At 45.7% G+C, this 137,465-nt stretch overlaps 1 protein-coding gene across 1 annotated transcript; it reads right to left on the bottom strand.

Annotated features, from left to right (window-relative positions):
• Nucleotides 1–16,083: 16,083 nt before the first annotated feature.
• CALB1 (calbindin 1) lies at nucleotides 16,084–91,880 on the bottom strand. The gene is made up of 11 exons (XM_083187088.1): nucleotides 91,608–91,880; nucleotides 91,274–91,350; nucleotides 85,792–85,866; nucleotides 53,610–53,690; nucleotides 52,301–52,357; nucleotides 47,325–47,402; nucleotides 41,150–41,205; nucleotides 25,531–25,570; nucleotides 25,388–25,441; nucleotides 19,158–19,229; nucleotides 16,084–18,811 (listed from the first exon to the last, which is right to left on the bottom strand). Exons 1-11 carry the CDS (start codon nucleotides 91,684–91,686, stop codon nucleotides 18,698–18,700), a joined length of 783 nt encoding a protein of 260 aa, XP_083043214.1. The 5' UTR covers nucleotides 91,687–91,880; the 3' UTR covers nucleotides 16,084–18,697.
• Nucleotides 91,881–137,465: the final 45,585 nt, after the last annotated feature.

Below are 137,465 nucleotides of genomic sequence, written 5' to 3'. Positions count from 1 at the left end.
GATGCAAGGAGGTATATAAGCCTGGCATGGTTCCCAGCAGCTATTATGCAAATTGTGTTTTATGTAAACAGCAGAGCATTTTTAGTATAATTACAGGAAGATAATTACATTTCATGGATTTCCCTGATTAAGAAATTAAAATATAATAAACTCTTGAGCTGTGTGTGTCGGTTAGATTTACAGCACACATCCAATTGATTGTTTATCTGAAATTAACTTTTTTTTATTTTTTTTTATTTTAGAAAGTTTTATAGAGGAAATTGTCTTTACAAATCTGAAATGGGCCCCAAAGAATTATAAAAAAAGAACAGTCGCTGTGAGCGTCCCTGGCATTTTTTAGGGAATATTTTGAGGATCAATCACAGCAATGTTGGTAGTCAAAGGGTAACTAAAGCTGTCCATACACATGTAACCTGTTTAATCCTTGCCGGGCACCCCCCAGATCCCTTTCACTGGCGTGCGCCGGCAATAGGGACTAGGATGCGCGTGCATCTCACGCGCACACGTGTCCCAGTATCACGGCGGCTGGGTAGCATCTCCCTGCCCATCTCGGCTTCAGGGAGAAGTTGCCCAGTTCGGGGTGGCGAGGGGGACCGGCGGCGATAGTGGGGGGGGCGGCGGGAACCGGCGGCAGGCTCCGTTGCCACAGGGCACACGACTCACGCTCGCGCGCCCCGTGGCAAGGGGGGTTGTAGCCAGCCACTGGCGGGGGCTGGCAATAGAAACGCCAGCCCCTGCAAAGATGTGGCCAGCTACATCTGTACATCAGGATGACCAGCATCCAATCTGTATCGTCTCAGGATTTCCCCGGCAGCTTCCCAGACATATGATAGATCTTCTGTGTGTAATTTCACATAAGAACTTCCAGCATACCGGTCGTTAGTAGCATCTTCAGATCATGTGTGCAGTACATAAGATCATAGCATGGCGGCGAGGATCTGATTGTCAGGTTCTTTACCTCTGTCCACTTTATCTACCTCCAAGGCTTAGTAAATGGAGCGCTAATTCCTGCACAGTTACAGGTGCAGTCCAGTGTCTCTGTTACAGATTAAGTTGTGTTATGCTGCATCTGTGGTGCCAATAATACGCAAAGTTATCTGGGCTACACTGCTGGGTGCCGCTCATGGATTGAGGCTTGCTGTATGGCAGGGATAGGGTACTGTCTGCCCTCCAGCTGTTGTTGATCTATACATCCCAGCACATACTTCCCGGTTGTCTTAACTTTTGCCGGAACGCCCCGTTTTTTTGTGTGTGGGGTTAGGGGGCGGTCCTGTGTCTCGACCAGGGAAGTCAGTGTTACGTTGTGGTCCGGGAAGTTGGGAGTCCCCCTGCCTTCCGCCGCTCTTCAGTGAAACAGAGGGGCTGGGGGCATGGGCAGAAGCTCACACTGTGCTGGCCATGCCCCATAATGATGAAGACAGGATAGCGTGGCTTGTGGCCACCAATTCCCCATGAAGCCATGCCCCCTTCAAACATACCCTTTTTTGGGCCTGCGCAGCTCTGCCACATGAACGTCCCGACCACCGACATTACAATGTTAGGAGGTATGCAGCATGCCCCGTAACAGTTTAACATGGCTGAATAGCAAAATTGTTGCAGGGCATGCTGGGATGTGTAGTTCAACAACAGCTGGAGGACTGACGGTTCCCCATCCCTGCTGTAGGGCAACACATCTGCTGGTTAAAAAATAATAGTTTAATGACACATACAGTACAGGTATATTAAATGCTGCTCGCCACATTCTATGTTCCAGGGAAATCCTCACCGTCAGGGGATGGCGAGGATTCCCCTAAACGGCGAGGTTCACCGCAAATGATGGCCACACTCAGGCGAGGTAGAAATGGGGGGGGGGGGGTGAGTTGAATACCTATGGCGGCCTATCGGCGCTGCTCACCGTATAGCTTGCCGCCAGGCACTCGCCCCCTGCATTGAATATACCCCATTGAGATTATACATTTATATTTTGTAATAGGTTTTTCATTTATTTTCACATGATGTTACTTGAGTCACTTGACCCTATTGTAAGCATGGATGGATAAAATAAAAAGAGAGACATCCATACACAGAGACTCTGCTAAAGTAAAAATATAATCTAAAGGGGTTCACAATTGTGTTCATTTTTTTTCACACTCTGGGAAGCCTAATACCCTGGATCTATCACCCTACTGTAATATCAGGAGATAATTACAATGAATAAATTACAATGGAATTGTATTACTATATTAAAATAGACATCCACTTAATTTTAAAGTCAATGCTGTAAATCTGCCTTCATAACTTCTTCCAAAGGTAGGAAAATTCACGGCTTTATCACCCTTACCATGTTGATAGAGAAAACTATTTTGTCCTCAACTGTCATTTAGGAATGAACCATTGCTACCTGCATAGTGCTTTGTATTAAGTAATTGATTGTATAAATGCACCCCCCCCCCATTCATTCTCCCCATGCATGTGTGGGACTGAACCCACACATGCATGGGGAGAAAAAAACAAACTTCACACAGTTGGGGCCATGGTGGGAACCCATGACCTCAGAGCTGACAGGTAATAATGCTAATCACTACACCACCCGCACTACCTTTGGGTAACTCAGACAGAGGTGTCACCTCATTGTGGGAAAATACTAAGCACTAAGGGGACGATTCTGGATCCAAATTCGTCCCTTGCCCCCATGGTCGGGGGTTTGCGCATGTGCAAACCCCAACTGAGTAACAGCGATGGCAGAAGGGGGTGGTGGCGGAGCTGGGCCGTGGGAACCTCCAGCATTCTATGGGCACCCTGTCTTCAGAACATTTTTGAGGAGGGCATGAAGCTGGATATCTGCAGCGCAGACTAGCGCATGATGGTGCCGTCAGCAGAAAGGACTCCCAGCATGGAGCATGGTGTGTCATGTCCGTTGCTGAGTTTGGCTAAGGGGTAACACTCATATTTGCACATGCGTAGGCTGGCATTGGCACATGTGCAGTAGCAAAACATCAGCCCAGTGGAATCGACAACCACCTTTGTATAAGGCCCAAATTCTTTGCATTGACCTTGAATATGAAATATGTGGTGAAACATTGGTTTTGAGCTATCAGTAGACATCTAAAGTACAGTATATGTAATAGGTTTTCTTTGAATCTGCAATGGTTTGATGCTTCCATGCCCTTTAAGTCTAGCATAACATTTCAATATGGAAAAAAACACTATGCTACCCCTCAGTACAGCACTGCAGCCATCTGTGCTTCAATGTCCATCATGTCAGCTACATTAATCATGTACTGCAGTTGTCTCAGAGGTTAATGTTGTTGCAGTATAATCTTGGCACTGAGAGAATTGGGTGCACTCTTGGGGAGTCAGATGCAAAGGCTGATTAAGATGCATGTTCTCAGAAATGTCTTCAAATTGTATCAGGTGCTTCTGGGTGATGGCTGGAAGGTGGCCAAGCACACACCTTATGGCCTGTCTTATAGGCATGCTCTAGGAATGGTGCAGGTGTGTCCCTGACCTGGCTGTGACCTCAAGATGCATCATTTCCATAGGATATGGTATTTTTGAAAAGGTTGAGGTGCAAAATATTTGCATGTAGTAGCTTGGAGTACATTTTAACCCCATAGCTGTGACCTGTGGCAAGTTAAAATAACCTCCTTAAAAAAAAATGTCTTTAACAAAGTTTATTTGACCCTTTGTATAGGATGCCTTACTCCTCCAAATAATTTCCACTGTGAGAATTACTGCCTCACAGTGTACTAGGTACTTAGGATTTTTGTATTGGTGCAGTTAAGTCGCAAAGACTGTGGCATGCTAAAGTGGGGTTATTGAGCATAATTTCAGGTTATAGTACTTAGTTATAGTACTTAATTCTGGATTTCTTCTTTACATCCCTTAAGTACAGATTCGACTTTAGGAAAAATAAAGAAATCACATGGTTCTAGGTCCAGGTAGTTTGGACGGTGTTCTAGCACCGCAATCTATTTCTTGGCCAAAGACTGCTGCAGATAGAGCTGCATGTGCTGGTGTGTTGTATAGATAAAGGATTAAAGAACTTTTCCAGAACTCTGCCCCCTTTCTTGTGTTTTTCCCTGCAAAGTTTCTACAACATTTTTGTAGTAATATTGATCAATGTCGCACCTTCTGATACCCAACACCCTTAATATCAAAGAAAACAATTAACAGGGCTTTGAATTTGGATTTGCTTTGAAAAAGCTTTCTTCATTCGTGTTTTTTTCCAATACATGGACTACTGTTTTGTGTCAAGATTATACTGGAAAATACATGTTTCATTACAGTTAATAACTATCTATAAAATATGAATACGATTGAATTTGTTCGATTTTCTTTCTGCTTGGCAGTGAAAAAAGCCATGGAACTATCTTAGCAAAAACTTTTGTCATATTAAAGTTTTTATGCAAATCTTGCTTCTTAATCTGTTTACTATTTCTGCTATCATTCAACTTTCTGTGCAAGAGGGGTGAAACTTGCAAAACTGCTTTGGCATAGTCCAAAGTCAATCTTCTCCGCAATTCCCGTTTCAAACACACAATATGGATTTTTTTTTTTTACAAGTTCCGTATAGTTAATTAATAGCCGAACCTTATATTTTATTGGGTTGGGATCATTTGGTCTATTGCATTATGGTCGAAAGTCATTAGGTCGAATCCATTAGGTCGACATGCTAAAAGGTCGACATGACTCTAGGTCGACATGGGAAAAGGTCGACATGATTCTAGGTCGAAAGGTCATTAGTTCGACAGGTCATTAGTTCGACAAGGTCATTAGTTCGACATTGTCTATGTCGACATTCACAAGGTCGACATGGGGTTTTTCACTGTTTTTTTACCTGAATGTCAACACAGTCGACATGGACACAGTTTAAAGTGCACTGCATCCCCTCGCATCGCTCGCTGCGCTCGCGATGCGTCGGGCACGGTGCCTCGCTACGCTCGGCACACTATTTTATTCTCCCACCACGCCCTAGTGGATGGTAGGGCAAGAAATACCGCCTGTCGGCACATGTTGGCTCAAAAAACAGTGAAAAACTCCATGTCGACCTTGTGAATGTCGACATAGACAATGTCGAACTAATGACCTTGTCGAACTAATGACCTGTCGAACTAATGACCTTTCGAACTAGAATCATGTCGACCTTTTCCCATGTCGACCTAGAGTCATGTCGACCTTTTAGCATGTCGACCTAATGGATTCGACCTAATGACTGTCGACCATAATGCAGTAGACCAAATGACCGCATCCCATTTTATTTGGTAAAGTGCAGGCAATTCGGTGTATTCAATGCTGGGGGCGAGCTGTGATTGCGAGTAGGGTCAATATTCAGCCGTTAAAACAGCGAGGTTCGCGGCTAAATGCGGCGGGCTCCCTGCATTAGCCACGAGCCTCGCTGTTTGGGGGAATCCTCGCTGACCTCTGACAGTGAGGATTTCCCTGTGGCGTTGAATAGGGTGAGCGGCCGGCACAGGGGGTTAAACAGCTTGTTTCTGGTGATCCTCGCCGTTTAACCCCCTCGCCGGCCGCCTTGAATAGACCCCAATGTATGCAGATTAGCGTCTGGTGCTGAATGAAAATATATTGTATGGGTGAAAGCCTGCTTGCGGGAAGACCAGTAAAGAAGGAATAAATAGTAGTTTAATAGTTTCGATTATGAGTGCATGTATGTTTTTTTAAGTAATATGTGTGTATATTCTTGGAAATAAAAGAAACGCAAACATCTATTCCTTTTTACCATTTATTGCTGACTTTTGGAGAGTCAATGATGAGATCTGCAAAAGTATTGCATTTACTCAGCAAGTCTGTTGCAGTACACCATTTATTTTCACACGTTGTCTTTGTGCTCAGTTGGAATAATAAATTATTGACAGCCACTTTCTGGTGAGTACTCTCAAAATCAAGGATCAGTTGGTAAGTCAAGGTATTCTGGTTTCCCTTGACAACTTCATCACCATTTGTAATAAAATTGGTACAGTGTATGTTCTAGGAAGTATTCACAACAAATAGATCACATTCTAAAGTAGAAGTTCTCATAAGCCCCGTACACACGGGGGAGATATATTGCTCAGGAATATATTGCTAGTAATATATTCCGGAGCAATATATTGCCCAGTGTCTCCTTTGCATCAGCGACCAGAGATGGTCGCTGATAAAAAGGAACCTCTGCTGGCGGTGCCGCAGAGGTAATTAGCTGGTCGCAGGAGCAAGCTCCTGTGACCAGCGATTAGAAAGGGGCTGAAAACGGGAGCGCGCACCCGGCGATTTATCGCCGGGGCACACTCCCAAACACTGGCAATATGGTCGCCTGCGACCATATTTCCAGCGATTTCAGCTCCTATTGCCCCCGTGTGTACACAGCATTAGTTTGTCAACAAACTTCTTCATACAATATAAGTTCTAAAATCAGGAAACACCTTGGTGGCAATTCTACGTAGTTTATACATCTCTCCATTGAGTTCAGTCTTTTTCTTGGATTAGTCTTCCCATTTTGATTTCACATTGGTATGTTCTTTCCCAAAATCAGGGTTTGCAGGTTCAAAGTGTTGAATTCTTCCATTTATTTATCATTTAATTTTTATTTGTAATTTTATACAAAAGAAAAACACACTAATGCCCTGTACACACGGTTCAATTTGGTCTATTTTTCTATTCGATTTTGCTTATATAAGCAAAATCAAATTGAAATCGAATGGACATTGAATGGTTTTCAGCCGCATTTGATGCCAATTCAATCCCGATGCTCAGCCCCACAGTATCAAAATCAGATAGAAAAATAGACTGTGCTGGCAAGACTATATAGTCCAAATACAATGCATTTTGCTTGCGGTTCGATTCGATCCCAATTGAATTGGGATCGAATCGAAAGAAAAATCTTACCATGTGTACACCCCCTTAAGCAATATCCAACATATTACAGCCATTCATTTAAAATTGAAGGGACATTAAATAAAGAAGAAAGAAGGAAAATGGAGGGGGGAAGAGGAGGCAAAAAAAATGGTACGTTACACAGAAGAGTAAGACACGGATCTATGAAGACCCAGAAGACACTCACCCCATTGATCCTAAATTTATGGAACCTAACGTATATAAAATATTTATGATTGATATTGCATTAACCAATTCACACCTACCTTGTATGTTGGACACTAAGGGCAAACCATAACCTGGCAATCAAAACTTTAGCTAGTGCGGAAAGTCCTGTATCTGTATAATGAAACACTGAAAAGTCCCCCAAAGTCTATGTCAACACAGACACCGTGGTCAACCAGAGACAGTACAGGGGCTGTGTATCCCACATCAGACCAGTTGCATTGCCACAGAAACCCCCGGACTGAAGGGCTAGTCCATAGTAGGAGACTTTAGTGCATTCATTGTCATACTGGGGCATGAACAGGAAAATGCAGTGATAGGACACACAAAGTAGTTTGTGTATGCTATGTTGGCCTGCTGGAAGATGGGATGGGGTGTGGCTAGCTACCTTAGGGGTGTGGCTAGCTGGCAGGGAGTTATGACTGGGTATCTCAATACTCCATTAGCATGTGTGCTATTTTTTTTTTTATGAAGCTTCATAATTTGAATCCATAACAAAAAAATATTCAGTTGTTCAATTCAAATGTCTAAAATAAGACAACTGTGTATACCTGTTGTTCAGGGGTTCATTTATGTGACATTGTAAGTTTTTGTGCTTCTATTTGTCCATGCAACTAGGACTCATCTGCAGAGAAGGAGATCGGTAGGGGTTAATCTGGGAATAGTGGATGAGAAGTTGTAAGAAAAAAGGTGCAAAGCAAAAAGAAAATGATGGGGGAAGTGGGTAGTGGAGGTGGGAGATAGATAACAGAGATGTCCATACATTTAAGTGGAGAGAGCCTTACAGACAAGGGAAGGGCAAGAGACGGGGAAGGAGAGATACTGGCACAGATGGATAAGAAGTAAGGTTGATGTAGACATGGGAAGGGCAGAGAGGGTGGTACATAAGTGGAATTAGAGAGACTGGTGCAGACAGAAGAGCGGCTGAGACAAACAGAAAAACAGAGCAGCTTATGCAGATGGAGCAGGTAATGGCTGATACAGACAGGGGACAGTCTAAGAGTCTACTGTAAGATGAGTAAAGGCATGTAGGCTGGTTTATAGAGCAAAGAGATAGAGAGAGTGGAACATGTGGGTCTGGCACAGACCCAAAGAGAGAGAAGCGTGTGAAGACAGGGGAAGAGCAGAGAAGCTAGTGCAGACAGGAGAAGGGCCGAGAGGCTAGTGCAGACAGGGGAATAACAGAGAAACTAGTGCAGACAGGAGAAGGGCAGAGAGGCTAGTGCAGACAGGAGAAGGGCAGAGAGGCTAGTGCAGACAGGGGAAGTGCAGAGAAGCTAGTGCAGACAGGAGAAGGGCAGAGAGGCTAGTGCAGACAGGGGAAGTGCAGAGAAGCTAGTGCAGACAGGGGAAGAGCAGAGAACCTAGTGCAGACAGGGGAGGAGCAGAGAAGCTAGTGCAGACAGGAGAAGGGCAGAGAAGCTAGTGCAGACAGGAAGAGCAGAGAAGCTAGTGCAGACAGGGGAAGTGCAGACAGGGGAAGAACAGAGAAACTAGTGCAGACAGGAGAAGGGCAGAGAGGCTAGTGCAGACAGGGGAAGTGCAGAGAAGCTAGTGCAGACAGGAAGAGCAGAGAAGCTAGTGCAGACAGGGGAAGAGCAGAGAAGCTAGTGCAGACAGGAGAAGGGCAGAGAGGCTAGTGCAGGCAGGGGAAGAGCAGAGAAACTAGTGCAGACAGGAGAAGTGCAGAGAAGCTAGTGCAGACAGGAAGAGCAAAGAAGCTAGTGCAGACAGGGGAAGAGCAGATAAGCTAGTGCAGATGGGAAGTTTAGAGAAGATAGTGCAATCAGGGGAGGTGCAGAGAAGCTAGTGCAGACAGGGGAAGAGCAGAGAAGCTAGTACAAACAGGAAGAACAGAGAAGTTAATGCAGACAGGGGAAGAGCATACCTCCCAACAGTCCCGATTTCAGCGGGACAGTCCCAATTATCAGGGCCTGTCCTGCTGTCCCTCCCGCGGCCGGCAGTGTCCCGCGGTGAGGGGGGGCTGTTGGGAGTCCCCCCTGTTGGCTGCTAAGCAGCGGGGAATAAACGCTGTGCGCATGCGCTCAGTGTCTATTCCCGCAGCCAGGGGGCTGGGGGCATGGCTAGAGGCTCACAGAGCCTCTGGGTCATGCCCCCATAGCGTCAAAATGGGGGCGTGGCCTCGCGGGAGAGCCGCGAGTATAGCCCACGCCCCCGGTATTAGGCCACGCCCCCCCCCCCCCGAAATTTTTGACGCGCCGACGGCACGCAGCAACAGTGTCCCGGCTCAGGCACATCAAAAGTTGGGAGGTATGGAGCAGAGAAGCTAATGCAGATGGGAAGAGCAGAGAAGCTAGTGCAGACAGGGGAGGTGCAGAGAAGCTAGTGCAGACAGGGGAAGAGCAGAGAACTAGTACAAACAGGAAGAACAGAGAAGCTAATGCAGATGGGAAGTGCAGAGAAGCTAGTGCAGGCAGGGGAAGGGCAGAGAGGCTAGTGCCCACAGGGGAAGGGCAGAGAGGCTAGTGCCCACAGGGGAAGGGCAGAGTAGCTAATGCAGACAGGAGAAGGGTGGAGATGCTAGTGCAGATGGATAGGGGTGGAGAAGGTTGGTTTAGATAGGACATAGACAGATATCACACACAGGAGAGACAGAATGGTGCAGGCAGGATGGGCACTGATGTTTTTAAGAATAAGAACAGAGAGTCTACTTAGTGAGCCTTCTAACGCCGCCCGCTGGGCATGCAGATGCCCGCCCCACGAATATCCCAGCCGCTTTGAGAATGGATGTTTCGCATAAACATCTATTCGCAGGGTAGCGTGCGAGGCCAAAATCATTTGATGGTCGGCGACCATCGAATGATTTCTAGCCTGCTCGCAAATCTGTCAGTCTGGGGTGATTTAGACTTGCAGCGTCCGTGTCCAAGAACTGGGCTGGCCGCTGACATCCTATGACTGTGAGCATTATGTGTGCAACCAGCAATAATACTGTGGGCATTATGTATAAGGGAAACTACTGTGCAGTGTAACGTGAGTAAAGAACACTACTGAGATGTGTACCATGAATAAGGGGCACTACTATGTGGTTTAATAGGAATCAGGGGCACTACATGCCGAGTAATGTGCATAAGATTGTGGTACTGTGTGGTGTCATTTGAAATGGGGTACTATTGTGCGGCTACTGTATGTCCCTTTGTTAGGAGACCACAGCTTTTTTTCAGCATGCACTGATCCTTTTGCAAAGTATGGGAGGACACAAATTTATATTCAGCAGCAAATATCCATGTAAGAAGGCTCATTTAGGAGATCAAGAAATCTAATGTACAAAAGGACAAAATCACTTTTAGCTTAAAGGTTGCTATGAAATCATTTACAGAAGAAAGTGCTGTTTTTTTGCTGTTTTTTTTTATTCAAATGATTTTTTTGGGAGGATTTTTTGTTGCACTCCTCTGGAAAGGACAAGTTGGTGGATATTTAGTTTCATCTGGATTCGAATACAATTCTTGAATTTGGCTGCATCAGAATGTATTTTAATAAAATGAACTAAAAAAAACACAAATGTTTTTAGCTTTGTTTAGTAAGAATATTTTTAAAATTTGATGTATAATCATAATGCTAAATATTTTATGGAATAACTTGCATTTCTACCATTGTGTGGTTAAAAACTATTGTATAGACCACTTAAATTATGCAGGGAGCAGAAAAAGTCCTAAAGGCTAATCCATAAAAAGATATTTTCAAATTGAAACGCTTATTTCAAATTTTTCCATGAACGCAGTAAAAGTTGTATTATATCAGTCTGGAAAAAGTCTGCATCAATTTTACAAATGGATTTTTTTAAATTAATTAATTTAAAACTACACGATTACTGTATTACAGTGCGGAGATTTAACTAATTAAACATAATAAAGATATGTGCTGAATATTAGTGCACTGGACTCTAGGCATCTGCGAAACACGTCTCTGTTTCAGCAGCGTCTTGCAGAGCTTTTTAAACTTCAAAACCAGGGCAAGCCTCCAACCTGAATTTATTTTTACACTGTATTTCTGAACATCTTCAGATATGAAAGCGAATGGATTCTTATTTCCTAGATGAATGGAACTGTGCATGTTCCTCATTATTGGAGTAACCTACTTTAGGCAGTGTTGGAGTTGTTATACATTAGAATTCTCTAGGTTGTAAATTCTAATATAACACCAGTCCTAGAATTTTTTTTTTTTTGCCCAACACAGCACATTTTGCTGTGTTGCTCCCATTTCTTCCCTCATTAAGGGGTCAATTTATTAAACTTATTTTTGCTAAAATAATGTGCATTATTTTAGTATCACCTAAATGCATTAAAGGTCTTTTGGCTTCAAAACTTTTATTTACTTTTACTTAATACAGTAGATCGCATTTTCCACAGGAGCTGAACAAATTTTCTGAAAAATATAAAAAAAAAAACTGTGAGTCTTGTGATAACGCCAGCTTCAGTTACCGAATTTACAGGGCTCACTGTGAATCCTATACCCCTACACAGCTTCTTCTGCTCCTACGCAGAATAATCAGTGTGGGGACCAGGCCATGTGATCAGCTAGAGTAGCTGATCACCGTGTAAAAAAAACACAAAAACTTAGGTACTTGTTTAGTTTCACGGCGGCACTTCCCAGCAGATCGTATGTAAATCGTATGCAAAGTGCACGCGATATTTGCATACGATTTGCATACAATTCGATCTGCGATGCAATTTAACACACCCCCACTATCCACGTCAGCCCGAAGCGTGGCGAGCACAGTGTGCCCCGCGAGGGGACTTGGTACGCATACTCCCGACCTGTTCATACCCCCACTATCCACATCGGCGTGGAGTTGATTCTATAAAGTGTGGCGAGCGTCCGCTTAAAATGAGCCCGAAGTGTGGCGAGGGGCCGCGGAATACACGTTAAATAATCCATGACCCTTCACGGGGCTCGCCACGCTTTGGGCTCCTTTTCCGCATCCGCTCGCCACACTTTATAAAATCAACTCCACGCCGACATGGATAGTGGGGGGGTATGAACAGGTCGGGAGGACACTTACCGCATGCGCTCGCCACGCTTTGGGCTGACGTGGATAGTGGGGGTGTGCTAAATCGCATCGCAGATTGAATCATATGCAAATCGTGTGTGATATTTGCATACGATTTGCATGCGATTTGCATACGATGCGATCTGCTGGGAAGTGCCGCCGTGAAACTAAATAAGTACCAAAATTTATACTTGTCAAGGGTCCTGTGATCGGTGCTCCATGAGGGCTATATTTCATCAGGGCTCTGCTCTGCTTCTGTGACCCCTGGTGCACTATAGTGATGCTGCAAAGCAGCAGCTCACTTTATAGCACCGGGCAGGGGCATTTCAAGAGAGGAGGGGACCAACATGCAGCCTCCACTGTGAGCCCCCTCATCCCTGAAAGCAAGTAGACTCTGGCATTATGAAGCGGGAAGTGGAGTATGATTATTTTTATTATTGTTGTATCGTTAACAATAATAATAATCAGTATAGTTACATGTTACTCTTACTATTTATATTTGAGGTACTTAGCAATTTACGGAACCAGCGCTTTTTTATTTTTTGGGGTGTAAACTTTAATTCTTATAGTGGTAGCAGTACCAAGCCTTGAAGAGAAATTAAATGTCGGAGATAAAGTACTAACCAATCACCTCCTAAATGTAATTTTGCAAACATCCTTTAAAATGAAAGCAGCTGATTGGTTGGTACTCTCTCCACTTTATCTGTCTCCGGTTATTGAGCCATCTTCCCCAAACTCAGTGAACTAATTTCTAAAATTAATAAAAACAATTCTGTAAACTCTTTTCCAGAGTTTGGAAGCTACTAAGAAACTTGTATGAACTTGTAACACATACTTGCCTACTTTTGAAAACTAGTTTCAGGGAGATTATAGTTGGTAAAATAATTTTGCGCAGCACCCCATTGAGGGGGCGTGTCATGCTCCACCCAAAGGGCGTGTCTAGTTCCATATATGGAGAGATGTGAAAAGAGATAGTGAACGTGGCACCTAGAGGTGTGGGTGTGTACTACTACATCTGAGAGGAATCTTTTAAAATGACTTAGATCTTAATATAGATGAGCTTCAAAGCAGTTAGTAAGAGCTACTATACTTGGTAAAGTGCTGGAAAATGGTGCTGATGATTTAATGTAAATGTATCTGTCTCTCATTCCTTTTTCCCAAAAAAATGTAACAGTGTAATGTGGGCTAGGTGACATGAGGGAGATTGCTAGACTAATGAGGGAGAGAGGGAGATTGCTGCTATGTCAGGGAGTCTTCTGCAGAATGCAGGAGGGTAGGTACCTATGTTGTAACAGTAGGTGAATACTGGTGGGTTCCATGGGAAAAAAAGATTGGTTTCAATCAGTTTTAATTATATTATCGATTTTTTTATTTAAGTTTATTTGGTGAAACGGCTTATTTTTGTGTATTTACATATGTAATTGACTTGTATAAGAAGATGATGACATAGGTATCCCATCAGCCTTGCTTAACTGCTACCTGATCCATGGATCTATGGGCCAAAACCATGTAAAAATACAACAGACACTGGTTGATGTAATCACTACTCTCTCCCGGTCACTCCAATACAAGAACCCAGACATATGACACAAGAACCGTAATGAGCACGACACAGATTTTGTGCATTGAAATTTAATTTGAGGATACAGAGAACATGGTGTAAAACATCAGTTCCGCTAGAATAATTGTTACAACCTGCAGATCAGTGCAAATCACAGAGAAAATCGATGAATGTAACTCAGCTGCACATTGTTTGTGTGAGATGCATTTACACAGTATCTTTATCAATGGGACTGTACATGCCTAATATGCATTGGTGTTAATGAAATTCTCTTTCCCCCTATGTTCACATACACACACTCACGATGCCCGGAAACACTGGGGCCTGCCATTTTTCATTTAACATCGGTTATAATTCAGTCAGCTCTTTTATTGGCACATACACTTTTATGATTTAATACCCAGCTAGGCTAAATGTTCAATAGGATTCCAATCCATTCTGCCTGCTAATGTTAGTGATGCTATGTGAGTGCTAGCCCTGCTTGAGCAGATAGGGTGGTGGCACGTTTCTTCTCTCAAACACTTTCATCATGCAGAACCTTAAACAAACATTATAGACACAGTTGTAAAATATATTCTCTGGTAATATACTAAAATAGCCCCATATTCATGTAGAGCAGTGTTGGCCAAACCGGTCCCCGAGATCTACCAACGGTCCACGTTTTTCAGATCACCTAGCTGGTGCACAGCTGTAGTCATTACTAACTGTCACATTTCCCAGGTCACCTAGCTGGTGCACAGCTGTAGTCATTACTAACTGTCACATGACCCAGAACCCCTAGCTGGTGCACAGCTGTAGTCATTACTAACTGTCACATTTCCCAGGTCACCTAGCGGGTGCACAGCTGTAGTCATTACTAACGGTCACATTTCCCAGGTCACCCAGCTGGTGCACAGCTGTAGTCATTACTAACTGTCACATGACCCAGAACCCCTAGCTGGTGCACAGCTGTAGTCATTACTAACTGTCACATTTCCCAGGTCACCTAGCTGGTGCACAGCTGTAGTCATTACTAACTGCCACATTTTCAAACCTGCTGCGTTAATTTCTACTACAGTTCCACAGGTCTTGTTTTTTTCTTGAGAGGAAGGGGATGTCCCAATCTCTCAAGTTCCACAGGTCGCCAAAAAAACATGACCTGTTGGTAGATCTCGAGGACAGGTTTGGCCACCCCTAATGTAGAGTATCTGTTTTATGTAACGTATACACCCTATAATGTTTTATCTATAGTTTCCGTGTGACACTTCCAGCAATAATTCTCTTTTTTCACAAACAATACTATGAAACTACAGTGTAACGATATTAATTTTATTAGTTTAATGGGGGTGGCCATATATAATGCTTCCCATTTAATAAACACTTAAATATCCAAATTGTGTCTTTATTAAAAAATATATTTTGATGTTTTGAACACCCAGGAGCTTTCCAGGGCTGTCAATGGTCTGCCTGATCTCGCATGGCTATATACCTCCTCTATTCATCAGTAACAAGCCAGACAGATCATGCACCAAATGCCTGGCAGAATTTGGGTGAAGACTTTGTCATTCTTATATTGTTCCTGACAATGGTCAGTGATGGGCCATACCTAGAGCCAGTGTAAGGGTGATTCATGGACTAGGCTCCCCTCTCCCCCAGGATGCTCCTCCTCAGGTGTGTCATGCCCCTGTTTGAAGTAAGTGGGGAGGGTCATATGTAGACAGGCAGCATGGCTGTCTCAGTTCTGCGTATGATACTGCTGGTGTTTTGTGTCAGCAAAGGCTGGAAATGTGGCGCTGTTACATCACTACGCCACAATCAGTTGTAGTGTACATGATCGGTGGCATAATGGCTGCATTGAAGCAAATTTAAATAATTACACATGCCCCCGTCCCTGCAGATGAAGAAGGTATGTTGACTTGAAGTCTGCAGGGTGAGTGGAGCTCAGTGTGGCTTTAGTCTGTGCAAGCCTTTTCTTACAGCACTTCAATAATGTCAGTTGCATTTTAAGCAAAGGTGACTAAGGGCAGGCATCCTAGAGCCCCTTCTAACCAGGGCTAAGCTACAGTAGATGTATCAGAGAGGGGTCATGTGATCTAAGCTTGCAGAGAGCGCAGGCACAGATACATTCTTACCCTATTCTTCACTTTACCCTGTCAAGGGTGTCCTCAGCAATTGCCCAATACACCTGTCCATGCATTCTGGTTATAAGGAATATCAAACCTTCTAAAGAGGACAGGTGGAGAGGTCACTCAGACTCAGAAGGGCACTTAGGTTTGGGTACATCAGCCCCCCCTCTAACATTCAATACATACAGAAAAGTTACATAGAGTATCTGCAGTGATAAAAAACCTGAGGCAAACAGAACATATCTAAGAATACGTATGCCTCTGTGTTATTTTTAATCCATAATGAATGTGTGATAAGCAGCAGAGACCCTGAAACACTGCACTTTGCAATGATATATAAAAGGGTAGCTTTAATTGCGTTACAAGCATATTCATTGGGGACTTGATTAGAATTTCCGCAAAACAGAGTGAAATTGACATGTACTATCCCAAGTGAAAATTCTTAGTACCAGTTGCATAATCTCTATTAAGGGCAGAATTCCATTAGCCACACAAAGTCACAGGGGAGAAAAAGTTGGTTAGCCTCCTGCTTTATCACCTGACGCTATGCAATTCCAGGCCTTTATTTCACCCGATCCCCTCTTTAACATCCGTTAACTTGTGTTAATGGGTGTTAATGCATGTTAATGGAAATTAACACACAAAATTAGGGAAAACGATTCCGCACACCTACTGTATTCGTTAACAGGGTCACAGCACCCGGTAGCACACTAAGTACCGGTGGATTTTCTTTCAAACAGAAAAAAAAATCCCTGATTAGCGCAACACTGACAGATGACTTTGGGGCTAAGCCTGCGGCTAATTTAATACCACCCTTAAATTGTACTGATAACATTATTTGTTAATTGCCTTCAAAATAGAGAGCAAAGCAAACTGGAGCAAAAGAAGAAAAAAAAATGGTAGAACCACATAAAAATAGTATTATCTATATTGTTCTCTAAGCAATTGGAATACAAGACAAGAAGTATATATCTTAGTTTATTTTTACGGCTCTCGTCAGCATTATTAATACTGTATATTGCATACAATAATAAAAGGTAGGTACTGTTTTGTTTTAAAATTCCATATATCTTTTAATAAAATGTACATTATTAGAATAGGCGGAGAGGTCTATGTCCTAAGCCTTGGAGATTGATATAGTGGATAGAGATAAAGATCGAACCAAGATCCAACCAACCAGCTTCTAACTGTGATTTTAAAAACATCCTTTCAGGCAATCAGCTCCTAATATCCATGGTACAGGATAGCACCTTATCTCTCTCCAAGTCTTAGTACATAGACACCTGATTTCTTAGAACTTAGAAGTCTCTAAAGGCCCCCATACATTAGTCAGATTTGGGCCAATTTCACCCAATTCTGACGCATCAGGCTGCCAAATCTGGCCAAATCTGATGTGCTTGTCACCCCATCAGGCCCAATGCGACTCGGACCCCCTCCAGGCGGTTGGGAACAGGATCGCATGTGATACATCGCATGCAATTCTGCTGCCCGGAAAGGTCCCGGCCGGCTCAAGGGGGATCAGATGGCCATAGTCTGCTGCGAGAAATCGCAGTAGTGTATGGCCACCTTTAAACAAAGCAAAAACAAGATGTTAACCAGGGTCTTATTACACTAAGATGACACAATGTCCTAATTCAGAAGTGGTTGGAGGTGTTATCGCTGCTGTTAAATTGGAACTTACCTGCAACTCCATCGGCTGGCTGCATGAACCATGGGTTCGCGCAAACCGGTTGACGCAGTTGCTACAAAGAAGCCAAGAAATTTCTGTCTTGCAGCAGAGATCTTGGCCTCGGCACTCCCCCAAAACGAAGGTCATCTACACCCCCTCCTTACCTCCAAACATCTGCAAACTGTCAGTCTGTGGACATCTCCAGCCATAGGGTGTCCAACAATATAGGAAACAAGTTGCACGCTCAAAGGGCCTTATTTTGGTTCATTCTTTCTGACAAAATCCTTCTTAGATGGGCAAAACCATGTGCACTGCGGGTGGGGCAGATGTAACTTGTGCAGAGAGAATTAGATTTGGGTGGGGTTTTACTTCAAAGTGAGATCTATATTGCAGTGTAAAAATAAAGCAGTCAGTATTTTCCCTGCACAGAAACAAAATTACTCACCCAAATCCAATTCTCTCTGCACATGTTACATCTGCCCCCCCTGCAGTGCACATGGTTTTGTCCATCTAAGAAGGATTTTGTCAGAAAGAATGAACCAAAATAAGGCCCAAAGTACTGATCATCTGTATTTTGCGCTACTGTATGTGCCTCAAATACAATGGGATTTGAATTAGGTAGTAGAAGAAGACATTCTGCTTTTAGAACCATTTCTGCTACATAATAAATCAGTGTAATGCCTCAGTTCTGCATGGGATAAGTACAACCTTTTATCCATTCTATTAAAAAAAAACATACCTTAAATGTATCATCTTGTACTTAAACAAAGGTGGATAAAATGGACAACATCCCCTATTTGCCTATGTTTAATCTTGAATAATCATACTAGCAGCTTTGCAACATCTTGTGATCAGCCTTATGGGTTTCGACTGATGGGGCACACTGGGCCTTGTAGTCCCAAAACAATATAAGAACCGCAGGTTGCCTCTGCTTTGAGGGATTGCTAACACAGATCTGTCATGTTTTCATGTAACCTGCTACTTGCAAATAAAAAATGTATGTTAACGCATAATTCCCCTTTATGTCTTTTCACAAATATACATTCCATCTCTAACAAAGACATTCTCTTATTTTTCTCTCTTTATAGTTACAAAAACTGTACATTACAAACAGTATAGAAACAAACCAAATTAAAAAGGAAAAAAAAAAAAAGTTGCAGCACATTCTGGCTAATTTTCTATATATGCAGTTAGATTTACAGATAAAAAAAGAACTGAGACTTTTTTTTTCTAGAGCCCATTGGATACAGTTAGTGGAAGATAGTTGTTTAGTGAGTTGTTTAGTTTTCATCGGCACAAAGAACTAGAGCCAGCTCCGTTCTGTACAGCTTTCCTCCATCCGATAAGGCCATGATGCTTTTCTTGTATGTTGGGATGCTGTTAATGTCTAGATCCTATTTAAGGAAAGATAAAATCTTGTAATCCAATTTTGGTACTCATGTGAACATCCCAATCTGCCCACAGATCAATGTTAACAATTAAAGTTTATTATCAAGGAAGCTTTTTTATTCATTGGTTTTTTATATGGTTTTTCTTTTGTGTGTGTGTTACAGTGCTATATTACTTTCTAAAAAACAACTCCAGAGCTGGATTTACATACTTACTATGACTCAGTAGACTTAATAGTTTTGCAACACTTACAGTTCTCTCTCTTTATCCTTCTTTATACATTAGCTAGATTTTTTTCAAATCTAATTTAAAACCAAATTATCCCTTCCAAAAATAAAGTCACAGATTTACCTTTTTATTCTTTTCGCAGAGATCTTTCAGCAGAGCATCCAATTCATTTTCATCTATATAGCCGCTGCCATCCTGCATGATAAATGGAAAGTGGTCACAGGAAAGAAGTGCATTTAATCAGGGCCGTCTTAACAGCAGTGTGGACCCCTGGGCAAAGCAATGCACTGGGGCCCTTACCCATTCTCCCCTCCTAGGGGTGGGGGGTGCTATCAGCAACAGCTTTGATGTCCCACGGGTGGCAGGGGTTGCTCTATCTTCCACTTAACATGTAGGACCTGGAGCAGTAACTTCTGCTAATTACTCCTTTACTGCACAGGTGGTGGGAGGGTGAACACTAAAGTGTGGAAGGGGGCACTGAGCTGAATGAAGGGTCCCTTGTAAATTACTTCCAGGGAGGTGTGGGGTGTTTTATCCGCAGGGGAGGGTTGGATAATGGAGTGGGCTTAATATTCCTCATTTTTCGGTGGAAGGGCAGCTTGTTTGACTGCAGATATCGCCAATATCTGGAAATAGATTTCGATTTCTTAGTATAACAACCTAGAGTCCCAACTTTCAGGAGGTGCTGGGGACTTGGGGATCAGAGATCAGGAGCCAGAGCAATCCATTGACAAAAATATAAAACTGTACACCAGACGTTTGGTGATGGAGCAGGGACCGGCTGCTTGAAGGCTGATATCTCTGGTTCTGGGCATGATAGAGACAAGCCGCTAGTGTCGACAGAAAGGGGAGAGTCCCTGCTTTTGGAATATACTCTCAGAAAAACTCTAAGTCAGAGAGAACCTGAGAAATATGACTAGGAATTGCAATTAACAGGTCGGATGTGGACTGCTGCTTTGAAGTTGGATATCTCCAGTTCCCCAGGGCCGATTTTCAAAATTCTGGTATCCCTGGAAAAAGGGGATCCTCAGCTATCAGGAGGGGGCCCATATACACCTGGGGCCCCTGGGCAAGTGCCCATTAAGCCCATACGAAAAGACGGCCCTGCATTTAATGTGCTCGGAGTCTCAGATTCATGCAAATGAGCTCAGTTAATACATTTTACTGACTAATTTCTTTCTATTTGAATTTTTTTGTGAACTCAGAAGTTTTATGGAATTGTCTAATTCCGTGAAGTCTGGACCTTTTGACCATCCTTGAGCTGATACTAGTATGAATCAGCACTGCATTATGCCCATCGTCATAACTATGGAGATTAATTATGGCTGACTAGTGGTAATGAAAGGAAACTGCAGTGAAACTAAGAAGCAATTTAATTTGCACAAATGCAAAAACTGTTGTCAAAAGCTTTATAAACAGATATCATTGCTACATATGTAGTCAGAGTTTTTGGCACTCTGAGTGAATTTGACCTAAATTAATACATTTGCATCCCAAGTGCTGTTGCCCATCTAACATCTGATGTTACTTCGATTTTACTTGTGTTTTTAATTTTTTTTTTTTTTTTTTTTTATGAAAAACAAATGATGCCTGAAGTAATAAAATAAATCTTTGTTTATAGTCAGGGTTATTTAGCCTGTACTATGGGATTAACTGATTTTAACACTTTGAGTGCCAACATCTCTGTGAGAGATGTGAAAAATATCTGACTAAAGACTAAAGACAGAGAGTGGAAGTCTTCTTGAGGGGGACAATGTAATAGCAGATCATATTAATAATTATTTTTGCTCAGAGAGTGAGAGGGGGGAGAGAGAGAGGGGAAGGGGCCACAGTTAAATTGCAAGTATAAATTAAGAAAAGAGGGGATGTGCCGGCGCTAGCTGCTTCAATAAGGTATACTCAACGGTTTATAAAAAGTAGACATTTATTTTTCACATTATATTATAGCTAACAATACATTTCTAAAAGAACATACAATGTATGCATACATAAAGAATAAAAAATATAAAATAAAATATAAGAATAATAGAGCCTGATAATCCACTTGTCTGGACCCCCCATCCATTCCAAAAAGTGACCAGTCTATCCATTCTCCCGACGACGAAATATTACTCCTCTAAAATCTGGGCCATATTCCTAATCCAGCTTAAAGGAGGACACTCGCCAAATAGGGAGGCTTGAGCCTTTGAAATTATAAGGCAAGGACATTCTGGAGTCACCTTCCCTGGACCAGCCATTGATTCAGGTGATATACAAAAAAGGATGGTAATATACCTAAATTACATCATTATGGAGTCCTAGACTTTTTCAATTGCCCAATAGCTCTTATAAGAAATTCCCACAGCACCCTTTTCTAATATTTTATTTTATATTTTTTATTCTTTATGTATGCATACATTGTATGTTCGGTACTTGTTTCCTAGCACGGCCACAATCGCGGGCATCGTGTACCTTAAAGTTAAGGTACACGATGCCTTCCTTTGAAATCAGGTCCATTTTGCCGGCAAAGGCAAAATCGGGGGCATCGCGTCGGTCGCGGCCATTAACATTGCCCCCGACACGACCGACGACGACCGACATGCCCGCGATTTTGCCATAGGCTTCAATGTTAAAATATTTTTTAACATTGAAATCGGGAGCATCGCGTCGGTCTTGTGCCATTATAATGGCACAAGATGAGATGGACTTGATTAAGTCCATCTCACATAGGAAACAATGTGAAATGGGCCAATATGACCCATTTCACATTGTATATGGCCCCGTCGTCACCCCACGATTGACGCCAACCCGAAGCGTGGCGAGCGCAGCGAGCCCGCGAGGGGCGGCGGTGCGCGTCCTCCGACCTTTTCATACCATTACTATCCACGTCGGCATGGAGTTGAGAATATAAAGTGTGGTGAGCGCAGCGAGCCACCGAGCCCGAAGCGTGGCGAGCGCAGCGAGCCCTGCGAGGGGACGCGTATACCTGTGAAGTGATACGCATCCCCTCGCGGGGTTTGCTGCGCTCGCCACGCTTCGGGCTCGGTGGCTCGCTGCGCTTGCCACACTTTATATTCTCAACTCCACGCCGACGTGGATAGTAGGGGTATGAAAAGGTCGGAGGATGCGCACCGCCGCTCCTCGCGGGCTCGCTGACCTCGCCACGCTTCGGGTTGGCGTCAATCGTGGGGTGGTGTTGAGGGGGTAAAATTGGGGGTCTGGGGAATATTTTACATTGAAGCCAATGTAAAATAGGGTCCCAGGGACCCTATTCACATTTCATTCAATGTAAAAATCGCGTCGATCGCATCGCATGCGATTTGGTCGCATCCGATGCGACCGACGAAATTTTTCCGACACGACCACCCCGATGCAAATCGGGGTGGCCGTGCTAGGAAACAAGTACCGTATGTTCTTTTGCAAATGTATTGTTAGCTATAATATAATGTGAAAAATAAATTTCTACTTTTTCTAAACCGTTGAGTATACCTTATTGAAGCAGCTAGCGCCGGCACATCCCCTTTTTTCTTAATTTATATTTTTGTTGGGCCCGACAACCCAGTGCCGGCCGCTATTGATAGCGCACCACTCAAACTTCTTTTTTCTCTAAATTGCAAGTATAGTCAGAAAAATGAGGGAGAAATAAGTACATTTACAGAGGAGAAAGTCCTAAAAGAACTCTCAAAACTGAAAGTGGATAAATCAATGGGGCCAGATGGGATACATTCAAGGATACTAAAAGAGCTTAAAGGGGAGCTGGTAAAACCATTATCGGAATTATTCAACCAGTCACTAGCTACTGGAGTAATCCCATTGGACTGGAAAGAAGCAAATGTAGTCCCACTGCACAAAAGTAGAAGCAAGGAAGAGGTGAGCAACTATCGACCAGTGAGCCTTACATCAGTGGTAGGGAAATTGATGGAAACACTCTTAAAACAAAGAGTTGCAGAATATCTCAAAACCAGCAATTTACAGAATCCGAAACAGCATGGGTTTACTGGGGAAAGATCATGTCAAACAAATCTTATTGACTTTTTTGACTGGGTGACTAAAGTAATAGATAAGGTGGTAAGGCTTTTGACATTGCCCTACATCGCAGACTGTTAAATAAACTTGAAAGCTTGGGTTTCTTAGATGGTTGAATGGATAGGATCTTGGTTGCAGGACAGAAAACAGCGAGTTGTAGTAAATGGAGTACAGTCAAAGGAGGGAAAGGTTACAAGTGGAGTACCCCAGGGATCTGTACTTGGACCAGTACTTTTAAATATCTTTATTGGTGATATTGCAAATGGAATTGAGGGTAAAATGTGCCTTTTTGCAGATGACACAAAGGTATGCAACAGGGTAGACACACCAAGAGGGGTAAAACAAATGATTGATGATCTAGGTAGATTAGAGGAATGGTCAAGAGCATGGCAACTACAGTTTAATGCCAGAAAATGCAAAATCATGCTCTTAGGTCTCAAAAATCCAAAGACAGTATAAATGGCCCTATAATGGAAACTACTGAGGAGGAAAGGGATCTAGGTGTCACTTTTTCAGGGGACTTAAAGGCAGGTAGGCAATGTAACAAAGCAATGAAGAAGACAAGTCAGATGCTTGGTTGCATAGGGAGAGGTATCAGCAGTAGAAAAGTAATAATGCCACTGTATAGGTCATTGGTACGACCTCGCCTAGAGTACTGTGTTCAGTTCTGGAGGACATATCTTCAGAAGGATATAAATACATTAGAGAGTGTACAAAGAAGGGCAACTAAAATGGTGCAAAACAAAACGTACCAGGAAAGACTAAAAGATCTTAATATGTATACTTTAGAGCAGAGATGGGAAAGGGGGGACATGATAAAAACTTTCAAATATATCAAGGGTTTTAACAAGGTACAGGTGGGAGACATTCTTCACAGGAAGAGGAGCAACAGAACACGAGGACATGCACTGACACTAGAGGGAGGAAGATTCAGGGGAAATTTGAGGAAGAATTACTTCACAGAAAGAGTAGTAGATAAGTGGAATAGCCTCCCATCAGAGGTAGTAGAGGTAAATACAGTAGAGCAATTTAAACATACTTGGGATAGGCATATTGATATCCTTACAAAGAAATAAGGATCAAATATGGTTTGAGGTAAAATGTTTAAAAAAGGGGCAAACTAGATGTTTCTTATCTGTCATCAAATTCTATGTTTCTATCTGCTAAAAAGGCCAGCGTCGCTCACATTTGTTATATACATTCAAATAAAAATTGTAAAAAAAGATTATATTCCTATGTAAGTAGGGATGGCCATCATTGCAGTTGCCATCGATGGCAATTCTGCAACTGGCCATCGATAGTGCTTAACTATGCAATGGCTGACCATCGATCTTTTTACATATCGATGGCCAGCTATTTTGTTTGATTGATTGGCCTGTGGTCTAATCAAAACACGGGGGCGGGGCTTCGCGGGTGTCAGGGGCGGAGCTATGCTCCGTGTTCCGGCACTTTAAAAAAAAAAAGAAAAGCATAACATCATTTTGCTGTTCCATCGATGGAGGGAAACCATCTGGTTCTCCCCCATCGATGGCAAAAGTATTCGACATCGGCCATGAACTATCGATGATTTCAAATCATCGATGGTCAATGGCCATCCCTATATGTAAGATAAACATTGTCGGTCATGATGAGAACTAAAATGTGTTTGTTTGGTTATTTTCACACCTATTATGACAAATTCACTTGGCCCTCAAAGGGTTAATGATATAGTAATAAGGAGAGATAGTAATCAGAGAGACAGAGTGGGGTAGTTGCCCATAGCAACCAAGTTCTCACCCACTGCTGTAATGCCAGCACATTTCGCTCTGAAGTCTTGTTATGCTGCTGTTTATTATTCTTACATAAATTTACACCCAGTGGTGTGGAGAACCCAAACTAGCCTCTACTGCTCCTCAAGACTTCTTGCAATACAAATGAAAAGTGCTACAGATACTGTAAGGAATAATGAATTCCCAATAAAATGAAGCTGTTCACAGTGGTGTATTTATAATGGGTGCAATGTGAACATGGGCCCTGAGTCCCAGGGGGCCCACACCGCACCCATTTTTTTTATTTTTACCCCTACTCATCCTGCGATGAAGGCAGCAGCGCTGCCGGAATCCCCCAAGAATGGCCGCAGTGCCATTTTCCAGAGTTCTGAGCATGCGCTGTAGAGTCTGAGCCCTCTAGAGCTCAGGCTCTACTCCAGTGTGCAGTGTGCAATATGCAGTGTGCAGTGCTGCGGCTGGGAGAGAGCAGGGGGCCTGATCGGAGGAGGCTGCACACAGGCCTCCTCCTTTGTGGCCCCTGGCTCTACATACTGTAATGAATGAAAGGTAAAGCTTTATAGATACAAATAATACACATACCTTGTCATATAATTCAAAGGCCTGGTTAAATTCTTTGCCACACATCTTGACTCCCTAAAAGATTAACAGCAATAGTAAAACTAAATATTGCAGCCATTAGACTGTAGTGAAATAATATGGACGGTAAGAAATGCGGCTCCTACCTGGAATTTAAGAAGAAAGTTTTCTTGCACCGGCAGTAATCTTTGGGAGAAGAAGAGAGGCAATGTTATCTAGTGCACCAACTGCAACCAATACAATGGGTCTCATTCAGAGTCACCCAAATCCCTGTGCACTCATAAAAAGGAAAGCACACAGAATTTGAAATTAATTTACTCATTCTTTAAATGTCCATCCTTGGCAGACACTTCTTCCATCTTTCCATGACATAGGGCGTTTGTAGGTGGAGGATCTGGGCAGTGACAGTGCAATCACATAGAAGCACCATGACTTGGGGGTATTTATCTAACGTTCTGCGCAATTCTGAAGAGTGCATATGGGGAAGGGAATCCTGTTCCTGCCACATCTCTTGCACCTTGCCTGGGGCTGATGCAGGTGCAGATAATAATATGATGGTACACCTGAATCCCCTGCATTGGCATTAGCCTAACAGCAGGACATCTGGCTTCCGTTGCTGTCGGAAACTAAACGGAATCTTTGTGAGCGACTCATCCGCAGGGTGAGATCATTTCTGTAACATCCATGATTAAAAAAATAAAAACCTTTCAAAGTAAAAATTTAACCAAAAGAGACGAATATATACAATTCTAAATAGTTAATTTGGTTCCATTTCAGGAGTCTGTGTAAGTTAAAAACAAACATTTAAAACTGACTAAATAGGTGGAAGTAGACAACTAAGTTCATGTATATATATGCTATATGTCATAACCACAAAGACCATGGGGAAATGTAATAGGATGAGAGATTCAGAAAGTGAGAGATTTGATAAGAAATCTCCTGGGTTTTTTTAAAGCGGCAATCATTTACACTACAAAACCAGTTTGATTTTGAAGTTTAATGATTGGCGCTTTAAAAAAACTGGAGATTTCTTACCAAATCACTTTCTGAATCTCTCATCCTATTACATTTCACCCCAAGGGATTTAATAAAAGTGCACAATATTTTGTGGTAAAGGGCAACGGAATGACTGCATAGGCATGCAGTGTATTAAACATGCTGAGGCAGGGGTGGACTTAGGAAAGCATGTGACTCGGAGGTAGCCAATAGGGCCTTAGGGATTGGCAGGTTAGCTGGGTCATTAGGAGTTGAAAGGGGAGGAGTCGGCCTCTCTTCCCAGGAAAATTGAGGTGAGTGGATGTGTGTCTGCTGTCTGCTTACCTGAGTAAATCCTGTGTGGTTGTGGTGAGAATTGTGAGGTAAAATTCGCAGGAGTGTGTGTGATTTTTGTCTGCTGCCATGCCCAGGTCAGCTCCCCAGCGTCCCAGGCGTGCTGCAAGGCGGCCAGCCCGCTTTGTTAATGAGGAAATGGCGGGCCCTGCTGACGGCGAAGCGGCGGTTGTTGCTGGCTCTGCTGCTACCGCCTCTGGCCCTGTTCGTGGCCGGGCGGCGGTCGCTGGTCCTGGAAGGAGGGCAGCGGCTGTCTCCTCGGCTGCGGGAGGTCGGGGGAGAGGTCGCGGTACAGCCGCGTCACGCGGCGGGCGCGCTGGCATAGGAGGCGCCCGTCGCGATACTGTAGCGTTTGCCGCAGCTGCGGTTGGCGCAGGTCCTGCTTTAAGCACACGGCGGCCATTAGCATCAGCTCAGCGGAGTGGTGCTGGGCGCAATGTAATGGCGGCTAGGCCGGCGGGCGCACGGGGGCGGGGTGGCGCTGGTAGTAGGGCTGCTGGGTTAGGGAGAGATGCTGTAAGGCAGGGACAGGCACAAGCGGAGACTGTCATGGCGGCTGGGTCTGCTCCTGACCCTGAAACCCCTGGGTACGGTTACAGGCCTTCCTGGGAGAGACAGGTGCCTGATTCTTTCAGTGGGGGCAGAGCTCCTAGAGCAGCGGGCCAGGGTAGGGGCAGGGGGAGGGCATCAAACCGCGGTGGTCGCCATGGGGCTGATTCAGCTGCTGAGGTGGCTAGCGGTGATGCTCCCTCTGCGTCCTTCGACCCTGCTTTGCTGTCGGCGGCTCTGTCCTCTATGGCGGGTGCACTGGCTCCCTTGCTGGAGGGCGGGCCTGAAAGGGGTAGGGGATCTGGTAACAGCGGGCAGGGAGCGTTTGAGCCCATACCTGGCTGCGCTGAGTTTGTGAGAGCGTTTGGGGGTGTGAATACTCCTGTGGTTGATGAGGGTGGCCTTGATGATGCCATTCCTGGCCCGTCACGCAGTCTGCCAAAGCGCAATAGGCGCTCGCGGTCCCCCAGGCCCCCTTCTTCTGTGCACACAGGTGGCGTTGCTGCTGGTGGAAAGCAAAGGAAGAGAGTGGAGACGGTCGACTTGGTGGACACAGATGTCGACGACGATGATGATGATGACACATGGGAGGAGCAGCCTGGGACTTCAGGTGAGGATTCATCTGATGGCGAGAAGGGGTCACACGCGGGCTCTTCATCCGGGGGTTCCCATTCTTCGCACTACTCCTCCTCTTCTTCTTCTTCCTCCCCGGGGGGCTCTGATGAGGGTAGTGCATCAAAGGCCCGTAAGAGGGCTGCTAAGTATGCAAAAAAGGAGGCTGGAAAACGAGCTAAAGGTGACAAGCGCAAGCGTCTGGCTTCAATTTCCAGGAGAGAGAGGAAACGCAGGAACCTACCTAGTGTGGTTCATTGTGACTATACTAAGGTTCTCCGGGGCCTTCGCGAAAGCTACAGGAAGAAAATTCAGAAGGGTGACTTTGTTGATTTATTTAGCTTAACGGATGAAGCCAAAAAAGCCCATAAGGCTGCGAAAGCAAAAGGGGGAATAGGTTCGGACACTTTTAGATCCTATGATAATTGGCTGTCTGGGTTTTGTGTATTTGCCACATGCTATTTGGAGGATAGGCCCGACGAGCATATGAATATCATTCGCTATATTCATATGGTCCATGATATGTACAGAAGGTACGGGGGGGTAGCATGGAGGAAGTACGATGAGCAGTTTAGGCGCAAGCAGGACTGCTTACACATAATAGATTTTGGCTGCAAGGACGTTGAGGTCTGGATGGAGGTGACCAGGGTTCAAATGGAGGCTGCGGAGAGCGTTCGCCCTCCTACAGCTGCGGCCCCTCCGAGCCATGCACCTCAGAGGGCTATCTCGGAGGGCCCAGTGGCTAGGCGTGTCCCACCCGGGGGTAGGTCATTTGCGCCTGGGGCTGCTAGAGGGAAGTGTTTCGCTTTCAATAACTCCTTCTGTAACATGGGGCAGCGCTGCCGTTACAAACACATTTGTATAACTTGCTCTGGTAATCACCCTTCATCCAGCTGCTTTCGAGGGGGCCGCCCCGCCAGAGGGGCGGGCACAGCAGCTACCAATAGGCCCCCCTCCACAGGTTCTACTCGGTAGGGCTTTAACACCAGTTTGTGCCGAGGCTATGTCTCCATGGCTTCATAGTTACCCAGACAGGGAAGCCGCAATGTTTTTGTTTAAAGGTTTTTCTGAGGGTTTTAGTTTACCAGTTAAAGGTGAAGTAAAAGGCGGGACTTTTAGGAACTTGCAATCTGCAAGATCCCTGGCGTCAGTATTAAGAGAGAAGGTCCTTAAAGAGGTGCATCTAGGTCGCATGGCTGGCCCCTTTTTGGCCCCTCCTATAGCTGACATGATCATTTCACCTGTCGGGGTGGTGCCAAAGAAGGATCCGGGGAAGTTCAGGTTAATCCAGCACCTGTCCTATCCAGCTGGATCGTCAGTTAACGACGCCATTCCTTTTGAATGCTGCTCGGTAACTTACCAGTCCTTTGATGATGCACTCGCGATGGTCCGTTCCTTTGGGCCGGGAGCCCTTATGGCAAAGATCGACATAGAATCGGCATTCCGCCTTTTGCCGTTGCATCCCAATGCTTTTAGGTACATGGGCTTCCGCATGGGGGACGAGTACTTCATTGACAAGTGTTTGCCGATGGGGTGCTCCGTTTCCTGTGCATTCTTTGAGAGGTTCAGTACCTTTTTGCATTGGTGCGTGGAGAGGTCCTCGGGATTGAGCGGGATCGCTCACTATCTCGACGACTTTCTCTGCGTGGGGCCTGCAGGATCGGATCAGTGCGAGTGCATCCTTTACAGCATAAGGGACATCTTTGCTAAGTTTGGGGTACCCATTGCAGAAGAAAAGACCGAAGGGCCCACGACCTGCTTGTCTTTCCTGGGGATCCAGATTGATACTAAGGCAGGTTGTTGTTGTTTACCTCGGGACAAGGTGGAGAAGCTGAGTCAGGCCATTGACCTGTGCAGGGGGGCTCGCAAGGTTACATTGCGTCAGGCACAATCCCTGCTAGGACAGCTTAACTTTGCTTGCAGAGTTATTCCGATGGGGCGGTTGTTTTGTCGCAAGCTGGAGCGTTCCACTGCTGGGGTTAAAAGAGCACACCATTTTGTGCGCCTGTCAATGGAAATCAGGCGTGACCTTGTCATTTGGTCCTCGTTTTTAGAGGATTTCAATGGCATTCGCATTTGGTTGGCTCCGGTTGTGGATAGCTCCAGATTGCAACTTTTCACTGATGCTGCGGGTTCCACTGGCTTCGGGTGCTATCTAGGCGGGAGCTGGTGCGCAGAAGCCTGGCCTGAGGATTGGAGGAAGGAGGGCCTGACCAGGGATATGCTCCTTCTTGAGCTTTTTCCGATCATGGTAGCAGTTGAGATCTGGGGTTCTCGCTTGGCGAATCGCAGTGTACTTTTCTGGTGTGACAATTTCAGCGTTGTCCACGCAATTAATAACCAGAAGGCTAAATCTATCCTGGTTTTGCGGGTGCTGGGACAGCTGTCATTGCAGTGTTTGCGGTTTAACATCTTATTTAAAGCAAAGCATGTGCCCGGCACACAGAATGAGGTTGCTGATGCGCTTTCCAGATTTCAGTGGGAGCGTTTCAGGAAGATTGCTCCTGGGTCTGATGCTGTTGGTGTTTCGTGCCCTCTTTATGTTTGGCAGGTCATCAGGCCGGACTGGAGGGGCTAGCCGAGCTGTCGGTAGCGCCAGCTACGCTTGGGAAGTACCGCCAGGCTTGGTCGGAATGGAAAGCTTTCTCTGGAGGGTCTGCGCAGCCAGGTAGGCGAGGGCAGAAACTTCTGCTATCTTTCCTCTGGAAACTTTACAACTCAGGCAAATCCAGGGCGGTAGCAGTTAGTTACTTGGCAGGTATAGCGTTCTTTGCGCAGCTAAAAGGGTTCCCTGACTTCACCAAAGGATTTCTAATACGAAAAGCTATGAAAGGCTGGCTGCGTAAATCCCCAGTGGCCCCTGATAGCAGGCGTCCCATTGACGCTTCAGTCCTCCCTTCTGTTTTAGATAAGGTAGTTTGCTACGCTGAGTCCGCGTATGAGACTTTGTTGTTTCGTTTGGCTTTTTCAGTAGCATTTCACGGGGCGTTTAGAGTCCTTGAGTTGGTTGCCCCTTCTAAACATAGGGATTCTTGTTTAATGGTATCAGACGTGCGGTTGGACGAGCAGGCGCTTTGGTGCAGGATCTGTCGCTCAAAAACAGATCAGTTAGGTAAAGGAACGTGGGTGTCAATGCCTTCTGTGTTGCCAGTATCTATCTGCCCAGTAGCCTTGGCAGGGCAGTATGCGCTTGTGAGGCCAGATTCTGATGGGTCGTGGCTGTTGCACTATGATGGTCTACCTTTGACCAGGTACCAATTTTGCTGGATGATGAGGCGTTGTTTGGAAGGCCTGGGATTGGCACCAGGGGACTTTGGCACCCACTCCTTTAGAATAGGCGCAGCGACGTCAGCGGCTAGGGCTGGGTGGCCGGATAGGGATATTAAAGCCTTGGGTAGATGGCGCTCAGCAAGCTTTAGAAAGTACATTCGTCCGCATTTATTGCCCTGCTAGTCTGTGTGTGTTTGGTTTCCAGTCGTTTGGTTGTATTCCTATGTTACCCCAGCCCGCCTGTTTCCTACTCGGGGATTAGCTACGCTCTGTTGTTGGGCCAGCGTCCGGAGTTTTCACGCTTTTTTGCCTGACCTGACGGACTGAATTCGGCTTATTAATTCGGCTAATCTGGCTTTTAATTAAGAGTCCCTCAGCAGGTTCAGACGTTTTTCCTCCGGCCGAGTAATCCCTTTCTTTCCGATACCCTTCCACTACCTTTCCCTCCCTTTGTGAGTTTTCTTACCTACTGTGTCTAGGAGTGGCTTCAATTGTGATTGAACCAGTGCTACCGCACCAAATTTGTGCACAAAAAAATTTTCTTTTTGGCAGATCCTCCCGTAAAATGTACATTCCTGTCATCATTAAGAAATCATACTAATCCCTCATATTTAATTTTTCCTTAGGTGTGGGCCTCGATTGCATCAAGGTGTGGGTTGTAGGCCACTCATTTGTCTATTGGGCGGGTAGGCTGGTAGCCTCAGGTGAAGGTCCAGTTGTGGCAGGTTGCCAGCGTGTGCGTTGGCTTGGAGTGAGGGGAATGTCCTGGCGCGAGCTAAGGGCTTTTCTCATGGTGAAGGTAAAGAGCTATGGGCTGCCAGAAGTTTTAGTACTTCATTTGGGCGGCAATGATATGGGAAAAATGGCGCAACTGGAGTTACGGGCCCTGATCCTGGGTGATCTGGCCGCTATTAAGGCTGCATGGCCTGCTTGCACCTTGGTATGGTCATTCATAGTTCCCCGCCTGTGTTGGAGAGGTGCCAGGGACTGTCGGGCAATTGACGAGGCCAGGAAAAAGCTGAACTCGGCTGTGGCTCGTTGGGTTCTGCAAGCTGGGGGTGCGGTGGTACCTCATGAGAGGATTAGGTTCAGGTACCACCAACTATATCGTCCTGATGGGATACATCTTGTCAGGGCTGGTTTGTGGATTTTTGTGGAGGATCTGCTGACCGTGATAGCTTCGGTGTTATAATATGGTGGCGGGGCGGGGTCTCCGGGACCGGAGCCCCGCTTTGGCGGGAAAGAACGGCAAGTTCATAGATTTTAGATTATTTCTTAAGTTTTGTTAGTTGCGGAGTTAGCTGGTTTTCGGTGCGCTCGCCTCTCATTGGCTTAGGCCTTTCGCTGGATTACCCGCCCGGGGACTGCGAACCCACCCGGATGGGTGGGTAGTCAATGTTGTGGGTTGAGTGGATACCGTTTTTCTGGGTTAGGCTGATTTCCGCTAGTTAGTTTGGGGGGTGGAGCTTAACAATTTTAGCCGTTCTTTCTGGCCACCATAAAATAACCAATAAAATTAAACAAACTTCAAATTAGCTTAAAGATTAAATAAACTCAGCTAACATTCATCTGCCAATCTATGTCTCCGAGTCTTTATTTTTAGATAAGTTTATGTAGAAGTGTAAGCGAATATGTACATGCTAGAGGTCACACATCTGCTGATAGCATGTTTAGGGCAACGGAATGACTGCATAGGCATGCAGTGTATTAAACATGCTGAGGCAGGGGTGGACTTAGGAAAGCATGTGACTCGGAGGTAGCCAATAGGGCCTTAGGGATTGGCAGGTTAGCTGGGTCATTAGGAGTTGAAAGGGGAGGAGTCGGCCTCTCTTCCCAGGAAAATTCCCGCCCTCCCTCCCTATTTAGTTTGGTTTCTGGGGGGTGGGTGTTGGGTGTTAATCGCGTTAGCTGAGCTGCGGGAAAGAACGGCAAGTTCATAGATTTTAGATTATTTCTTAAGTTTTGTTAATTGCGGAGTTAGCTGGTTTTCGGTGCGCTCGCCTCTCATTGGCTTAGGCCTTTCGCTGGATTACCCGCCCGGGGACTGCGAACCCACCCGGATGGGTGGGTAGTCAATGTTGTGGGTTGAGTGGATACCGTTATTCTGGGTTAGGCTGATTTCCGCTAGTTAGTTTGGGGGGTGGAGCTTAACAATTTTAGCCGTTCTTTCTGGCCACCATAAAATAACCAATAAAATTAAACAAACTTCAAATTAGCTTAAAGATTAAATAAACTCAGCTAACATTCATCTGCCAATCTATGTCTCCGAGTCTTTATTTTTAGATAAGTTTATGTAGAAGTGTAAGCGAATATGTACATGCTAGAGGTCACACATCTGCTGATAGCATGTTTGGAGCTTACATCAAATATTAATACAAATGAAAAGCAAAATCTCTTGTTACCCTACAACGGGGGATTTATCAAAGTTTGGAAACCGTTTTGCATTAGATAAAATGGAGTAAAATAAAAATGCAGATATATCAATTCTTGGGGAGAGATACAGTGGAAAGAGGTAAAGTACCAACCAATCAGCTGCTAAGTGTATCAATCACTGGAGAGAGATAAAAAGTACCACCCATTCTGTAATTGTCCAGGCTGTTTGAAAAACGTCAGTAAGGAGCTAATTGATTGGTACTTTACCTCTCTCTTCTAGGCTTGATACATCTTGCTCACAGCCTGTAAACTGACAAAAGATAATTGTTTGGTATGTTATCTTTATTACACTTTAGCTCTCTACAAAGATTGATATATCTCCCCTAAACAACTAGCCAAACAACACCTATCATTTAAAGGCCATGTTTGAAAATGACAGGAGCTTATTAGTTGGTACTTCTGTCTGTACTTTGTCGCTCACCAGTGGCGTAACTATGAATTGGGCGCCCCCCCGCCGTTAATGGGGTGCGCCCCCCGCCGCACCCCCCGCCCGCAGCCTTACCTGTCTTGCTGGTCCCGTCCCGGCTCCCTTGCTTTCTTCATTCTTCTGCTAGTGAGATGGACCAACACAAAATGTCCGCCCCCATACAGCAGACAGTTTCAGAGAACTGTCTGCTATATGGGGCGGACATTTTATTGTGGTCCGTCTCACTAGCAGAAGAATGAAGCCAGCAAGGGAGCCGGGATGGGACCAGTGAAGTCAGGTAAGGCAGCGGGCGGCGGATGGGCGGGCGGCAGATGGGCGGACAGGAGGGGGCTAACTATAGCACCACAGCCCCCCGGCGCCCACACATGCACAGCGCCCCTCTATGAGGTGGAGTACTGCCAGTGGCCACTAGAAGCCACTCAATGGACAAAATGACTTCTCTATGTGCTAAAAGATTTTTGCAGGACACTGATGTTTCTAACCTTGTTGGATATGGAGAGAGGGAGCTGTGAAGACAGAGATTGGAGGTAGAAGCAGATAGGGACTGGGGGTGGGGTGAAGAGCTTGTGGGATAAAAACTTACAGTTCAACGTAAAAGTAAAAACTGTCACAGCTCAAAGTGAAAGTACATGGCAGAAGCCGTCTTTGTAATGGGCTTTTAACTAGTGTCCTCCACGGACTGACAGCTGGTTCCATGGCTGGAATATTTATTCTCCACCAGTCATGTGCAACGCCTCTGTATTAGCGTACAGCACAATAATATTATGCAGTGTATTTGTATAGTGTTATCTGTAAAGCAATTCAATTGTTCAATTCAGTAACATTGAAGGTGGCATTTATGTCCTGTCCTGTTTCTATTCATAAAGCACAACAAAGGGAGTTTTAATAGGATGTATCAGTGCTGATATTTGCTAATCCATTAATGGTTACCTTTGACAATGATGTATTAATGCGTTTCAATTACCATGTAGTTGGTTGTGTACATACATTGAGATTTTCTTTAGATGGAAATAATGGGTGAGATTTAATAGGATGAGAGATTCAGAAAGTGAGAGATTTGGTGAGAAATCCAGTTTGATTTTGCAGTGTAAATGATTGCCGCTTTAAAAAATCCTGGAGATTTCTCACCAAATCTGTCACTTTCTGAATCTCTCATCCTATTAAATCTCACCCCTTATGTGGAATCCTTGTTTGAATTCCATTCAGAGGGAATTAAACTGCATCCATACATCAAAATTATTGTTGAATAAAATGAATCTAATTAAATCTTCGGTACTATTCTTTATGTGTACTCTCTGTTCTGAGGGCCTGATTCTTCTCTGTAGCCCAGAGCTGAAAGAGGATCATCTTCCCTGTCACAGTTACATTATTTATTTATTTATTTACAGTTTCTTATACAGCGCAGCAGATTCCGTTACAGTGTCTTATATAGCGCAGCAGATTCCGTTACAGTGTCTTATATAGCGCAGCAGATTCCGTTACAGTTTTTTATATAGCGCAGCAGATTCCGTTACAGTGTCTTATACAGCGCAGAAGATTCCGTTACAGTTTCTTATATAGTGCAGCAGATTCCGTTACAGTGTCTTATATAGTGCAGCAGATTCCGTTACAGCATCTTATACAGCGCAGCAGATTCCGTTACAGTGGGGGAGATTCTCTAAGCTAAAAATGCGGTAAAAACCCCATTATGCGGTAAAAACCCGGCGAGGGGCATCGCCAGAAAAATCTGGCGATGCCCCATAGAAGCCAATGGGCTTCTACCGCATCCCCCCGCCGCCCCACACGGACCCCCGCCGCCCCGCATCGCCCCCTCCCCCCTCACCTGTATCCGAGCAGCACAGAGCTGTGCTGCCCGGACCTGTGACCTCCTCCCTGCACCGATCCTCTTCCGGGTGCAGGAAGGAGGAGAGCCCGGTGCAGCAGCAGCAGCGCCGGGTGTGGGAGGGAGGGGGGAACCGCCGGGACCTGCTTGGACCCGGCGACTCTCACCGCAAAGGACAGCTCTTAACGCAAGAGCTGTCCTTTGCTATAATTATCGCATATGTTAGATCATATGCGATAATTCTAAATGCGATGGGCGGCGAAGGGGGGCGGAGATTCTTAGAGAATCTCCCCCAGTGTGTTATATAGCACAGCAGATTCCGTTACAGTGTCTTATATAGCGCAGCAGATTCCGTTACAGCATCTTATATAGCGCAGCAGATTCCGTTACAGGGTCTTATATAGCGCAGCAGATTCCGTTACAGGGTCTTATATAGCGCAGCAGATTCCGTTACAGTTTCTTATATAGCGCAGCAGATTCCGTTGCGCTTCACAATAGTAGACGGTGATAAAACAAACTGGGTAACAACAGACAGACTTGGAGGTAGGAGAGCCCTGCTGCAAGCTTACAATCTATAAACAGTGGCGTAACTATAGTCCCGCAGCCCCCGCGGTGGCGGGGAGGCGCTAGGCAGGTGTGGGCGCCTGGGGGGTCTGCGGGACTATAGTTACCACCTGGTCTCGGCTCCCGACTCCTGCCCTCCCCCTCCTTACCACATTGCCGCCGGCGCCGCTGCCTCTAACCCGACACGCAGATCTGTGTCGGGTGACGGGCGGCCCCCGGCTCCGGCTGCAGTGCTAATATAATAAGAGACACTCGGAAAATGGCTGCCCCCATAATGCTGTATGGGGAAGCCATTTTCCGAGTGTCTGTTATTATATTAGCACTGCAGCCGGAGCCGGGGACCGCCCGTCACCCGACACAGATCTGTTTGAATCCCCCCCGCCCGAAATGTCTGGCGGGGGGGGGGGGGGGGGGCGCAAAAAAAGTAGTTACACCTGTCTATAAAGATATAGGAGGGAAACACAAGGGACAGGCACCTGTAATAGCATAGCAGTCCTACCAAGATACAAGTCCAGAAGGGAAGCTATATAATACATAAGTGCCTCAGAGGGTTATGCGTGTGGTACATAAATATGATAGGCTTGCCTGAAGAGGTGAGTTTTCAGGGAACACTTGAAAGTTTGGAGGCTAGTGGAGAGTCTTATTGTGCGTGGACGGGCATTCCATAGGATGGGAGCAGCCCAATGGATTATATAAATATTTCATCACCGGGTGATACATATGGGCCCCTACAAATGTTTGCCTTGGTGCCTGCTGTATATCTATTATACCACATTGTAATGTGGTATAAAATGAACTGGAGGGCATTATAATGGAACATAATATGACCTGGGGTACTGTAATGTGGCACAATATGATCTGGTGGCACTATAGTGGGGCATAATATGATCTGGGGATACAGTATGTCATAATGTGAATCTGAGATACTGTGTGGTATAATGTGTACTGACAGCCCTACAATGTGACTACATGTAAACTGGGAAACTATAACTATTAGTCAACAGGTAAATGGTCAACACATGAAAAAAGTTGACATACATGTAGTCAAGAGATCAGCACAAGCATAAAACCACCTTTTTAAAAAAGAAAAAGAAAACGCTAGAAAGAAAAACTCATGTCAACCTTTTTCATGTCGACCTATTAGCTGTGTCAACCTTTTCATGTGTCAACCGTTTGCCTGTCGACCAATAGTAGTTGACCTATTGTCTGTCGACCTAAATTACTGTCAACCTATCAACCGCATACCCAATGAGCTACGTCATCCCCGAACCCACCAAATCAGGGGCTCATTTGGGAGTGAAAGCATTTGCGTTAAGAATATGTAAGAAAAGACGCAGTTTTAAAATTGTGTTTCCTCCAAAAGGGAGTTTCTGCGGAAGCATCAATATATAACTTTAGCTGAGATATAGGTGTATCATGTCACAGAGATCGACAAGTACCAACCAGATTCTGAATGTACAAGCTGTGTTTGAAAAATGACAGTTAGGAACTGACTGGTTGGTATGTTATGCTAATACGCCATTCTGTCCTGGGCCTTTGCTTGCCCACTCCTGCTCGACTCGTTCCAAGTCCGAATCAATATTGTACTAAAACCTATATGGGGATTTATGCATATAGAAATAGTATTTGAATCTATAAAAAGTAAAGTTTAGCCGCAAACAAAATAAACCGTTTTCTGAGATTACAGAGAAGACATTAGATATCTTTTCATTAACAGCAACATAATTATGCGGAAAGTTTAGCCCTCCTCTCCATTTTCCATTCTGCTGATTATCTGGCCGCTCATTGAGAGCACAATGAATCCGAAACAATGGTTGTACTGTATACCTCAAATCGCAGGAAGCATCGCGTCTCCAAAATTAAATCACATAATATTTTTTTTTTATATCTAAAAGTAGAATTTTACTTTGAAGCTCCTGCTTTGTAATTATAGCTATTTTAGATTGACAATATGTTGTTGTTTAAGAAGTAGCAATTACTGGAAATTAATGTGAAAATACAAATTGCTGAAAACAGACTATGTGGTGAATTCAATTAGCCACAGTAAATTTCCGAGGCTAATTGATCCCCCGGGAACCAATCAGCTGGCACTATCGGGGATTTTTTATTCTCACCAGCCCAGAGGTGGTTTTCACAATAGTAACTGGAGCTTATCGCAGAATCATATTTTTTTCATGCCAAAACAACCAGTTAAAATTGAATTGCCCGATAATGACATTCGGTCAAAAATCACTCTAAAAGACATGTTTTTTTTTTCACCGAAAGTCTAGAATTGAATTCCCCCCTTACCATAGGCGAATCTAGGGGGTGGTCCGGGGGTGCACAGGACCACCCATTAGCCCATTTTGTAGCTGAGGGATGGGGCTTTCCAACGAGCCCAGCCCGTGTCTCTAGTCCCCTGGGAACCGGAGATACTGCTAGGCAAAGCACCCCGTGCAAAGGGGGTACCTGCTGGCTTCTGACAGGAGCCTGCAGTGGTGTCCTTGCCGCACGGGTACCTGCGGTGCTGTGTATAAATCTGGCGGCGGTGGGGGGTCCCTGCAGTGAATAAGAAATAACTAGCACTATCCACCGGGCTATGCGGCGGTGCGGGAAGCGCTGCAGGGTTTGAAAATACTGGCCGATCAGAGATTCAGCCAATCAGCGTGCGGCCAGTGTTTTTAAAACAGAAGCGCTTCCCGCACCACCGCATAGCGCTAGTTATTTCTTATTCACTGCAAGGACCCCCCGCCGCCAGCTTTATACGCAGCGCCGCAGGTACCCGCGCGGCAAGGACACCACTGCAGGCTCCTGTCAGACGCCAGCATAGACCCTCCTGCCCACTCCCCAGATGGCACAACAGGAACCGCCCGCCTTCACCCCCTGGCACCGGGGCACCCCCACCCCGACTCGCCTGGGGTGCTCCGATGCCTTGCACCGGCCCTGACTATGGTGCGCGGCATCATGTGTAATGGGTACTATGGTGTGCGAAATCATGTGTAATGGGTACTATGGTGTGCGGCATCATGTGTAATGGGTACTATGGTGCCATCAAGCAAGAACCCCCTAGCAATGAGCACATAGGTAAGCAGCACTTATGTGGCAAATATGTAATGGTCATCATGATGTGTGGCACAATGTGTAATGGGCATTATGGTGTGTGGCCTTATGTGTAATTGGCATTACTGTGTATGGTCTAAAGTGTAATACCACACCCCTTTTTGTGATGCCACGCCTCCTTCCCATGAGACCACGCCCCCTTTTTGACGCGCGGCTACGCCGCGCAAAGGTCCGCCTTCTGTTATGTCTGGATCTGGGACCACCCATTACCATAATTCTACATTCGCCTATGCCCCTTACACCATTAAGGGAACTTATCCCAAAGCAAATCCTTGATAGAAAACATATTAATTTGCAATTAATTAGTTTATTATCATATCCATAAGCACTTAAGGTGCCCATACACATGTGAGATATTGGAAGCAATCCATGCAATTTCGATAAATCGCATGTCATCGCATGTGTTACCCGACATGATATGCGGGCCCGCTGGTAAAATCTTGCATCACCAGATATAATGTGCTGCACACAGGTTCAATCTCTCACCCCAGCGTCACCCGATGCCACCAGCGGGCGACCCGCGGGTGCCTTTCCCTACGTCGCTGCGCACAACGATGCATTTCAAAAGATTGGGCGGTCCTCTCAGCCAATCTCTCAGCCAATCAGCTGCCACCCAAATGTGAGCCCCGCCCAGTCTGTTTTTAAAAATTCTGCCAACCGCCGCCAGATCCGCTGACTACCGCCGCCCACCCCGCTTCCACTGCTAGCTACCGCCACCAGGTGACTACCTGCCCCCCGTCCGGTTCCAGCACTCAATGTGTGACCGCATGCGGGGAAAAAAGCAATTCAAATGCAATGGGATCCGATGGGAAATCAAATTGCGATGTCGCATCTCATCCGATTGCACTAGTGTATGGCCACCATTACAGTTTCTGCACCAGACCAATGAACTTCTGTCAAGTAATCTTGTTAAGTGATCTCTGAAACAACCCATTACTTCTTGTCTTTGCTTTGGCTAATTCCTTGTATTTGTTATCGAACAGACAGATGAGAAGTGATTGAGTAATGATGTGCAATAGCCAAGTACTGTATGTACTTATGTGGCTGCAACACATTACCGACCAGCCACTAACAATTTATGAGATGGAAAGTGCTGTATTTCACTTGATCGTTATAAGTCAGAGGGTTATATACCGGAATAAGAATACATTTTCTATCAACTTGTATTTCAGGTTAAATATTCCTGTGTCACTGCTCCCGATTTTGCCTATGGCATGTTCTGCTGGAGCAGATGGGGAGGAGGAACACCTGAATGAAATTTAACAAGGAAATAAATCATATTCCTATTGGATGTAAAACAGGAGATCTGGGCAAAGATCCTACAATTACATTTCATAGCTGCAAATAATTATGTAGACCATGCACACATGTTTTTTCCATTTATGAAATGACTATTAATCAACGGCAACGGTTCTTTATTCTGCTTATTACTGTATATGCTGACCTTATAATATGTAATCATTAACTGCCAAGGTGACCATGACGTCTATCCACATAATGGAAAACCGAAATCAATATACAATTTTGACACAGTGTTTTAAATGCAATTTCAAATATTGTATTTACAACATTTTGTTTAATGAAAATTTACACGTGAGATGTTTTATTTTAATGTAATATTATAACTGTATATGTTAGGTTTACAGGTTTTTTTTCTTACCTTGCCATTTCTGTAAGTCCCAATTTTCCATCATTATTCGAATCAAACATTTTAAGCTGCAAAATGACAAACATCTTGTGTAAATAAGATTATTTTAATTATACAGCAGGTAATACTATTTTTTCTGTTGTTGTTTAAATGTGTTGACATAAATGTATGAAACACTGAACCATTTGTATATTATAGTCGTGGTTTAGAGGAGTCTAAACATCTCCACCCGCCAATGGTGTCCCATCAGCCTGAACTTAATTAACGCATAAACTAATTTACAAAAAGACACTCCCAGAAAATATCAGTATGCCGTCCCCAAACACCCGATGCCTGTCACTCAACTTGCGAATGGCCAACGATGGCTAGCAATCGCTGCTTTGTTCACACGGATGGCTCGCACATGTGCACTGCGGACCGTGCGCATTCTCGGTCATCCTATAAGCGATCATGGCTGAATCAGGCCCTTGATGTAGGTACGTACAGTTATATGCACACACATGCTAAGATAACATAAATGATGAAATACAAAAAAAGGCACATAATATAAACAACGCCAATGTCCCTTCTATACCATGACTAATCTCAAGAGAATATTGAGTAAAATTAGTTATGATTGAACCAGTACTATTTAATAGAATATGTCAAAATTAGAACAAAGACAGTAATTAGAATAATAAAATAATAATAAAAAAGTAACAATGTGTCATTAGGTAAAATACAGTATTCAAAATATTATTGGGGCACATTGGGGCAGTCAGAGGTCATTATAAGGGTTCCTTGCATTGATTTGGCAGACTCTAAACAAAACTGGTGACATTGCGAACTAATTCAACACTTGGATATTTTGGTTGTTCCAGACAAATTAATGAGACTTGAACTTGAAGTGATAAATCGAAAAGTCAAGGTAGTGTTTTCCAACTCTAGTTCTCAGGGACTCCTAACAGTGCATGTTTTCCAGATCTCCTAGTTTGTGCACAGCTATGTTCATTAGTGGCTAAAAATTGCAAAAGAGTCGCCGGCAGTGATACTGTAAAACACTTTGGGAAACACTGGTGTATAGCAAAGAAACTCAGACCCTGCATTGCTCTGTGTGTACACAATGTGAAAAATGGGTGTGGCCAGGCCTCTTGGGCACTCCATTTCGCGGCATGCCACTGAAGTGGGGCACTATAAGGTGGCCACACTGGCTCATAAGGCCATCTGCTCTTCTGCCATTGGTCATTATGCACATACTGTATACAGTTCATATTCAGAATGTGGGAGACTCCTGCTTTTTTGATAGTCCCCTACAGCTCCCGGAAAGGGTAGGTGACTCTAGACCGCATTCGACCTGCTTTCAAGTGAAGAGACCATAATAGTGATAAAATCAATACAATCTCAGTCTCGCCCCCTAACTGCGGTTCCACAAATTATGGGCAATTACCCCTTTTAGTCATCCTAGTGACATCCTAGTCTAGCCCCCGCCCCTTAAATACCCCTTTCACATTGCATATGCCAGTTCACAACCTGGATTTGTACACGGGTCCGCCCCAAAAGAGACCCAGTATTTGCTATGCAAGGTACCTAACAGCGATCCAGCAGCAAGCCCGTCAACAAGCCCATCTGCTGACGTCATCTTGGGGTTGCATTGCTTCATCAGGGGGCAGGGTAGGAGGCAGCACTTGGAGCTGATGCTGCCTCCTCCCTATATTGTGAACGGAACTCGGGTCGCTAGACCTGGGTTACCCGCCCACACTGCACAGCAACCCACGTCTGACCCGGGATTAACCCTTCTCTTAACCTGGGTCGGAATGCCAGGTTGCTGGAGCCAGGTATTTTCAGAAGGTCCTTTCACACCGCACGTCGACCTTGGTTGACCCAGCAACAACCTGTGTTATTTGTGCGATGTGAAAGGGGTAAATGTATCCTGTTATATCTCTTTTCTGGGCTTCTACCCGAAAAAGAAGACAAAAAGGTATGCAAGAATGGTACAGTTTTAAACAGTGGTGGCTCCAGAGGCGGGGCTGCAGCACAATTCAAAATTAGAGGAGAATCACCAACTGCCAGTGAGTCAGTTTGGGATCATAGTTGATGGCAGTGGGTGTGGCTCCCCTATTTCAATTTTGAACTGTGTTTGCAAAAAGTAGGTGCAAGCTACCGAAAAAATGGAGTTTAGCTGAACACCTGTGTACGCATGGGGCACTGATATAGGCAGATACTTTATGTATGTATAATAGAAATGTACGGCTTGTATTATCTTACGGAACGTTGCTATCACCGAGATGCCTCAATTATTTACATTTTTATGGTTTTGACTTTTTCTGACCTTTATGAATACTGGGTGTCTGGGTATTAGATATCATAGATGAATATTCTAAATGTATCTTTAGCAGTTATTAATGCATTTTCTACAAGTGTAAAAATTCCAGGAACGAGAGACTCTTCTCAACTTGTTTCCATTGTGTCGGTGCTGCTGGCACTCACCGGCGCCTTAACATTAAGCTCATCTTCAGTTTCTGACTTCACAGTGAATAGGTGCATTGTCAAGAAGCCAACGCCACACTTGGCTAGATTCCGACACGCAGAGTCTTTGAACAACAGTTGCTTTTGAAGACACATCACTGCCACAGGAGAGGGCCGCACACTTCTGAATTAAACTTCAGACTATCAATAAATGAAAGAGAGGCGGGCCGCCTTGGAGTAAAACCCCATTGTACTGAGCAGCCACAGGCGGCTCATGTTTATTCAAAGAAGTATGTCTAGCTGCTGATAAACCACTTCATTATAGCAACAGCTGGAATGAAAGGCAGGATATCGTACAACCCAAGCGGGCGATCTTTACTGGCTCTGATTTTAAACTCTATACCTTTACACTGGAATCATATTATCACTTCTCGGTGAATACTCCGGCATATTCCTAATTAAATTGATTGAAATGAAAAATTATTAGGTGTTGGGTAAGTAGGTCTTTGACATACCCAAAAATTGAATGGGTATTATATTTTATACGGCAGCGCTGCGCCGCGGGAGGACCTAGGCTGGCACATTCTCAACTGAACCTTTCTTTTTAAATTACATGCATTCTTACTCATTAAGAATTAGGGCACTTAATAATAGCCGAGCGGAATATCATAGAAGATAATGACTTTGCCTTTGCGGCATGAAAGCTTCAATAAACGGAGGAGAAAAATGAATACGTCTCTCTACACCTATTAACTACTAGTAGTTGGCCTCTCGGATCACTTCTAAATCTATATGTGCGATACTATTATTAATCCTAGTTGCACTTAATATTTCATACTATCAGCACAATGAGGTTGATTTAATGAACAGACTAAATGGATGTGTCAGCTTGAATTTTTAATATTATAGCCGTGCGCTATTCAGTCACTCTGCAGTAAATCAAAAATATATCTAGACACTTGGACGCATCGGAGGTCATTTACAGTATGAAGCCCAAAAGCACTGAAGTGCAGCGGATCACCTTGTCCAGGTTATGGAAGATGGTGGCGTTTCGTGGGGCAAGACAAATGTTTGCACCTCCCAGTTGGAGGAGATGGCACCACGAGGGCGTTTCCCTGGCAAGAAAGGGCCCGTGTGTTTGCGGATCATTGCAAAAATGAAATTCGATTTTGCAAGCGAGATTACAGGTGAGGAGAGGAAATTTTTTTTTCTTTTATGTAAATGCTCATTGCCAGGGGTTTTGTGCTCATTGACAGGAGTAATATGTTCGTTGGCAGGGGATACATGCTCATTGTAGGGGGTTTATGGTTATTTTCAGGGGGTTCTGTTCTTGGTCTTCTCCTTTTCTCTCTCTATACGTCCACTTTAGGTGAGCTCATTAGCTCTTTTGACTTCCAATATCATCTCTATGCTGATGATACTCAAATCTACTTTTCCTCCCCTGACCTTTCCCCCACTCTCCTCACTCGTATCTCCAACTGTCTCTCTGCTATCTCTTCCTGGATGTCCCAGCGCTTTCTCAAAAATTAACATGTCCAAGACTGAGATGATCATCTTCCCACCCTCCCGCACAACCTCACATCCCACAATCTCATTATCTATTGATGGCCCGACTATCACCCCTAACTCCCAAGTACGCTGTCTTGGAGTAATCCTTGACTCCTCCCTCTCCTTCAAACCACATATTCAGCACCTCTCACAAGCCATTTTCATCTAAAAAATATCCCCAGAATTAGACCTCTTCTCACTCAGGATGCCACTAAGACCATTATCCACTCACTGATCATATCCAGGCTGGACTACTGCAATCTCCTCCTAACTGGTATCCCTGACAAATACCTGTCTCCACTCCAATCTATCTTCAATGCTGCAGCCCAACTCATCTTCCTCACCAAACGCACTACCTCCACCTACAAGCCCTTCACTGGCTTCCCCTTCAGAATTCAATTCAGAATTAAATTCAAACTTCTAACACTCACTTACAAAGCCGTTACCCACTCCTCTCCCATTTACATCTCTGACCTTATATCCCTTTACACTCCCACTCGTCCCCTTCGCTCTGCTAACACCCTTCGGCCGACTTTCTCCCTCTCATCCTCAGACTCTCCACTTCTCTACAGAACTTCAGATGGGCTCTTAAGACCTTCTTCTTCACCAAACCCAGCAAACTGTCCTCTTAACCTTCTGTTCCTTTCCCTGTCTACCCCTCCTGTGTCACCCCTGTCTGTCTGCCCCTCCTCTTTAGAATGTAAGCTCTCACGAGCAGGGACCTCTTATCTCATGTTCTTATCCTTTCTTACTTCAGCAGTCTTCAACTGCACCAAAGCACGCTGTTTGCTGCCACCTGGATAGTTATGTTGCAGCAATCGGCTGATGTTCCTATAATCATTTACCCTGCATTTGTCCTGTATTATCTTCAACTGTAAGTCACTGTTTTCCTGTTTTGATTATTTGTACTCTGTGATTGGGCGCTGCAGAACCCTTATGGTGCCATATAAATAAAGGGTAATAATAATAATAATAATAATGATAATAATAATAATAATAATAATAAAGTTTCTTATTCATTGCCAGTGGTTTTTTGATTGTTAACAGGGGATTACATGCTCTTTGCCAGGGAGTTTCAGGCCTATTGCCAGGGGGTTACAGGCTCATTGCCAGTGGTTTACGTGTTCATTGCCAGGGGTATACATGTTCATTGCCAGGGCCAATATATATCACTTCCCCAAATCCATAACTTCTGGATAGGACCTTTAGCATCTGTCTCCTTCAAGACAGGAGACATTTTTGGATGGACAATTTCAGCAGATTTCATACGGACGGCCAGACCAATTGGAATCTGCAGGGACCAGGCATCCACGCAGCACCGGCTCCCCCAAACCACCACCTAGGCTGCAGTGCCATTGTTACGCCTCTGCTTTGCACATCGCCTAGTTTGTACAGTCTATATTGCATGCTTGCCTACCATTCTGGCCCCCTGGAAAGGTGAGAATCCGATTTCACAGCATCAATGTACTGCACGAGGAGGGGGAGGAGAATGTGTGCAGTAAAGTGATGCTGTGAAATCGGCATCTCCCCTTTCCAGGGGGCCAGAATGGTAGGCAAGCACACACTATATCCCACTACACACCTCTGTGCCAGTAGCGCACGCAGGGGGGGTTTCTGAGTAGCCAGAAACCCCCCCAGGAGTCTAAGGGCCCTAGGCTGAAAGCTGAGGGTCCCCTCTTTCCATGGGTACAAGAAGACATCAAAGCTTCCCCCAACCCTACCGCTGGAGGATCGGTAGGGGCCCCAATACATTGCTATGCCCTGGGGTCTACACTGCTGTTATGTATGTATGTATGTATGTATGTATGTATATATATATGTGTGTGTGTGTATTATTATTATTATTTATATACATTTGGTCTATCTATAATACTTTAACTGACCCGGCATATACTGGGTCACCTAAGTGTCCATCTCCGTGCTTTGCTCCGCCCCTCTGGAAACCCCCTTCTGAAAATCCTGCGTTTGCCACTTCGTGCGTGTGCTATTTGTGTCATCTCCATTTTTGCATCCATAAAAACCGATCCATCCAAGTCAGCCCGAAAAGGTATAACAAACTCAGTGATGTCAGTAGTTCCCTGTACATGAACAGGCTAAATATTGTTCTATGCAAGGTATAAAAGTGATTACAGATGACATTTACATCGGTCAAAGAAATTGAATTTAAAATAAATAACTCCAAGATCCTCCTTACCATTGTTTGTGTGTATTCGTCCAGTTTTGCTTCTTCGTAAGGTTTGTTCGCCTTTTTTAACAAGTCTTTAAGAAAATTCTATGAGGACAAGAAAAAAGAAGAGAAAGGTAAGCACTTTCTATAGCAAGAGCAGGACTGACACGGGTGACCCCACAGGTGATTAAGGTCACACTTAGCACCGGAGAACTTCCAGGGAACAGAAGACATATTACAATATACTGTATACACCAAGACTTCATTACATACACAATAAGTATAACCAATTATATTAAACATGATAATCCAGCCCCACAAATTCAGCACAGTACAAATGGGAATAGATGTAAAGGCTACAAGTAACACCTATCTCATGCTGGATACAACCTGTAAGATTATCTGTCCAATCTTTCTGGTTGGAGCGAAAATATGGTAATGTATGGGAGCTAGTGTGGCCAATCCCAGGATCGGGATCGGCGGGATCCCGGGATTTGGCCTAAAAAAGTCCGGGATTTCAATCCCGGGATTGGAGAATCCAATCCTGGGATTTCGGGATTAGACTGCGCATGCGCAGTCTAATGCCGGGCAGCGTCTGAGCACTCGCTCAGACGCTGCCCGGCTGTTCCCGTAAATTGACCCGGCGTGCGGCCTGCGTAGCGTGACAGTAGAGGTCACGCTGCGCAGGCCACACGTCACCAGTGACCGCCCGCCTACCCGCCGGCCTGCCTCCGCCTGCCCGCCTCTTCTCCGCCGCCCGCCTGCACGCCAGCATGCCTCCGCCCACCTGCCTGCTGTCTTCGATGGAGGTGCACTTGCCGGGAGGCACCGTGCACCTCCAAACCCACTCCCGGCCGGCCGCCCGCTCCCTTATGTAAGTAGATGTGCGGGTCAGCCGGGGTGGGTCCAATGCTAATAATGGGCTTTTTGGTTTGGATGCCAATCCCGGGATCCCGGGAATCCCGGGATTGAGCATTTTTCAATCCCGGATCCCGGGATTGAAAAAATGCCCCGGGATTGGCATCCCTAATGGGAGCAAATGGCAACAAACCCTTTGCTCCCCAAACCCAGAAAGTTAGCAAAAATATCAGTTTGTATCCCAAATATCCATTCTCATCTGTTTTCCAGTGTTTGGGAGAAATTGGTTAATTGTTATTTGCGCTCAGACATTACCAGATTTCAATTCCAATCAGAAAGATTGGACAGATAATCTTATAATGTGAATCCAGCTCTAGTTTCACCTTTTTTTTTTTTTATCTGTTTTGATCTGTTTTATCTGTTTTTATCTGTAAAAAATGACAATGCTGGCTGATATTTCTAATACTCTGTAATATCAGCCAGGACTCGTGCTGCTGCAGATTCTGGTCTTTGAAAAGCTGAGTCTGCATTCGCGGAAACGGCTACTAAATTTGCAAACCAGCGTTCGTTTCCATGGAAAAAAGATGTGGATTTTCCGATTCACATCTTTTCTGGTACGTTTCCAAAAGTTGGAAAGTTGCGTGTCTTTATTTGAACATTCTTTTTAAGGGTGAACTAGAAGTCTAAGGGGCCCAATTAATGCCCCACATTCTGGACTTGTGGTTTGACCAAGTCCCAGCATGCAGCGGAGACCTGGGACTTGTAGTTCAACTGTAAAAAGCAATATTTATTTTTGTAATTTTACACGTATCAGCAGTGGCGTAAGTTTGTCCCAATCCTCCGGAGGCAAGATACATTTTGATGAACCCTGTCCCGATAGATAGGTAGATAGAGAGAAAGAGAGTGCAGTGGCTAGCTGGCTTTGGTGTACAAACTCCTGTGTCACTAGTGTGTCCGTCCACTGCAGCCAGGCAGCTGAACTGGTTAACCACGTAACCCTTCATATGTGAATTGTTGATGCCAGTGCCACAGGTACCGCAAGCTTAGGCAGCAGGAGTGCAGGTTAGGGAATAGGCCAGGTAAGACTGCCGGAGGCGAGGTTATGAGGGAGGTTAAGGTAGCAGAAGGGAAAGCTAGAGGGGAAGTCAGTGTAATACCCCGTACACACAGAGCGACCCGGCTGTTGTGCCCATGATGCTCTGTGCGCATCGATTGTGCAGAGTGGGGCTTCGCCTATTGTTTTTATAGGCAAAGCTGCACACGATCTAGGCAAGCCAGTGCAAGCAGGGATCTAGTCAGGTTAGGGGAGATGATAGGGTAAGGCTGCAGGATGGGGGTGATAGAAGAGAGGATAGGGTAAGGCTGTGGGAGGGGAGGTTAGGGTGTTGGTTAGGCTGAGACTGCAGGAGGGGAGAGGTTAGGCTAAGGCTGCAGAAGGGTACCAGGTTATCTGTCTCTGGATGTAGCCCACACCCTGCTACTACCCTGCACTTTATAAGCTACATTGATGTGTAATCCCACTGCCCTGCATGAGCCATGGGCAAAAGAAATGATAGGGCAGTATCTCCTGGCTGTAGCCAACTCCCTGTTCCTACCCTGCACTTTATAAGCTACAGTAATGTGTAATTCCCCTGACCTGCGTGAGCCATAGGCAGGGGAAGTGATAGGGCAGTATCTCCTGGCTGTGGCTGGTGGTAGCTGCTCACACTACAATTTAGACCTAACCATCGATAGAGGTCAGAGGAGCATGTGTTGGGCTCTCCTCCAATCAGAGCCCAGCACATGCTCTTTTGACCCCACTGCAGTGCCTTTTGGGATTTTTTACCCAGTAGTGAACTGCAGAGTAATGTCTGTGCTGCCCTGACCCCATCCCCTGCATCAGAGTTAATCACCAGCAGACGGGTCCCTCCTGCTTCGCTACTTCGGGAGGGAGAAAGGGGCACTCTGCATGGGCTGTGAGTACAACAGAGCTGGAGGCAATGGAGGAGACGCCCAGCGGCAGATGACTTTATTGCCTCCGCCAGTTCCGCCCCTGAGTATCAGCCCGGCGTTGACCGCCCTGGGATACCAAGGACTGCCCTGGGCTTCAGCCTTGGATGGGGGACCCCCCTTTAATGTGGGATTCTGACCTCCCCACAAACTCGTCCCGGGCTGACAGGCCACTGTGCTCATGGTACGGCCGGGGGACCTTGTATAAAAAGTGGCCCCCGGCTGTGGCATGACTGGCTGTTGAAGCTCGATGCAGGTTCCAAAATACGGGGGGCCCCCAGTTTATTTGTCCCCCGTATTTTTGGAACCAGGACCGGTCCAAGAGCCTGGTGCTAGTTTCTGAAATACAGGAGACCCCTACACATTTTGTCCCCCTTATTTTTGAAACCAGGGCTGGTTCAATGCGCCCGAGCTGGATATGCTCAGGAGTGGGGACCCCACGTCACTTTTTTTCCTTCAAATTTTCACTTTAACACATTTTTTGGGGACAGAACCATGTAGAGATCTCCCTAAACTGTGCATGGTTCTGTCAAACTCCCCAGACTGGGGCTGGTCTATTTTGTTTAAGGATTTAGGTACTTGTGTATTTTGGCGGCGCCCGATTTCTGCATCGTACGATGAACGTATCGCATTGCATGCCATGTACCCGATGGCATGCGATGCGATGCGATTTTGACCCCCTATACGATTAAAAATCGTATAAGCACCCTAAAGGGTGCTTTTGAGCACCCTAATGGGTGCTTACAATGTTAAATGCACCCCCACGCCACCCCCCCACTATAAACGTGAACCCGAAGCGTGGCGAGTGCAGCGAGCCCGCGAGGGGCGGCGGTACGCATCCTACGACATTTTCATACCCCCACTATCCACGTCGGCGTGGAGTTGAGAATAGAATAGTGTGACGAGCGCAGCGAGCCACCGAGCCCGAAGCGTGGCGAGCGGACGCGGATACCTTCACAGGTAACCGCGTCCCTTCGCGGGCTTCACAGGTATCCGCGTCCGCTCGCCACGCTTCGGGCTCGGTGGCTCGCTGCGCTCGCCACACTAATCTATTCTCAACTCCACGCCAATGTGGATAGTGGGGGTATGAAAAGGTCGTAGGACGCGTACTGCCGCCGCTCGCCACGCTTCGGGTTCACGTTTATAGTGGAGGGGTGGCGTGGGGGTGCATTTAACATTGTAAGCACCCATTAGGGTGCTTATACAATGTTTAATCGCATCGCATCGCATTGTATGGCATTGTATGCCATGTACAATGGCATACAATTTGAAAATTGTATGCCATCGTACACTAACCAACGAAATCGCGTCGCATCGCATACCATCGCATGCGTTATGGTATGCGATGCGATGGGCGCCGCCAAAATACACAAGTACCAGGATTTATTTACAAATAAAGATTTGTAAAAAAAATACGACCGTAAAATTTGTAAAATACAAACGCCGAAGAAATACGCATCAATGGTAAATTTCTCGAAACCATTGAAAAGAATAGGCTTTAACGGCCGTATTCTATCGATGATGTATCCATTCATATTTTTAAGAAATTCTTAAAAACATGAATGGAAAAAATACGAATAGTACGCATTCGTACATCTCCCGAAAATTTGCAGATGTCCACCCCGCCGCTCATTTGTTGGTAATACCAGCAGATAAGTGGCAGCGGCCGGCGATGACGTGGGAGCGGAAATCAGTGCTTACCGCTCATCGGGGCCACCGGGGCCATACAAACTGGGCGGCTTTTGAACAGAAAGCAGCTCAAATAGTTAAAGTTGTCTCCTTTTAGCTCAAAACGCCTGTATGGGCATTTACAACAATGATATAACCACTTTAGCACTATACAGTACGTGGATGGATGTAATTCTTGCATTGTGATTATTTGCTAGCGTTATCTAGCTGACTGTAATTAAGGTGCCCATACACTAGTAAGATTTATCTGCAGATCTGGCTGGTTGGAACAAAAACATGGTTATGGATGAGTGACAGTTTGTCAGTTTTCCAGCATTTCCAAGCAAATGGTCAACTGTCATTTGCTCTCATCCATAACCATGTTTTTGTTCCAACCAGACAGACCTGCAGATAAATCTGCGTGTGTATGGCCACCTTAAGAGTATTCGATTTGCAGGCTTGATATAGTATCTACATAGTTACTGTACCTTAAGCTCTTCATTTTCTATATAGCCGCTGTGATCGGTGTCATACCTCCGCCATGCCTGGAAGAGGTAATAACAGGTCATGTGAAAACTATCCTATAGCTCTTATGCTGTATCTATAATAGTAGCTTAAACTTGATACTGTACATCAATGTCTGTTGCAGTTGGCCATTTGAATTCATTACAAAGAAGTGTATACCTGCAGCAAACACTGACCAAGTGAGAACCTAAAACAAAATGGCTGGTTCCTGAGTTGGTCACATGGACAGCAGTAATTGTAGAGAAGCTTCGGAGAGAGTCTCCTGCCCATTGGCTAATGACCTTGCTGGACAGCTGACATAGTGGCTGTGAGTTGAAAGATGGGGCAGATGATTCACAACATTTAACATACAATCATCTTGGACAAATACTTAGGGTCCTGCTGCAACTGGGGGGATACGGTCATTGGGTCACCACCAAGTAGGTTGACAAGCATCAGGTTGACTCCACTAGGTCGACATGCAGATAGGTCGACATGAGTTTAGGTCGACATGAGTTTAGGTCGACATGCAGTAAGGTTAACAAGACTTTAGGTTGACATGGTTTAGGACGTCATGGTCATTAGGTCGACAGGGTCATTATGTCGACATGTTTTTTTTTACAGTTTTTTTTGAGCCGACATGAGTCGACAGGCGGTATTTAATGCCCTACCATCCACTAGGGCATGGTGGGAGAATAAAATAGTGTGCCCGAGCACAGCGAGGCACAGTGCCCGAAGCATGGCGAGTGCAGCGAGCCATACGAGGGGAAGTGTTGGTATGTTTCGGGAACCATGTCGACACAACATGTGCCGACAGGCGGTATTTCATGCCCTACCATTCACTAGGACATAACGGTAAAAATAAATAAATAAAAACAATATAATAAAAAAAAAAAGTAAAATTTTTCACTGATGACCTTACCCATGTCGACCCAATGACCCTGTCGACCTCACCCATGTCGACCTAATGACCCTGTCGACCTGATTTTAGGGAGCCTCCCGGCCATTTTGGGAGGGTAGGCAAGTATGGAATAGAGCAGTGATGGCTAACCTTGACACTCCAGCTGTTGTTGAACTACACATCCCATCATGCCCTACATCAGTTTTAGCATGTCCAAATAGTAAAACTGTAGCAGTGCATGCTGGGATGTGTAGTTTGACAACACCTGGCGTGTCAAGGTTAGCCATCACTGGAATAGAGTGACTTTAATGTACACATATTTTTGTTTCTGATTTCTATGATGAGAATGCTGCAATCGGTTTTGCACATCTGTATTTGCTACAATACCGTACCAGCATAAACTCCTCGCTTGACTTCAGCTGCTGCCTAAAGAATAACAGGAAGTTCTCCTCGGTCGGTAAGATCTGGGCGAGCTGAAAGAGAGGGCAGGTAATGGAAATGAGAGGCATACATTACCAGAGAGCCTTCAGTTTGCAGTCACACATTGTAGAAAACATTTTCCAGCATTTAGAGAGCTGCTTAGAGAAGAATATCTGCAATTAATATTGTTTCTGTATTTGCTGCCCTTAGCATTAACTATAGAATGAAACAAATGATTTTGTTCATTTAATTACACTTTAACATATTTGACTATTAAAATACTCCTCAGCTGATGATGACAGCGAGGCATACTTGCCTACTTTCGAAAACTAGTTTCAGGGTGATTATAGTTAATAGTAGAATTTTGCACAGTGCCCCATTGAGGGGCGTGTCATGCTCCACCCAAAGGGCGTGTCTAGTTCCATATATGGAGAGATTGTGAAATGAGATTGTGAACGTGGCACCTAGAAGCGTGGGTGTGTACTGCTACATCTGAGAGGAATCTTTCAAAATGACTTGTATCCAAATGTAGATGAGCCCCAAAGCAGTTAGTAAGAGATACTATGCTTGGAAAAGTGCTGGGAAATGGTGCTGATGATTCAATGTAAATGTATCCATCTCTCATTCCTTTTTCCCCCAAAAAATGTAACAGTGTAATGTGGGTTAGGTGAAATGAGGGAGATTGATAGACTAATGAGGGAGAGAGGGAGATTGCTGCTATTTCAGGGAGTCTCCTGCAGAATGCAGGAGGGTAGGCAACTATGCAGCGAGGGGACTTGTTTGTGTGACACGTGTCACTGTAGAAATGTCTGCTTTTTATTATAATGTCCAGTTCACTTAGAAATCTGCGTTCAACTGCAACTGAAATGTGCAAAATATGTTTCACCACAGGTATATGGATGTGACAATAAACATGGTGGACATGTGCAAGTAAAGGAACTAACATGCCACAGATTACAGACTCAGATCTACCAGATCATTGTTCCACTTTTGGGACAGATCTGAAAAGCAGCTGTACCATGAATCCTAACACTACCACTTTCACAGGGTTGCCAACCCTCCCAGAATGGAAATCAGGTCCCCCTCCCGGCCTCGGCGAGGGGGGGTGTCTGCGGGTCAAATGACGCGATCGTGTAATTTTAGCCCCGCCCCCTGAAATACCGGAATTTCACTGCGGGGGGTGGGACTAAAATGACGCGTTTGCTATAGCCATGCCCCCAATAGAGCGTCCCATCAGTGGCTCCTCCCACAAACCGCCCTTTCCCCTCCCGGCGATGGCCCCGCCCCCTCCTTCAGTGAGCTGGCTGCCCTCTCTCAGAGAGGGAGAGTGCTTCATAGAAGTCGAACTATGCACTTTTATTGCTAGCTGTTGGGTTCCTTCACGTCTGTTTTGGTGCACATGTGCAACCTTAGGTCATGCAAATACAGGATGAGGAGGTGGGGTCATTTAAATGAATCTCTTATAGACACTTGTCCCCTTCCCATTGGAAAGATTGGGGTTTAAGTGGGGCCAGATGTATCAAGCTTCAAAAGTGATAAAATGGAGAGTGAACAGCCAGCCAATCAGCTCCTACCTGCCATGTCACAGACTGTGTTTAAAAAATGACAGATAGGAGCTGATTGGCTGGCTGTTTATCACTCTCCATTCTATCACTTTTGAAGCTTGATACATCTGGCCAGCTGTCTGAAGATGCCAATGGTTGCAGCAGTCATGCTCAGAATACATGATGGATAGTATAACTACGTTTCCCCACAGGGCATATTGAGGGCACTAGTTTCTCAGACACAAGCTTGTCCCCTTCTGTAGCTCACACCAAAGGAAAATAAAAACTCCACAACAAGGAAACCCTCTGCAGTAATAGTAAAATGAGTTTGGCGGGGCGGCGTGCTGCATTTAGCTGCAAAAGAAGGATGCTTAGAGAGCGATCCTGAATCAGGCCTTTTATTATATATGTCCCAGATAGAAATACATATAATGTGAGATTATTGTCCCACCCTTCAATTCAACTTTTATTATTTTCCTTTATACGTATACCTCTTTCACACAGCAGTGGCCGAATAACCCGGTAATTACCCGGCTTTTGAAGCTCCAGGTTATTTGGCCGCTCGCTGTCACACCCCCTTCACACAGGAGATTTGCTCTATTACATGGGTTTTTTGCCTGTGCGAAAGGGTCAAACTCCTGGTCTCTGACCCTGGTCATTTGCAGGGTCAGGGAATCAGAGTTTAAGATCTGGATTGACCCTTTCACACAGAAAAATGACCCGTGAATTTAATTTACTGTGTGAAAGAGGTATTACATTCACATCTCAAATAACCTGAGAGCTCCTCAGAGTTCCAATGCTGTGACCAATAGTTGCAATGTTATCCTATGATGCATCATGGGACACAGGCACCGAATCCCACAGCTGCTCAGTACAAAGATGCAGCAGCATTTGCGTCCACACCTGAATAATCCCCTAAATGAATTGAATAGCAAATAATTGTTGGTGTATGAGCACCTTTAGTGGAGCCAGCCGATATTCCTAAAAATGCAGTCTCTCCGTTTCCTATCAACCTGTCACATCAATGAACATGCAATTTACTAAGAACCACTGACATTACTGGCAGCTACAGGGGTGGGGCTGCAGAACAGTACAAAATTAAAAAAGGGAACCACACCAACTGTCAGTAAGCCCTGGTTGGTGATATTTGGCAGTGTTTGGAGTGGCAGTTGGTGTGGCTCCCTTATTTGAATTTGTGACTTTCCCGTGGAACCGCCACTGATTGACATCATGGAACCCATCATGCTGGAACACAAAGTTCTGTACTTATTAATATTTATAAATTTCTTAATTCACTATTTTTTTTTTTTACATTTCCCACTTATTTATGAATGACTAAAATATAGGCCAAATAATAACAATAAGAAGAGCCACTTGTCTTCCATTGATGGTGCTAGAATTTGCATTGGACATTTTTTATTAAGATGGGAGTTCAATTGTAGAATTTGAATTCATTACTATATATATATATATATCTATATCACTCTGCAGCATACCAAATGATGAATATGTAATCTGTGTATGCCACCAATCAGCCCTATCTCTGCCTAATGGGGGGAGGGGTTAATCAGGTGCCAAAGATAAATGAGTTCCCCCACCTCTGCATGACCACTTTAAGCCCTGACTGTAGCGTACTGTAATCAGATATATTGTAGAGGTCAATGACTGATTTTGGTCAGTGGTTAAACAAACACCTCCACTGTGATCACAGGCAGCCATTGAGACGTCAGGTAATGTCACCGGTTTTGCAAACAGCTGATTTGCATGCAATACTAAGGAATACAGAGTCCGTGCATCTGTTAAAGCTGATTTCCACAATATTTGCACAGACTGTAGGGAGTTGTATTTGCATACTTTATATTAAAGTACAACCCAAGCATTATACACATATGGCAGGCAGCATGATGCCCACAATACAGGGGTAATCAGCATGTAGATCTGTAAATGACGGTACATTACAGAGGGATTATGAATGTTGTCATTTAACAGCAGCTTTGCTCTGCCGACTCCTGACCTAGTGAAAAGCAGCACACCGAGATAGCCTAATTCCACTAATCCTCTATTTAAGGAGATTTCCAGCGTCTTTCACTTAAATCATTTATGTTGTAAAGATCTAAAGGGTCCTTAATGCGCGCTGACTTATATTTCAGCACTGATTCTGCTATTGCTCTATGCCATACTTACCTACTTTGGAAAACTAGTTTCAGGTAGCTTATAGTTGGTAGTAGACGTTTGCACCGTGCCCCATTGAGGGGGCGTGTCATGCTCCACCCAATGGGCGTGTCTAGTTCCATATATGGAGAGATTGTGAAAAGAGATTGTGAACATGGCACCTAGAAGCGTGGGCGTGTACTGCTACATCTGAGAGGAATCTGATGTCAGGTGATGTCAGCCGCCCACCCCACATACCCATGGGAACGCCCAGCATTTTCATGGGGATGCACATAAAATCCTGGCTATTCCCATGGCCCAGCACCGCCACCGTCCCTCCCTGCTGCGAAGGGCCCAGCGAGTGAGTAACTCGCTGTGGCTGATTGCAGTCCGGGTTTGCGCATGTGCAAATCCCAACCATTGGATCACTGCGTGTGATCAAGAATCGTCCCCCAAATGTATAATACAATACTATATACACAGGCAGGAATAACCATCAGCAGTGTATGGGTGTAAGGCGTCCAAGCTGTCAAGCAGTATCTGCACTGATGATTTCTCTGACCACTGGCGTATTCATATTTTTGAATACATACTCCTTCAGAGTCCTGTGTTGAAATCTGCAATGCCTCAGAAATTCAAGGGAAAATGGAGTGGCGGCCATTTTCACTGTGTTTTGTGCACGCGCAGTAGTGCAGTGCTGGGAAAATGGCCGCTGCACTATTATTATGAAGTTCTGTGCATGTGCATTACAGTCTGAGCCCTCTAGCGCTCAGTTTCTACAATGGTGCCTGCAAGGAGGAGGGGGCCTCCTGCTCTCTTAAAAGCGTCCATCTGACAGAATTGTCCCCTTCACTTACCACTTGGTGATCAACTGTACTATTAGGTTCTCTCCAGCCCTGAAGTCATAGTAATGTACATAGATTTGAGTACGCGCACACATGCTGAGGGCGCACTCCACATGCCCCATTACAGATTTGCAGGAGCCGCTGATCAGATGAGTTCACGAGCCAAAGGCCTGGACTCATGTTACGCCTCTGTCTATCCTGGGCACATCCAGTGATGGGGGCACGTGGGATGAAATTTGTCAGATTGAGATCCCAGAAGCTGTGCTGCGAGGGTCTATCTGGGTTCTCTATGTAGCCGGATCGGCCTTTTGCATTTGCCAGAGGTGCCAGATGGGCAGTCTGTCCCTGTCTCTCAGGCTGTACAGTATATCGGTCTCCCATGTGTATTTGTTGGGGGAAATGGGGACTCTGGAAGGTTTGGTGGCCCCTACATGACTCATTTGTAGCGGAACCCATAATATCTGACGGCAGCCCTGTATATATGGGTTATTTCAATGTCCATGAACACACCTGCCACAAACCTATGTTCTCGGAATAACCGCGAGGCTCCTAAATCTCAGGTGGTTCTCTTAGATGCCCATTAAATTAGGCAAGTGTCTCTGCAGCCTTTCAATGCCATCTAATGTCTGGGCTGCTTGTACCAGGCGCCATTTTTGCAATGTCAGGAAATGATGGCTTTGCCTATTGGGGGATGTGGGACCACAATCCTTATGCCATGCCCCACAGCACCTTTTCCCATGAAGTTAGACCCAAGGGCTTAACTAAATATTTGTAGGCCCTATGACAAAAAAATTGTAAAGACTCCTATGTACCACCCAATTGTGAAAAAATGTATATAGCACATGTTACCTTGACTAGGATGACAGGCCCCTTTCAGGTGCGGGCCCCATAGCAGCTGCACTCCCTGCACCTATGGTTGTTACACCCTTGGTCAGACCCTCCAACATGACCCTTTCCTTAAGGTACAAAATGCTCTGTCACCGGACTTCCCTCTTCATTTATGATATATTCTTATTATTTAACTGAGTATTTGTCCTCTATTCTTCTTTGCAGTCTCCTTAAACAGATTTATAGACATTTTGCCTATGCATAGATATTTTCAATCCAGCAACATGCTTACCTCAAGTATCTGTGCTTGAAACAAGTTCATGCTACATTTGCATATGTATTTGTGAATATTACTTCTAGCTCTTCGACACAAAAAGCTATTTGCATGTAGCGCTTAGTGGTCCTTTCACAAAGGCTGCAGTGCAGAATATCTTTAAACAAAGCTCACGCCGTATGACATTTTTTAATTATTTTTTTTTCCCTAACTGGTGCAACAGCTAATAAACTTCGGAATAGCCTCTTATACTCTAGAGTGAGTGGCAGATTTATTGACCTCATTTCATGATAGTCTATCTCAGCAGTCCCAAGTTGCCACTCATTAATGGCCAGATCTCTGCTTATCTTTCTGCAAAATAGAAGCTGGAAGGTCAGATTCAGTGTGCCTTGGAGTACAACACAAATCACCTAGGGCTATATCCTGGGCAGTCATATGTCACCCTATAGCCGCACACTTCGGAGTTCCAAATTGGATTCTTTATCTAAGGACATAACGTTTCCGCAATAAAATATAAGAAAATGGTATGTTGAGACCCATTGTATATAACTATATATATATATATATATATATATATATATATATATAATATATATATATATATATATATATATATATATACACACAAACACACGTACACATATTCACATACATCTAATGATACGTTTACATTCTAAATTTTTACTGTGACTAAAGAATAAAGTATTCTGTGTCTGCAGGGAAGCCTACAGGATGAATTGAAGAAAATAGGGCACAGACGGAACGGCGTAGAGGAGGTGGCATATATAAGTTAAAGTATTTAGCAACACAGCAAGAAACATGGAAATAAAAGAAAAAGGGCGTATGGTGAGTATCCCTCCTTGTTGTTCCAAATTGGTTCTCAAAATGTTGATTAAGTTACAAAATTCAAGAAAACATTTCCTAATTGTCCAACTGAAATTCCAATTCAAACTACTCCAAATTTGAGTTGGACCATGGGCCTTATTCAGGTTCACTCTCAGAGACAAATTCCATGTGCACTGCAGGTGGGGGAGATGTAACATGTGCAGAGATAATTAGATTTGGGTGGGTTTTTTCTTCAAAGTGAGATCTATATCGCATTGTAGAAATAAAGCAGTCAGTATTTACCCTGCACAGAAAAAAAATAACTTACCCAAATCTAATTCTCTCTGCACATGTTACACCTGCCCCCCTGCAGTGCACATGGAACATGGTTTTGTCCATTTGAGAAGGAATTTGCGACCGCACGGGCAAAAAGTCATTCTACAGTCACTCACCATGAAATGATTTCTCTGTCTTTTCATGACAGGGTATTGTCAACTCGCTGTGACCACTATTTCCCAACCCCTTTTCCCCAAATAATACTCCACTCCTTCATGTTGGATGAAATTGGCCACAGCAGCCATCTTTATTAAAACAGTAAAATACAACAATAACAGTTTTTTACCCATGATCCCCACATAACCCACCAAAGGTGATCCTCGAGGCCCAAAACCCCTAAAAGACCCGGCATACATATCAGAGCACTCTCCCTCACACTTTTTTACCCCCAGCCGTTGACGCAGGCTCGAGGGCACCGATCTGCATAGACCCCGTGCTCATTATCAATGTACCCATATAGCCTCACCCCGAGGAGTCCAGTCCCCGCCATGGGGCCCTCCCCTCCACAAAGCCAAGCCTCCATGACCACCAACCTCGAGGATCCCCTCCGCCCTGGCCACCGTGACAGATATCAAAACATACCCTAACCTAATACAAACAGTCCCGCTAACCTTAGACTATAGGGAGGGTGGGTGGGAGCTTCTTGATCCCTGACAAAATGTCTGACCTGTGGCTACGTGAACCCCTCAATATATACCGCCCCGCCACCCTGTTAGGCCCCTCCCCCACCTTGTCACTACTCAGGCGCACCCCCAAACCCCTATTACCCATTAAGCTCCTTCCAACCCCTGTCAAGTGGGCCTCCCCCTAGGCTCCGCCCCAGTCCAGCCCAATACATGACAGGGTATTGTCAACTCGCTGTGACCACTATTTCCCAACCCCTTTTCCCCAAATAATACTCCACTCCTTCATGTTGGATGAAATTGGCCACAGCAGCCATCTTTATTAAAACAGTAAAATACAACAATAACAGTTTTTTACCCATGATCCCCACATAACCCGCCAAAGGTGATCCTCGAGGCCCAAAACCCCTAAAAGACCCGGCATACATATCAGAGCACTCTCCCTCACACTTTTTTACCCCCAGCCGTTGACGCAGGCTCGAGGGCACCGATCTGCATAGACCCCGTGCTCATTATCAATGTACCCATATAGCCTCACCCCGAGGAGTCCAGCCCCCGCCATGGGGCCCTCCCCTCCACAAAGCCAAGCCTCCATGACCACCAACCTCGAGGATCCCCTCCGCCACAACGCATGGGGTTAACCCCTTAACCCCCTGCGTATCCGCCACAAAGCTACGGCCACCTCTACCCCGTCCTGTATAGCCAGGGCCCACATATCCATGCCTACAGCGTTCAGGTGGACCCCATCCCCCCTCCAGAATGCGCCCGACCCAGATTCCAGCTCTAAGTGACGCACCATTACCCCGCCATTCCTAGCCACAAATCTTCCAATAGCCCGGTTGACCTTGATCCTGGCCTTATTGATCCTTTCCACTGAACGCGCCTCCCTCCAAACCTGCCGGGGCACTATATCGGACCAGACTGTAATCACCTTTGGAAATAACGCCCATAGGCGCAATAAATCGAACTTAATATCCCTAATTAACTCCCGGAAAGGCCTAACCCCCAAATCGTTACCCCCAACATGTAACACCAAGATCTCGGGGGGCCTGTCCAGCCTCACGAATCAATGGAACTCCGGCAGTACACCACTCCACACCATGCCACGCTTCCCCAGCCAACGGACTTAGAATTCCCGGCCATCCAACCCCAATCGTCGTCCGTTCGGTCTCATTCCAGCTCGAACGGCACCCCAAAATACGTATGAGTGTCCCATAATCCATATGAGACATGAAGGTTGCTCTAAACATAAAGAAAATAAAGAACGAAACAAGCTCCCAATAAGCAGCTCAATAAACATTATAACATTCCTACCCTCACATAAGATTTGAAACGAGCCGAATCCCACCTTCCAATCTTTTTGATTAATTCTTCCCCAAAGCCTAAGCGTGCTGCCTCTGTAGCTGCCCCAATCCTAAACGAGTGCCCTGCATATTCCTGCTCACTCAGGCCTAACAACCGTAACCCCTTCCTTAAAACACTAACAAATTGAAAACGGGAGAGAAATGACCCATCAGCATGCACTAACAATGGGTCACTCTGCTGTCCCTCTGTAAACCTGCAATCTTTAAAAACTCTGAGGCATTCCACAGGGCACATGGGAGAACCCCGTACCTCAAATAGCACAACCCGCTTTCCCCTTCCCAATTGGTCAGTTTTTGACCGACTCAGAAGAAATTCCACCCTATTCGAAAATAACATAACCTCCTCGTACCTAAGGCCCCCCGGCGCCCCTACGTTTGGACTAACCAGCTCCCCCAACCTCAATGCCCCAAAAAACGCAAGGGAAAATGCCAATCTGAACAGGTTGATTTCATAGACAGATCTGCAGACTGACCCCAACTGCCCGCCCAAATCCTGCAATAATTTAAAAGAAACCGGCCTCCTCTTATCCTGTACCGCATGACCTCTTCTCCATCCCTTAAGTGCCCGTGATACCAAGAAGCTCTTTGTGACATCTGGCTTCGCGCTAGCCCGAAAACCGAATGCCAAACCTGCCATGCACCTTCCAATCTTTGCAACAGACCACCCCAGCTCTTTACAATGGCCTATGTATAGCAACACCCTGATCTCATCCTCTCCCTCCGGCAGGCCCACTGATCTGCACCAGTCGTTCCATTGCTGCCACTCATGGCAATAAGCCGACCACGTGCCGGGTGCGAGAGAATCCCTGATGAGCTGATCCGCTATTCTTCCAGCAGCTCCCAAAGATGCCTCGGGCAATCGACCCCCTCTTGATCCGCTCCAGGCGCCAGCTCCCTGAAACGATCCCACTGCCAACGAGACAAGGAGTCCGCTATACAATTAGCCACTCCAGGAACATGCCGTGCCACCACCCAAGCATTCAAGGCTAAACACTCTAACACCAACCGTTGCAAAAGCTTTACCACCGGAGGCGATGATGCCGACAAGTGATTGACAGCCTCCACTACGCTCATATTATCACAATGGAAGCAGACTTTCCTGTCTTGAAATAATGGCCCCCAAATCACCACCGCTACCAGTATGTGAAACAGTTCTAACAACGCTAGATTACGCACCCAGCCCCGAGTAACCCATGACTCTGGCCATTTTCCTACGCTCCAGTGGCCCTGGCAATAGGCCCCGTAACCAACGCTCCCGGCCGCGTCAGTAAACAGATCCATGTCAAATGCCACTACCGCGTCTGACATCCACATGGCCCTGCCGTTGAACGACTCCAAAAAATCCGCCCACACCTTAAGGTCATCGCGCAACTCCCTCCCTAACCTGATAAAATGATGAGGGGAAGTAACTCCGGCCGTTGCCCCTGCCAAGCGTCTGCTGAAAATCCTGCCCATTGGGATAATATGACAGGCAAAGTTTAATTTGCCTAACAAAGACTGCATCTCCCTCAACTTGATTTTCTTTAATCTCACCGCCCTCCCAACTTCTGCCTTGAGCGACGCTAGCTTGTCTGCAGGCAACCGACATTCCATCAGCACCGTATCAATCGTAATTCCCAGAAAACTAATCACTGACGCCGGCCCCTCTGTTTTTTCAGGGGCCAACGGCACTCCAAAATCTGCCGCCACCCGTTCAACGGTGCACAGCAACAGTGCACATACCTTGCCGTCCCCCGGGCCAATGCACAAAAAATCATCCAAATAATGGATAATTGACCCGCACCCTGACACGTCCCTAACCACCCATTCCAAAAAGGAGCTAAACGCCTCAAAGTAGGCACACGACAGGGAGCACCCCATTGGAAGGCAACGATCCACAAAGTAGCCCCCTTCCCAAAAGCAACCTAACAACCTAACACTCAACGGGTGAACCGGCAACAACCGAAAAGCAGCTTCTATGTCTGTCTTTGCCAAAAGAGCCCCCTTTCCAAATTGCTTCACCCATTGTACAGCCGCATCAAATGACGTGTAAACCATGGAACAAATTTCAGGATCAATACCATCATTCACCGACGCCCCCTTTGGGAATGATAGATGATGAATGAGGCGAAATTTATTCGGCTCTTTTTTGGGCACAACCCCCAATGGTGACACTATCAAATCCGCCACTGGCGGCGATGAAAAGGGGCCAGACATTCTCCCCAACTGCACCTCCTTTTTCAATTTTTCCCCCACTATCTCAGGGTGTTCCCTGGCCGATTTTAAATTCCCCTTAAAAACCCCTGTCACCGCAACCTCCGAAGGAATTTTAAACCCGACCCTAAACCCCTCTTCTAACAGCACCGCCGCCTGCCTGTTTGGGTATCTATGCAGATAACCCAACATCCTTTCCAAGCGTATTGGAGTCACCCCCTTTTGAAGTGGACTCCCGCGGTTTTCCCCTGAAACACTTGCTTGCTCCATGAATACCCCCGCATGAGGAGCACTCATGCTTAAACTTACACTTTGCTCCAAAGCGACATGTTGCTTCACCTCTTGCTTCAGGTGAGCCCCCAGCGGCCCCTCAAAACAAACATAAACTTCCCCCTTTGCAGAGTCACTAACACGTACCGTTTCTACTTCAGTCTCCCCACTAGTCTGTGCAGTACCTACACTGCCGGTACCCACCGCACTGCCTGGCGTGACCCATGCGCTTGCTGGCGACTGACCTGTCCCCTGCCTCACCTTAGTGAACCATTCCGCAAACCCAGTCACCAACTCCACCATACCCTTAGTAGCCTCACTCTGCTGACCCACTCCTGCCCCCCCCTGACTACCTGACAGGGGCCCAGAAGACAAAGATGATGACTCACCAGGCTGCCTGGGGACTGTGAACCCAGCAGCCGCAGCTCCTGTGTCCTGACGCGCACCTTCACCTCCAGATGTTCCAGGCGTCTCCTCTGTTCTGCTTGGTCTGGCGGCCGGGCGCGCACCCGTCACAGATCCTGCAGGTGCCGCACTGCGTGCAGGCTCTTCCTCACCGGTGAAGCCAGCCGGCTGCCGCTCGTTCCCAGAGGCTCTCCTCACGCTTGTGCCCCTGCCTTCTCCCCGGAGATCCGTATGGGCGCCATCCTCCGCCGCACTCGTGCCCGCCGTCATTCCCGCTGCCTCTTCTTGCACGGGGAGGCGACCCTTCCCGCGCTGCGAACCCCGCCGCCCTGTTGGATTTCTCCCAGACCGCCCCTGCCGGGAGGAAGGTGTCCGTCCCGCGGAACTGCCTGGAGGGTCCCGAATGGGGCTCCTGGACCGGCGCCGGGTTCTGGGGGTGAAGGAGGGGCTAAGGCGCTCCGGAGGCCTTGACCTCCGAGGCCGTGCGCCAGAGGGGTCAGACGTATCAGCGTCCGCCCCCAACCCCCGAATGAGGCCCGCTACCTGCTCCTGTAGCCAGGCCGCTCCCTGCGTACCGGCCGCCTTTCTCAAGGAGGCCAGCGCAGCGTCAATTTCCGCCATGCTGTCTGAAGTGCACTGGATCGATCAGCAATTCAGCTTCTTGATCCCTGACAAAATGTCTGACCTGTGGCTACGTGAACCCCTCAATATATACCGCCCGCCACCCTGTTAGGCCCCTCCCCCACCTTGTCACTACTCAGGCGCACCCCCAAACCCCTATTACCCATTAAGCTCCTTCCAACCCCTGTCAAGTGGGCCTCCCCCTAGGCTCCGCCCCAGTCCAGCCCAATACATTTCAGTGCTTCCTCATGTGACGTCAGCCGCCCGCCCTGAGCAGGCACTGACACGCCTGTGTTCCCAGGGGAACACCCTGCATTTTTATGGGCACGCCCGTAAATCACTGGGCATTCCCCTATGGAGTGTGAAACTCGCCGAAGCCGCTTGCTCCCGAATTCTGCCCGCAACGAACCAGTATGAATCAGCCCGCATGTACATAGTTATTCCTTTTTTCTCATCCAAATGAGATAAAGGGTGAAATGTAAAAGGATGAGAGATTTAGAAAGTGAGAGATTTGGTAAGAAATCACCAGGTTTTTTTTTTTAAAGCGGCAATCATTTACACTGCAAAAATCAGACTGATTTTGCAGTATAAATGATTGCCGCTTTAAAAAAAAAAAAAAATCTGTTGATTTCTTACCAAATCTCTCATTTCTGAATCTCTCACCCTTTTAAATTTCCCCCAAAATGTTTTTATGATCCAAATACAGCTACCAAAAATAAACACTTTAATTCTTCCTTTAATACAAAAGTAATACATGGAACATCTTGGAATAAAAAAAATTCTGAGCAATAAAAAGATCAAATTTAAAAATGATCCAAACTACATGTGGACCTGACAGAGTTAAAGTTCATAAGATGGGAACTGAGTAGAAATGAATCGGATTCCCAGCATTCCCCTCACCACACCTGCAAGGAGCTGTATAACAAAACCTCTGCCACTGGCTGCACTGACAAGCGAACATTTCAATATTTGAACTCTGTATCATTATGTTTAAATTGCATGGAGGATTTAAAACACAGCTGGGAGCTACAATCACAAGGTAACTTCATATGATCTGAAGCCAAGCATTAAGAGGCAAGACCTACTTAGATTTCATTACATGGCTCCTGTTAGCCTTTGGCAGTTCAGTTATTCTCTCGAAGGTACAAAACCTCCTACTCAGTCTCTCAGTTCTTCACTATCATTTTACCTTATAGGCCAACCTCTCGTGCACTGATTTGGACATTATAGGCAATATTCATCAAACTAACCCGTACACTGGGCCAGATTCAGAGATTTATGCAGCTTTATACTCAGTGGGCAAATGCTGTATATGCAAATGTCACTGCCTACATGATTATCGGCCTCTCTGACCCACCTCTTGTGGGTCAGAGGTGCAACCATTGGGCACACATCAATTGCACATCAACCACCTAAGTAGCGGCATCTATAGAAAGGAAGACGCTGGAGACATTTCTACTGTGTAGGCAGGGGTGTAGTGAGGGTGGTCCAGTGGAGCACTAGCTCCAGGTGCTGAGAACTTCAGAAGGCGCCGTGCTTGGGGGGAAATTAATGAATGTTTTATTTTTTTCATGTAGGAGCAATCATTGAAACTAAGCAGTAAATTTACTGACATGGGAGTTCTATTGAAGGGATGTTGTCCAAAGCAACCTATCAGAATCTACTTATTTATTTTGCACGTTCTAGAAGATAATAGATAAGATCTGATTGGTTGCCCATAGCAATATCCCAATCTTCAATAGAACTCACCGCTTAGTAAATGTACCCCTAGGTGTGTAGGCCAATATGTGTGTTTTTTTTTTTCTATGGGAGCCAATGTGTGTTTTTTTTCCTGTGGGGAACACTGTGTGTGTGTGTATTTTTTTCCCCGTGGGGAGTACAATGTGTGTGTGTATTTTTTTCCCCCTGGGGAGTACATTGTGTATATGTGAGGGGCGCTGTGACTTGACCTTGGTCCGGTGTCATAGCTCTATGTTACGACTCTGTGTTTGACTCATGTCCCCAAATTTTCCTTATCTGTCACTTAATTTGAAAATGAATCCTCTCTGTCGTAAAACAAATGTTGCACGTCCGCACGTGCGGAGTATGTATGCACGTGCGGAGTGGCAAAAAAATCATTCCGCTGTGTATGAAATCAACGCTGTGTCCATGTCTGAGTCAGGCTGACAATTGCGTATAGGTGACGGACAAATGATGAAAAGGGGATGACTAAATAATTCAGAAAGTCAACAAATGACTGGTCTAGATCTGAGGGGGGTGGGGGGGGGGGGTAGTAGCACCCACTTGGATGCACTGTAGGTAGTAGCAGCAGCAATATCCAGTATAGCAGCTCCTGTTCTGGTTGACTGTTTGCTTATTGATTTCAACTCATATAATAAAAACTCTTCAATAGTGCACTATCATTAATCATTCACACCAGAGTGCCATGAACAGAGTTTACAATCTGTATTTCCTAATTGTTATGTTAATCACACCTCCTACATACACAATGGGAATATACAAACTCCACAATGTCAGAATGTAACCCAGGCCCCAAAATAGTGAGACAGCAATGCTAACCACTGCGCATGTGTGCTGTGTTGTCGCTATATTACATTACGTAATGTTTTCAACACAAAGTCGCATTCCTTATTTGTCATTTCTATTTAGACTTTTGCAGAGAAAAATGCCATTGTCTATTTTTGAAACAGAAATCAACAAACGGGGAGTTGTATTACATTATATTCTACTAGTTAAAAGCCAGTCAAAATTATGGCTTCTGCAATGAATTTTCACTTTGGGCTGTGACAGTTTTTAGTCCACAAACTCTCCACCCCCGGTCCCTATCTGCTCCTACCTCCTAACTCTGTCTTCACAGCTCCCTCTCTCCATATTCAGCAAGTTTTAAACAGATCGGTGTCCCTGCAAAAATTGCTTTCACTTTGGTCCATCGAGTGGCCATTAGCATACCTCCCAACTTTTGTGCAGCGGCGGGACATATGCGCGTGCCCTGAAATTTTGGCGTGTGGCCTAGCATACAAATCTCGTGACTCCCCTGTTTTTTTTGTGGGGGCATGACCTGAGGCACTTGAGCTTCTAAACACACCCCAGCCCCTCTGCCAGAGGGAATAGACGCTCTATTCACTGCTTCTCAACGTGTGTCAGGGGGGACTCCCAACGCACCCCCCCCACGCACGCGTGCACCACGGGCACTGCTGGAACCAGATGGGATGCCGGACAATCCAATTTTTTCCCATTAATCGATGTGAATAGATGTTCAAAAATAAGACGTAAGATTCATTCAAGATGATACGAATTGAACGAATCTTAAGTCTTATTTTTGAACATCTATGGACATTGATTTATATGAAGTGTGAAGGATGCACCATTACATTGTATAACAGGGTCATATTAGGTGATACCGTGGAAGCGTACTCAGGGCCACTGGAGGGCGGTGGTGAGCTGCAGCCTGCAGGAAGAGCAGCAGCAGGAAATCTCCAGTCCCGCCGGCGCCGAGGAGAGCAGCGCAGGAGGAAGAAAGTTGCATCTGCCGATGCCAACTTGCAAAGGACTTATCCAGGTGAGTACGCCCACGTTCCTCCCCCCCGTGTTACTCGCTGGTTTAAACTTGGTACCCCCACCGTCAGCGACAATTCTCGGGCAGGTGGCGACCCCCCTCTCACCCGTGGGTGGCGCCCCCCCCCCCCCCCCGCCGCGGCTAGTCACAGCAATCTTCGGCCGGTGGCAGCCCCCCCGGGGCTAGTCACGGCAATCTTTGGCAGGTGGTGTCGCCCTCGCCCCCCCCACCCCCCCCGCGGCTAGTCTCGCTAATCCACTGCCCCCTATGTGCTGAGCACAGCGGCAATCAGTTTCACTCCCCCCCTTGCGAGTTTGTAATTCCGCAGCTGCTGGAACTAAGTAAAACAAAAAATACAAACTGTTTGCTATTATTGATATAATTTTCATATCATACCTATGTGAGGAAAAGGTGATATAACAGGCTAGGCTTTGTGACTAAGTATCAGTGAAATCTGTATGCATTTCCCCTCTGATGCTAACTGTATGTGAGAAACCATCTCCCACATGGTGCTGTAAAGTGTATAATGTGCTTGGAAGGCCTGTCTGAGCTGTCACTGTGCTAGTAGTAGCGGGATGAAGAAATGTCTGCTTGGGAAGAATAAGGGAGAAGTCCTGCGTACTGAACAGGTTAATGAAGCTTAAAAATAGTGGCTCTAAACATGATTTCAAATGTATGTATCTCTTAATTGTGTATGTGAGAAGCGCCGGGGGGGGGGGGGGGGGGGGAAGGGGGGGCCGTCGGCCAAACAGGGGCGGTATCCAGTCGGTTTGCCTAGGGCGCCTAGATGCCTTGCACCGGCCCTGAGCGAACTCCGATAACAATTTGTTGTATTGTTTTGCCTTGTCTCTCACTAAGAGGAGAGACTCATCGGAGGGGCTGCTGTATGTAAGATATTAAAATAGCACAAAGCGAAGACCAAACCATTCTTGTTGTATACTGTATATATTTGTATATATATATATATTTGTATATATATATAGCCACATTTGTGGCTCAAAATACACATGTAAGTCTGCATCTTTTGTAACACTATAGTATAGTATGAAGTACGCTTGGGGCATCCAGTGTCAGTGTAAGGCTTCTCGACACACTAGGCAAAACTTTAACCTGTGCCCCCCCCAACCCCACATTGCCGCCAATATTCTCAGCCTCTCGAGGGAAACTTTGAAGGTGGCGTCTTAGAAGTTCCAAAGCCGTCACCTGTATTAAGTACAAGGATGTCTTCTTCATAGAAAACCTCAGTTTTGTGATAGGCACAATTATTCTCATTGGTGAATCCCTCCCCCCCCCCAGATTCCAGCACCATAGTCAGCTGCCTAAAGGTGGCTAATAGTAGCATAGGTGGGATACGGAAGGTGTGGCCACTCTTCTGGGAGTGCAGGGGACCAACCGAATAATTAGATGTCTCCCGCAAGTGTGTGAGAGCAGTCAATTATGTTTTAATTGACATTTGCATAGTAGCCCTCATTCAGGTGTGATTGTTGCGGGAATAGGACCTGCAATGTAGGAAGCAGACCAGCATGAGGCTGTCAGTGATTGATGCTGTTTGATTATGCAGAGGGGGAGGGGGGGGGGGGGGGGGCGAAGACGGGCTTCACTTTTTTTAAAACAGAGGTGTGTGACTGACGTTTAGTTGGTGGGTAGAGGTCATTTATCTACGTTGTTACACATAGATTTCCTGGCCTCTGCGACGGGCAGCTTGCGTACCTCCATGGGTGCTGGGGAAGATCCAGTACTGTAGCTTTGGATGCAGTTCCGTAGAATCAGCAGTGGTAGCATATTATTGCTATCACCGCTGCGTCTATGTAAGCAGCAGTGACAGCCCCTCCAACCACATCTGAATGAGGACAATTGCGTTTTATGTATTGGATGAAGTGAGCTGGGTGAGCATTTCCACCAGGAATGCAAAACCATTTTTCTTCTTAAAAAACACATCTACCAATTCTCCTAATGGATCTTATACAAAATACTATATGCTTCAAGGCTACTATCTAAACATTAAATGGAAGATGGGTAAAATGAGATAACAGTGTTTAAGTGCTTGGTCCGTGAAGGTTACTAGAAGATCAGTATCAGTATAGCCGCGTATAGACACATGAGTAGCCTGGTTTATTGGTATCATTACCGAGTTGTAATCTTTAGAGAACCACTTTAACAGAAATCCCGGTCCTCAAAGGCAGAATATAATTATAGGAAGCCCTGAAATATAATTGTTTGAAATCCGTCATTTTAGACAAAGTCGTAATTTGAAATTATGTTGAATGATTCAAATGTTATGTTACAGCCGCGGAAATGTAATCCGATGAGAGGAAATTGCAGCCGGATTCTGCGTGGAGGCCTAGAGGCAGCACCCAAGAAAACACGGAAACTATTTCAGCACACTTCTCTGAATTCATTCAATTTAAAGCTTCAGTAGCTAAGGTCTATGAGGTAACACAGAAATGCTGTGTCTACTTAACCGTTCAGCGCTTCTTATTTTAATCTTTGCAATTTGTGAGCACCAAATCTAAGTATGTTTCTCACAACCTCCCAGGCATGGACTGTTATTTTGACCTTTAACTAATCATTTCAACCACATTGACTCCATGGCCTTTCAGTGCAAGGGAACACACACCAAGCCCTGCTGAAATGCCTAACATTGGGCCAGATTCAGAGATTTGCTGGCAAACGAGCAGGTAAATGCCGCCCCACCGAACGCACCCCCCCCCCGCCTAGCGAAGCCCCACACTAGCAGCAGAGTGTGTACGCTTACACATCTGCATGCATGCGGCCGCACGGAGGAAAAATCATTCCATGGTCACTCACCCTTGATGGCTAACCTTGACACTCCAGATGTTTTAAACTACACATCCCAGCATACTCTGCTTCAGTTTTGCTATTTTGGCCATGCTAAATCTGATGCAGAGCATGCTGGGATGTGTAGTTCAACAACAGCTGGAGTGTCAAGGTTAACAATCAAGGATCTATACTTACTTATCAGGGTGGCTCATCTATTTGAATTTCGGACTGTGCTGTTGCCCCAGCTCTGCAACTGCCACTGACCAGGAAGTTCAAGAATCTCAAAATATCTCTCAAATTGTCCTCTTTGCTCTTCATAAGATCTAAGACTTTCATCCACATGAATTACCTGCTCCCAATCAATATTGCAGGACTTTGTTTCTCTGTGGAATGCCCTCTCATGCACAATAAGACTCTCCTGTAGTCTCCAAACCTTCAAGCGTTCCCTGAAAACTCACCTCTTAAGGCAGCTTATCAGATTCCAGATCTGCAAACATAAACCTCATAAACCTTTCCTATATAATTACATCCCCACTGCACAGTACAAACATATACTCACTTATTTTCTCTCTCACCTTTCCATTCTCCTTACCCCTGGCCAAGAGTGCTGGGTCACCGTATGATACAGCTCACCAAGAACCTTTGAAATCTGGTGGACCATTATGCAATAGATAACATCTATCCTTGTGTATCAATGCCTATTTCCCTATAGATTGTAAGCTTGTGAGCAGCGCATTCCTACCATTTTAACTGTCTGTACTACCCAGATTGTCTTAGCTCTATTTCCAACTGTATACTTCCCAACATCTGGCCTCTGGCAAGCGGGACAGCCGCGCCCGTGTCCGATAAGGGTGTGTGGCCTATGGAAAGGGGGCATGGTTTCATGGGATGATGCTTCCTATGGCCACGCCCCCATTTTATGTTCCTTAAAAAGAGGATGTGCGTCTATTCTCTTCAGGGTGGGGGGGAATCCCAACCCCCCCCCAACCCCACCCCCACGAGATATTGGCGGCCCCGGGCGGGAAGCGGGAACGCCCCCAAAAACGTGACATTTTCGTGGAAAGAGGGACAGTTGGGAGGTATGCAACTGTAAAGTGCAATGGAACTTGCTGCACTATATCACTGTTTATACAGTCAATGAATAATAAATCTTGGTCTGTACCATAAGCACATTATTAAAATGTGTGACACAGATAGAGTAGATTACACTTTCCTATCTCTACCAGCAGAAGCAAACTTCATTAAATTGAATTGAAGGCAGAAATCAAGATATTTGGCAGCTATTAATCTTTACATACAAACTAGTCATTTAATGAAAATTTTTATATTGTAATAGCTTCAGATATGTATTTTAACATTATCCGTAGTGTTGTAAGTGCTATTGACTTCAGTAGACTCAGACCTTTATCTATCTGGCACAATGTAATGCATCCCCTTCAGTAGCAGATAAAAGGCCTTTTCTAGGAGATAACAATGGTAATGTCTCCATCCCACACCACACCGCGGTGCAAGACGGTCTCCTCAGTAACAATCAATAAAGAAGTTGGCATGTTTAAAATGATTAATTAGTTGATAAATCTGTAAAAAGAAAAAGAAGCTAAATACTAACTAAATACTATTCAGGGTGTATAAAGTTGACATTTAATTATATATTAAACTGAACATCTCTCACCCCGTACTTTAATCTTCCCCATTCTAAGCATGATTCAGAGGGTGCAGTAGTGTCAATGCTGCATGCAAGCCCCCGATATTTTCCACTCTAAAAGTTTGGAGACTGAAAAGGGGAGGGAGATATAGTACCGGCCAATCAGATACTAATTGCCATGTTAGACTGTGTTTTAAAAGGACATTTAGAAGCCGATTGGTTGTCACTTTATTTCTGTCCACTGTATCTCTCTATAAGGCTTAGTTCTTCTGTTCGCAAGACATACTGTAGCTGGAGATTGCAAGATGGAAATTCAGTTAGAATATCTGGGTGGTAACAGGGGGATGGCTAGCCAGACATGGGCATCTGCAGTCAGAAACTGCTTCAAGAAGCCATTTATAGTCATCACTCTCAGACATTGCCTGTTCTGCCCAAAGTAAATCTACACAGTGCACCTAAAATGGCTGTCTAATCTAGATACTTCATGGTTAGGATGAAAATCCTTGACACTGATAGTCCAAAATGGGTGCCTCACCACTGCATTACAGCTAATGGGTAAATGTCTGAATGCTCGTTGTGGGGGAGAAGTGGTATCAGCGCCATTATCTGTGCTGATAATGCTTCTCCCCCATGTAGGAGACATCTGCTGAATGACATGGTGTATGTATAAAACCTCTGTATTATGGTCATGGTATCTGTGAACTGCCTTGAGTCCTATTTGAGAAAAGCAACACATCGGCTTGCATTGGGAGATGGCCTTTATTTGCATTTAATTCAAGCCACCTCTGAGTCAAGTGCATGACTAGAACTTGTGGGCCCCATAGCAAAATCTTGAAAGCTCCCCCCCCCCCCTAGCCTTTGTCACTGCAATACCCCTATGGGGCAGGAGAGAAGAGAGTGAGAGTGTGTCAGGGGGAGAGAGAGAGAGAGAATAGCGAGTTAGAGAGAAGGAGAGAGAGCAAGTAAGAGAGAGAGAGGGTTTTTAATGGAAAAAGAGGGAATGAGAGAGAGGGAGAGAGAGACAGTGTCAGGGAGAGAAAGAAAGGGGAGCAAGTGATAGAGAGAGGTAGAGAGAGGGGGTAAGAGGGAGAGATATTGCTTACTACAGCAAAGGACGGGGCTAGAGGCATAGACGGACTGGGGGAGAGATGGACAGGGCATGGGTGAACAGACGCACGGAAAGAGAACCACAAGGGGACATAGACAGACATTGGCAGCATTGACGAACGGATGGACAGACAGAGCACCATATGAAGGCATAGACGGATGGACAGACAGAGCACCATATGAAGGCATAGACGGATGGACAGACAGAGCACCATATGAAGGCATAGATGGATGGACAGACAGAGCACCATATGAAGGCATAGATGGATGGACAGAGCACCATATGAAGGCATAGACGGATGGACAGACGGACGAGAGGGGGCATATAAGGATGGAGTAGAGTGGCTATGGACAGGTGGACGGGGGCATGGATGGACCGATGGATGGAAAGAGCACCACATGGGGACATAGACAGTCATTGGCAATATTAATGTACAGATGGACAGACAGAGCACCATATGGGGGAATAGACAGACGAGAGGGGCTTAGACAGACATAGCACCATATGGGGGTATAGACGAATGGCAGGGGGCATAGACATTCAAATGGATGGATAGAGAACCATATTGGGGTATAGACGGACAGATGGGAGTGGGTATGGATGGATGGACGGGGGCATGGGCGGACAGACGACAAACAGAGCCCCATATGGGGTCATAGACAAACAGATGGATTAGAGGTGGCATAGACAGATGGATGAACGCGAGGGGGCATAGATGGACAGCATGGCCATACCCTCTCACTATACAGGGTGCAGGCAATGCAGCTGTTTTGGTGCTTGAGGGGGCCCTGAAGGTAATCTCACTGCAGCTTCTGTATTATAAATATTTTTTTTCTATACAGCACTGTGATCCCAACAAGCTACTTGGATTTATGCTGCAAAAAAAATTGTTGCCTATATATGTTGCACACAGTCGTGTTCTTACATTGAGGCTGAATCAAATAAACATCATTCTCTAATAGGTAATTCCTGAGATGGGGTATGGTGTTTGAGGGCCTCATATGTTCTCACCAGTTATGATTAACAAGGAACATAAATAATGAAAACAATAGATCAGAACCAAGCAATCAAAAGGTATTAGAGGTTAAAACAATCTGGGCAGGTATAACCATTTTTCCAATGCCTTATTGGGCCTTATTCTGGTTCTCTCTCAGAGGCAAATTCCTTCTCAAATGGACAAAACCATTCGCACTGCAGGGGGCAGATGGAACATGTGCAGAGAGAGAATTAGATTTGGGTGAGTTATTTTGTTTCTGTGCAGGGAAAATACTGACTGCTTTATTTATACACTGCAATATAGATCTCACTTTGAAGAAAAACCCCACCCAAATCTAATTCTATCTGCACATGTTACATCTGCCCCACCTGCAGTGCACATGGTTTTGTCCATTTGAGAAGGAATTTGCCTCTGAGAGTGAACCAGAATAAGGCCCAATATGTGCAATGATGTTTCCATATTTCTTACACAAAACGATGCATGTTGAAACACAAATAGGTATCTTTAGTATTCCTGTCACTTTTCAATCCTTCAGCATAAGTTGTAGTGATGCTCACACTCTGGCTTACTCGTATACAGTAGAGTTAACCTTTTTGAGTGTTTTATATGTAGAGAGTAAGCATCACTTCAACTCATGTATGCATTTTGTGCATATTGTGACAGGAATCCATAGCCATATTATTATTAAAGATACCTTTATGTGTCTCATCATCAATTATTTTGTGTAAGCAACATGTAAGCATCACTTCACATATGCATTGGAGAGCGATGGGAATCTATAGTCCCAACACTAAAGATACCTTTATGTGTTTCAACATACATTGTCTTGTGTAAGAAAACATCATTGCACATATAAAGGCACTGGAAAATTGGTTACAACTGCCCTTATCATGATTGGTGAGAAGATATGAGGACCTCAAACATCTGAATACACCCACAGAGAGGGTGATGAGTGAGGACAAAGCTGGAAGGCTGGGGCTTGTCATATTCTCTGTTTATACATTTCTATGAAATTCCATAGACAAAAAAAAAACAACAACTTATGGTTTCACGAGTCCCGATAAGGCTTCTTGAACATGATTTGAAATTTCATAAAACTACTGAATTTCAACCACAAAAAAGCAATGAAATTCCGATCATTGAGGCTGAAGCCTTAATGGACGTTTCTCTTGTGCTGGATACTAGAACAGCAGTAGCAGTTAAAAATAAAAACATTAAGAAGAAAAAATAATACTGTTTTAGAGTGTGCAGGGGGGTTGCCTTTAGAAACCACCCAAGCCATCGGGCCCCATAGCAGCTGCATCCCCTGCACCATATATAGTTACACCACTGCTCCCAATCCTCCAGGAACTCGCATGGAGTTTCCTCACCAGTCCTAACAATCCTGTATGCAACAGCCAGTGCCACAACAAGATTTGTGTGAGCAGTGTGCTGTACCAAGTGCAAAGGCTCTGTAGGCACACCATGCCCGCACTTCTGGGACTAAGTAAAAACCGGACCCAGACAAGACCCCGGAATGCCGGACCAGACATCAAACTGTCTTCCGGTCTTCCACCAGGGACATGGGGAAGGGGAGATTACAGCCTCCCCGTGTGGTCCGGACCATTCTGTTTTTTGCTACATGCCCGGACCATACAAGAAGGCTTTTTTCTACCCCTAATTCTCTCCCTGGTGACAGCTGTCACAGACAGGACACCCCCAGAGACTACAAGTTCCAGAAAGCAGAGTTTGATGTTCGGTCCAGCATTCCTGAGTCTTGTCCGGGTACGGTTTTTACCCATACCCAGCATTTCTGGTTTGCAGGGTGCATGGAATGGCACCCTGCAGACAGCAGCGTGTGTGTGACAGTAGTCTACCTCCAGTGGCCCAGGGTACGGATACTGCTGTAGTTTCTGGGTGCTGGCCATGAGCAAGTGTTACAGCACTGGCAAAGTGCACAGAGCCATGTACTCAGTAAATGCATGCGCCGCAAGAACTATTTGCAAAAAATCGTTCAGCTGTGCAAACATCACCTCTGCGACAACCTCTGAATCAGAACCATTGTTTCTATATTGAGTACATGCCTGATATTCTCAGAAACTGCATACAGTACTGTAGGGAACTACAGTACTTTGTCATGTAGCTTATAAACATTGCGCCTTATGTATTATGGCATTACATACTGTAGTAAAGGAGAGATGAATGTCAAATATAATATAGTACCCTATATTTGGATGCCAGCATATGCATTATACATGAATCCTGTAATATGTCTATATATATGTATACACTGCGCAGTATAATACCTTTCCCCATGTATGCAGCAGATATATTGCAAGTCATTATATGATCTATACACAATTTAACATTTGTTATTTAAATTTCATGCATGACAGTACAGAGCAAAGACTCTTCAGTGAGTTATGAAACAAGCCAGTGTCTGGGTAAATTAATGGCGGCATTTGGCAATAAATCCAAGGCTCCAACCTATTCCCTTTCAGTTATCCTAGCTTGTATTACGTTATAAAGAAGATCACATTTTAGAAAGGTTAATTGGATTGAAAATTAATAGTATTTTTTTTTTTTTAGAAATCACTGTATCTCATGTTGCAATGAGCTTTTTGTCTTGAAACATTGTTATGTGACCACTTGGTTTTCAAGTATATCCTAAAGTGTTTCAACTAACAATTGTTCCGAACCATTGAACAAAAGTAACTGCAAATTTGAATTCTATTTATGTTGGTGGTTTCAAGAAATAGTACATTTACTAAGAACTTTATAAGGATTGCAATATTCTTTTGTTTATCTTCTTGGAAATGATTGTAAACCACCAGAACATCAATACACACTGAAACTGGAGCCTCTCACAGTGTAAACAAAATATGATATCCTCCAACCCCTGGGGCCATCTAAGTTGAGTGATCTGGAAAGGATGGTGTTAAAATCTCAATCAGATTCTCTTTCTGCAGTCTTCCATGGTGCAGGTTTATTAACTATTTTTCTTCCAGATCACACAGTACAGTGCAGACAGACATCAATTGAAAACAAAGAGCAACATACAGTAATGAAATCCAGATATTTAAAGAACCGCAATTTACATAGGGTTGTAGTTATCTAGCCTTGGGATGAGAGATAAAGTGGAGTAGTTGTCCAAAGAGACCAATCAGCTTCTGTTATTTCAAAGGTTATGCTAAACAAATGACAATTAGAAGCTGATTGGTTTCTCTGGGAATAAATCCACTTTATCTCTCTCCAAGACTTGATATATATATATATATATATATATATATATATATATATATATAGGTGGGGGTTCATGGCAGCACTCACACGGATTTCAGAAATAACACGCCACACAGTGGAACTGGTGTCAAATAGAATCCAACAATACAAACATGTACAGTGCTTACCTAAATACTGTGTCTACAGACCGCCTCCAGTCACGCCGCACCCCCAGCCGGGACGCTCCGGTCGCACAGGCACTTCCGGGTATTGCCTGACCTCTCACCTTGCGCACCCCGGTCAACTCTTTACGTGATTCCTGGAGTGCCTCACCAGCTACTGTATATATATATATATATATATATATATATATATATATATATATATATATACCCCTATTGTCTCTCAATATACAGATGGAGCAGCTCTCATTAGAGCTGCTCCTGGCAATAGAATCGTCATCTGCCGCCGTTTGCTATCCGACATAAGAGGGCGCACGTGGATGAGACGCTTGGGCATTCTGTCAGAGCCCGACGATCCTCGCTGTTCCCCCGTCACCACCCGCAGCCCCCTGCAGCCCCCACTAACCCTGCCCGAATCCCTGGAGCGGAGACGGGCAGGGAATCCACTCTCTGCCACCGTGCTAGCGGGGACACACGAGCGTGTGAGACGCTTGCGCGTTCCCATCAGATGCAGCGCCTGACCGCCACCCTGTGCCGGCTGAGGGAACCTGGTGATTCCACAGGCTGGCGGTCAGGCGCTCCATCTGTATAATTACATAACAGCACTTTGGAATTCTCACGATGACCAAGTGATGCAGGTGGCCATACATGGGACCAAATATAATAGAATGTGAGAATCAGAAAGTGAGAGATTTTGGGAGAGTTTTCCCATTTATTTAAAGCGGCAATCATTTACTTGGCAAAATCAACCTGGTTTTGCAGTGTAAATGATTTCCGCTAGATGTTTTTTACATTTGGCCCAAGATATCATTTTAAAAATTTTGTCCTACTAGCCACCAGTGGCGCAGAGAGGTGGCGGTGGAACCTGGGGCTGGAGGAGCAAGGGCCCCACTCCCCCCTTCCCCGTTTCAAGCAACCGGAGATGGGAGAGAGAGATGATGCTCAATTCTGTGTGCTTAGCTGAGGAGAGAGAGGCAGCTGCAGCAGAACATCACCGCAGTCCTCTCTCCCTGCGGTGATGTGCAATGCCACCCGCACTCCCACCGGTGCCCACCCATCCAAACAAAGTTGTGTTGGTTTTTTCTTCAAAGGGGTGTGGCCATGCCTCCTGGTGACCACGCCCCCTCATGGAGGCACACCTCCTTCATTTTACCATGACCTGTCCATGCCCCTGCATACTATTGGGCAGTAGTCTCTCATCTCTGATGAATGAGAGATCACTCCTTAGTGGCTGTTCAACTATTAAGTAGGTGGACTTATTGGATTGGTTCAACTATTAAGTAGGTGGACTTATTGGATTGGTTCACTGTGCATTGGGAGCTGCCAGTGCGCATTGGGAGCTACTGCCCTCTGCTGGATAACAGCAGAACAAGAAATGGAAAGAAAAATCACAGTAGGTAAATAATTATAAAAAGTGGAACATCTGTGAGTATTGTATGGATGGGACTGGACTGCACACAATAATTGTAAACCTAATAAGATGTGCTACCATGCTGAGATATGTAGTGTCACACAGAAAATGCAGTTGTGCACTAATCACTAAGAGCACTAGTAATCAGAACAATTACACATTTAACATGGAGAAAAATTGAGGTTTCAAGAATACATTTTGCCAACATCATGGGCCCATTTACCACGACAAGGTGGCCTCATCAGGTAACCTGTCTGAGTTAGATGGTGGTTTTTTTTTTCTTATCCCATTGAACAACAGGAGATCAAGAAAATAAAAATGACAGTAGTTAATTAATTATACAAACTAAAAATATTACAGGGAAATTTATACTGAAAATAATATTTATATCTTTAATCATCTAAGGGGTCACAGGTCATTAATAAATCATTTAAGGGGGCACAGGTCATCAATAAATCATTTAAGGGGGCACAGGTCATTATTAAATCATTTAAGGGGGCACAGGTCATTAATAAATCATAAAACAATCCACCATTCATTATTATTTCATTTAAGGGAGGCTCAGACCTACTTTGATGTACTGCTACCCCCCAGCCAGGGGTACAAGAAGGAGCTCAGTGCTACCTAGCACTGCGCTGGGCATCCCTAGGTGGCTTCTTCACCCTTCCGCCTGGGACTGGGCGTGAGCTGTGACATCCTATCTAAGCGCACCACAATTGCTATTGCCTGGAGCACTGAGTTGGGACTCAGTGGGGTCTAGGCGACCTTTACCATCGAATCACTTATTATAACAGCACTTGGATGAAATAGAAATACACTCATTTAGTTGTAGAAATCTTTTTAAGTGCTGTCAGAAGATATAATAGGAATATATTTTAAATCCCCTCTGACCTTAGTTCATCTCATTAGCAAGCAATCACCCCCTCTATAGTCCTCCCTCTCTTGACAGCTTTATAACTTGTCTACAACGTTTAACACTAAGCCAGAACTCACTGATTTCATTACATCCTCCACTGCTATCTACTCCCCAACACACTTCATGTTCTGTGCTTGTATATAAATTAGCTGGGAGGCTCAGTACGTGCAGCAATATTGAGCACAGCCATCATCCTTGTGGATAAAATATAGCTAAGGTTGGTTGAATGTGGGAATATAGGACCCATCGGCTGGTTGCTTCTTCCTCATGTCTGTTTTAAAGCTGCAAGCTCCAGTGAGCAGGGCTCTTACTCTCACCATGATGTGCACAGTATAGCGGGAAGGCTTAAGCAGTCCTTGCCATGTGTAATTATTCATATAAAGCGCCGAAGCTTACAATCTATTTACCTTTCCACAGATGCAGAGGAGCGAAATAACCCACCAACACAATGGGACAGCAGAGCTAACCATCGGGACAACAAGCAAACCTTTTTTGACCCAAAGAAAGTTACAATGGAATGTTTTCATTGTTTCCCATAAAGCTGTACAATAGGTTATCACTGTCCAATAATATTTTATTATTTATTAACAGTTTCTTACATAGCGCACACATATTCCGCAGCGCTTTACAGAGAATATTTGAACATTCACATCAGTCCCTGCCCCAGTGGAGCTTACAATCTATATTCCCTACCACATGTACATGCACACACAGACATTCCAGGGTTAATTTTGTTGGGAGCCAATTAACCTATCTGTATATTTTTGGATTGTGGGAGGAAACGGGAGTACCCGGAGGAAACCCACGCAAGCACGGGGAGAATATACAAACTCCGCACAGTTAGGGCCATGGTGGGAATCGAACCCATGACATCAGCGCTGTGAGGCAGTAATGCTAACCATTACACCATCCGTGCTGCCCGTAATATACATAATAATGTTAATTCATGCCGGACATCAAACAGCCCCATATTCATTACCAAGGCCATGTTACTGATGGCGTTCACAGTTGACTTTGCAAATAAACCATTTCTCCAATATTCATAACTGGGGGGGGGGGGGGGGGCAGCAACATTTGGATCAATACAGAGCAGTTATTCCTGGTGAATCCAATGGGTATGGGTCTGAGAGCCAGATATGTATCAAGATTCAAAAAGTGATAAAGTGGAGAGTAAGAAACAACCAGCCAATCAGCTCCTACCTGTTATTTTTCAAACAGAGCCTGTGACATGTCAGGCAGGAGCTGATTGGCTGGCTGTTTATCACTCTCCATTTTATCACTTTTGAAGCTTAGTACATCTGGCCCATAGGGTCAATTCAATGAAGGCCGACATACATTAGGGCAACCTTTGAAGGTCGACAGGGCTTATGTCGACATCTAAAATAGGTCAACATGGCTGCAGTTGACAGGGTCGGAAGGGAGACACAAGCATAAGGTCTTTGGCCAGATTGTCAACATAGTGGACATGGGTATCGTCTACATGTACTGTGTCCCCTCGCACCTTAGCCGTGTCGATCCTATTTCAGTATGTCGACCTTTGTCGGGTCGTCCTAGTGACCGTATCCCAAATCCATCAAAATATGGAACATTACTAAATATATTCATACCCTCCAACATGACCCATTCCATTAGGTACAAAATGCTCTGTTCCTGGACTTCCCTGCCAGTGGCAGTTACAGAGGTTGGACTCCAGCACAGTCCAATATTCAAAGAGGGGGGGTCACATCAACTGCCAGTGAGTCCAGGACAGTGATGTGTCGGGTGGTAGTAGGTGTGGCTCCCCTTTTTAAATATTGGACTGTGCTGCAGCCCCACATCTGTAACTGCCACTGGCAGGGAAGTCCAGGAACAGAGCATTTTGTACCTAATGGAATGGGTCATGTTGGAGGGTATGTATATTCAGTAGTTCCCCGATTCCTCAGTGTTTCTCTGGGCATACTATTGTAGGTATTTCCGTATAGCTTTTTTTTTAAATGAAAACTATATTTTAAATACAGTACATAACACTTTTGAAATACAAAACACACAGTTATAAAATAATGATGAGTTTGAATGTAATTGAATATAAATAACAGCTCCTGAGAGAGACCCCTCATTTACAGTATGCGCACATTCAGCAGGCCCATTCCTCAGCACAGACAATTGTCTATCATCACCGGCTGGATAATTACTGAGATTCGCTTCTGATGAATATTTACTGTACACTACAAAGGTTCTCCGCAGTATCCTGTAACATGGCGGCACAGCATCCAATTACTGCTGGGCTGTTATTGCTTTCAGCATATGATTATGTGTTGATTCTTAATCATTCTAACATGGTGTGTTCCATATCCTGGAAGTAATAGTTTAACTCATTGAGTGCCGATGTTGCTGTGAGCGATGTGCAAAATATCCGCTAAAAATGCCAGCGCCGCTCACAGAGACTGTTCTTTTTTTTTGAGGCTCAATATTTGACTACACTTCAATGAATCAACTTCAGGTCATTAAGCCGCAATAACCAAAGTGATTCCTATTCCTCGAGTACGGCCCTGGCCTTTCTAGCGGATATCTCACACAGCAACGTTGGAACTCAAATGGCTTCTAGAAAGATAGCAACAAAAATGATGATACATGCTTACATGATACATGCTTACAGTATACATGCTTACAGGAAACATGCTTACAGGATACATGCTTACAGGATACATGCTTACAGGATACATGCTTACAGGAAACATGCTTACAGTATACTTGCTTACAGTATACATGCTTACAGGATACATGCTTACAGGATACATGCTTACAGGAAACATGCTTACAGTATACATGCTTACAGGAAACATGCTTACAGGATACATGCTTACAGGATACATGCTTACAGGATACATGCATACATGATACATGCTAACAGGATACATGCTTACAGGATACATGCTTACAGGATACATGCTTACAGTATACATGCTTACAGGAAACATGCTTACAGGATACATGCTTACATGATACATGCTTACATGATACATGCTTACAGGAAACATGCTTACAGGATACATGCTTACATGATACATGCTTACATGATACATGCTTACAGGATACATGCTTACATGATACATGCTTAAAAGGTATTTACCCTGCTATTTCATGACAACAAAAAAACATTCTAAGTGAAATTTGGGACATAGAGAGTGGCCAATGGCCTTGGTATGGATTGAGGTAGGGGGTTGGGGTTTGACCAAATCCAGGGATGCATGACTTAGTTCCCTCAAAAAAAATATATAAAAAGCAGAGTATGTAGATAGGGGGGTGCCAGCAGGGCCACAAAAAGTGGGGGGTACTAATTACCTGGGCCCGGGCTTGCTGGAGGGGCACGGCGGGAGCCCTGGTTCGACCCCCCCTTCCCCCTCCATCCCTCCCAGGCAGCAGCAGCAGCAGCACACACCTACAGCATGTGCTGTGCTAACAGTAGGTTCAGCATGAGCGTCTCACTGACAGAGTGAGAGCTCTTGCTGAGCCGGCTGTCAGCACATGCTGTAGGTGTGTGCTGCTACCACTGCTGCTGCTGAAGGGAGGGGGAGGACAATAAGACCTCCCCCCTCAACATTAGAGTGTTTTTTTCATCCCCTAAACATTTTGGGGGTGTGGCCTAATCGTGACAGGTGGCCACGCCTCCCACAATTAGGACATGCCCCCCAAATTTTACCGGAGCCCGGCATACCTCTCGGCAGCCCTGGGTGCCAGCGACCGCAAAGGGGGACATTTGTCCCTCTCGCCATCTCCATAGGGGGGGCAATGTCCTCCATAGCAGTTGTCCTGGGCATCAACCACCATAGCCCAAGTAATTAGTACCCTCCCGCCCCCTCCTCTGCAGAAGGGGCCTCAATGTGGGACTGCTCAGGCCATCTACCCATGTCAAGACAATGAGACATTTGTATTGTTCTGTCTTCATTTTCTTGAGCTCTTTTCACTTTAATTCACAAGACTTTTAACAGAAAAGTCTCCCACAACCGCTGCCCCACAGTCTGTTCTACTGTACCTGAGGCAACTTAATGCACAGACTTCCCAAAATACAGAAGCACTTCCCAAAAATGATAAATCTTACCTCTACTATCCCAATCTTGCCGTCACTGTTGTGTTTATATTCCTCCACAAAAGCTTTCATTTTGTCAGATAAATCCTGTAAAATATGAAATACAGGTTTAATATTTTTTATGTGTTTAGTTTTTTTTTCCATATAACCACACTCAGGGGTCTAGCCTCTATAACCTTAGACACAGCAGTATAGTCTGATGCGCAGGTTATAATGCCATTTAAACTGGTGCAGCTTGGAAATATTAGTACATTCTGTACAGTTTGTAATATTTCAGGATGTGAGACGAGAACACCAACAACATGTTTACTTATCATTTAATTACATAAGAATTATTACTCTCTCAGTCTGCATCTCTCCTACTGTGACAGACGGCTCTCTCGGCCAATCAGTGGCCGCCCATTGAATCAATGGTATTTTTAAAATTTCCTACCCAGCAGCCGCTGTCTGTTCCCAGCTAGCACCACTTTTCTGCTCTTCGGCGCTGGCCAGGAACAGGAAGTTGCAGTTGGGGCAACAGCAGGATAGCACCACCCTCCCCCTTGCACTTAGGACTGCGCTGCCAGCACCCCCCTCGCTGACGACTCTACAGCACTTGCACTGCTGCCACCCTTGTACTGCAGACACAACCACGAGCCGCAATGCCAACACTATCAGTACTCCTGTGCTTCTGACACCATTGTCTCCCTCCCTCCCTGAGGACACTGCTGCCACTAACTGAGTATAACACCAGCACACCTGTACTGTCAGCACAGCCAGCTCTCCTGCACTGCTGCCACCCCACTCTGAGGACACCAATGCTGTGCTGACAACCCATCACAGTAACTGTACCCATACTGTATCAAACCTGCACTATATCCAACACAAACTATATCCCGCTCTGTATCTATATGCGAGCCACACTGTATCCAACCCACACTGTATCTGACTCACACTATGGCCCTGATTCTGGTTCACTTACAAAAGCAAATTCTCTCTCTAATGTACAAAACCATGTGCACTGCAGGTGGGGCAGATGTAACATGTGCAGAGAGAGTTATGTTTGGGTGTTATTTTGTATTTTTTTTACACTGCAATATAGATATCAGTTTGAAGTACAAACCCCACCCAAATGTACCTCTCTCTGCACGTTACATCTGCCCCACCTGCAGTGCACATGATTTTGTCCATTAGAGAGACAACTTGCAAGTGAACCAGAATCAGGCCCTATATCCCACACTGTATGCAACCTCCAATGTACCCAAACCACGCTGTGTCTGATGCGCACTGTATCAGACCTGCACTGTATCTGACACACACTATATCCTGCACTGTATCTAACCAACAAAATATTCCATGCCCCTTACGTAGCTGCAGTGGAATGTGGACAAGTGGCACTGTGTGGCGTAATGTGAATAACGGACACTACTGTGTGGTGTCATGTGAATAACGGACACTATTGTGTGGAGTAATGTGAATAACGGATACTACTGTGTGGAGTAATGTGAATAACGGAGACTACTGTGTGGTGTAATGTGAATAACGGACACTACTGTGTGGTGTAATGTGAATAACGGACACTACTGTGTGGTGTAATGTGAATTTGTACAATATGTGGCCACGCCCCTTTATTGTGTCACCATGCCTTCGGTGTGCACTGTCCATTTTTTTCAGTATGATTAAGGAGGGGGGGGGGGGGGCGCCAATTCCCATTCTGTCACATAGCACCAAAATGTCTAGTTACGGCACTGATTATACCAGTGTGCTATAGTATGAAACATGATCTCTATTGGGCATGAAGTATGCATTCGGCATGCTTTAATTACACAATGAATGAAATAAGGGGCCACAGTCAGCATTCCGACAGTCAGAATTCTGATAGATATGTCTGGTTTAGGGTTAGCCTGTGGGAAGAATCGGTTATGCTTACACTATGGGAGGTGTGCATTTGGGTTAGGGGTAGGATTTAAATATGTACAGGGATCCAATGGGATTTTGACTGTCAGGCTACTACTATAGGCATCCTATCAGCTGGAATCCTCACTGTCAGGATTTCGTACCCAGCCCAAAATATGCACCATATTATTACACATTTCTTATATTATCTAATATATTGGTCTGAACATTCATGATGATATAAATGTTATTATTCAATATATTGTCTTGGCTATCTCCTAAAGTACCTGCTCCATCTATTCAGAGGCTAAACACGATACTATGTTCAGTAATATAAATGGAATAGCCTTCCGTATCAATAAGTATCAGCTTGCTTATACTGTAGACATAAGGTAGACAATAGCTCATAGATGTATTATTAGTTGCTTCACCTGATTTGTTTTTGCTAGAAGCCTGAAGAAAGAAAATATAGTATGACAGAGAGAGGAAAAAGAGTATGAAATAAAGAGAGGACGGTGAAACAAAGAGCAAGAACAGAACAATAAATGGACAGAGACGGAGTGAGAGACTGCTAGATTAGGAATATACAGAGCGAGGAGAAAGATGATTAACAAATAGTTTAGGAGTAGGGAAAAGCAGATGGTAGAGAGAGAAAGAGAGAGAGAGAGAGAGAGAGATGATAGAAGGACTGGTGAGATAAGGTAGAAGAGCAGGGATGATGGTTGGGGAGTGAGAGAAAGTTAAGGTGGCCATACACACACAGATTTATCTTCAGATCTGGCTGGTTGGAACAAAAACATGGTTATGGATGAGAGCAAATGACAGTTGACCATTTGCTAGGAAATGCTGGAAAACTGACAAACTGTCACTCATCCATAACCATGTTTTTGTTCCAACCAGCCAGATCTGAAGATAAATCTTACTAGTGTATGGGCGCCTTAAGAGATGGAAGAAGGCAAAATAAAAGAGGAGATGGACAGAGGAGGCAAAAGAGAGCAAAAGATGGAGGAAGAGAGCGAGTAGGAGGAATGCAGATTGAGAGAACAAGAGATGGGGGAGGAAGATAGAGGGAGAGTCAGTGATGGTGGGAGGGTATGGTAATGGTTTAAGAGATTGATGGAGGGAGGATGAAAGAGTGCATGAGATTGCTGGCTGGAGACGGCAAGAGATGGTGGGAGAGAGGGCAACGGAGTAAGAGATGGAGCCGGGGTGAAAGAGAGCTTGAGATGGAATGAGGTATGGTGGGAGAAAGCAATAGATGGTGAGCAGAGAATAATACTGTAGATGGAAGGTTAAGCAATAGATGGAGGGAGGGAGATAGGTAGAGAACAAGAGATGGTATGGCAAGAGAGAGAGGGGGAAGCAGAGCAAGAGAAAACAAGAGACAGAGGGACGGCAAGACAGAGAGCAAGAGATGATGGGAGGAAAGGAGAGCAAGAGTAAGAGTTGGGGGAGGGTGAAAGACAGCAACATAAGGAGGGAGTGAGGGGGACCAGGAGATGGTGGTAGGGACGTTACAGAGAGTGTGAGAGAGAGACACTGATAGGGAAGGATTTCACCAGGGAGGGAGAGAAATGAGCATTTGTGAAGAAAAAGACTGGAATATAATGAGAGGCAAAGAGCAAATCAAATGTAAGTGGATTAGAAGGTTGCCAGTCTGATGTAAGAAGGATGACACACTGAGCTAGGTAAATGAGAGACACAAACCATCAACAGATTAAAGATTTACCTTCTAACAAGGAAACTCCATAGATCTGTTATTCAATATAAAACCATTTTTAAATCAAACTCCAGAGTTTTTCCTACACTACTTAGTGACAAGCTTCCATGGGATGTAGCAAATAACTGGCTTTACGTTTAAGTGAATGCCCTAGAGAAATGGAAGTGGATAGTGATCTTAACCTTAAAAAACCAAGGTCAGCGGCCTCATTGTCAGGCATCAGAATAATCTGTATGCATCAATGAATCACATTTCTTAAACCCAAATGAACACATTAATGGCTCGTGAGGTTCATTAAACATTTACATTCACTATACAAAATGACTTGGTAAAAGTTGTGTAAAATATAAGACCACTGCGATGCTACATCAGGGCTCCTTAACAAACACTACATTGTCCTTTCTAGACATTTTAAGATACAAATTAAAAGTGGAGCTAATGTGAAATCAAACATGAAATGAAATGTTACGAATAAAAACATACATTTTAAAAATGTTTTCTAAATATTAGTTACAAATAAAATAAAAATGAATTTTAAAGCTAGAAAAATGATGGAAGCTCATTATTCTGTATCAGCTCTATGAGCACAAATAGGTTACGCTGGGGCGCTCTGTTATAGAGAAAACAAGGATCAGAACAAAGACAACTCAACAGGATTATAAATGTTAGACAGTAATCGCCACTGATGTGACATATGCTTGACAGTATGAGGAAACCACATTCAATAAACTGGGATTATTTAACAAATTCAGATACAAATTAGATAGAAATTTAGAAATAAGCTATTATTTTCCAACAGAATTATTACTATTATTATGATTATGATTTTTTTAGAACTTCAGATCAATTAACAAGTATTGGTTATATTCCAGTAACCTCCTAACTTCTAGTACTGTGTTTTTCATGTTATACTGCACTTCAGAATATATATAGAGATTTTTGACGGTCCGTATATATAGATACATATATACGGACCATATATACGGACTGTATATACGGACCGTTTTGACACAGTAAAGTTTTGACACAGTAAAGTTCATGTTTATTTACATGGGACCCGGAGTGACGCCTGTTTGTTCCTGCGCTATATATATATATATATATATATATATATATATCACATATACTATAGATTCCCTTACAATCCACTTATGTAGCTCTTAGACACTGTGAGGTCATAAATATATGTGTATTGGGTATCGTAGTACTGAAGTCTTGATGTGGACAATACACTTACTGGAACATAAAAAGTCACATCTGAATCAACTAAAACCGCCTGAAGTAGGTGCACATACTACACAGAACGCCTAATCCATGTAGGAATTATTCCACATATACGAACAGTGTAAAGTCCATGAAGCAGTTAAGGGAATGGGTAAATAGTGCATTTTTTTCTATTTTGATTTTAAAGTCTTAGGATAAATAAATGAAGTCACTGCAATATTTCAAAGCAGATAGATGCTTATCAACTAACTGAAGGGAATGTTATTTATATCATTTTATGAAGAAGAGCAGAATTCTTTTCAGCATCATGTCATTGTATTCCCAGGCTAGGGAGATAATACATCGTGTATCTGTATTTCAGCCCTACCATGCCTGCCACCAGGCTCTAGAGGTGATAAGTGATACTTTAAGTAGATGCTGCAGTTAAAACTTAAATCGATTTAGAGTTAAATGCTACCTCCTACTGTGGGGGATGACAATACACATGAGTGAATTTGATGCTACTGCTGCTGTGATTTTTGGAAGCTATCAAGCTGATAATACTCATTTGGATTTTGCAAGATGATCAGAAGCCATCAGTAAGAAGAGAGGTCAGTGTAGGCTACATCCAAATAATGACATCCACATACAAGTAGAATGCACCAAACATGAGCAACCAATGTCACTGCCACCTACCAGTCCTGCTTTCTTCCTGGCTTGCAGGAACTCTTCAATAAAGTTCTGCAGTTCTTTCCCTTCGATGAACCCATTCCCTGCAAACAGAAACCAGTACACAGTGAGATCCTCTCCAGTACAATGTCAGCAGGAGAAGACTAGAACAGAAGGTGCCAAGGACTCAGCAGATGATTAAATCCAGCAGAGAAGAAATGATAGATATATATACACAATATATATAGAGAGACAGCTTTAACCTTTTCCATGCCAGGGCATTGCACCTCTCTGGCAGTGAAATGGTTAGGTCTTCAGTAGGTAATGCATAGAGTAGAGTTTTATAGTGCACAATATTCACCATCGCTGTCATAATGATGAAAGATATCCAGAAACTGTGAAGCTGAGATTTCTACTCCTTGCAGGTGAGTCTCCGCCATAGCGTTACAGTGCTGCTGCAGCTGCTGCTGTCCGTGGTGCTGATGAGAGGCTGAAGTTGGAAAGCGCAGACCGGCCGGCTGTATATGGCACGGAGTGTCCTCTGACCCCGCCCATTGCACCTTCAGACCGCCCGAGTCACGCCCCTTATTCCACAATACTGTCTCCTTTATGTCCACTTCACCTTGACTTGCTGCCACCTATGCTACTTGGCTTATCAGGTACAAGCACAGTGCACTGTGCAGGTCGGAAAGCAATTACAGGCAGACACACACACAGTAGTAAAATGAACTTGGCAGGCAGTGGGAGAACAGGTTCTAGAATGAAGTCATCCTAGGGTAGGTTTGTGAATGAATGGTACAGTATATTGCTGGTTACGCTGCACTTACTTTCCTTGAACTCTGACTACTGTCATACACTTGAAGGTTGCTGACAATATGGAAAAAAGTAATTAGAGGGGAAACTTTAACCTATTGCTTTTTAGATTATTTTTCCATCCACTGTACAGTGCTTATCAGCAACAGCAGTACATGTTTGTAGCCTTAGCACTATAAAGTATACATGGCTTTATAGCTAAGTATAGGCTGCTAAAGATAAGTTTATTACACATAACTGATTAAAACGCAGATTACACTAGCAACCTTGTTTTATTTATTATTGTTACAGCCAAACTTGTTTTTTTGTGGGGTGGGATTTTTTTTATTGGCCTTTACTTTGGGGGTGGGGGGATTTAATTGCACGTGAAGGTGGTGAATTGCCATTGCAGCATATGGTAGCCCGATTCACACCCTTTTGCAAGTCTTTTTCACACCCCTTTCGCTCAAAATTGCGCACTGCCCTATGAAATCCATTCGGAATCATTCCCCCTCTGGATTACCCCCTGTTCACAAATGCTGAGTAACTCTAGACTTACTTACGTGGGGAGACAGAGGGCGCCGATGATGTTCCAACAGCTGGGTAATGCCTGGGTCACTCCCAGAAAATGCTAGGTTACCGCCCCCAAAAGGTCACAAGGTGTCAGGTCGAAGTATGGATAGTGAAGGCTAGCCTTCGCTAGATCTGTTCATACAGTCGGCTTGCATATGCGCAGTGGCATCAAGAGGGGGCAGTACATTTTACCCAGGCCTGGGTCTGCTGGAGAGACCCGGGTCCCCAGGGCCGGATTAAGGTCTGTGTGGGCCGTGGACATCAAAATGTCTGTGACCCCCCCCCCCCCGGACGGAGGCAATCCTACTCCCGGACAGAGGCATCCCCCCCTCAAACCCCCCCCCGGATGGAGGTAGCCCCCCTGCCCGCAGGACGGGGATCCGGGCAGCAGGGCTGGGGAGGCAGCGGGGTCCCTGTGGCGGATGGGCAGTCAGCGGTGGGGTCCCTGCGGCGGATGGGAACTAGTAGCGCTACTAGTTCCCATCTAGTTCCCATCTCCGCTGCTGACTTCCTATCCACCGCAGGGACCCTGCCGCTGACTTCACATCCACCGCAGGGACTCCCCGTTGCTCAGTGGCGTGTGCTGAGCTGGGAAGAGAGTCAGCTGCAGCGGCATCCTGTCATCTCTCTCCCTCCCTCACTACACCCCCTCTCAGGAGACCCCACCCCACCTGGTGGCCACGCGGGGCCCAGGCACATGCGCACAGCATACCGTGCACATGAGCGGTTGTCTGATAATTCACAGCCTAGGCACAGGTGCGAATCGGGCCCTATTTGCAGACCACCGGATCTGCCAACCAAGCAGCCATTTCAGATAATTATATAAGATTACCGATTGGCCGCTCGATATGTTGTCCTGACATCAGCCAGGCAGTTAAATATGTCTGCCCAGCTTTTAAGTCATTTCCTACAGCCAGTGTACAGGCAGCCGGCGGACAGCCTGTGTATACAGCCAGATGTGTCAATAAATCTGCAGATATATTGGGCATCAGCGATGCTGCAGGACCCAAAGGGAAGAGGGGTGATTGATCGCACTGGAATTAAAGATAATGTATTTGAACCTCTTTATTATAATTCGTAGCAGATGTTCTATGTAATCATGAGGTGTGCTACTGCCAGACAGTAATACAATAGTACAAGGGAAACAACAGAAAGTCTTTTTTGGCGGTGCACTGGGAGGAGAGAAAAGGTTTTTTCTAAAATATAACTTTTATTAATTAGTTTAAGAAATTAAGTGCGAAATATAAAATCAAAACATACAACATGAATTGACACTGGACTCATTAAAAAGGGGGAGAGAAACTCCCCTTATCGTAGTGGGGGTAGATATCTGGATTTTTTATATAATCACAAAATCTGCTGATTGCTTGGTGTGTACCCTAATGCAATGGGGTGTACAATCTGTAGTCACTGGTGTTTTTTCAAAATGTAAGGGGAACCGTGTCCCTGTATTATATAAACACACCTATACAAAGTGACAAAACCCTTGTTTGTATCAGATACATGCGGTGTAATAGTAACTTGTTCACTGTTTCTGTTTAAGTGAACAAATTAACAATGGCCAGACAAACAATGCCTCTCATACGCGCCGTGCTGCGAGATCATCAGCTACGGTCGCAGTTGGAGGAGATTCTGCAGGGACGGCACCCTGTCTGCAGCTATCACCCCCTGGAGGCTGCGCAAACTGCCGGTGAGGGCTAGTAGGTACACGGACAAATCGCCAGGAGAGTCAAGCTCTCTACGGCGCAAACGGCTACACTGATAACCACCGCAAGTTAAAGCCGGCGGCGGTATATGCTGTCACCGAGATGTGACCCGCATCTATCTCCGGCTACTGGTCGGGCACTTCAAACATACAAACAAACAATCAAAATTACATTTCCCAGCTACCCCCACTAAACGATCCACGCCCTATGTAATCATGAGGTGTGCTACCGCCAGACAGTAATACAATAGTACAAGGGAAACAACAGAAAGTCTTTTTTGGCGGTGCACTGGGAGGAGAGAAAAGGTCCCTGCAGAGTCTCCTCCAACTGCGACCGTAGCTGATGATCTCGCAGCACGGCGCGTATGAGAGGCATTGTTTGTCTGGCCATTGTTAATTTGTTCACTTAAACAGAAACAGTGAACAAGTTACTATTACACCGCATGTATCTGATACAAACAAGGGTTTTGTCTCTTTGTATAGGTGTGTTTATATAATACAGGGACACGGTTCCCCTTACATTTGAAAAAACACCAGTGACTACAGATTGTACACCCCATTGCATTAGGGTACACACCAAGCAATCAGCAGATTTTGTGATTATATAAAAAATCCAGATATCTACCCCCACTACGATAAGGGGAGTTTCTCTCCCCTTTTTTAATGAGTCCAGTGTCAATTCATGTTGTATGTTTTGATTTTATATTTCGCACTTAATTTCTTAAACTAATTAATAAAAGTTATATTTTAGAAAAAACCTTTTCTCTCCTCCCATGCACCACCAAAAAAGACTTTCTGTTGTTTCCTTGTACTATGCTGCAGGACCGACACAATATGTTTATAAACAATCTCGTTCATAGATTTATCAGGTGAACACACAAACTGACATCTGGTAATATATGGCTGAAGTGACATGTTATTACTATTACTAGGTGATTCATCGCGCCCTACGGGCGCTCTTCACACCGGCGTAAGGGGCTACGCCCCTTAATTTGTGAACATTTGTATTGTGAGAAATATGGTTAGAATTGTATGAAATGATGCCCTGTATTGCAGCTTCTGGCAGTGGGTGAGGGTCCAGCGTGGCAGCACAGGAGTACCGGACGGTGGCCTGAGTCAGTGTCTCCTCCTACTGGGTGGGAGTTAGGGTGCATGAGAGCAGGAGCTGGGATATGAGGCATGATAGGGGTATGTGGGCAACACAGCGTCAGCAGGGCGTAACTACTTCCTTCTGGGCCCCATAGCAAAATTTGGAAAGGGCCCCCCGCCACAGGAGAAGAGGGTGACAGGTGTGTGGGGGGGAGGGAGAGAGAGAGATTATATGGAAGGGGGGGGGGGGTGTAAAGGGGAGGTTGTAGCAGAAGAGAGGGAGAAAAAAAAGGAGAGACATGGTAGGGAGGGAGTAAATGAGAGGAGGTGGAGAGAGAGACATACAGAGAGAGAGACATACAGTACACAGGGAGAGAGAGAGACATACAGAGAGAGAGAGAGAGAGAGAGACACACACAGGGAGAGAGAGAGACATACAGAGAGAGAGAGAGACAGACATACAGAAAGACATACAGAGAGACAGAGAGAGAGACATACAGAGAGAGACAGAGAGACAGACAGAGACATACAGAGAGAGACATACAAAGAGAGAGAGACATACAAAGAGAGAGAGAGACATACAGAGAGAGAGACATACATACAGAGAGACATACACAGAGAGAGAGAGAGAGAGACATACAGAGAGAGACAGACAGAGAGAGAGAGACAGACAGACAGAGAGACAGACAGACAGAGAGACATACATACAGAGACATAGAGACATACAGAGACAGAGACATGCAGAGAGAGACAGACAGACAGAGACAGAGAGACATGCAGAGAACGACAGACAGACCGAGACAGACAGACAGAGAGAGACAGACAGACAGAGACAGACAGACAGACAGAGAGACAGACAGAGACAGACAGACATACAGACAGACAGAGAGAGAGACAGACAGAGAGACATACAGAGAGAGAGACAGACAGACAGAGAGAAATATATATATAGAGAGAGAGAGGCATACAGAGACAGACAGAAGAGACAGACAGAGAGAGACGGGAAGAAAATGAGGAGGGGGCACCTGCATCACTTTTTTTTTCTTCTATTCACATCCTCTCCCCTCCGACCCACAGTTTAGGCTGCTCTGTTCCTCCCTCCCCCTCCTCCCCCTCTTACCAGTACAATTGATGCTGACAGCTCCGTGTCTCCTGTTATCCAGGGCCTGGGTCTCCCACACAGAGCAGGCAAGCAGCACACTTCACAGCGTGTTTCACGCCGGGGCTGGTCACTAGATAGTGACGTCAGTCCCCGGCAGCATCAAAGCAGGGAGAGAGGGGAAGGCTGATACAGCCGGACCACCACCTTCCCTTCATTATGTAGCAGCGCATCGTCGCTAGCGGGGGGGAGGGGGCAGAGAAGGTACCACCGACACTGCCATTCTGCCAAGGCAAGCGAGCATAAGGAAAAAGGGTGCAGGGATGCCTGCTGTGCTATGGGGCCCCCCAAGGGCCCGGGCCCCATAGCAGCTGCATCCCCTGCACCCTCCATAGTTACGCCACTGAGCGTCAGCGATTACCCAGTGGTGGAAGTTACGGTTCAGGAGAGCAGGAAGCTGGGTAGTGATAGGGGTGTGTGGGCATACGGGGGACTAAAGAGGGTGGTGGACACTGTGCAGCTTCTGCCAGTGGGTGAGGGTCCAGCGTGGCAGCACAGAAATACAGGAGTCAGTGTCTCCTCCGACTGGGTGGGAGTTAGGGTGCATGAGAGCAGGAGGCTGGGCGGTAAAGCATGATAGGGGAATGTGGGCAACACAGGGTGAGCGGGTCTCCACTGGCGGAAGTTACGTGGCAGGAGAACAGGAGGCAGGGCAGTGTCCTCCCACATTGATGGCAAAAGTATTTAACATCGGCCATAAACCATCGATTATTTAAAAATCATTGATGGTCGATGGGCATCCCTAGAACTGGAGGAGGGTGGGGGACAGTATGCAGCTCCCGGCAGTGGGTGAGCGTCTCCTCCCACAGGGAGGGAGTGAGCGTGCATGAGAGCAGGAGGCTGTATAATAGTGGTATGTGGGCAAGACATTGATAAAAGTTGTGGCGCTGGTGCAGAGGGCAGTGGGGAAACCTGCAGTGCGGCAGCCAGGGCCGGATTTCCCACCTAGGGGCGGGCGGTACCTGCTTGTGGTGGTACAGGATCCCCCATTGTCACGGGGTTACGTCAAATGTGGGAGCGGGGGCCGCGGTGGTCCACTGGGGGGTGGAATTGCCGGAAGGGGGTCTGGGGGGTCTGCAAATTGCGGGAGGGGGGGTGGTGTGTGGGGATCCGCAGTTAGCGGGAGGGGGTCCGCAAATCGTGGGCGGGGGCGCGGGGGGGCTTGAATCGTGGGAAGGGGGGTCCGCAAATTGCGGGAGGGGGGTTGTCGGGGTTAGTGAATTGCGGGAGGGGGGGTTGCGGAGGTCCGTGAATTGCGGGAGGGGCGCGTGGGGTGCCGTGAGTCAAGGGGGGGTGGTGCGGGGGTCCGTGAATCACGGGAGGGGTCATGAATCGCAGGAGGGGGGGGTCGTGGGGGGGCTGCGAATCGCAGGAGGGGGGGTGTGGGGGGTTGCCGTGAATTGCATGAGGGGGGCTTGAATCAAGGGAGGGTGGGCGCAGGGGGGTGGTGCGGGGGTCCGTGAATCGCGGGAGGGGGCATGAATCGCGGGAGGGGGGGTCGTGGGGGGTTCTGAATCGCAGGAAGGGGGGTATGGGGGGTGCCGTGAATTGCGTGAGGGGGGCATGGGCCCTTTTAATGCCGGGAGGGGGGGTCGCAGGGGTCCCGCGAATCGCGGGAGGGGAGGATGCAGGGGTCCTGCGAATCGCGGGAGGGGTCTCGCGGGAGGGAGGGGTCGCTGGGGTCCCGCGATTTGCGGGAGGGTCGCGGGGGTCCCGCGTTTCGCGGGAGGGGGTGGTCGCGGAGGTCCAGCGAATCGCGGGAGGGGGTGGTCGGGTCTGGGACGGATATTAGACAGCACTTACATCGACAGCCATTACATCGACACCATTAGTTCGACAGCTCAATAGGTCGACATGGTTTTAGGTCGACAAACCATTAGGTCGACATGTCATTATGTCGACAGCTCATTAGGTCGACAGCTCATTAGGTCGACATGTTTTTAGGTCGACACTGCCATTAGGTCGACAGAGTCTATGTCGACAGTCAAAAGGTCGACATGGGTTTTTCCACTGTTTTTTTTGGCCGAAATGTCGACACAGTCGACATGAACACAGTTTGAAGTGTACCGCAGCCGCTCGCTATGCTTCGGGCACGGTGCCTCGCTGCGCTCGGCACACTATTTTATTCTCCCACCACGCCCTAGTGGATAGTAGGGCATGAAATACCACCTGTCGGCACATGTCGGCTCAATAAACAGTGAAAAAACCCATGTCGACCTTTTTACTGTCGACATAGACACTGTCGACCTAATGGCAGTGTCGACCTAAAAACATGTCGACCTAATGAGCTGTCGACCTAATGAGCTGTCGACCTAATGAGCTGTCAACATAATGACATGTCGACCTAATGGTATGTCGACCTAAAACCATGTCGACCTATTGAGCTGTTGAACTAATGGTGTCGATGTAATGGCTGTCGAAGTGCTGTCTAACAATAGTCCGGATACCGGGGTGGTCGCGGGGGTCCCGCGAATCGCGGGAGGGGGGTCGCGGGGGTCCCACGAATCGCGGGAGGGGGGTTCGCGGCGGTCCCGCGAATCACGGGAGGGGGGGTCGCGTGGTTCCCGCGACTCGCGGGAGGGTGGAAAGCGGGGGTCCCACGAATCGCGGGAGGGGGGGTGCGGGGTCCCGCGAATGGCGGGAGGGGGGGTCACGGGGGTTCCGCAAATCGCGGGAGGGGGGGTCGCGGGGGTCCCGCGAATCGCGGGAGGGGGGGTCGCGGGGGTCCCGCGAATCGCGGGAGGGGGGTCGCGGGGGTCCTGCGATTCGCGGGAGGGGGGGGCGGGGGTCCCGCGATTCGCGGGAGGGGGGGTCGCGGGGGTCCTGGCAGAGGGTAGGGATGTGCAGGAGTAATGGTGGATGGTGGCTGTGGAGTAATGGTGGATGGTGGGCGTGTACTGTAGCCCTGGCTGGGCGGGGGGAGGTGATGTCAAGGGGGTGGAACGTCAGACACATGAAAGTGAAACTGTTTTACACAGGAACGTTCTCCACAGGGGTTGAGTGACAGATCTGGCTAAATATATAAGAGATTATATAGCGAATATATATTACACAGCACCTCACAGAGAGCATTTCAGTCCCTGCTGCAGTGGAGCTTACAATCTATGGGCCTAGATAAACTGCGCATGCATACAGTACGTCCTGTATTACACATGCGCGCGAGGCTGTCCTTCAGTTACTTTATTTTATTGCTGCCCATTAGCAAGGTGATTGATACGGTGGTAAGCACGCATTTTCTGGCAGTGTCAGGGAGAAGTGTCAGGCGTTCCCACGCGTTTAAAAGGAAGTAGTGTGATGTCATCCCAGTCCCCCGAACAACCTGTCTCTATCGCAGCCACAGAATCCTGGGATACGTAGTGGAAACATTATTCCATGGTGCGTGGCCTGCAAATTGGTTTGCAGCTATTCTCACGTAGTGAAGCCAATCCCGGAGCATTTTTTCAATCCCGGAATTCGGGATTGAAAATTGCCCAATCCCGGGATTCCCGGGATCCCGTGATTGGCTTCCCTAATTAAAAAACCCACCCCGGCCACACTTGCTCAGACGCTGCCCGGCATTAGACTGTGCATACACAGTCTAATCCCGAAATCCCGGGATTGGAGTTTTAGGGGCTAAATCCCGGGATCCCACCGATCCCGATCCCAGGATTGGCCATCCTATTCTCACGCATGTGATACTTTCAGAAGCCGTGTCCAGCAATTTCCAGGCTTGAACTGGGCAGGATTTTACTCTGGTGCGGCGGCGCATATCTGATCGCTGGTCTCCAAAAATTAGCAGCCATGGGATCAGGTCTGAATTAGGCTAAATGGGGTAAATGTATGAAGCTTGGAGAAGTCGTATCTATCCCCATAAAGAACGTTATGTGCAAGGCGATAATGCTCCAGCCAATCAGTTCCTAACTGTTCATTTACATATTGGAGCTGATTGGCTGATGCATTATCCCCTTGCACATGACGTTCTTTATGGGGGATGGATACCACTTCTCCAAGCTTCATACATTTACCCCTCTATTCTCCAACACTTGGACACACATACACATTAGGGTTAATTAATTTGACAGCATCCAATTCACATATTAGAATGTTTTAGGGGGTCTGGGAAGTGACTTGAGCACCCAGAGGAAACCCACACAAATATTAGGAGAACATACAAATTTTTTTGGTGGAAAAATGTCCTGTTTTAGGAAGATAGTGGGCCAAATATATTAGGGTGTGAGAATCAAGAAGTTAGAGATTTTGGGAGAGTTTTCCCATTTTTTTTTAAAGCGGCAATCATTTACATGGCTAAATCACCCTGGTTTTTCAGTGTAAATGATTGCCGCTTTAAAAATACTGGGAAACCTCTCCCCAATCAATCACTTTATGATTCTCATACCCTATTACATTTGCCCCTATACATGGGCTATCCATGTGTAATCGTGCCTCAGTTATCTGCTTATCAGGGACTTTGCTTTATTTATTTATATAGATACATAGATTTTTTTTTTTTTGTGTTATTTATTACTAGTTTCTTATATAGCGCACACATATTCTGCAGCGCTTTACAGAGAATATTTGAACATTCACATCAGTCCCTGTCCCAGTGGAGCTTACAATCTATATTCCCTACCACATGTACACACACACACAGACATTCTAGGGTTAATTTTGTTGGAGCCAATTAACCTACCTGTATATTTTTGGATTGTGGGAGGAAACCGAAGTACCCGGAGCAAACCCACGCATGGAAGACGGGCAGTGGCCCAAAACGACGTAGACCATTAAAGTTTATTTCTGCACAAGTCCTGGAGTGATGCTTCACACTACGTATTCTACATTGAATCTGGGTGTATAGGAGCAGGCACCCAGGCCAGCACAAGGTCCCCCATCCTGAGGAGCAGTGAGTGCCGGCCATAATGTGATTGTATGTATATATATATATATATATATATATATATATAATATATAAACACCGCACCTCACATATACACCCCAGAGATAAGTGTCCCTGCAAAAATTGCTTTCACTTGGTCCTTCAAGTGGCCTCTAGAGGTCATTGGTGATGATTCCGTTAGGCATGTATGTATATGTACACACATATATACTGTATATATAATATAAAAAAAAAAATATATATATATATATATAACTTGACTTGAGCCCAACACCTCAACTAGCATATGAGCCCAACACCTCAATTGTGAAGCAGTAATACTAAGCATATATATATATATATATATATATATATATATATATATATAGATAGATAGATAGATAGATAGATAGATAGATACAGAAGTACCAACACACTCGCCATTCCTAAGAATGGGGTGCAAACAGCACCCACTTCCCAGGATGGGGTGCATTGGCCTGTGACCACACACTCTAGTAAATACAAACACAGGGGGCCCAGCACTCACTACAACAAACTAACTCACCTTAACATTCAAATAATCAATTAAATAAATAATGGGGTTTTAGTTCATGAATTGATCAATGCATTTAAGCTTGCAGCCCATCGCCCAGGGACCCCATTTCACTGCAAGTCCTACACTAACAACTGATTTTCATGGGAACCTGGCAACTGCTTACACATCATAGCTAAAATGAACATGTGTTATTTTCCTGGGTTAAAGCTCAACCGCCAAGTACCTTATGGCTTTTAAAGGTGAGACCATTCCAAACACAGCACCTGAATTAGTATTAAAGGGGCAGCTGTCACAGGTTTCAGGTAAATGAGCTTATCTAGGGTGCATGAGAAAGCTATGATCACAGTAACAAAGGTTCATTAAAAATCAACCCAAATATATAGATACAGAAGTACCAACACACTCGCCATTCCTAAGAATGGGGTGCAAAATATATATATATATATATATATATATATATATATATATATATAGTTCTGGCACCTGTGTTAATTAATAAAGACATTATTTGCACTATGGTATTTTGGTGTTGATCTCAGAGAGCTTCATATAATGAAATATGGACTTGAAGTGCTTCAAAGGGGCTGTAAAATTTGTTTAGATAGAAGTAATATGAAGTAATGCCAATGTCTGGTCTTCGCTGGCAAAGAACATTCCTTAGAGTTTAATACAAAACATAATATCCACACTGATTTGATTAGGCAATCTGTGTTTTAGGGGATATGCTGCAAATATTACTTGATAAATACTGCAGGCTCTATAATATGTAATTTATACAGAAAGATCATACTTAATGATTTCTGGTCAGCTCTCTCCAGGTCAGCAGCCATATGGCTCAGCTGGGGCAGTGGGCACGGGGTGGGGGGTTGGGATTTTCTGAGAGATAGGCAGGGCTGTCGAGAGGGGGGGGGGGGTACAAATTACCTGGGCCCGGGCTTGCTGGAGGGGCCTGGTGGGGGCCCTGGTCTGACCCCCCCCCCTTCCCCTCCATCCCTCCTGGACAGCAGCAGCAAGCACCTACAGCATGTGCTGTGTTGACAGTAGGCTCAGCATGGGTGTCTCACTAGCAGCGTGAGAGCTCATGTTGAGCCCGCTGTCAGCACAGCACATGCTGTAGGTGTACTGCTGCTGCTACTACTGAATGGGGGGGGGGGGGGCAATAACACTCCCTCCTTGATTTTAGAGTGTTTTATCACCCCATAAACATTTTGGAGGCATGGCATAATAGCAGGCGGTGGTCATGCCTCCCGCGATTAGGCCACACACTTAAAATTTTACCGGGCCAGCATACCTCTCGGCTGCCCTGGAGATAGGGGGTGGGCCATAGGTGCCGATTCTGTGGGCCGAGTCCCGCTGCTGGGCCGCCTTATTAACTTGCTAATTTGTGGCTGCAAATGTATTGCCTTGTTGTATCTTCCTGATGGGTGTCCATGATTACCTCATTGTACTGAGCCTGGATATTCTCCATTAAATGAATCTGCATTGAATTTCATTCCTTGACTGGTGCCGGTTGTTCTGTTTGCTCTGGAGCATTTGAACAGGACTCTTTTCTATTTCAATTGTGACCTGGCACGGTCCATTCATACAAGTTAGCGGGTGCGACTGCTCTTTGGACTATACATGGTTCTTTTGAACGTTTCATTTGCACCGCCATTATCATCTATGTGGTTGTACACCACTTCACACGGACATTTACCATTGTCTGTGTGCTCTGTGTTTTATGTTGTATGTTTTGTGGTGACTGTGTCACACTCTGTTGTAATGGATTTTGACGCCAATGATTTAACTGGCACAAAGAGGTTCCTGGATAAGGATGTCAATAAAATCCTCTTTGCCGATACTAAAGAGCTGGCTTTTGATGTGGATAGTCCCCTTGAGGTTCATACTGACCTACTGAGACTTCGCAAGAGGTTGGTGGAATTAGAACTCCACGGATTAACCCTGTCACAGTACCACAGGGAAGGTTTCATACCTAGGGGATTCCGCATCAAAAACCAGCCAACCATAGGCCGCACCAATAAGGATTTTTGTAAAAATTGGTGTGCCATCCTCAATCAGTGCAGTTTTGATTTAATTGTATTGGTTGTACAGCAGGTTAACTATGACATAGATATTGTGAAGCGAGAGATTGTGATTTGTGAAAAGGAGGGCACTGCTATTTTAAAATCTGACACCTCCACTGATTGGTTGACCAAACTAGAAGACACAGTAGCTACATTTAAGTCCGAGCTATTAGCCTTTAAAAAAGGCAAATATAAAAAAGTAAAGGACGATTATAGAGAGCTGCGTGTCTACCCCTGGCTGACAGGGCAAAATTCTAGACGTCCATGGCGAGAACAATATACTGCCAGTAGGAAACGCAGAGAGGTTAATTTTACTGATCTTGAGTCACAAACCTCACACAGCGACTCTGATCATTCAAATAAGAGTGTTTTTTTAGGCAATCGAGCGAGCAATCGCAACAAAGAAAAAAGAGGCCCACGAGATGCAGGAGAGGGGGCGTCAGGCACAAGTACTCAAAAAGGAAGGGGAAAGAGGGGGGATCAGAAATAATGGTGTTTAACCTTTCAGCCCATACCCTCTCTGAGATGGAAATGTCTGTATTGAATAAGGGGTTAACCTTTGTGCAAACTCATAAGCAAAGACCCTTTGAATGTGAAACAGAACTTTTTCGTTTCCATAGACAGTTACGCCTTAAAGATTTTTTTCTCAGGCAACCACAGGCTTCCAATGTTAATCCATCTCCCTTTCGAGTTAAAAGTGATTTTGACCCCCCCTCCCCAAATGCATCCATTGACACTTTTATGCGCCTTGTTAAACGGGATGCCTTACCGGTGGTTAAAAAACCGGGTAGGTATTATTCCAACATTTCTCAAGGTGAGAAACTAGCCATCAAATCCCTGCGAGACAATTCCAATATCATCATCCGCCCCGCCGACAAAGGCGGGGGCGTGGTAGTTCTCGACAGGGATTATTACATTAACGAAATTAAAGGCCAGTTGAGTGATACCAGTTGTTACACAAAACTTACGTATGATCCCACTCAAAAATACAAAAAGGAGTTTGACTCCCTAATTCAGATGGGATTGAGCAATAACTGGATCGATGAGCCCACTAGTGAGTTTCTTTGCCAAAAATTTCCTGTGACCCCCTTGCTCTATTGCCTTCCAAAGGTACATAAGTCCTTGGTCTCCCCGCCTGGGAGGCCAATTATTTCCTCCATGGGATCCATCAGCCAGCCGGTGTCGCAGTACATAGATTTTCTTCTGCAGCCGGTTGTGCAATCTAGCCCATTTTTTCTGCGTGACACCACAGACTTTTTAAACAAACTTAGTCAGTTTGGTCAACCGACAGAAGGGTGTTTGCTGGTGACCCTTGATGTCACCAGCCTTTACACAAATATTGAACATGATGAGGGCATCGGAGCAGTTCGGGAGTGTATCAGTGCCAGTCCACTTTATTCAGGTCCACCAGTTGATTTTTTGTTAACTTTACTTGAATTGGTTCTCAACAAAAATTATTTTTTGTTTGACAATGGGTTTTTTTGCAACGCCGCGGCACGGCGATGTGGTCTAACATGGCCCCATCGTATGCCAATCTTTTTATGTTTCAATATGAAAAACGGTATTTGCTTTCCCATCCTATCTTTTCCAAATTCATTAGTTGTTACGTTCGTTATATTGATGATTTGTTTTTTGTTTGGACTGGCACTGAGAAGCTCCTTAACGACTTTGTATTCTTTCTGAATTCCATTCCAGGGAAAATTAGATTTACCTCCAGCTATAGTCCCACTTCCCTACATTTTCTTGATGTTTTGATTTCTATTAAAAATGGGACTTTTGTTACGTCACTCTTCAAAAAGCCAACCGATAAAAATACTCTTTTACTTGCATCCAGTTTCCACCCCCAGCCGCTGAAACGCGGTTTACCGTTTTCTCAATTACTGAGAGCAGTACGCATCACGTCTGACAGAGCAGCATTGGATGGTGTCCTGACCGATATGTGTAAACAATTCACTGATCGCCAATATGACCACAGAGAAGTGGACGAGGCAAGATCTAAGTGTCTGAGTCTATCCAGGGCTGACTTGTTGATTCCCAAGGTCAAGGAAGAAAAAGAACAGAGGCTACATTTTGTGACCACCTATTCTACAGCGTCAAAGGCCATAAAGGAAGCCTTTTTACAGCACTGGCATATTTTGCGCACAGACCCAATCATGGGGAAGGTGTGTCAGAGTCCTCCAATGTTCTGCTTCAAAAGAAGCCAAAATCTTAAACAACAGTTGACCTACTCGGACATTAGTCCTAAAATTGATCAGAGAAGCTGGCTTTCTAGGCCAGTTGGTTCGCAGAAATGTACCGGTTGCGTCAATTGTCGACACATAATCAAAACCAATGTTTTCATACACCCCATATCAGGCATCAGATACAACCTAAGGCATGCTATGGACTGTGATACAAAGTACGTTGTGTACCTGATTCAGTGCCCGTGCAACAAATTGTACGTTGGCAAAACAATGAGAATGTTAAAAGAGAGAATTGGAGTGCACAGGTCTTCAATCAAGAAGGCTTATCAGAAAATTGATGCCAGCACCCCTCCGGTAGCCAGGCACTTTGTCGAAATGGGCCATTCTATCAATGAATTTGCCTTTATGCCCATCGAACATGTGCCTCCGTTGAGGCGAGGTGGCGACAGACACGGTATTCTATTGAAAAAAGAATGCTACTGGATTTATGAGCTCAAATGCATGAGACCGGTTGGCTTAAATGAGGAGTTTTCTTTTTCCCCTTTCATTAAGTAATCATAGTGTGCTTGTTTTCTGCTTCCGATGTCCTCATAATGTGTTGTTTTATCATAATGTGTTGTTTTATCTTAGTGCTTTTTGTGTTAAATAAGTGTTATTCGCTTATTGATTAATTACTATGTCACCTTTTTGCATGCGTCTCTTGCACATAATTTTGGTGTACTAGTACCCCCTGCGATTATTATGGTTACACCATAGCGTTCATGCGATATTAGCATTGGCGTCAGATCTCCATGACAACAACCTGCGACCCGGCTCACTTCCTGGGACCAGGAACCACATTACCTTCCCCCCGCGGCAGACGCTGCTTTTTAGTTCCACACCGCCGTGTGGACTTCCTGTTCATACGTGCGGCTGGTGCTTACTGCGGTGACGCGCGAGTGGGTGATCGAATGTGGAGCCGGATTCCCTTGATTGAGCTGATGTGGCGCAGGTGAGTATGGCTCTGCACACCTTTTAAATTCTAGGTCCTGGGCTCAGTGTCTTGATGACCCCTCTTGATGAAGGCGCTGGGTGCGCCGAAACGGCCGTCGAGGAGACGTGTAATGTATTGCCTTGTTGTATCTTCCTGATGGGTGTCCATGATTACCTCATTGTACTGAGTCTGGATATTCTCCATTAAATGAATCTGCATTGAATTTCATTCCTTGACTGGTGCCGGTTGTTCTGTTTGCTCTGGAGCATTTGAACAGGACTCTTTTCTATTTCAATTGTGACCTGGCACGGTCCATTCATACAAGTTAGCGGGTGCGACTGCTCTTTGGACTATATATATAGCAGATATGGGGACTCAGCCTGTAGCTGAGACGGTCCAAAGCACGGCACTACAGGATTGGTGCAACAAAATTTTATTGAGCTACGTTTCGGGGCCCATCGGTCCCCATCGTCAGGCTAACAGCATACAAGAAGTGTTCTTGTATGCTGTTAGCCTGACGATGGGGACCGATTGGCCCCGAAACGTAGCTCAATAAAATTTTGTTGCACCATTCCTGTAGTGCCGTGCTTTGGACCATCTCAGCTACAGGCTGAGCCCCCATATCTGCTGTATATATCTCTCTGCAAAGGCACACAGGTTCTGAGATATTCGTCTAGTGGAGTGCCGGCTCGTCGCCACTGTATATATATATATATATATATATATATTTATTTATATACACCACTACACCTGTGTGGAAGTCGTTGGCAGTCTGGTGGCTCCCAGACGTTTAAATTGCTGTGACAAACCACAAGCTTTCACATTGCAAATAATCCCCCACCTCCCACCACTGAGACTGTCTACAGACCCCTAACCCTCCATCAAGCAGACAAAAAATGAAGGTACTTGTGTAGTTGCATGGCGCCGTGCTACTTCCGGGTTCTACACAATTACCAAAATGAATTAGCATAATCCCACAAATACAACAAATATCCCCACCCCTACCCCAGTGGAGCCCTGAAAACCCCCAGAAATTGTTACACTCAGTGGTTGAAGAGGGCCAGTATGACGTGGTATGGCATACTGGCACTGATTCAAAAGAGTGCTTTTTTCACTATTCAGTAGCAGCCCTGTACAGCTGAGGGAGAATGTCCAGCCTGTTGTGCTTTCAAAAGGGCAATTCTGTGTACACTGTGTGCTTCTGGTCCTCTCATTGGCGCCACCAGCTCCCCTCCCTCCTCCTGATGCTGCATACCCGCTGGATGGCTCTCAATGCTGCCCCTGGATCTGCAGTGGTTGGCCTGGTTTCCCACCTCCACCCGCTGCTGCATCCCCGCAGGTGGACTGGCTCTCTTCACACTGCTGCTGGATCTGTGGCAAGTGGCCCAGCTCTCCTTGGCTGCTGCTGGAGCCGTGGTAGGCTTGAAAAATTAAGTAGTGCTTCAGAGCACAAACTACCTCTGCACTATACCGTATGTCCCTGTGTCCTTGTTGTTACTCATCCTGCTGTCACTCTCCCCATCCTTGTGTCCCCAGTGTTACTGTCACTTTGTTCCCAGTGTCACTGTCCCTGTGTCCCCAATGTTAGTATCCCTGGGCCCTACTGTCACTTTCCCCGCATCACCTCTGTCACTCTTTCTGTACCTACGTCCCTGCTGTCACTCTCCCTGTCCATGCATCCCCACTGCTCCTTTCCCTATGTCCCATCTATCACTCTCCCTGTCCCTACATCCCCGCTTTCACTCTCCTTGCATCCTCACTGTCACTATCCCAGTGTCCCCACTGTCACTGTACCCACTATTGCTCTCCCTGTTCCCCAGTTGTCACTGTCCCAGCATCCCCAGTGTCACTGTTTCTGCATCCCCCCATCAGTGTCCATGCATCCTTGCCCTGTCACTCTCCCAGTGTCTCCTCTATTACTGTCGCTGTCCCATGTTCCTGCTGTCACTATTCCAACGTCCACGCTGTCACTGTCCCTGATGTCATTCTACCCACTATCACTCTCCCTGTGTCCCCACTCTCACTTTTCCCATGTCCCTGTTGTCTCTCTCCCTACATCTGACTGTCATGCTCCCTGTCTATACATCCCAGCTGTCTCTCTCCCTGTTCCTGCATCCTGCTGTCACTGTCCCCACTTGTTGGCACTCTCATCTGCATTAAATAACTTGCTGGGGTGACACTCCGGAGATAGGAGACTTGCTAGAAGCCCACTACATGTATAACAGCAATAAGTGGAGTCACTCACCAGCAGAGCCGGCCCTAGCCTAAATGATGCCCTAGGCACCGCCACTAGTTCCGCCTCTGACCCTGCTCCCCTTTTCTTGAAAAAGGTCCCAGAGGCGGACCAAAACATCGATGCCTGTTTTTCTCTGCCATGCTGCCTGATTAAACCCTCCTGAATCACGCTGAGACTGGTGAGTGACTCCATTTATTGCTCAACGTTTCAAAATTGTAATATTTTGTCATCAGGATAAATAAAAGACAGTACACTAACCTTGATATAGAAGAGACACACCACGTGCAAGTGCGGGCGCACTTTTATTGACGATTGGTTACAGCCACTCATTAAAAAGCAACTGTCTTTTTTGCTGGACACTACTGATTTTTCGCTGTCCCTTGAACCATTCCAAAACTCTAGTGACATCGGGTGCCTTGCAACCATCGATGTCACTGGTTTATATACGGCCATACCCCATGCCATGGGACTCACGGCCTTAAAAAAGTTCTTGGTCGCACAGAGTGACTTTGAAATGACTAAAATTGAGTTCATTGTGGCCTCTATGGAATTTCTTTTGCAGAACAAATATTTTTTGTATAATGATGGATTTTATTTGCAGTTATGTGGCTGCTCAATGGGGTCTTCTGTCGCCCCGTCATTTGCGAACATTTTTATGTTCTCTATTGAAACAGATGTTTTTTTCACCAATGCCATATTTCAGGCCAATTGCATGTTGTTCAAACGATTTATCGATGACTTATTTGTACTGTGGAGGGATGTACCCCCATCTCTGCAGAACCTCATTGATCAGCATAACTCTACGTCCAGTCCCATTAAATTTACCACTGATATGAGTTGCTCCCAAGTACATTTCCTGGATGTCGACATTACCTATAGTGTTGACACGTTAATCACTAAAGTATATATCAAAGAAACTGACCGTAACACAATGTTGCAACCACAGAGTTGCCATCCGAGGAAACTGATAGAAAGTTTACCTTACTCTCAAATGCTGAGGTACAGACGTATTAATAGTGATAACACCATTTGTGTACAGCAAATTGATGAGTTTTGTGATAAACTTGAACAACGTGGTTTTGACAGGCACAGCTTAATGATATGTAAAGAACGTGTCCTGAAACTAAATAGAAAGGATCTTCTTGAGGGTAGAAAAACCAACAAAATCACTGAAGAAATTCTACCGATGGTCACCCGTTACAACACTGCTGCCCCCATGATCGTTTCCACTGTCAAAAAGAATTGGCCAATTCTAGCTAGTGATAAATCATTACCATTCGATAAACATAGGGTCATGCCATGTTTTACAAAAGGTCAGAACCTCAAGCAGTTATTGGTCAGAACCGATATACGTTATAAATCTGATATCACCAGTACTAATTGGTTGGATAATCTCTGCACTGGTAACTTTAGATGCCCTTGTGTAACCTGCCAGTTTTTGTTGACAGGTGATAGTTTTAATCATCCTTACTCAGGGAAGACTTATAAAATTAAGTATCATTTCACCTGCAATTCATCTTACATTGTATATCTAATTACCTGCCCGTGCAGCCTATGCTATGTAGGTAAAACAGAGCGCAAACTAAAAGAACGTATGGCAATGCATAGACATTCTATACGTAATGCCCTTACTAGTGGTAAGAGCGATCAGCTTGTAGCCAGGCATTTTGCACAAGAAAGACACCCGTTGTCTAGTCTGAGATACAGAGTAATTGATTGCGTCCCCCCATCTAAGAGGGGTGGAGATCGTGCCAGAATGCTTTTACACAAAGAAACCTGGTGGATTCACCAGTTAGATGCCATCTCCCCCCGGGGCCTTAATGAACAGTTACCATTGGCTGTGTTTCGCTAATTACTGTCTGTTACTGTTTTTTCTAAACTTTGATTACATCTATATACATTTTCTTGCAGAACTGGACCGAACATTTCTTGTGTTGTGTATTGTTTCTATGGTGATTGTCAGGTCACTGAATGTGCGTCTCCCGATGGTGACGTCATTCATGGTGGACAAGGCGGCGGGTGTGTGGTCCCGTCCGCTGCGCCCGCACTTGCACGTGGTGTGTCTCTTCTATATCAAGGTTAGTGTACTGTCTTTTATTTATCCCGATGACAAAATATTAAAATTTTGAAACGTTGATAATACTCCAGCGGCGCCCCTGCTGATTATTTGAGTGAAGTATCATGAGTGCCGCACCCTCCACACTCTATATATATATATATATATATATATATATACTTTCCAAACAAACTGAACTAGTCTCCTGAGTGCTCTTTTTGTTTGGAAAGTGGATGTGCTATTTACTGTGGCACCGGGAGCAGATGATCTCATCAGAGTGCCGGCATAAGTGGATCGCTGTGTGTGGGTCGACTATCTGCCGACTGAGTTGCAAGGCACCTATTTACCATTGAACTTTCTTGGGTTGTATGTGCAGTTGTACCTGACCTGCCTACCCATCTTTCCCATCCAGTGGACGGATTTATTTGAGTTGAAAACTGTGGATACATTGCTTTTCCTCTAATCCTGTCTTATTTGGGACTTGTACGTCACACCGTTATTTGTACTATGGATAGTGCAATGAGTAATGTGCTGTCGCAGGACATTGGAGGCCTTAGTGGCATTCAGTCAGCACAGGCTGGAGAGACTTTTAGCTTTTCCATGGATGAAATCAACAGAATCCTTTCTAAAGAAAATGTGGTAGCCACTGATGCAGGGTTTAAAGCTGAAGATGCCTATTACCAGTTATTAAAGGTGCGGAAGCGTGAAATTGATTATCAACTTCATAGCATCTCCCTATCGAACTACTACCGTGACCACAAAATCCCTCGTGGCTTTAGGGTACGAAATGTGCCCACAATTGGCAGGAGCAATCCAGAATTCGTCAGAAAATGGATTGCAATCCTGAACAAATGTGGTTTCGACCTAATGATTCTGGTGGTAGAGGAAGCTAATAGGGAATTAAGCTTAACCCGCAATAAAATTGCTAACTTAGTGAAAGAGTACTCCAAAACCTTGGAGGAAGACACAAGTAAAGAGTGGCTGTCCAAACTTGAAACCCAGTGCGACCAATATCGCAATGAATTACTGCGTTTCAAAAGGAATAAGAAAACAACTGTCGATAATGATTATGAGGACAATAAAGTCTACAATTGGTTGTATGGCGGGTCTGATGTGTCTGACCTAGGGAGACCCCAGGGCAGGCGCAGAAGGCCTTGGCAGCAGAGGAGAGGTCAAGATGACAACTTTAAGAGTAGTGATAGTGATTTCCAGTTTTCTGAAACCGATGATGGCTCCCGTCCGCCGTGCGGCCCTTTAGGCAGAAAGCCTCGCAGGAACGCATGCAAAAACGATCTGCCACCAGGAGAGGGGGTCAAAACAAGAGGGGCCCGCAAGATCCTGGGGGAGGAGCTGAAAACTTAATATTTAATCTTTCTAGTAGGACCCTGTCGCCAATTGAGATTCGTGTATTGAACAAAGGACTCAGTTTCGTTCCAACTAATGGGCATGATGAGTTCAAGTGGAAATTGAGTGTACATCAGTTTGCTCGACGCTTGAGGCTCAAAGAACATTTCAAGGAGTCCACGATAGAGCGTCTGCCCACCATTTATGACTCCTTCTTGTCAAAAAATTATCACTCTTCCTTTGATCCACTGTCTGCAAACAGTTCCATTAAAACATTTAGCCGCCTTCTTGATGACTCGGCACAGAGATATCTGGCCACTCCACGCAAGACACGCCCTAATCTTAGCAAGTTGGAGATCGAGGCGCTTAAGGGTTTGGAAACTGATGCAAGTATCTCGATTCGGCCAGCGGACAAAGGTGGGGCCATTGTGGACCAGAACATCTTTGATTACAAGGAGGAGATTTATTCTCAATTGAGCGACAGTAAAGTATACTGCAGACTGAGCAGTGACCCTACTTACAAGTACCAGAAGGAACTGTTCACTATCCTTAAGTCTGCTTTTGACCAGCACTTGATACCTCAAAAGGTATATATGTCCCTCCAAGTGGCACATCCTCTAGTGCCGCTCATTTATACGTTGCCTAAGCTTCATAAGCATGCCACCAAGCCCCCGGGGAGACCTATCATCTCTGCCCGGGGGTCACTACTACAACCTGCGTCCAGATTGTTGGACAGTCTTGCCCAGCCTTTTCTGTCCCAACACGGCACCTTCTTAAAGGACACAACCTCGTTTTTGTCTAAACTTCAGAGTGTGGACTCAGTACCTGAGGGTACGCTACTGTGTTGTTTGGACATCAAAAGCCTGTATACCTCAATACCACATGAGGGTGGGTTGAAGGCGATGAAATGGTTCCTGGAACAACACATGGACCCACACATTGACGTTCGATCATCAGCTTTTTTTGACTCTCCTGGAACTCACATTATGTAGAAATTATTTTTTATTTGATGGTTCTTTCTTTTTTTCAGCTACGTGGGTGCGCGATGGGATCATCGGTAGCACCCACGTATGCTAATGTGTACATGTTCCAGGTTGAGCATGATATGTTTTTTGCCGATCCCGATGTCGCTCGATGTATCTTGTTATATACAAGGTACATCGACGATATCTTTATGCTTTGGACAGGTGGGAGGGAGTCGTTTGTATCGTTGATGGAGGCTCTTAATGCTCAGGACTTTCCTATCAAGTTTACTTATACTTGTGATTTGATCAAGGCTAACTTCTTAGATGTGGCTGTAACTCTGTGTGAGGGCAGGTTTGAAACCGAGGTATACTCTAAGAGTACAGACCGCAATACCCTGCTCCGGGCCACCAGTCACCACCCCCCCGCCCTTAAGAAGGGGCTGCCATTGTCGCAGATGGTGAGGGCCGCCCGTATTACCAGTCAGCCTAATAAGATCCCCGAAGCATTGGACAAAGTGGTAGTTAAGTTCAGTGATCGAGGGTATGATCTTTCCTTGCTTAATCAACATAAGAGTAAAGTGAGTGGGATGTCACGGGAAGAACTTATGTCCCCAGCCCCGAAAGTGGCCATGAACAGGATACCCTTTGTGTCTGATTTCTCTGTGTCTAGCCCTGTGGTCAGTAGAGCTGTTAAAGCCCTCTGGCCTATAGTTGGTACTGACAAAGACTTGAAGATGCTCTCCCAATCCAAACCGCTATTGTCATATCGACGTGGCAGAAATTTAAGGGACCGCCTCGTTCACGCTGATGTCACTAAAATTGAACGCCCTATGGCAAATGTGTATGTGAAGCCCCCAGGTTGCTATAAATGCTTTAATTGCATCACGTGTTCGTACATGATTGCATGCAAGTCTTTTCACCACCCCCATTGTGACCGCAATTATGACATCAGGCATGTCCTCACATGCAATACCACCTTTGTGGTTTATATTGTCACATGTCCCTGTGGCTTGCTGTATGTGGGCCAGACCTCTCGCAAATTTAAGGAGAGGATGGCCGCACATAGGTCTGCCATTGGTTTGACTCTACGTGGCAAGGAGGTAGACCAACCTGTGCCGCGTCACTTCAAGGCGGCAGGTCACACTCTTGAAGATTTGAAATACTTCATTATCGATCATGTCCCTCTGTCATTGAGAGGGGGTGATCGTGCTAAATTATTGATCATTAGAGAGTCCCAGTGGATCTTGCGCTTGGGCACCACCAGACCGGGGGGCCTGAACGATAAGATAAATTGGAACTCCTTTAATTAACTTGTTCTGTAGGTTGTGTTCTGCATTGTCCATTTATATGTATTTCTATATGTGTATTTACATGTATCTGTCTTTTATTATTGTATGTGTAATGTGCTTTCCTTTGTTTATTTGTAGATTGCCATCAGGTTCTGTGCTGCTCCGCTGTCCGGGTAACGCTGGTTGAGTCAAGGCGGATGGGGCAGTCTGTGAAACGCAGTGCAAGCCAGGTGACACGCAAGCCATGCGGTCACCATGGTTACGCGCTAGACGTAACCGGAAGTGCGGCATCTGACGACTTCCGGCGGGACGGAGTCAGCGTGCAGAGACGCCGGGACCTGGTGAGTGATGGGGTATATGTAGGGGGGATTGTGTATGTGCCTAACTGCTGTAGGTATCTGACGAGGGGGCTGCGGTCCCGAAAATGGCTGTTTATACCGCTAATACAGTTATTTGTTGTATCGCTGAACAAGTCTCCTGAGTGCTCTTTTTGTTTGGAAAGTGGATTTGCTATTTACTGTGGCACCGGGAGCAGATGATCTCATCAGAGTGCCGGCATAAGTGGATCGCTATATATATATATATATATATATATATATATATATATATATATATATATATATATATACAGAATGTCAAGTATATAAATAGCTAATGGTGATGGAAAATACAGTTTGTTTTTCCATTGTTGATGCTTTTAGAATACTCTATGCAGCAATATTAGCAAGTTGAAACTAGTCAGAGTCACATAGCGTACACTCTGTACCATGGGTGGCCAAACCAGTCCTCGAGGTCTACCAACAGTTCACGTTTTCCAGTCCACCTGCGGATCTATAGAATGTGTTGGTTTGAATGAATGCACCATGTTTGAAAATGTGACAGTTAGTAATGACTTCCCCTGTGCACCAGCTGGGTGGTCTGGAAAACTTGGACAGTTGATAGATCTCAGAGACTGGTTCGGCCAGCCCTGCTCTTTACTATACACTACTCCAAATAATTTAGATTGAGCTCTTAACCTGTGAAGTGTATTTAAAGTAACGGTGCATACACACTGGACAATGTATGCACTGGAAGACATTGATGACCAATTTCTGTTGAACTTTCCCAGAGCCCTGGACAAAATATGTGGTGTATACACAGTGACTGATTTGATGAAAGATGAAATATGAAAGACGAATGATCTAACTACAGACTTTAGGCTTTAAAAAAAAAAAAAAAAAAGATATCCAAATTGAGGTGTCTGCACGGTCGATAAACAACCTTGATGAACGACCGAGTGACCGCGCATCATCGTACATCGTTTGTAGCATACACACTAAAAGATATTTTGACCAATATTGTTCAGATGGTCCCAAATTGAACGGTATTGGTCACTGCAGTAGTTACACAAATAGCGGGTATAGATGGGTTATTATTTGTGTAACTTGTGCAGTGTGAGGTAGCGTAGTTGTTGCAGAGGAGTCCTGGGAGCCGGTTACTTGTGTGTCTCCTATTCCACTGCAGTGCCGAATCATCAGGGTCCCAGTGCTGGCTCCTCTCTGGCTTACTACCAGTGACTCCACACAATTCTGGATTCAAAGAAGATATTTCTAAGTTACATATATTGTGTGCAATTACTAACCAGTGTCTCCTTAGCAATTGACCTCACTGCAAAGGGCAGTACAACAAACCTCCCAACTGGCCAGATGTTTCAGCACGGTCCCATTGTTTTTTGGATGGTCCCACCCTTGAGCAGCAGTGTCCTGCAATGATGGGCAGTTGGGAGAGCCTGTCTCGTTTGCTGGTCCTCATAGTAGAGAAGTGGTGTATAGTCGGTGTGTGCATGCGCACAGCATCTATTCACCGGGAAAGGGGACATGAAAGCACATATAGCGCTGGGCATGCCCCCACTGTGATGAAAACAGCGGCACTGCAGTATCTGTGAGACCATGCCCTATGCATGATGCCATCCACCTCCAACTGAGGCTATGCCCCTTTTCTGGAAAGCACGGGGCTACGGAGTGTCCCTATTTCTTGCGCCCACAAGTTGATAGGTATGGTGCAATACATCTATGTCTTCTGTCTTGGAGTGGATGGTAAGTATATGAGCATACAATTGAGCATTTTAAATGAGTAGGATTTTATGTTATTTTAATTAGCTACAATAATTAGCGGTTAGCTACTTTTACACTTCTGGGGGCCACAACACTGTCCAGACCTGGTGCCTAAATCAGACCTGATTGCAGGGCCAATTTGTACTCAAAATGGGCAAAACCGTGCGCACTGCAGGAGGGCAGATGTTAAGCCCTGTACACCCGGGGCGATATATCGCTCACGCTGAGCGATACATCGCTCGGAGTCCCGTTTGCATCAGCGACCAGAGATGGTCTCTGATGAAAAATAAACTGCCGGGGGAGCCCAACAGTGGAAATCAGCTGGTTGCAGGAGCAAGCTCCTGCGGCCAGCGATCACTATGGGCAGAAAACGGGAGCGCACACCCGGCGATTTATCGCCGGTGCACACTCCCATCGCTGGCAATATGGTCGCTCAGCGACCATATTTTCAGCAATATTTGCTATAATCACCCCCATGTGCAGAGAGAATTACATTTGGGTGGGGTGTGTTCAAACTGAAATCTAAATTGCAGTGTAAGAATAAAGCAACCAATATTTACCCTACACAGAAACAAAATAACTCCCCCAAACTAATGCGTTTCGTCCATACTGTAGGTCTTTTTCAAGGGGTGAGCCCTTGCTCACCCCTTGAAAGAGTCCTATGGACGAAAGGCGTTGGGGGCTGCCTACTACCTCCTCCTCCACTGAAAGATAAGCACTTTATACCTACAGCTACTACTTGTACCTTTTGTATTTAAAAAAAAAAAAATCTAATTATTTTAAACTCTCTTTTTAGAGATATAAGTTTTTAACAAAAGGTTCTATATATTTTCTCGGTACTTGTTTCCTAGCACGGCCACAATCACGGGCATCGGGTGTCATTTTTAGTGGTATACAACGCGACCGACGCGATGCCCCCGATTTTCCCATTGAAATGCATTGAAAAAATTCAAAATCGCGTTGGTCGCGTCGTATGCGGCTAAAAAAGGCTTAAATGGTCCAGACGCGATGCCCACGATTTCCCCATAGGAAACAATGTTAAATGGCTCAATGTACCCGCGATGCCCCCGATTTGTCATAGGGAACAATGTTAAATACCTCAATTTCACCAAATCATCATAGGGAACAATGGTAAATGGGCCAGAAAGCCCCAAAAACACCCCAGAACAGTGAAATATCCCCCCAAAAGTACTTTACGCCACCCCACGATCAACGCGAACCCGAAGCGTGGCGAGCGCAGCGAGCCCGCGAGGGGCGGCGGTACGCGTCCTCCGACCTTTTCATACCCCCACTATCCACATCGGCGTGGAGTTGAGAATAGAATAGTGTGGCGAGCGCAGCGAGCCACCGAGCCCGAAGCGTGGCGAGCGCAGCGAGCCCCGCGAGGGGCCGCAGATACCTTCACAGGTAAACGCGTCCCTTCGCGGGCTTCACAGGTATCCGCGTCCGCTCGCCACGCTTCGGGCTCGGTAGCTCTCAACTCCACGCCCACGTGGATAGTGGGGGTATGAAAAGGTCGGAGGACGCGTACCGCCGCCGCTCGCCACGCTTCGGGTTCGTGTTGATCGTGGGGTGGCGTAAAATACTTTTGGGGGGACATTTCACTGTTCAGGGGTGTTTTGGGGGGGTTTATGGCCCATTTAACATTGTTCCCTATGATGATTTGGGTCAATTGACCCATTTAACATTGTTTCCTATGGGAAATCGGGGGCATCGCGGCTAAATTGAGGCATTTAACATTGTTCCCTATGGGGAAATCGCGGGCATCGCGGCCATCACACCCGATTTTTTTAGTGCTTGCGATGGCCGCGATGCCCACGATTTTTCCTCACGATGCCCACGATCATGATAGTTGTGGCCGTGCTAGGAAACAAGTACCATTTTCTCTTACACCTGCATTATTATTAAAATAAAAATCTTTGTTTATTTTCATATAGTTTTACCATGGCTGTAATATTTAGGGGATAGCTGATGCCCTACAAAAATAAGGGTTTTGTCAATTACGACCATACCCCTGTTTTAGTGATTTCAGGCTACATATTGGCATTTCTCAGGAGCGGACTGGGACCTGATTCCGGGGGTCTGTGTGTGTGTGTGTGTGTGGTGCGGCCGTATGTAATGTGCGCGGGGGGGGGGGATGTGTGTGTGCGGCCGTATGTAATGTGCGGGGGGGTGCGGCCGTATGTAATGCGTGCACGGGGGGGTGTGGCGATATGTAATGTGCGCGGGGGGTGGTGGTATGTAATGCGTGGGGGGGGTAGGCTCACCTGCTGATGCTTCTTTTTTTGGGCGAGGTGCTGTGCCGCTTGAATGCCCTGGGATGTGATGTGCAGCAGCCTCCTGCGGCCCAGCCAGGCCAGGGGGGAGCATGGCCGGCCCCTTTTTAAAGAGTTTTGGGCCGGCCCACCGGGAAATGGCCCGGTTTCCCGGTGGGCCAATCCGCCTTACTCTCAACATTTGAGAGAAGGGTAGACCTTTGCGTAAAGGTAACGGATGGCAGCTCTCGTGTCGCAACAATGTGTTGCGATCCGTCTCCTTTACGTATATGGATGTGGACAATTTATTGTCAATCAGGGTCATCTTCACATCCAAAAAATTGAGTGTGTAGGAGACGGATCGCAACACATTGTTGCGACACGAGAGCTGCCATCCGTTACCTTTACGCAAAGGTCTACCCTTCTCTCAAATGCAGGGTAAATTCGAGCAACGTGGTTACAGAAAGAAAGAACTTGATAAGATTAAAAAGAAAGTTTTGGAGCCCCCTAGGGAAGCGGTTTTAAACCCCATTGTGAAAAACATCAAAGCACAAGAAAAGTTACCCTGGGTCAACCAATATGTGGTTGACAGTCCAGAAGTCACAAAACAGGTCAAACAATACTGGCCATTAATCACGTCTGATAAAACCTTACCTGGCTTGAATAAGATGCAAATTATGCCTGCTTATAAAAGATCTAGGAACCTAAATGATATGTTGGTTAAGCTAGATATAAGTGAATTGACTAAAAAGGCAGCACCTGTAAATTTTTTGACCAGACAGGCTGGTTGTTATATATGCGTGGGATGTACCACTTGCAGGGCCCTGCTTGTGGGTAACTTCATCAGTCATCCCCATACCGGCAGAAAAATTCCGATCAAATTTGCTGTTACCTGCTCCACTAAATACGTTGTGTACGTTCTGTCTTGTCCATGTGGGCTCTACTACGTGGGCAAGACAGAATGTCAATTCAAAGAGAGAATGGCGAATCATCGCCATGCCATTAGAGAGGCTTTGTCTAGTGCAGTGGTTCCCAAACTTTTTTGAATCACGGCACCCTAGAGTATCAGAATTTTTTTCACGGCACCCCTAGGCCAAAAGTTAGATACCATGAGCTTCAGAAAAAAATATTAAATTAAATAAGTTGCGCTTATATGTCATCCTTAGGTCCAGTTATGTGGTGAGGAACATGATTCACTTCTGTTTACCCACATATTTTATAATTGGAAGTCACAAGCACTGATTTTCCTTATTACATTAACTATATATAATTTGAATTTGTCCTGGACCACCAACCCAGGGCACCCCTGCAACTACTCCGTGGCACCCCTGGGAGCCACGGCACACAGTTTGGGAACCACTGGTCTAGTGGCATCAGCGATCAACCAGTGGCTAGACACTGTGTTCTCATGGGACACAGTGTTGCTAGCCTGAGATCGAAAATTATTGATCATATACCTCTGCCAGCTCAGGGTGGTAACAGGGGTAGGCTCCTTCTTCAAGCGGAAGCCCGCTGGATATTTGCTCTAGACACCCTGTCACCGAGGGGACTTAATGAGCAGCATGGGCTGCATAGTTTTCTGTAGCCTTCTCAATGTATAATATTGCTTTATTTACAGAGTACGCAATGTATCATATTATTATTGTTGTTATGATGATGCAGCATAATGTTTAAATGTTTTTGTCTTGTTTGTAATTTTTAAATGTATTGTCCATTTATTCACGTTTTCACTGTTTATTTACATTTGTTTCAGTTGCTATGGCAACCTTATGCCCTGTGTAAGTCCCGTACGTGATCCACGCATGGTAACGTCTGACAGTGCTGATGTCATCAAGTAGCGCCCAGGATGAATGACGCGTCACATGACGCAACCCGGAAGTGCACGGATTCCGTCAGGCAATCGGCGTCTGCAGCGTGGACGCGGCCGGTGGACGGACACAGGTGAGTATGATTATTGTATTGAGGGGTGGGTCCCTAAGGGGGTATTTATTGTGCACATGTACTCCTGTTTGGTTGTACCCTGACGACGAGCCAAGGCTTGAAACACTGTGTTGGTGCATACACCTGAATCTGCAATAAAGCAGTACTTTGTTTGAATTTTCGTCTCCGAGTGCCACCTTGCTTCTGCTATACTGAGGACCGGTTGGTTTGTGGAAGGCACCGGGGCAAGCTGCTTGCTGTACATATCGTGGAGTGCCGGATCTATCCTATTACCTATATATATATATATATATATATATCTCTTATATATTTGGCTACATCTGTCACTCAAAGTGGGTGTCTGTGTCTATAACGCTCTGTTCCTGGACTTTCCTCTTAATGTGTGATTGCCTTCATCTGTGCTGAACACCTTTCTGAGAAATTAACCTGTTTAAAACAGGTGATGGCAATCATACATTAAGGGGAAGTCTAGAAACAGAGCATTGTGTCCCTCCTGGAGAGGGTCATGTTGGGAGGTATGTGACAGAGAACCAGCCCAGTGAGCCCACAGACAGTACCAGACACCCACTGCCTTCCCATGTTGCCCAGCACTGCTACTCCACAGTCACCAGGTGAGCGCCCCCCTCCCGCGATTTGCGGCAAAACCTCCCCCCCCCGCGTGCCCCCCCCTCCCGCGATTCGCGGCAAAAACACCCGCACCCCCGCGACCCCCCCTACCGCGGTTCGCAGCAAAAACACCCCCCGCGACCCCCCCTCCCGCGATTCGCTGCAAAAAGAACCCCCCCACGACCCCTCCTGCAATTCGGGGCGGCACCCCCCCTGCGACCCCCCTCCCGCGATTCGCGGCACCCCCCCCCCCCCCCGCAATTCGCAGCAGCCCCAGGATTAAATGGCACATGCAAAACACTGACATGGCTATGGTCGACAATGAAAAAGGTTGACATGAGTTTTTGAAGATTTATTTTTAATTTTTTTAATTTTTTCATATTCATTGTCATGTGTCGACATGGACACCAATGAAGTGGCACACTTATGTCAACATTTACATGTGTTGACCTTTCTGTGTTGATTTTTTCTTGTGGCGATTCGCGTCACACCCCCCGCAACCCCCCCTCCCGCGATTTGCGGCAACCCCCGTGACCCCACACCTCCCGCAATTCGCGGCAACCCCCCACCGGAACCCCTGTGAACCCCGCCCTCCCGCGATTCGCGGCACCCACCCCCGCGACCCCCCCTCCCGCAATTCGCGGCACCCCCCCGTGATTCGCGGCAGCTCCAGAATTAAATTGCACATGGAAAACACTGACATGGCTATGGTCGACAATGAAAAAGGTTGACATGAGTTTTTGAATTTTTTTTTTTTCATTTTTTGAATATTTTCATATTCATTCTCATGTGTCGACATGGATACCAATGAAGTGCCACACTTATGTCAACATTTACATGTGTTGACCTTTCTGTGTTGATTTTTTTTTGTGGCGATTTGCGTCACACCCCCCCCCCCACCCCCCACCCCCACAACCCCCACTCCCGCGATTCACGGCACACACACACACACCTCCCCCGCGATTCTCGGCACCCCACCCCGTGACCCCCCCTCCCGTGATTAACGGCAAACCCCCGCGACCCCCCCTCCCATGATTCGCCGCAACCCCCGCCCCGTAACCCCCCCTCCCGCGATTCGCGGCACCCACCCCCGCGACCCCCCCTCCCGCAATTCGCGGCAGCTCCAGAATTAAATTGCACATGGAAAACACTGACATGGCTATGGTCGACAATGAAAAAGGTTGACATGAGTTTTTGAATTTTTTTTTTTCATTTTTTGAATGTTTTCATATTCATTCTCATGTGTCGACATGGACACCAATGAAGTGCCACACTTTGTCAACATTTACATGTGTTGACCTTTCTGTGTTGATTTTTTCTTGTGGCGATTCGCGTCACACACACCCCCCCGCGATTCTCGGCACCCCACCCCGTGACCCCCCCTTCCGTGATTCACGGCACACCCCCTGCGACCCCCCCTACCATGATTCGCCGCAACCCCGCCCCCGTAACCCCCCTCCCGCGATTCTCTGCAATCCCTTCCCTCCCGCGATTCGCAGCATCCAACCCCCCCACAAACCCCCCTCCTGCAATTCGCGGCACCCCCCGTGACCCCCCCTCCTGCAATTCGCGGCACCCTCCGCGACCCCCCCTCCCGCGATTCGCGGACACCTAAGTTGCAATACAGGGCATCTTTCATACAATTCTAACCATATTTCTCATATACAAACGTTCACAAATTAAGGGGGCGCAGCCCCTTACGACGGTGTGAAGAGCGCCCGTAGGGCGCGATGAATCACCTAGTATATATATATATATATATATATATATATATACTGTATATATATATATATATATATATATATATATATATATATATATATATATGCAAAATAATTTATATTTTATTTATTATTCCATGCACATTATATTTTTTTGCACTACTTTTCCATTGTGGTGCCTTTGGTGCGAGAGTCTTACCTGCTGGTAAGGGAAGACACTTGTCCTGTGACTGAACTATTCAGTTAAGTGGAATGTCTTCAAAGAAATAAATAGCAAATGGTGATGGAAAAAAACATTATGTAGCAATATTAGCAGGTTAAAACTAGTCAAAGTCACATAGTGTTCAATCTATACCAGGGGTGGCCAAACCAGTCCTCGAGATCTACCAAGTGTCAGGTAGGAATGAATGCAGCACATGTTTGAAAATTTGACAGTTAGTAATGCATGCACCTGTGCACCAGCTAAGTGGTCTGGAAAATGTGACAGTTAGTAATGACTTCACCTGTGCACCAGCTAAGTGGTCTGGAAAATGTGACAGCTAGTAATGACTTCACCTGTGCACCAGCTAAGTGGTCTGGAAATCTTGGACTACTGATAGATCTTGGGGACTATTTTGGCCAGCCCTGCTACTCCAAATAATTTAGATTGAACTCTTAAACTGTGAAGTGCATTCAAACTAAGGGGGTTAGTCCAACATTCATAAGCATAGACAGAAAGTAGTCCCCCCCTCCCCCAACAATCAGTTAATAAAATAAAATTTTAAAATATTATCATCAGTAATTATCACTATCAGGATTTATTTTTCCTTTAAAATATTATTTATTTGTAACAAAAAATTGCCTGTTTTCAAAGTCAATGACATTTTTTAAATGATAAAGGAATAGTTAGGGAAACTTAATGAGACACATCTTAAACTTAATGAGACACAGCATGACACCCATGGTTCCGAAAGCAAACAAACTACTTTCAGTAAGATCGTCTCTGTCTTGTAGAAAAGTAATTAGGAAAATGTCAGTTGTGCCGAATCGCAACGTGGTATGCAAATCCAGCCCGTGCCGTCTAAGTTTAGCATGTTTTGCATTGTGAGCATGTTTGCATGCTGTGGGATATTGCTAGCAATGAGATGACAATGATGATATGATACTAAGCCTAGTTATACAAAACAATTATTACCTGACACATTATAAAAAAAAACATTAAAACTATTGTATAATAAAAATAAATAAAAGTATTAAATAATTGCTGTCTAGCTACTACAAATAATAAAAAAATAACCCACTACATTTAAATTTAAATTGGTTCAAGTTAAACTAAGTCTAAGTTTTACTGACACCTTACTGACAAGATTAGGGCCACTAAGGTGGTGCAGAGTAAATTCAGTATGAAAAAGCTCTGATGTTAAGTGCATGCAGGAGTTTAAAGGTGATTGAAGTTCTCAGATGCCTTAGGCCAGGGGTGGCCAAACTGGTCCTTGAGATTCAATAACGGTCCACGTTTTCCAAATCACCTAGTTGGTGCACAGCTGTAGTCATTACTATCACATTTTCAAACATGCTGCATTCATTCCTACTATGAACCCACAGGTTGCCTGAAACACATGAACTGTTGGTAAATCCCGAGGACAGGTTAGGCCACCCCTGCCCTAAGATTTAACATGTGTAGCTTCCCTATACTGGTCTACCTGACCCTCTCCATGCGGGAGAAAATGCTCTGTTCCTGGACTACCCTGGTAATGTATGATTGCCATCACCTGTGGTGAAACACCTTTCTTATCAATTACCTAGCTCCCCACAGGTGATGGCAATCCTACATTACCAGGGTAGTCCAGGAACAGAGCATTTTCTCCCGCATGGAGAGGGTCAGGTAGGCAAGTATGACCTTCCCATATAATGAGCTGCTAAACACATACCTCCCAACATGACCCTTTCCAGGAGGGACACATTGCTCTGTTTCTGGACTTCTCCCTTAATTAATGATTGCCATCACCTGTGCTGAAGCACCTTTCTTATCAATTAACCTGTGTGAAACAGGTTATGGCAATCATACATAATGAGGGAAGTCCAGAAACAGAGCATTGCGTCCCTCCTGGAGAAGGTAATGTTGGGAGATATGCTAAACATGTGTATGAGCATTTGGGAACTCGACAGTCATACTTCCAATGTGCAAAGGTTATACAACTGGCATGTAGGATCTAATGCTTGTGGTGTGTGAAGGAGACTTCAGCTTTAGGCTGCCCAGCTGGCGCTGTAGCACAATGTACTTAAAGTAATGGTACTGTAGTGATGTGCCCCGGTGCTGGGACAGCTCCCCTGCTCCCAGCACCGGAGCAGCAGAACAGGCAGAGGGGGAGCGAGCTGTGTCCTTCAAAGGACACAGCTTCCCCCAGCGCAGGGATTAGCTGTCTGATCCCTGTGCCTTCAGTCTGTGCGGCGAAGCGACAGCGGGGAGCGACAGAGTGGCAGCTTTTTGAATTTGGCGCCTTAATGGCTGCCAAGAAGAAATGCCGCCCCCGGCAGTTTCAATCTCCCACCCTTCGGAAGCCAGTCAGGGCTCCCGAATCTGGAGCCAATGGCAGATGGCCGTGGTGAGCCAATCAATGCCCGCCGCGCCGTCCTCAACCCCGCCCCTGACATCTAACATCAGATGCTGCCGGGAGGCGGAAGAAGAAAGTGCCCCGCTGAAGGAGGGTAGGAGCGCCCGTGAAGAGAGAAGACGCCGGAGGGAGAAGGAGACCGCGGCGACAGAGACAAGAGTTCCCGCGGCCGCTGAAGAGGCCAGAAGATGCCGGGATCAAAGAGAAGCGGCGCTGCCGATGGCCAGGACAGGCCAGCGGCAGAAAAAAAGAAGATGGTGGCAGCCGTCCACGGAGAGGCCAGCGGGGGTGGGAAGCATTAGAGCTGATGAAGCTGCCCCCCCGCAGCCTCTCCCAACATCAGATAAGTGGCCCCCTGGCCACCTACCACCTCCCTACACCACCGGGAGATCGGGCACTAGGCTTGTGGGCACAGTCAGGCCCTTCCGGCCTGTGGGTATTTCAGTCAGGCCCTCTTGGCCAGGGGCCACTTGATTGTTGGGCCCCCCTGGCCTGTGGTGTTTAGTTGGGCCCTAGGCCCATGGCCCCTCCTCGGATAGGTTGGGCATTAGGCCCGTGGACCATTTAGGTGGGCTCTCCTGGCCCAAGGCCCAGTATAGGCCGGGTATTAGGCACGTGGCCCCATAGCCAGGCCCGAGGCCCATATAGCCGGATGCTAGGCCCATGGGCTCATCTAGCAGGGTGCTAGGCCTGTGGGCTCATCTAGCCAGGCCCCCAGGCCTGTGCCCCACACCAGGCCTCTAGGCCTGTGCCCAGTCAGGCATTAGGCCTGTGACCACTGACAGGCACTAGGCCTGAGCTGCAGTTAGGGTCGGTAGGATGTTAAGTGACTCTGGCACTAGGCCATAGTCACTGGTGTAATTTAACAGTAGGCACTAGGCCTGGAAGTGTGATTCAGGCCCCTAGGTCTGCAGGTGGGTAGGGAAGGGCTCTAGGCCCAATATTGTGGTTTACCCAGAACGTGGGGTTTCCTGTGGGTGGTTGGGGTAGGAGGTGGATGGGCTGTGCGGCAGTCCCCTTGTGGGTCCCTAAGTAGCTAACCGGAATATTTTAGAGTGCGCATATGCTGGCCGGCTCTAGCTAGGTAGGAAGTGTAACAGCAAAAGTTAGGCAGAGGTTTGAAGGGATTTTTTTGTGGTAAAGGCCCTTATTCTGATCTAAGCGGTAACGGCCGCATGCGGCCGTTCCGCCGATGTTTTCGCTCTGCGCATGTGCAGAGGGCACTCTGCGCATGTGCAGGCGAAATCGCCGCACAATTTTTTTTAACGCCGCAAAGGGGGTGGATAGGGGCGTGAGGGGCTACTTAGCCTCATTTCCCTATGCATACGCCCCGCGTTTCATGGGCGTTCCCATGCAAACGCGGGGCGTACGCATGGTAATGAGGCTGTGACGCATGTGTTGGGGGCGGCCATCTGACATCGCCGGATGTCAGCTGCCCGCCCCCATACATGCTTTCACACGGACAAGTGTCCGTGAGGTCTATGGGTGCGGGAGCTGGTGGAGCGTGCGGCCCTGCCTTCGATGGTCGGTGACCATCGAATGCAGGGGGCTGCTCCAAGATGGTGGAGGCGTATCCCCCGCCATTTTCATGCGGACCGCCACATGTCCGCGTACGGACGGCCGTGGCGATCCGTATGGAAGGCGGGGATTCGCCTGCACGGTCGGAGCCGCATATGCGGCTCCGGCCGTTCCAAGCAGAATAAGGGCCATAGTCTTGTACTGTTTGTATATTGTGTTCGTGCAGAGCAAAGTTGTTTAGGCTGCTATAGTTGTGTCGCACCACACACACTTAGTCATTTCTAGTGCTTTGTGTTGTAGTTAAGTAGTTGTCCCACGTTTAGGTGGGCGTGTTAGGCTCTGCACATGTCTGGTGTTTTTGTCTCCTTACAGGGATCTGTGAGGAGAACTGAGGGGTGCAGTACAAAATCGTCTCTGCCTATCCCCCTTTCTTCTCTTATCCAGGGCGTATGTGGACCTTGCACCCCCATGCAAGGTCAGGTCTTCACCTAGGTGTGCAAGCGCCAATAGGTGACACTCTGGGTTCTGAGGCCATGTGCCGATGATGACGCTCCCTGGAGCCTGAAGCTTCTTGTTGTAGAGATGTTACGGGATAGAGGGCGCATCGGTCTGCGTCCAGGAAGAACCGTACTCATCACCTCTCCTTTCCCCTAGGTGTTCGTGTCTGGGTGCCAGAGATTTCCAGGGTACCTATGTAGTAGCCGGGCGCCCAATTTACATACGTACACTTGCAAAAGAAAATCGCATGTCCCGTTTTAGTGCCATGCGATCGCAGTACTTTATATGCATACAGTACTGATGTATGCATATAAAGTACCGTAGCTATGCTTTGTGAATAAGCTTAAGCTACGTAAATAGCGTAGTCAGTCAGAAGTTGTGTAAGTTCTCCCGGTCACTCACTCTGAGGTGAAAAGGTGTCAGAGATGGATGTTACTCAGAGCTGTTCCACTGTTACAGCGACTGGTGTTCACAGCGTTCACAGCGCAGGCATGGCAGGTGAGCAGATGTCGTTGTTCACCCTGCCGACATCAGAGGAGACGGCATTGGTCTTTTTACAAGGAAAACATTTGGTGCCCATTAGGCAGACTTGCGTTAACGGGCATCCGATGAGGCTCTGGTCAAGGAAAGTATGTGGCGCTGCCACATCAAGTCCTGTCGTAAAAAGGTGACTGCTCAAGCAGACCTTTGGTACCCTGGATGCCGGCTGCCATTCCTGACCCTGGTCCAGTTTCTGTACTCCTGGGTACAGGAGCTTACAAGCGTGGTGTACTGCCAGCGTGAGCTGAATATGTCGATTAAGACGACGGTGCAGTACAACGCCCTCATGAGGGAGGCCTGCACCATGGATCTGCTGTCACAGCCGCAGACCCAAATTGGAGGCCCTGGATTGATCGTCGAGGTTGATGAGACTCTTTTTGCGAAAAGGAAGTACGACGTCGGGAGGATGCTGCCCCAGCAATGGGTATTCGGTGGCATATGCAGGGAGACAGGGGCCTGCTTCCTCACAGCCGTAGAAAGGAGAGACGACACAACTCTTATGGCTGCCATCACCAAGAATGTCGCCCCCGGGACCATTATATGTACTGACTGCTGGAGGGCGTATAATACGCAGGAACTACAGCAGGCCGGCTACGAACACTGTAGGGTAAATCACAGATATAATTTCGTGGACCCTGAATCTGGGGCACACACCCAGAATGTATAGCAGATGTGGGGGGACGCAAAACGGTGCAATAAGAGACATAGAGGCACTGCAAGACAGCACTTAAATTCATATCTGCAGGAGTTTATGTGGAGGAGAAGTTCGGGTGCAGACAACCCATTTGAAAGGATTTTGCATGCACTAACCCTCCTGCCAAAGGGTACTGCAGTGCCCTCTCAGTGACTGCATTTTTTGACCTCCATTATTATTATTGTTCAGAATATTGTATTTATTCTTGTTATCATTATTGTTCTTAATGTTTTCATGATTCTTCTTATAATTAATGATTATCTTTGTTATTGTAAATATGTAATGACTACTAATTATCTTAATCATTATTCACAAAATTTACAGTTGTCCACATTACTGTCTCTGATGTGTTGTATGGCTGCTGTGAATGTGTTCCTAAAACCAACCCACTATCCACGCCACCCTGAAGCGTGGCGAGCGGCGGCCGAACGCGTCCTCCCGACCTTTTAATACCCCCACTATCCATTTTGGCACGGAGATGATGTTATATACTGTAGTGTGGCGAGGGAAGCGAGCCACCGAGCCCGAACACAGCGAGCCCCGCGAGGGGACACGGACGTGGACTACATTATATTTTTTCACACCCGCTCGCCACAAATTTGAAATGCTGTGTAATTGCCGGGATTTTCAGACTTTTCTGTCTGAAAGGGGTATAAAAGGGGTATTAGTAAACTAATATTAATATACAGGTGGAGTATCCCTTATTCGAAATGCTCGGGACCACGAGCATTCCGGATAAGGGAATATTCCGTTTTTTGGAATAATTTTTTTTTAGCCATACTTACCTGCCCCTGGTGGGTCCCCGATGGTCCCTCGACGTCCATGGAGTACTCCGGCGTCCATGGCAGGCCACCAGCACCGTCTCCGGCGTCTCCAGCGGTCCCAGGAGTGCTTTGCGCAAGTTCCCAGGTGCGCCGGTGACGTCACCAGCGCGCGCACTCGCGCAAAGCACTCCTGGGACCGCTGGAGACGCCGGAGAGGATGCTGAAGGCCTGCTATGGACGCCGGAGGACTTGGTAAGTATTAAAAGAGGGTTAGGGGGGTGGGGGGAACAACAAAAAAATTTGAATTATTCCAAAAAAACACGGTTTTTGGAATAATTCGGATACGGGATGCCCGGATACGGGATACCCGACCTATATATATATATATATATATATATATATATATATATATATATATATATATATATATATATATATATATATATAAATATGTCTCACATACCTAGCACAGAGACTTTAAAAAGTAAACGGGGCTCCTACATTGGCACGACTACGTTCAGACCTGGGTAATAACACTGAGTTTCTGAGTTCATATTTTATATCTAGCAAGGACACAATAATTATTGTCTGGGAAAGTATTCATTACAGCCTGTTTATGGAGCAAGAAGATCATTAACAACCAGTTCCTGTAGTTAAGTAGAGAGTGATAAAACAAGGTGATCTCATCCACCGTAAGGTTATAATGTGTGCTTTAAAACAAACAACACGACTTTAGGCTCAATAAACCGTAATAATGGAAAAAAGAAAAACATGCCAGTCAGGATAAAGAATAAAGGGTCAAAATCCCATCCATGTGTGTGTGCACCTCATTCCCTTAGTTGATTTATTTAAATAGCTCCAAAAACAGTAATGATATAAATATTATGCATGAGATGTTCTAATTCCATTTAAAATTAAAATAAAGTTTTTGTCTTTTTTCTTATTTTTAAACAAAATATAATTTAAAAAAGTGTACTTCCAGTACACTGTGGGGGTCTGATAAATGAGATGTCCAATCTTAAATAAAGACCAACTGAATAGGAAGAAGGATCCCCTGCGCGAAAAATATTAAATTTTGTGTTAAATTATTCTCAATTTTACTTTTTATATGTATTTTCTATTTACATTCTGAAGGGTTTTGAATGATATACTGTTTATAAAATATACTGTAATTGGTTGTTCCCAATCTAGGAATTTCACACTCAATGGGGGTGATTCAGTTTGGTGTGCAAAATCAAACTCCTTCTTTAATGGGAAAAAACAGGTGGGGCTGATGTAACGGGCAGAGAGAGTTAGATTTGGGTGAGTTATATTGTTCCTGTGCAGGGTAAATACTGGCTGCTTTATTTTTACACTGCAATTTAGATTTCAGTTGGAACACACCCTGCAGCAGTCCCCACGTGTCTTATTTGTTTTCTGTTGTAAAAGCAGTTAAACAAATCTCTTCATTGATTATATATTTATTTAAGTAGTCAACTATTATCACGCGGACAGCTTTCATTAGTTTGTCAATGCTTTGCTAATTTATACAATGAAGAGATGTGACCTTTACATTATAAATGGCTAAATACTTTGGCACATCCTGGGACTCTTCTGCTGTAGGTGTACTTGCTCCCAGCTAGATGTCATAATGCAACTGTGGTTGGGGCACCGCAAAATATCCATATTTGCCGTATATAAGTAATTACGGTATGCAGTCATTAGATTTACAGTGTGGGGGGTTGTTAGGAGTGCGCTCTAATGGTACCACCTAGCAAATAAGTATAATAATAGGCATGATATCACAATCATTCATTTTTCTGAAGTGGAATTTGGTTATTCAACAATGCAACGTAGACTTCGTTCAGAACGTAATTCTTTATTTAAGAATCCCAACGCGTTTCGTCAACACGACTTCATCAGGGACAATGCAATATGAGAGGTATATATCATAGGAGGAATTCCTTATATCGGACAATGTTTTAAAATCAAATGGAAAGTAGTAGGGGCTGATCCCCTGGGGTGAATCAATACCCTTTCGAAGAACCTGTGTCGGTACCCTCTATAGAGAACAGTGAATCCGTATCTGTAGGATACGATGAGCCACACTAGTGGATGATATTATAGGAGTCTCAAATTTCCAATCTAAAAATAACCACTGTAGGGATGTAGTAGTAACACCACTTTAAGCTAAGAGAGCTCTCTTGTAAGCATTAGAGCACACTGTAAGCATTAGAGCGCACTCCTAACAACCCCCCACTCTGTGTTACTCTTTGTTTCTCACCAACAGAGAAACATTTGGGAGTTGCGGCTCACCTTTAGACTAGCGCAATACCTGAACCACATCTTGTGTATTAGATCTACAGTGTCTAGGTTGACAGTCATAAGGTCGACCACTAGTGGTTGAAAGTCAAAAGGTCGACAGGCTCAAAAGGTCGGCAGTCAAAAGGTCGACATGCTAACAGGCATCATACCCTACCATCCAATACAGCGTGGAGGGAGAATATAATTGTGCAGCGAGGCACCGAGCCTGAAGCATGGCGAGGGGACGCGGTACACTTAGTTGGTCTCCATACCAACCTATGTCCACATAGACACCAAAAAAAGAAAACCAATGTCGACCTTTTCCGTGTTGAGCTTTTGATCCTGTTGACCCTGTCGACCAATTGTGGTCAACCATATGACTGCAGACCTAGACATTGTAGATCTATTATACCAGGGGTGGCCAACCCGCGGCTCTCCCCCTGTTAAAGTGCGGCTCCTGGAAGCCCCATTGCCCCCCTCATCTCTGCTCCAGCATTTGTACGCCGGAGCTTCCCTGCCGCCACTGCCCCCTCTGCCTTATCTGCCTGTCACATTCAGCAGTGATGTCGGCGGCAGGCTGGGTGAGGTGGTCTCCACTCATTGGACTCTAGTGCTGTGCTGTGGAAGCGACTGGAGGAGGCGGGGCCGGGTACTCAAGGCTCATGGGAAGTGTAGTCTTTACCAAGCAGCCCCCTACTGCGCATGTGCGGGGCTGCTGCTGCCGTGATGGGGAGCACAGCGTTCGGGTATTATCTGGCTGTGTGTGGTGCTATAGAGCTCTCACCAGAGGCAGCACAGGGTGAGATATGGGGGCGGCTGTAGCAGCAGCAGGCCGGGGTTTGGGAAGGGCGGGAGACATTGGTGATAGGCAAACAGACTATATTACAGAGCTGGGGAGACGGTGTATCCGCGCAGTGGAAACATTTTTCTATTGTCTTGTTAATAAAGGTTACCATAAAATAAATATGTAATGCACCTCAGACACATGTTTTAGTCTTAACCCCTTCAGTGGTGTTTTTTTTTTAGGGAGTGCTCCCCAGTGGGCGAGTTTTTCCTGGGGAGCGCTCCCTAAAAAAACCCCACCACTGTGTCCCCGGGTCCAGGCAGCGCCACTGAACTGTGTATCAGCCCGTCCCTGCCCCCTGGAACCCCGTCCCTGCCCCCGGCAACACAGCGTGACATCGCGTGACGGATAGGGTCACACAGCCGGGGGAGGGGGGGGGGGGAGGGACGAAGACGGCGCACCTCTGTTCAGGCGGAGCCAGGCTGCGCTGAAGCTGATTTCAGCCATCAGCTCAGTGGCACTGCCCGGCTCTAAGCAGTGGTAATCCCGAGAATTTTCCAGGCTTGCCAGTTTGGGCCCTGAAGCACAGCCCGGAAAATTCTCGGGATTACCACTGAAGGGGTTAAAGTGATATCGTTATAGGTAAATTTACTAGTATGGGAGATCTATTGAAGATGGGATATTGTCCATAGCAACCAATCAGATTCTACTTATTTATTTAGCACCTTCTAGAAGATGATTGGCTGCTATTCTTCAATAGAACTCCCATCTATGGCAATACACTCCATAACCTTTTTACAGCTTTATGTAATCTATCCAAATCCTTTTACCAGGTAAAATGCAATTCACTGGATTTATTTTAGAACCCAGAGTTCAGTTCCAAAGATTTAACTTAACCCTTGAGTGCCAACGTCTCTGTGAGAGATGTTCATTACATCCGCTAAAAATGCCAACGTCGCTCACATTTGTTATATAAATTTCAAATAAAAAATGTTGTGTATAAAAAGATTATATTTCTTATAGAAGGTAAACATTACGGGTCATTATGATGAATATAAATATTTGGTTGGCAATTTTCACACCTATTTTGACAAATTATACTTGGCACTCAAAGGGTTAATAATTACGATGACAAATAATATCTATTGAGGGAAAATTAAATCTGGGGGCCGGAACCAAGATACAAGTAAGAGACAATATTGTAAGTTAGAACGTAATATTAATATTATTTTGTTTTCAAATCTTTCAGGCAGCTTGCTCCAGTGAAAGTTATTATCATTTTGTGACCACCTTTCTCATATTCCTTTCCGATAATTGTTTGTCATTCACCCTCCAACAAAATATTATCTAAATCTTCTAAAAATAACGGCCCATTTTAATTGATTAGTGCGAGTCAGTCTGGAAAAACCCTTCAGTACAGTATCTCGAACTAGAACCATGCGACTGAAAATACTGACAGTTTTAGAAATGAGTGGCAGCTTCAACTCGCACAGTCATTATACATTTTAGTTGAAATTCAATGGGTTATTGGTAGCAGTCATAAATATTCAGAACCAATTTCGTCAACGGCCGAACAGGAATAATGACACTCCGACTCTGTCCTAATGGGTTAGGTGTTAGCGGTAGAAACGAGAAAATGTAAAAATAATCATAAGTGTAGATAGAATACACTTACGGTTTATTGCAATGTTTGTTAGCTATTTTTCAGAAGTAACCTGTCCCAGGAGGTTGGGTGCAGTCTCCTGATCTCATCAGAAAATCATTATTGCCGTACACATTTTAAGAGAGAGGCAGCCCATTTGCAGTTGCTCTCCTTATGCAAAAAGGTGCTGGTGGCATTTTTTTGCTTTTAATATGAGGGTATGGATAATTGGATAGACAGCATCGAGGTTGACATGACTGAAGGTTGACATAGGGTTAGGTCGACAGGGTCATTAGGTCAACACAAGCATTAGGTTTAAGGTGGCCAATCCCGGGATTGGGATCGGCGGGATCCCGGGATTTGGCCTCAAAAAGTCTAATGCGCAGTCTAATGCCGGGCAGCATCTGAGCACGAGCTCAGACGCTGCCCAGCTGTTCCCAAATCCCGACCCTAGCGTGCAGCCTGCGTAACGTGACAGTAGAGGTCACGCTGCGCAGGCCACACCGTCACTGCCCACTCTGATGCAGCCTCTGCTCCTATACCCGCCCCCATCCATTCTCCTCTGCCCGCCCGCCTGCCTCTTCTCCTCCGCCCGCCCACCTGCCTCTTCTCCTCTGCCTGCTGTCTTCTAAGGAGGAGGTGCACTTGCCGGGAGGCACCGTGCACCTCCAAACCCACTCCCGCCCACTAATGTAAGTAAATGTGCGGGTCAGTGTGTGGGGATGTGTATGGGACATGCCTATAGGGATGCCAATCCCGGGATTGAGCATTTTTCAATCCCTAATTAGGTTGACTTGGTGAAGGTCAACAGTCAACAGGTCGACATGGGGTTTTTCACCTTTATTTATGAATGTTGACACTGTCAACATGGACACTAAAAAAGTGCACCACTACGCTGGCTATGCTTCGGGCACTATGCCTCTCTACGCTCGGCACACTATTTTATTCTCCAACCACATCCTAGTGGATGGTAGGGCATGAAATACCGCCTGCCGGCACATGTCGGCTCACAAAAAGGTGAAAAACCCCATGTCGACCTTTTGACTGTTGCCCTTACCCATTTTGAACTAATGCTGGTACCGACTTAATGACTCTGTCTACCTAACCCCATGTCGACCTAGTGGTATTGACCTAATGCTTGGAGACCCAATGAACGTATTCCTAATGTAATTGCCAATTTACATTACAGGGTTAAACGTACTGAGAAACAGCAGCCTGTAAAAGTACATTTATCCTATTGCTTGTAAATGACAAGGTTGCTTGCCATTGTTTCTCAAGTAGGTGTCATGAATGATAATAGCCTAATTAAGCTAATTATCAAAATAGAATATTAATGATACTCTGATTCTCACACCTTTATTACATTTGGCCCAAAGTTTCTTTAAGTTGACAGTTACTTCAGTCAAAATGATTGACAGCATATAACTATGTTTAAGCAAACAAGGCATTAGTACATTTTATGTTGATGAAGGGAACATTCATACAGTACTTGGACTCAGAGATGCTATGTTATAATAAAGGTGTTCCCTTCTAATCCAATACTTTTTTTATTGCCTAATTAGTTCAAAGGACCCTAAAGTTTGGATTATTTTTCTTTAAGCCAGAAAGAATTATAGGCAAATAGTCTACCCCATTGGCGCTGCCTGTAGCTGCTCTTCAATAATGGCAGCACAGAAGGTGTAATGTTAGCATTACTGCCCCACCCAACTGAGGTCATGGGTTCAATTCCCACCATGGCCCTAACTGTGTTTGAGTGGGTTTCCTCCAGGTACTCCGATTTCCTCCCACATTCCAATATATACTGGTAGGGTAATTGGCTCCCAACAAAATTAACCCTAGAATTATATGAAGAATGTATAGAAGGTTAGTCTGGTTGATTTGCAAGGCTGCAAATTCACAGCCTTGCAAGGCCACCATGCCCTCCCGGTGCATGCCGATATGCCTGCCACCCTCCGCGTAGTATGTGTTTGCATGCACTGGCTGCGAATGGATGTTTAACATAAACATCCATTTGCAGGCTGCGGGGGAACACCCACATCATTCGATGGTCACCGACCATCGAATGATGTGGAACGTGCACGTATATAAAAGTGAATCTCATCACTTACATATGCGTGCACCCTTAGGAGGAAGTGGACGGGCAGCTGACATCCGGTGGTGGCAGCTGCCCGTCCCCAGCACTGACATCACCAGGGGATTTCCATGGGAACGCCCAGCATTTTCATGGGAACTCCCATGAAACGCTGGGCGTTCTAAATTGGCGCGACTATCCGCCTCCACCCCCGCATATATGCGCAGAAATGACCCTGCACATGCTCATACGACAACCATCGGTCCCCGTACAAATGTTCTGGTCCGTACAAACGGACCACAATAACCCCCATAGATTGTAAGCTCCACTGGGGCAGGGACTGATGTGAATGTTCAAATATTCTCTGTAAAGTGCTGCGG

The sequence above is a fragment of the Crinia signifera genome, chromosome 5, assembly GCF_055691185.1.
Source record: "Crinia signifera chromosome 5, ASM5569118v1, whole genome shotgun sequence".
NCBI lineage: Eukaryota > Metazoa > Chordata > Amphibia > Anura > Myobatrachidae > Crinia > Crinia signifera.
Note: the sequence above shows the minus strand (reverse complement) of the source record. Positions and strands in the feature narration are given on the sequence as shown.

Excerpts from the sequence above, each read along its gene's own strand:
- CALB1 (XM_083187088.1), bottom strand. The coding sequence starts at position 91,686 with ATGGCGGAGACTCACCTGCAAGGAGTAGAAATCTCAGCTTCACAGTTT. Across the intron at positions 25,571-41,149 it reads GGACTTACAGAAATGGCAAG|ATTACTGCCGGTGCAAGAAA; the intron begins GTAAGAAAAAAA and ends CTTCTCCCAAAG. Across the intron at positions 18,812-19,157 it reads TCTGCGAAAAGAATAAAAAG|GATCTAGACATTAACAGCAT; the intron begins GTAAATCTGTGA and ends TTCCTTAAATAG.